Source organism: Ovis canadensis, chromosome 20, assembly GCF_042477335.2.
Source record: "Ovis canadensis isolate MfBH-ARS-UI-01 breed Bighorn chromosome 20, ARS-UI_OviCan_v2, whole genome shotgun sequence".
Lineage (NCBI taxonomy): Eukaryota > Metazoa > Chordata > Mammalia > Artiodactyla > Bovidae > Ovis > Ovis canadensis.
In genome coordinates, this window is record NC_091264.1 from 26,266,109 (window position 1) to 26,381,766 (window position 115,658).

Genomic DNA, 115,658 nt, shown 5'->3' on the forward strand with positions numbered 1-115,658 from the left:
TACCACAGTTCAAAAGCATCAATTCTTTGGCACTCAGCTTTCTTCACAGTCCAACTCTCACATCCATGCATGACCACTGGAAAAAGCATAGCCTTGACTAGACAGACGTTTGTTGGCAAAGTGATGTCTCTGCTTTTCAATATGCTATCTAGGTTGGTCATAACTTTCCTTCCAAGGAGGAAACATCGTTTAATTTCATGGCTGCAGTCACCATCTGCAGTGATTTTGGAGCCCCCCAAAATAAAGTCGCTTCAGTCGTGTCCTATTCTTTGTGACCCCATGGGACTGTAGCCCACCAAGCTTCTCTGTCCATGGGATTCTCCAGGCTAGAATACTAGAGTGGGCTGCTGTGCCCTCCTCCAGGGGATCTTCCCAACCCAGGGATTGAACCCACATCTCTTGCATCTCCCACATTGGCAGGTGAGTTCTTTACCATTAGTGCCACCTGGGAAACCCTTCTGGGGCCTGGCCTGGATCTAAATCTGTGCACAGGGTGGTGAGAAGAGCTAAGCAAATTGTTTGAATACTACCAGGCACAAATTGTGTTCAGTAAAAGTAGGCTGCCGTCGGTTTGGAGGAGTGTGGTCAAAACAGTGTCCTCAACTTCACTTCCACCATTTTTGGAAGGAAAGGAATTATTCTAAAAGGAGGGCCCCTTCTTAGCTTGGTAAGAAAGAAGAAACAGTTAGAACTGGACATGGAACAACAGACTGGTTCCAAACAACGAAAGGAGTACGTCAAGGCTGTATATTGTCACCCTGCTTATTTAACTTACATGCAGAGTACATCCTGAGAAATGCCGGGCTGGATGAAGCACAAGCTGGAATCAAGATTGCCGGGAGAAATATCAATAACCTCAGATATGCAGATGACACCACCCTTATGGCAGAAAGTGAAGAGGAACTAAAAAGCCTCCTGATGAAAGAGAAAGAGGAGAGTGAAAAAAGCTGGCTTAAAACTCAACATTCAGAAAACTAAGATCATGGCATCTGGTCCCATCACTTCATGGCAAATAGATGGGGAAACAGTGACAGACTTTATTTTTCTGGGCTCCAAAATCACTGCAGATGGTGACTGCAGCCATGAAATTAAAAGACACTTGCTCCTTGGAAGAAAAGTTATGACCAACTTAGATAGCATATTCAAAAGCAGAGACATTACTTTGCCGACAAAGGTCCATCTAGTCAAGGCTATGGTTTTTCCAGTGGTCATGTATGGATGTGAGAGTTGGACTATAAAGAAAGCTGAGCGCCGAAGAATCGATGCTTTTGAACTGTGGTGTTGGAGAAGACTCTTGAGAGTCCCTTGGACTACAAGGAGATCCAATCAGTCCATCCTAAAGGAAATCATTCCTGAATATTCCTTCAAAGGACTGATGCTGAAGCTGAAACTCCAATACTTCAGCCACCTGATGTGAAGAACTGACTCATTTGAAAAGACCCTGATGCGGGGAAAGATTGAAGGCAGGAAGGGTAGGGGATGATAGAGGATGAGATGGTTGAATGGCATCACCAACTGAATGGACATGAGTTTGAGCAAACTCCAGGAGTTGGTGACGGACAGGGAGGCCTGGCGTGCTGCAGTCCATGGGGTCACAGAGAGTCGGACACGACTGAGCAACTGAACTGAAACTGAAACTGAAGAGTACATCGGGGAACCAAGTAGGACATTCACGAGACAAATTATAAGATCTAGATTTTTGTTGCCTGGAAAATCCCATGGATGGAGGAGCCTGGGGGGCTGCAGTCCAGGGGGTTGCGGAGAGTCAGACACAACTGAGCAACTTCCCTTTCACTTTTTACTTTCATGCATTGGAGAAGGCAATGGCAACCCACTCCAGTACTCTTGCCTGGAGAATCCCATGGACAGACGAGCCTGGTGGGCTGCAGTCCATGGGGTCGCTAAGAATTGGACATGACTGAGCGACTTCACTTTCACTTTTCACTTTCACTTTTCACTTTCATGCATTGGAGAAGGAAATGGCAACCCACTCCAGTGTTCGTGCCTGGAGAATCCCAGGGACAGGGGAGCCTCATGGGCTGCCGTCTATGGGGTCGCACAGAGTTGGACACGACTGAAGCGACTTAGCAGCAGCAGCAGCAGAATGATCTTGATCGTATCAGTTAAGTGCTGAGTCTCAAATCTCATCAAGTCGTAAAATGGGAACACAAGGGTTAAAATTATACATGGTGGTGAACGTAAAGAGCTCTCAGTAAAAGATGCTCTCCATTAGGGTAGTGGCATAAGCTCTCAGCGGGCTTGGGGTACATTTCTTGAAAACAGTTGTTGTCAGCTGGGGGGCAGTTTTGCCCCCCACCAGAGAATGCTTGGGATTGCCTGGTGATATTTCTGTTTGTCGCAAGGCTGGGGGATGCTTCTGGCATCTAGTGGATGGAGGCTAGGGAGGCTGCTAGACATCCTACAGTGCACAGGACAGCCCTCTATGAGACAGGATTATCCAGTCCAAGATGTCAATAGTGCTTAAGTTAAGAAATCATGGAACTTTCTTAAATGGGGATTCTTCTTGCCATGTTATGAACCAACATGAGGAACTGCTCTTTGAACATCACGAAGAAAGCAGAGTGATGCATGAAGCTGGAAAGGGGGTCTACAGTTATACTCAGGAGTAAAATAAGGTTGGAGATTAGTGCAAATCTCTGATATGGTGGCCACAAGCCAGACACGTATGGCTCTTGCAATGGAAACTAACTGAAGTGGAATAAAATTTTAAATTTGATTCCTGGATCTTAATAGCCACATCCCAAGTGCTCAATAGCCACATGTGACCAGTGGACAGCACTGATATCCAACAGTCCCATCAGCACAGATTTTTCTATCGAGCACCACTGCTCATAAAAGACTCAGCAGAACTGGGCATCGGTGGGGCAATCCATAAGAGAAAAGTTAGAAACTAAGGATATGCAGAGAGCAGGGTACCAAGAGAGACCACAGCATACACCAAAGAGACGATCAAACAAGCACAAAGGTGGTCTTTAGTTAAAGGATAAAACAAGTCACAAACACACACATGTACGGTCATTGATCCACACAACCCTCCCTCCCCCTACCCCCACCCCCAGGAGCCATTCTTAAGCACTTAAAACTCAAGAACCCTGAAAAGGCAAGCAGAATCAACCCCAGGCAGGCAGGGAAGTGGGGGCCATCGCTAGGGAGTGCTCTTGCCCTCGCTTCCTTCTTCCTGGCACGGTTCAGTTCAGCTTGTAGTACAAGCTTCCCATCCCGACAGGTGGCCACGACTCGACTGTACTGATGCTAGAGCGTCTGCGTTGGCCAGCCTTGCTTGCAGCCCTGGGGTCCCTGAAGATGGAGTATCCGTACTTGGTGACGAAGGGCAGGCAAAACAAGTGCAGGAGCATCCGGGAGATCTGGAAGATCAAGTGCAGGTACCCCAGCTCCTTGAACTGCTCTTTGATGGCCGTGTTGGTGAGCAGGATGACGGAGAGGCTGAGCAGCTCATAGAGGATAATCCACACGCCGTAGCAGAGCATGCCCACGTAGTTGCTGGTGTGGATGCAGTAGAGGAGCAGCGAGCAGACCAGAAGGGTGGCGGTGGACAGGCTGATGCTGATGTTCTTCTTGTAGGTCACGACCCAAGAGACCAGCTCGGACCTGGTGTTCTGGTAGACGCTGAACCTCTCTTCATAGCCAAAGAAGGCAAACTCATTCATGTCAAAGATGAGGAACTGGACAGTGTTGAGGAAACAGAAGGTGCCTATCACAATGGAGTACTTCCTGTCATTCATCTTATACTTGTTTTACCAGAGACATTGGCTGCAGGGGGAAAAAAAAAATGCGGAGATACCCGATGAGATGGCAGAGCTGGCCCGGGGCAAATCCTCAAGCCACTGGATGTAAATGGAAGAGCTAACAGTAATAGTGATGGAGGAACAAGCAACAGGCTGGAAGTCGAGGCACGTGGGCTCTGGCCTCATTAGCTAAAGGGGAGCACATCCTTGGGAAGTGGGGGCGTCATTGACCTGGGATACTTCTCAGGTAGCTCTGCTGTTCCAGTGGCAGCTGTGCTTTAAGATGGCACAAAGGGTACTCCTTTTGGTGTCAGGCTTGTGGGAATTAGGAAGCTCCTCTGTAGCTCAGATCATGAACTCCTTATGGCCAAATCCAGACTTAAATTGAAGGAAGTAGGGAAAACCACTAGACCATTCAGGTATGACCTAAATCAAATCCCTTCCGATTATACAGTGGAGGTGAGAAATAGATTCAAGGGATTAGATCTGATAGAGTGCCTGAAGAACTATGGATGGAGGTTCATGACATTATACAGGAGGCAATAATCAAGACCATCCCCAAGAAAAAGAAATGTAAAGAGGCAAAATGGTATCGGTGGAGGCCTTACAAATAGCTATGAAAAGAAGAGAAGCGAAAGCCAAAGGAGAAAAGGAAAGATATACCCATTTGAATCCAGAGTTCCAAAGAATAGCAAGGAGAGATAAGAAAGACTTCCTCAGTGATTAATGCAAAGAAATAGAGGAAAACAACAGAATGGGATGGACTAGAGATCTCATCAAGATAATTAGAGATACCAAGGAAACTTTTCATTCAAAAATGGGCACAATAAAGGACAGAAATGGTATGGACCTAATAGAAGCAGAAGACATTAAGAAGAGGTGGCAAGAATACACAGAACTGTACAAAAAAGATTTTCATGACCCAGATTATCATGATGGTGTGATCACTCACCTAGAGCCAGACATCCTGGAATGCGAAGTTAAGTGGGCCTTAGGAAGCATCACTATGAACAAAGCTAGTGGAGGTGATGGAGTTCCAGTTGAGCTATTTCACATCCTGAAAGATAATACTGTGAAAGTACTGCACTCAATATGCCAGCAAATTTGGAAAACTCAGTAGTGGCCACAGGACAGGAAAAGGTCAGTTTTCATTCCAATCCCAAAGAAAGGCAATGCCAAAGGATGCTCAAACTACCGCACAATTGCACTCATCTCACCCGCTAGCAAAGTAATGCTCAAAATTCTCCAAGCCAGCCTTCAACAGTATGTGAACCATGAACTTCCAGATGTTCAAGCTGGACTTAGAAAAGGCAGAGGAACCAGAGATCATATTACCAACATCCGCTGGATCATCAAAAAAGCAAGCAAGTTCCAGAAAAACATCGACTCTGCGTTATTGACTATGCCAAAGCCTTTGACTGTGTGGATCACAACTTTGACTGTGGAAAATTCTGAAAAAGATGGGACTATCAGACCACCTGACCTGCCTCCTGAGAAATCTGTATGCAGGTCAAGAACCAACAGCTAGAACTGGACATGGAATAACAGACTGGTTCCAAATCAGGAAAGGAGTACATCAAGGCTGTATATTGTTACCCTGCTTATTTAACTTATATGCAGAGTACATCATGAGAAATGCTGGACTGGATGAAGCACAGCTGGAATCAAGATTTCTGGGAGAAATATCAATAACCTCAGATATGCAGATGACACCACCCTTATGGCAGAAAGTGAAGAGGGACTAAAGAGTCTCTTGATGAAAGTGAAAGAGGAGAGTGAAAAAGTTGGTTTAAAGCTCAACATTCAGAAAACTAAGATCATAGCAGCTGGTCCGATCACTTCATGACAAATAAATGGGGAAACAGTGGAAACAGTGACAGACTTTATTTTTATGAGCTCCAAAATCACTGCAGATGGTGACTGCAGCCATGAAATTAATAGACACTTGCTCCTTGGAAGAAAAGTTATGACCAACCTAGACAGCATATTAAAAAGCAGAGACATTACTTTGCCAACAAAGATCTGTCTAGTCAAGGCTATGGTTTTTTCCAGTGGTCATGTATGGGTGTGAAAGTTGGCCTGTAAAGAAAGCTGAGCACCGAAGAATTGATGCTGTTGAACTGTGGTGTTGGAGAAGACTCTTGAGAGTCCCTTGGTCTGCAAGAAGATCCAACCAGTCCATCCTAAAGTAGATCAGTCATGAGTGTTCATTGGAAGGACTGATGTTGAAGCTGAAACTCTAATACTTTGGCCACCTGATGTAAAGAACTGACTCATTTGAAAAGACCCTGATGCTGAGAAAGATTGAAGGCAGGAGAAGGGGACGACAGAGGATGAGATGGTTGGATGGCATCAGCAACTCAATGGACATGAGTCTGAGTATGATCCAGGAGTTGGTGATGGACAGGGAGGCCTGGCGTGCTGCAGTCCATGGAGTCACAAAGAGTCGGACTCAACTGAGCGACTGAACTGAAGTTGCTTCAGTCATATCTGACTCTTTGCTACCCTATGGACTGTAACCTGCCAGGCTCCTCTGTCCATGGGATTCTCCAGGCAAGAATACTGGAGTGGGTTGCCATGCCCTCCTCCAGGGGATCTTTTGGACCCAGGGATTGAACCCTTGTCTCTAATACCTCCTGCACTGCCAGAGGGTTCTTTACCACTAGCACCACCTTCACTCAAGAAGAATGAAATTTTTAAGTCCACACAACGTTTTATACACAAGTGTTTATACTGTTCTTATTCTTAATTGCCCCAAACTACAAACCATTCTATGTCCTCCAGTGAGCAAATGGATTAACTGTGGTACATTCTTGCCATGGCATACTACTCAGCAATAAAGAAAGAGCTATAGGGATTTCTCCAGTGGTTCAGGGGCTAAGACTCCAAGCTCCCAATGCAGGGGGCCTGGGTTCCATCCCTGGTCAGGGAATTAGATCCCATATGCAGCATCTAAGAGTTCACATGTCATTAAAGACCCCATAAGCCACAACCAAGACTCAGGGCAGCCAAATAAATCAGTATTAAAAAAAATAATGAACTAGCAATACACATAATGACATGAACGAATCTTTAAGGGCTTAGCCTGAGTAAAAGAAGTCAGGCAAAAAAGATTATATACTCTATGATTCCATTTATGTTAAGTTCTAGAAAATACAAACTAACATATAGAGAAAATCAGCAAATCAGTGCTTTGTGGTGGCAGGGTCAGGGGCGGTAGTGCAGGAAGGGGCAGGAGACAGGGATAAAGAGGAAACTCTTGGGGGTGACACACGTGTTCATGCATTCAATTATGGTGATGGCTTCACTGGAATATACTCATGCCAAAACTTACTAAATTGTATTATTTAAACATGTATTTGTTGTGGTTGTGGTTTAGTCGCTCAGTCGCGTCCGACTCTTTGTGACCCCATGGATTGCAGCCCTCCAGGCTCCTCTGTCCATGGGGATTCTCCAGGCAAGAATACTGGAGTGGGTTGCTACTTCCTTCCCCAGGGGGTCTTCCCCAAACAGGGATTGAACCCAGGTCTCCTGCCCTGCAGGCAGATTCTTTACCATCTAAGCCACCAGGGAAGCCTGTGCTATATATTGTATATCAATTATACCTCAAGAAAGCTATTCAGTTCAGTTCAGTTGCTCAGTCATGTCCAACTCTTTGGGACTCCATGAACTGCAGCTTGCCAGGCCTCCCTGTCCATCACCAACTCTTGGAATCCACCCAAACCCATGTCCATTGAGTCGGTGATGCCATCCAACCATCTCATCCTCTGTCGTCCCCTTCTCCTCTTGCTCTCAATCTTTCCCAGGGTCAGGGTCTTTTCCAATGAGTCAGCTCTTCGCATCAGGTGGCCAAAGTGTTGGAGTTTCAGCTTCAACATCAGTCCTTCCAAGAAAGCTATTAGTAAACCTCTAACATAAGGTGTATGCTGTCTGAAGTAGAGGTTTCCTCAGTGTGTCTTCCATTCTGGCTTAAACTGCTTCTGACATTTCCTGACCCCTGAACTCAAAGTGAAGTTTGTTGATATGTGATAATGTATAATCTTGTACCATCTTATGTGGTTGGCGAATCAATTCATAAACATAAACATGATTTAATCTCTCTCACGAAACTGCAAAATCCTCAAGGTCAGGAATTACATCTTATACTTTTTTGTATCCTCCTGCAGCGGAGATATACACAGTGTGTCCTGCACCGTGACTGACAGAAGAGTTTAACAAATAGCTTTTGATTAATCACAAGTGCATTTATGCTCCTTGACAGTTTTTGTTGGGGGAGAGGAAGGAAGGGTCAAGACAGAAAATGAAGTATGATTTGTCTCTATTTTTATTCTTTTACTTATCTGGAATACAGTATAGACGACACAGGGAGAAAAAGCAGCAGAAAACCACCTCAAGACCCCAGTGATATATTTTTTGCTACAACAATCTGGGATATAAATACAGGTTTACCTATTCTAGAGACCTGTGAGTTGAAGGCTGATGAAGACACACTAAGGTGAAAGGATTGCCAGACTGCAATTCAGCTTCATTTCATCCCTGCTGCTCTTCATTTTGACCAATAAGGCGGTACTGACAAGAAAAGGAAAGAGGAAGTCAAGGAGAGCTTGATAAATAACAATGTCCTCTAATCAAACATCCTCTACAAGCAAGGCGTTCCAGCTGTGATGGTAATCCCTTTTCTCACTGTATCTCCCCGAAAAGGGTGGCAGTAGAGTCTCTGCTTGCTGAAAAGTGAATGAGATGGAAAATGAACTACCATGAGAACCTATTGTGGAACAGGGCCATGTTACTCACTGTAGCGGCGGGAAAAGTTGATTATCTTGGATTTCCGCGGCAGGAAGTCTCCACTGCTGGTAGAAACACGTCTGTTGTAGGAGATGATATTGCCCTGGCTTTTATTTTTGTAGATCATGTAGGCGTAAGTGATGACAAAGAACATCCAGAAACAGTGCATGCATATACGGGACACCAGACCAAACCAGCGCATGATTCTGACCTCCGCCATGGAAGAACCGTCATTGGTAAGGCATTGTACCACGATGTTTACAGTTTCGTAGAAAAGGATCCAAACGACGTAGATTACCAGGCCCCTGTGCATGTGGGTGTACACTGAGTATAGCAGCAAGCAGCTGATGAGGATGGTGATGAAAGATAGGAAGGCAACAATAGTCAGGCTCCAGCAGATGATGAACAGTTTTATCAGGATACTTGTGCTCTTGATCTGTGACATCTGCTCAGTGCAATTGTTTCTCCTTAGGTACTTCTGTTCGAAGATGAGGTACAAGTCCACGGAGGTGATGGTAAAGACCCCTGACAACAGGGAGCCCATTCTGGCAGTCATGCCACACCAGTGCTGCTGTTTCATGCTGAGACTTCCTGTGAAGACAAACAATAGCGGGGCCGGGGATAATTCTCATTCCTGCCAATGTGGTAAATTACCCAGGGCTTCTGCCTCCTTCCCCCAATTCACCTGGAGAAACAATGGAGAGAAATATGGGCACCAGGCAGTAACAGCTTGGAGAAGACAGAAGGCTGCTTAAAATTGTTTGGGAGTTTGAGTGGGGAGGAAGGAAGAGGCAGTCCCAGGCTGGTGGCAGTGAGCAGATAAATTGGAGGAGTGGTCCTCAACCCCGGCTTCCCATTATAATCACTGACAGTCCCTACTCCACACCAGCTAGAACATTCTCTGGGTATGACCCAGATATCAGTATTTTTAAAAACTTCCTAGTGATTTTCATCTGTAGCCAGGATTGGAAAATACTGAATAAGAAAGAAAGAAAGAGTCAGTCATGTCCAACTCTTTCCAACCCCATGGACTGTAGCTGACCAGGCTTCTCCATCCATGGGATTTTCCAGATAAGAATACTGGAGTGGGTTGCCGTTTCCTTCTCCAGGGAATCTTCCTGATCCCGGGATCAAACCCGGGTCTCCCGCACTGCAGGCAGACTCTTTGCCATCTGAGCCGCCAGGGAAGCCTAAAATACTGAATAAAGCAAGTTAAGTTGTGCTCTTTATCTCTTCCAGTTTTGCCCTGGGTTGTCATTGCTGCCTCCTGAAGGGGAAAATTGGCCGCATTATCCAGACCTTCAGTGCAGGTATCTCAGGAGAAGAGGCACGGTAGTGGCACGATAGCCTTGCTGGGTGAGTGGATGAAAACATTGGGTTCTGAGGAATCACTCCTCCACTATGCATCAAAACTTGAGGAATACGATGAAAGGTGTACTTTAAGGGAAATTTAAAACCTTAAAATAGAATAGCCTTATCATGGAAAAAGAAAAGACAATAATGAGCTAACATTCAACTCAGGGAGTTGGGGGAAAAATCCAACCAATGATATGAATAAAAAAAGACAGGAGGAAGGAAAGAAATAAAAGAACAGAAATCAATAAAAAGAAAGAGAAGATAGAGCAGAAGGACCTTCGATTGCTAATTAGTGGAGCCAACTTGCTGATTAAAAAAAAAAACCTAAAAATTGCTGGATAAAATAGTTTTTAAATAGTCTTGAAAGTACAGAAGTACTGACAAGATAGGAAGGAGGAGAAAAAAAAGACTATAGGACTTCAGGAGCTGGGACAGGTAAGCAAGCATGATCTGCTCTGAGGGTATTTGCCAATCTGTGTGTGCGTGCTTAGTCGCTTCAGTCCTGTCCGACTCTTTGTGATCCCAGGCTTCTCTGTCCATGGAATTCTCCAGACAAGAACCCTGGAGTGGGTTGTCATGCCCTCCTCCAGGGATCTTCCCTACCCAGGCATCAAACCCACATCTCTTAAGTCTCATGCATTGGCAGGCAGGTTCTTTACCGCCAGCGCCACTTGGGAAGCCCCTTTGACAATCTGGGCAAACTTGAATTTCATTATGAGAACTCTGCAACGTAACGTGGGACGAAATTAAAGCTCAGGGTCCACCAAGGTGGGGAGTCTATTAGAAGGCCTTCCCTATATTAGTCATGACCCCAAAGGGTTATGATTACAGTAAAGGGGAATCAGAAGTAAACTTGCCCCCATCCTCTCCCAGGAGACTCCAAGGAAACTTAACTGAACATTTCAGGAGAAAATGCTCCTTGAGACATTGTTACTGTAACTAACTTTTCACAGATTTGTAGCCCAAATTAAGTGAAGTATTTAAAAAAACTTCTAAGTAATAAATCTAGTTTAAAGTAGTCCTAGGACTTCACTGGTGGTCCAGTGGTTAAGGATTTGCCTGCCAATGCAGGGCACACAGTTTCAATCCCTGGTCTGGTAAGATTCCACATGCAGCAGGGCAACTAAGCCCTGCACCACAACTACTGAGCCAGGGCTCTATGAACAAGTACTGAAGCCTGTGTGTCCCAGAGACCGTGCTGTGCAACAAGAGAAGCCACTGCAATGAGAAGGCCCCTCTCGCCACAACTGGAGAAAGCCTGTTCACAGCAATGAAGACCCAGCGTGGCCAAAAATAAAACAAAAAATAAAGCAGTCCTAAACTGGGAGTGTCTCCAAATGCCTGGGAGAAACGAGCTCACATCCTCTCTGGAGGGATACATCTTTGAGCGGGTCCTTAAAGAATTACCTTAGTAATTCTCCAGGGACAATGACTAGTACAAAGTGGAAAATACCTGAGCATATAGGGAACGAGGCACTGGGAGAACCAGCAGGACCAACAGAACGACAAAAATACCACATTATGAAACAAGCATGGTTATGACAGTTTCTGCAATCATTTAATTATTCAAATGTTTAAATTCTATTTTTATCTGCAGTAAAATACACATAACTTAAAACTCACCACCTTAACCATTTTAAAGTATAAACTGTTGTTTAGTCGCCAAGTCCTGTCTGACTCTTTTGACTCCATGGACTGTAGCCTGCCAGGCTTCTCTGTCTATGGGATTTCCCAGGCAAGAATATTGTTATTTCTGCTTAGCTTCTCCATTTACTGTGTACTTATCCTTCCCAGGCCTTGGCTTCCACATCTTTTTTTTCTTTTGGACTTGCTGCGCAACTTGTGGGATCTTAGTTCCCCAACTTCAGGGATGGAACCTGTACCCCCTGCAATAGAAGCATGGAGGCCTAACCACTGGACCACCAGGGAACTCCCTCCGCACTTCATTTTTCTTCGGCTGTGGCACACAGCCTGTAGGAGCCTAGTTCCCTAACCAGGGATTGAACCCATGCCCCCTGCAGTGGGGCCTCAGAGTCTCACCTACTGGATCACCAAGGGAAGTCCCCACATCTTTAAAATTGGGTGTACTGGTTACTTTTTTCTCTTTCTGTAACTTTACTAGTTATTATAATAAAGTATGGGCTGCCCTGGTGGCCCAGCAGTAGAGAACCTGCCTGCCAATGCAGGAGACGAGGGTTGGACCCCTAGATTGGAAAGGTCCCCTGGAGAAGGAAATGGCAACCCACTCTAGTATCATTGCCTGGGAAATACCATGGACAGAGGAGCCTGGTGGGCTGCAGTCCATGGGATCGTCAAACTGTCAGACACGACTCAGCAACCAACAACAACAACATAACAAATTACCTCAAAACTCAGTAGCATAAGACAAATAAGTCACCTATTTATTATGCATGTGGATTCTGTGAGCGGAGGACTCTGGAGGTTAGCTTAACCCTGTACATGATGAGGAATTTGGACGGGACACATCCAGGAGATCGTCACCACTCACGAATTTGGGGGACCTCTCCTTGAAGACTCATTCACGTACAGGTCTGGCGATTGCTGCCAGCTGTCTGTTGGGGGTCTCGGTCCCTCTCCATATAGGACTTTTCATGTGGTCTCTCTGTGTGGACTCATCTGGGTTTCTCCACCTCTTGCTGGCTGGCTTCTCCAGAGCACATGTCCCCAGAAGAGTGAACTAGGGGCAGCTGTATCACCTTGTTTCAACTTGGCCTTGGAAGCTGCACAGGCTTGCTTCTACTGTACTCCATTCTCTTCTCTTTTTTTGAAGTGTAGTTAATTGACAATGTTAGTTTCTGGTGTACAGCAAAGTGATTCAGTTATGTGTGTATGTGTGTGTGTGTGTATATTCTCTTTCATATTCTTTTCCATTGTGGTTTATTACAGGATATTGAATAGAGTTCCCTGTGCTATACAGTAGGACCTTGTTTGTCCATCCTATACAGAATAGTTTATATCTGCTCATCCCAGACTCTCAATGCAGCTCTCCTCCTTGGCAACCACAGTCTGTTCTCTGTGTTCGTGAGTCTGTCCCTGTTTTGCAGCTAGGGTCATCTGTGTCATATTTTAGATTCCACACGTAAGTGATATCATATGGTATTGTCTTTCTCTGTCTGACTTACTTTGCTTCGTATGATAATCTCTAGGTCTATTCATGTAGCTGCAGATGGCATCATTTCATTCTTTTTTATGGCTGAATACCATTCCATTATATATATGATATACGTGCATATATCATATATATATATATATATCACATTTTCCTTAGTCAACTGTTGATGGGCATTTAGGTTGTTTCCATGTCTTGGCTATTGTAAATAATGCTGCACTTTATTCTTGTGAGTCACCAAGGCTGGGCCATTTTCAAAGGGAGGAGAAATGGATTCTACCTTTTGCGTCAGGAGTTTTAGGGAATTTTCTGAGGTGCAGGGGATTCTTGTTATCTCAGTGGTCAAAATCCAAACTTCCACATTTGCCAGGCTGACCAGGGAAGGAAAAGTGACCATAACAAGGAAATATTCACCAATGAACTGATGTTCCCCATTTTCCCCTATCACCACAACATTCCTCTAGGCTGAAACTAAGGGTTCTATGTGTGCACCAAGCCCATCAAATCAAGTCTTTATTGTTCAGCCTCTCTCTGAGAGCCCAATGTAAATAACTGATGACACAAAGCAAATAATTTGCAAAGCATCATTGCGAGTCTTGCAAGATCTCATGCAGCGATTAAAAATGATGAAGAAAACTGCTCAAATTACATGAAGCCTTTAGCAATCCCGGATATGATAGAGTTAGTCCAGTGGATAACTAGAAAAGGAAAAAGTCACTAAGAACATAGTAGGTACTTCAGTAAAGAATTGTTTGAAGATGAATAAACTGCTACATATTCACACAATGGGAGGTTAAGCAGTCATCAAAATGAATTACTGTAGCAACACAGAACAGTTGGAATGAATCTTACTAATGCAATAGCAAATGAAAAAGTACCAAAAGAAGATATACAGTTAAAAGCGACTATAGGTATGTTACACACACACATACACAATTTTTGGACTCTATATCTAGATGCGATAAAACTACAAAACTATATAAGGAAAATGAAGGAATGATGAACTTAGGATTCTAAATGACCATCACCTCGGGCCAGGGGAGGAAGTGAAATGGGTTGGGGAGATTATATAGTCATATCTGATTTACTGACAAGATCCTAATTTTACTTTGGGTAGAGGATTTGAGGGTAAATGTTACTTTATTAAAAATAACTAATAATTGTAAAGTAAATAAAGGAGTTATGCATGGATCAGTTAGGGCTATGTCATGCACCAAAGATTATGATAAGTCTAACCATGAGCATAAGAAGTATGATAAAAAAAAAACACTAAAACAAAACAAGGATAGTAACAGTATTTACCTCATAAGGTTGCTGCGAGGCTTAAACAAGTTAATATATTTAAAACATTCAGAACAGTGCTTGGAACATGGTAAGCATTGTACTATATAAGAGTTTTTGCTATTGTCATTTTTGCTTTATGCCAAGGGGTAACTACTATTTATTATGTATGTAAAACTACTATTTATTAAGTTGTGTTGCAGAAGATATCAGCTTCCCTCCCAATATCCATTTCCTCTTCTTTGCTAACAGAAGTCTACTTTAGGTCAACTAAAGCTTGGACTCTGTCAACCTTGGCCCCAGTTCTATGCTGAATTCTCCTCTGCTCAAGCCCTCTCATAAATATGCATGTACCCTGAGCTTGAAACTTCCCCAATTCGCTGTTCAGGGAGACATTGCTTTGGAAAAGATCCCCAGTGTTCTTATTTGCTGCCAGTAATAATAAATCCTTCCTTCTCCCTATCTTTGGCTTGGTTGTGTCTATTGGCACCTACCAAGAAGCAAACTCAGTTTTTAGGTAACACTATCTCCATTTTCTTTCTTCTTAGCTTGAATGTGGTATGATGCCTAGAACCTCAGCAGTTATTTTGTTACCATGAGGCAACAGGCATAGGGACAAAAGCAAATATGCTACGGATGTCAACACTGAGAGAGCATCTTTTTGTATTTTATTGATTACTTCTAAAGTTGAATATTTTTATAAATATCAATATGTGATTTTAAAATCTCTGTCTAGGGACTTCCCTGGCGGCCCAGTGGATGAGAATCTACCTGCCAGCCTAGGGGACATGGGTTCAATCCCTGGCCCAGGAAGATTCCATATGCCATGGAGCAATTAAGGCTGTGCTCCACAATTACTGAGCCCAAATTCTAGAGCCTATGAGCCACAGATACTGAAGCCCACGCACCTGGAGCCTGGGCTCTGCATCAGGAGAAACGTTTGCATTGAGAAGCCTGTGCATGACAATGAAGAGTACCCCCACTTGCCAAAAATGGAGAAAGCCCTTGCAAAGCAACAAAACCCCAGTGCAGCCAAAAATGAATAAATAAACAAAAAATACAAAAAACCTACATCTAAATAAGTCTGAAACTATCTTCCCTGGCAGTCCATTAGTTAAGACTCTGTGTTCCCCATATAGGGCGCATGGGTTTGATCCCTGGTCAGGGAACTAAGACCTTTCATGCAGGCTTTTGGTGCAGCCAAAATAAATAAAAGATAAATAAGCCTAGAATCATTTTGATAAGTAGAGAATAAAAAAAATACAAAGTGGCAAGAAAGCATGAAGGCATAATTAATAGTATTTTTCTCTCAGTGATATCTGAAATCTTAATGCATCTTGCATTTGATAATATCTTAGACTCACACAATTATGGTAAGAACTTTAGTTCTTAGTTGGGGAATCTTAGTTCTTAGTTCCCCAGTTAGGGATTGAACGTTTACCCTTAGCAGTGAAATCGCAGAGCCCTAACCACTGGGAAGCCAAGGAATGCCCTCAATATTTTTAGTTCTTTTCACAATTCAACTTGTGATTCCAACAGAGGATGTTGCTCCCAGCTCCCTTCAGCTGGATCTCTGGCATTATTGGGTTGAGGCAGGGAAATAACTAATAGCAATGAACACATTATAAAGTAGACTTCTCTGGCAGTCCAGTGGCTAAGACTCTGTGCTCCCAACGCAGGGGGCCCAGATTTCATCCTTGGTCGGGGAACTAGATCCCACATGCTGCAACTAAGACCCAGTGTAGCCAAATAAATAAAAAAGAAAAAGAAGAGCCTAAGTCACCTATGTCAGTTAAAAGGTTTTGTTTTTTGATGTGAACCATTAAAAATATATTTGTTCATTTATTTAGCTGCATCAGATCTTAGCTGTGGCATCTGGAATCTTCGTTGCATCTTTCAGGGTCCTTCACTGAGACACACGGGCCCAGGAGTTGTGGGGTTCAGGCTCAGCTGCTCCAAAGCATGTGGGATCCTAGCTCCCTGACCAGGGACTGAACCTGAGTCCCCAGCACTGCGAGGATCACCAGGAAGTCCCTGTGGACCTTTTTTTTTTAAGTCTTTATTGAACTTGTTACAATAATGCTTCTGTTTTAGGTTTTGGTTTTCTGGCATGAGTCACTGGGATCTTAGCTCTGTGATCAGGGCCCAAACCTGCACACTCTGTATAGGAAGGGAAGTCCCAGAGCTATATATATAAAAACAATTGTAAAAATACTAGATGTAAGCAAAACACCAAATGCTTGCTACAAATTCACTCTCCCACCAAAAGTAAATGTACATCCCTGGTTTAGAACATATTTGTCCTATTTGTTTTTTTTGGCTGTGCCATGCGGCTTGTGGGATCTTAGTTCCCCAATCAGGGATTGGGGAACCTTTACCCTTAGCAGTGAAAGTGCAGAGTCCTAACCACTGAGCAGCCAAGGAATTCCCTCAAGAATTTATTTTTTTTAACACCTTATGTGGGGTTTAAAACAGGGGCTGGTGGGCTTCAAGTCTCTGTTCTGTGGGTTGTACAAGGCAGCTGCCCACAGCCCCATGATGGCTGTGGGTAAGAGCTTGGCCCCTGTTTCTGGCACCAGGTTCTGCCTCTGGATTCCGAGGCATCCCTGAGGGCCAGGGGAGCTCTGGTCATAATGGAGGTTGGATTTCCTCCTAGCCTGGCAGTATCAGGCCAATTTAATTGGATTTTTTAAAATGAAAATGGATAATTCGCATATATAGGAGCTTGAGTTCTTTGAGATACATCTTCTACACTCTCTTTAAAATAAATCTATCAACTTAAAAAAAAAACAAACTGCTGAGATAATTTATGAACCCTTCTCACTCCCTCTCCTTCGGCTTTGTATATATACCACAGAAGGAATTTGTACCATAATCGGACACTCTAGTGCAAGAAAGCAGTTTTATTACTATTATTTTTAAATTATTTACTAGTTTACTTTTGGCTATGCTGCATCTTCATTGCTGTGTGGGTTCTTCTCTAGTTGCACCAAGCAGGGGCTACTCTCCAGCGGCAGAGCACAGACTTCTCATCGTGGTGGCTTCTTTGGCTGTGGACGGGCTCTAGGGCTCACAGGCTCAGCAGCTGTGGTTCCCAGGCCCTACAGCACAGGCTCAATATTTGCGGCACGCAGGCTTAGCTGCTCTGCAGCACGTGGGATCCTCCTGGACCAGGGATTGAACTCGTGTCTCTTGCATTGGCAGGCAGATTCTTTACCACTGAACTACCAGGGAAGTCCCCTCTTCTATCTTTTATTTTTAAAAAAGTAATATAAAGTCGGACTCAGTCATCTTCCTCAAGGAGTTAGGGGAAAATTCTATCTCAAAGTGTTTTTCTCTCTCCCCTTGAGGGAGTCACATTGAATTCCCAGGTTCACCCAATTCTAGAATCTCATGGAAGGGCTCTGGACTTCAGGCTGTGTGGTCAGTCATGTGAGAGTGTGAGAGGCTTGATGTCCTAGCCTCAGTGGTCCCACTGCTCATAGCCCCAAAGGCTGTGGCTCACAGCTCAGTCCCCAGCCTGGGGTCCACGCAGCCAACCCATCAATCATCCTGTCGCTCCGGGGTCAAACACGGGTCCCAAGGTGGGCAGAACTAGGCACTTCTCCATTCCCCGAGGGTAGGGAAACCCCATTCACTGTAGGAGTCGGAAGTGATTCCCTGCTCGCTCATCTTTTCAGATCTATACCCCGACCCACCCACATAATCAAGATCTCTGCCTTTGAGAGCCTAGATTTTCCAAAACAAAAGTATTTTAACTCTCTAATAGGGGAAGAGATAGGCAGTCCTCTTAAACCTACAAAAGGAAGATGCCCGTCATGCTTTGTGGTAAATCAGTCAACAAACAGGAAACCAGTCCCAGCTATGAATGAGGCAATTTGGACAATAAATCACACTGCTGCTTACAAAGTCCTCACCATCTGACTCTGATCCAACTTTCCAGGAACATCTCTGTGCATTCCTCCTTGTGTATATAATACTCTCATTTCCTCCAATGTCTTTCCTCCCCTTCTCCACCTGGCTCGCTCATACTCATCCCTCAAGGTCATGTGAATCCTCAAGAGGGTGCCAGGGCTCTAGTTTGGTATTTGCGATTCTCTTGACCTTTCTTTTGTGGTCAGAAGTCTCACATCAGTACCACAAGCAGGAGAGCGCCAAACTCTCCTCTGCATTTGTCTTTCATAGGAAGGAAACCACTTCCCAGAACCCTCAGCAGCCTTCTTTTCCTGGCTCACTGGCCAGAGCTGGGTCACATGGTCACCCAACACTGCAGGGGAGGCTGTGGAAGTCAGTTTCTGATAAGCTCAGTAGGATTGCCATAACTGGTTAAGACATATCATGATTCATGCCAACTGGGAACACAGTTGTCCCACCTCTCCAAAAACAATGAATCCCCTTCCCAAGGAAGGAGGGAGGAAATGGCTAATAAAGTCAATCACAGAGATCCTGTTCCATTAATTATCCCCTTTTCCTCACTGACACGGGAAGAACTATTAGTATTTGTTTTCCCCTTCTTCCACAGAAGCAGGGATATATACACGGTTGGCCAGAATAAGGTTTGCCTTTCCTGGCCTCCCTGCCAGCTGAGTGTGGCCATATGTCCAGTTCCTGAGAATAGGTTGAAAGGGGGAGAAATGAATGGGACCAGCTTCCCTGATGGCTCAGGGGTAAAGAATCCGCCTGCAATGCAGAAGACACGGGTTTGATCCCTGGGTCGGCAAGATCCCCTGGAGGAGGGCATGGCAACCCAGTATTCTTGCCTGGAGAATCCCACAGACAGAGGAACCTGGAGGGCTACGGTCCATCGAGTGGCAAAGAGTCAAACATAACTAAGCATGCACACACCACGTATTAAGGAGAAAGTCATCTTTCCTTTCCCAACAGCTGAACTGTGGATGGAGTAGGGGGAGTAGAGGGTGACCTCGGGCCAACTGGACAAGGACATGATAAACACAGAGGATCTAGGCCTCTGAAGATTCACAGGGCAGGGCTGCCACTCTTACCCAGGCTCTTAGGTGACCGAGGGAAACTAAACTTCTATCACGGTGATGTGTGCGTGTGCACATGTGCACGCTCAGTTGTGTCCATCTCTTTGCAACCCCACGGACTGTAGCCTGTCAGGCTCCTCTGTCCATGGAATTCTGCAGGCAAGAACATTGGAGTGGGTAACCACGCCCTCCTCTAGGGGATCTTCCCAATTAAAGGGGACGAACCCTTGTCTCTTGCATCTCCTTCATTGGCAGGTGGGTTCTTTACCAGCTGAGCCACCTGGGAAGCCCTCTGTCAGGGTTAAAGCACTGTTAATTTGCACCCAAACTCATGTCCTAACAAACACTACTGCCTCCAATCCTTTGCCTGTAAGCATGCCAAAGTCTCTTCCAGCTCAAACAATCTCTCCTTTGACCCTGTGTTTCTCTCTTATTTACATTCAGTCTTGGCGTCAGGGCAAGCAACAAATACTGGCTCTTGGCTGATTTAAGCAGAAAAGTCATAGCTCATAGATGTGTGCAAAGGGTCAGTTATTTATTGCCACAACAATGCTACATAAATAACCACAAAACCACAGCAGCATGTAACAATGAACAGTACTTAGTTCACCAGTCTGCGGGGTTCAGCTTCTCTGGGGCTGGGCTGAGCTGGGCTGATTTCAGCTGGACTTACTTGATGTCTGGGGTCAACTGTTGGTTGACTAAACAGTTTTGTTGATTTTGGCTGAGTTCATTCATATGCCTGAGGGTCAACTGGCTGTTGGCTGACTTAGGATGGCCTCAGCTGGGATAACTCAGAGAGACCTGGCCTAGGTCCAAGTGATTCTCATCATCCAACAGGCTAGCCTAGACATGTTGCAATGGCAGAGGCCCGCAGTGAGGGTGCTATCTACTGAATGCTTTTGTCCTCCCCAAATTCATATGTTGAAAACCTAATGCCCAGTGAGATGGTATTAGACGGTAGGGCCTTTGGGAATTGATTAGGTCAGGAGGGTGGAGCCTTTCTGAATGAACAAGTACCAGAGAGATCCCTTGCTCCTTCCTCTGTGTGAGGACATGGCAAGAAGTCGGCAGTTTGCAACCCAGAAGACAGCCTTTGCCAAAACCAGGCCATGTTGGCACTCTGATCTTAGACTTCCAGCCTCCAGAAATGTGAGAAATAAATATCTCTTGTTTACAAGCCACTCAGTCTGGAGAATTTTGTTATATAATCGCACACAAACTAAGCCAGAGAGCAAGTGCAGCCACGTGAATGGTTTCCAAGCTTCTGCTTGTATGCCTGCCTGCATGCTAAGTCACTTCAGTCGAGTTCAACTCTTTGCAACCCTATGGACTGTAGCCCGCCAGGCTCCACTGTCCATGGGAATCTCCAAGCAACAACACTGGAGTGGATTGCCATTTCCTCCTGCAGGGGATCTTACCGATCCCGGAACTGAACCCAAGTCTCTTACGTCTCCTGCACTGGCCTGCAGGTTCCTTACCACTAGCGCCACATGGGAAGCCCTCTGCTTGTATAATGCTTGCTAAAATCCCTTGATCACAGCAAGTCACAAGACTGAGTCAAGAGTTAGAATGAGAAGGTCCCACAAGATAACACAGATGCAAGGAAAGGTGAAGAACTGGGGCATTGATACCATCATCTATCACACCACATTCGGAGGTTTTGCTTACAGGATGGCAGCCAATATCATGCCACAGAGCTGGGCCGCTGAAGACTCTGCTGCTGCCAGTGATGAGCGTCTGATGCCAAAGTTACACTGAGAGGCCTTCTGGCAAAAGACTCTAGGTATTGCTGCTGCCAGAGCTTTTCCCTTAAGTTGGGTGTTGCTGTCACAACTGGTACTGCTCACCAGGAATGAGTTCTCTTGTTCTCTTTTTTCTTTGCATCATAAGCTCCTCCTGATTCAAAGTATACTTTGGGAAAGTTTCATCCGCAGAGCCTATGACATGTGCACTTGACTTAGTTCACAAGAAAGGATGGGAAAGCAAGTAGCTGCCATTTTTAGCTGCAATACTGGTAGGTGGGCTCTGCTTCCCACAAGGTTTCATAGAGTGAAAAATTCTCCATACATGGGAAAGGCGTTTATATTATAGGCATCTAAAGAACTACAATAGAACAGCAATGATGGCAGGGAGGAAGAGGAGGAAACTAGATTCTCAATCTCCTCCCAGCTAAGCTGTTTTTCATTTGTTTGTTTTTGCCATACTGCATTGCTTATGGGATCTTAGTTTCTCAACTAGGGGCTGAACAAAGTCCCTAGCACTGATAATGCTGAGCCCTAACCATGGGACTGCCAGGGAATTCCCCACAGCTAAGCTTCTTGAAAGGGTACTCCTAGCTCTCTTTCCCCTCTTACTTTTTTTCCATTTCACTCTGTACTAATCAGTTATGGCCACCTTAACGAAGGAAAATCCAGTGGTTTACAACCACAAGCATCTATTTTTCTCACTATGCTTCGGGCTGCAGGTCGACCTGGAACAGTTAAATACTCATTGGTAGTAACATAGGTAAGTGGTGCTATTTATAAAATGGAATATTATACAGCAGTGAAAACGAGTGAATTACAGCTATAATCTATCAACATGGATAAATCTCAAAACCATCCTGTTGCCTAAAAGAAGCAAGCAACAGGAGAATGAATACCACACACTATCATCAAATCATTAATATAAACAATACATTATTTAAGGTTACAAAAACAGGTCAAAAATATACATCCACAGAGGATGTTTAATACAAAATTCTGCACAGTGGTTACACTTGAAGGCAGGGGAATGCCCAGAGGGGAAGCGACTCCCAGGAGGCACCTAAGGTACTGGTGATGTCCTGCTGCATAGCGTGGGGAGTGGGGGACGTTCAGGGAAATGTTACTGTTATTCATCAAACTATACATATTAGTGTTATACAATCTTTTGTGCATGTGGTGTATTTAATATCTCATGAGAAAAACCTACTACTGGTGAGGATGTGAAGCAATGGTAACTCTTACCCATTGCCGTGAGGACCAGTGTAAATTGGAAAAACCATTTTGGAGAGTGTTTTTCAGTGTCTAGTTAAGTAGAAATTGTGCACATTCTATGATCCAGCATGTTTTTCCTGGGTATCTCTCAGCACCTTAAAGCAGTGGTTTTTCAAACTTTGTGACAACAATCTCTTACTGAGATATATGTTTTACGTTACAACCAAGTACACACATACACATATATGTATAAGTGTGTAAAAAGTGGAAATAAAATTTTTGCACAATAATGCCTTTTCCTATTACATGCAACACTCTGATCTTTTCTAATCCTGTCTATTCTTTTCCTTTTTTCATTGAGATATAATTGACACAACATTGTCAATTTTGTGTATCAGGTATAAATGTCCCCATTTATTCTATTTCATGAAAAGTGCCAACTTTTAAATGTATTTCAACTCACTATAACAGTTGACAAGCTGTCCTTTGAAAAACACCACACGAGAGAAAATTGTGCGCCTGGTAATGTGTAGAAGAATGTTGACTGAGCACAGCTCAAAATAGAAATAACTGGCGATGGCAATTGAAGAATATTTACATTATGGAACACAATAGGGCAGTTAAGATGAGCAAACTAGAGCTCTTTGTATCAACAGAATGCAGAGTGAAAAAAGCCAGTTGCTGAAGCATATGTACAGTGTGTTGCTATTTATAAAGTTTCAAAACATGAAAAGCATGTTGTTTATAGAGAGGCGCATATATAGTAAGGAGAAGGCGATGGCACCCCACTCCAGTACTCTTGCCTGGAAAATCCCATGGACGGAGGAGCCTGGTGGGCTGCAGTCCATGGGGTCGCAAAGAGTCGGACACGACTGAGCGTATATAGTAGAAGTGTGTAACATGGAAGAGAGCGAATTGCGGTTTCCCCTGGAGAGAGGGAGGGAGCCGTGGGACCAAGGAGGGGCAAAATGGGGACTTGGAAGGTCTTTTTGTTTCTTGGTCTTATTCTCAAATGCTATTTATTCTTTATTCTTTACTGAAGGGCTGGCAAACTGCATCCATAGCCAAATCTGGTACAGTATTTTTGCATGGTCTGTGAACTAAGAATGGTTTTTTACATATTTTAATAGTTGGAAAAAATTGAAAGAAGAATATTTTTTAACTTGGGAAAATCACATAGAATTCCAATTTTTGTAGTTACAAATGAAGCTTTATTGGAACACAGCCTTGATAATTTTGCAAAGCTGAAAACTGTTTACAGCCTGGCCCTTTATAGAAAAAGTCTGCCACCCTCTAACTTATTTATTTACTTGCTTACTTATATTTTTTGGCCCACTATGGGGGATGTGGGATCTTAGTTCCTTGACCAGGGATCAAACCCGTACCCACGGCAGTGGAAGCACAGAGCCTTAACCACTGGACTTAACCACTGCCAAGGAAGTCTCGATACCCCCTAATTTATTCTATGACATATATTTCATAAGGATAAAAATATGGTAGCATTAGAGAAGAATTCTAGAAAGAAAAAGATGTATAATTATACTAACAAAAGTTGCTAAAATTTTCCATGTTTTCTTCTACTCTTTGATAAGACTCAAGTGTATTTTTATTGAAATCAGGCAAAGACTTTTTGCATTCTGCCTTTTCCCTGCTGGACATCACTTCATAAACCTTTTTGACGTGCTATGTAGCATGCAAATTTGCACGATTTAATGACATAGCCTGGTTCAAGTTTACAAACCACATGCCATAATTTGTATAACCATCTTCTCATGTTTAAACCTTTGTAATCTTTTGATTTACCCCGTTTGTTATTGGTTACAAGGCAAATAATACCTTTGTATACAGAGCTTTCCCCCTCCCTCTTTTTAACTGACTTTCTTAGAATAAATTCCTAGGAAAGAAATGCTTTATCTTCCTTCCACCCCTTCAGACTCTACTCTCTCTTTCTTTATTCCTATAACCTCTTGCTTCTTCAGTCTTTTTGCTTAGATCAGTTATGATCTCTCTCAGTTGACTGATCAGTTGACTCTCTCAGTGGTTGTTTAGGTGCTGAAAAAGCCCTTTTGCTGTTGGATCCCAGTTTGACCTCACCATTCCTTTGGCAGTCCAACTTTCTGCGGTGCCTTGTGAAGTCTGCTTCTTGCTCTCATTTCTTAATTCTTCTCTTAGCAGAGTCCACTCCACTCCTACGCTGAGATTAAAGTCTGCTAGTGATCTCTGGGATTCCCTGGTGGCTCAGATGGTAAAGAGTCTGCCTGCAATGCGTGAGACCTGAGTTCAATCCCTGGGTTGGGAAGATCCCCTGGAGAAGGAAATGGCAACCCACTCCAGCATTCTTGCCTGGAAAATCCCATGGACGGAGGAGCGTGGCGGGCTGTTTCATGGGGGGCACAAGAGTCAGGCCCTTCACTTTCACTTTCAGTGATCTCTTTGGAACTTAGTCCAAAGGCTTTTTTTTTTCTTGATTTTTATCTCCCTCTGTAGCTGTTACTCTGAAATGTCCTTTAGGTTTTTTTCTTTCCCTGTATGTCTCCATTCTTGGTTTAACTCTTCCATGGAACTTTCACTAAGGATTGAGATAGAATCACCTCTTTTGAGTCCACACGCAACCCAGACATAGCTCATTCCCTTTGCTCCAAACTCTTCTTTGCTCTAATCTAAGTTTTTTTACTCTCTTCTGAATGAAGATGAAGTTAAAGAGGGAACAGTTAAAAACTTGCAGCCAAACAACATTGAAATTTTCTACTTACAGTTTCAAAATAATAAATAAATTTTGAAATAAATTTAAGGATCATAGGTCACTCTGTTCCACGAGCAAAAGGTCTCCAAAGTGCAGTCTACAAGCATCAGGGTCACCTGGGAGGCAGCTGTTGCTGTTGTTCAGCCGCTCAGTCATATTCGACTCTTTGCAACCCCATGTACTGCAGCACGCCAGCCTTCCCTGTCCGTCACCATTTCCCAGAGTTTGCTCAAACTCATGTCCATTGAGTCAATGATGCCATTCAACCATCTCATCCTCTATCACGTAAGTTCTACCCCAGACCTACTAAATCAGAATCTAGACTTATAACATGATCTCCAGGTGACTCACATGTACATTAAAGTATGAGAGGGACTTCCCTGGTGGCCCGGTGGTTAAGAACCCACCCGCTCATGCAGGGGACACAGGTCTGGGAGGATCTTACATGCCATGGGACAGCCAAGCCCTTGGGCCACATCTACTGAGACCGGGCACTCTGGAGCCTGTGCTCCGTAGCAAGAGAAACTACTGCAATGAGAAGCATGCACACCGCAACAAAGAGTAGCCCCTGCTGGGCAGTAACGAAGACTCAGCACAACCAAAAATGAATAAATTTTAAAAAAGTATAAGAAGCACCAGTATAATGGACCAGTCAGTACCTATCACTAAGGGTCTCTACCAAAAGTGCTCCATGCACCCCTTAGAACCAATGATTTTCACCTTAAGTTTGGTGTGAGGGTGGTCTTGCTGCCACAGCTATCACCTTTTGATAGACAGGTGGCTAGGTGGATGACCTCCGTCCCTCATCATTTTAGGTACAAGTTAATCCCTCTGAAGCTGCAAAAGGGTTTGAAGAGGACATTCCTTCCCAGGAAAGGAAGGCTATTTTTCAACAAAGAGCATAAATAAGCTTATAGGCTCTTTGGTAAGGTGGACACACCCGCCAGGGATTGGAAAAATGGTTTCTATCATCTTTTCCAACAAAAAACACGCGTGAACAACTTAGAACCAAAAGACAAGAATAGTTTATATTCTTCATTCTCTCATTCAGCATATATTAAGAACCTACTGTGTGCCAAGCACTGTTCTAGGTGAGAAGAGCAGAGACAGAACTGACAAAATCCTTGCCTTACATTTACATTCTGGAAATGTGGAATTTACATTCTAGGGGATGGAGATGGACAAGAAACAGGCATAAAATATGGCAGGTAGGGGTAACACTTTAAAGAAAAATAGATATTTGAGGGGAAAGAATCCCAAGCAGAGGCAGTGGCTAATGCGAAAGCCTTGAGGTAGGAACATGCGTGGAGTGTTCAAGGAACAGCAAAAAGCCAGTAAGTGTGGTTGGAGCAGATTAAGCAAGGAAGAGAGTGGAACCAAACCACAGAGAGTCGTTAAGGAGCTGGAATGTTATGCCAAGTGAGACAGAGCCATTGCAGGGTACTGAGCAGAGGAGTGACGTAACCTGACTGACCTTCTAACAGGCTCTCTCTCTCCCCCTCTGTGTGGGGAACAGACTCTAATGGGACAAGACTGGAAGAGGCCTACTAGCAGGCTGCTGTAAGGATGTGGTTGGTTTAGATTTGGTTGGTCACAGTGGTGGTGGTGGTGGTGAAAAAAGGCTCAAGGATTTCAACTTCTCTAACAAAGACAATTTTAAAAGTTATCACTAGACAATTTTTTTTTTTTAATTGTGGATGGGAAACTGACTTAGAAAACAAAAAGTAGGAATATTAATGGCTTCTCAGGGTTGAACAATGTTAGTAGCATCCTCTGGGAATCAGTGTTATTTAACATTTCATAAATTATTAAGAAAAAGGAATATTTTGAGACTTTTCTAGGTACACAAATTATTCTCTGCTTTCCACATAGTGAAATGTCAAGTCAATTGGGAGTGCCTCTTGGAACATTTCTAAAGCTATATGAGTAGGCTGGAAAGTGGTAGATGACTTGCCATGTGGACAAGTCTAAGGCAGTTCACACAGGAGGAGACAATTCAGGTGACATCTTTAACACAATGAACTCTGAACTGTCAGCTGCCCTCAAGGAAAGGGATCAGAAGCTGCTGTAGGTTATTCCTTCAAGACATCAGTTCTTGTAAAATCCAAAATGCCAGTAAAAGTTCTGGTGGTTTCAGAATAATGACAAAAACATCAGCTTCAACAAAGACCTCAGGAACTCCCTTATGGATCTCAGTATGCAGTGTTAGTCACTGCATCCTGTGAAAAATAACAGCCAAGGAAAAGCCACTAAAATGATTAAAAGGGTAGAGGGACTTTTGTTTGATGGAGGATACATCTATAAATATGAATATCTGAGACAAAATAAGACGAAAGTCTACAAAAACATGAGACATTCAGAGAAAATTAAAATAGTCCTTTTCATGCAATCTCATGATTGTGAAATTAGGGGACAAAAACAACTTAAAAATGGGGGTAATGTCTATGTAGGAAGACGCCATTAGCAGGCCTATTTAAAAAGGTCCTTTAGAGGGAAGTGGGAGAGGGGTTCAGGATGGGGAACACACGTACAACCATTGCGGATCCATGTCAATGTATGGCAAAACCACTACAATATTGTAATTAGCCTCCAATTAAAATACATAAATTTATATTAAAAAAAAAAGATCCTTTAGACCTTCCAATATGTGGAAGGACTGTGATAGCAATAACCAGGAGTGACGGGTAAGGAACAATCAGCCCACTTCAAGAGTCCTTTGATGGGATAGAAATTATGTGGACTAGGGTCTGCTTCCTGCCCTCTCCCGGCCCCATCACTGTGGTACACAAGCACAGAAACTCAAAAAGGGCAAAAAACACCGACAAGACTTTCAAAGGATTCAAAATGCTAATATTAGATCTCATTCTGAGTCAAAACTAGATCGAAAATAAAATCAAGGGTGAAGATTTATAGTAGATTAATAAGGGATTAAAGATGTCCATTGGCGGTCTGAATTGGACAGATAAAAGAAGGTTATTTCCTGAACAGTTTGTCCGCATCTAGGTTCTCTTGGTCAGAAAGTGACGGTTATTGGTTGAAACAGAGATTTGATCATCTGAATTTCAAGCATGGCACAAGTCCTTTCACGGGGATCAATTATCTGAGGAGAGAGAGGCTCTTATGAACCAACCGTTAGTCACGTGTTGTGTTGAACAGTTAGCAACTCTGGACCGTCCGGTCAGTTATTGATTTTCCTCCACCGATTGAAAAAATCAGATTCCGAACGGAAAGAGGGGAGTGGGAAGGATAATAACTAGAGTGTCATTGAATTGGGAGATGTTAAAAATGGGCAGCAACCAATACATGGGCCCTTATATTTAGGTCAAAGATTTATATACCTAAGTATATATGCTCTTTTCAAAAAATATTTGACTCAATAACCTCATTACCCCCAAAGAAAACAGCACCTTCTCCTTCTTCCCAGAGGTCCCTTTCTTTACCTGCTTCTTCCCCGGCCCAGGAGAAAGAACTTTCAGCCCCGCCTCCCACCTCGTCCAAGCTCCGCCTTCTCGGTTCACCTGTGTGCCCAGCCCCTGACGTCACTGTTCGGCTTCAGCGGCCTGCAGGATTCTGGCTCCCGATTGGTCCGTCTCCCACAGCCTGCGCAGCCCACCAATGGCAGCGGCGCTGGGTTGGGGGGTGCCCACATCCAAGATGGCGCCCCCGGGAGCTGGGAGCGGGTGACCGGCAGCGGGGAAGCGGCCTGAGCTGGCCCTGCGATTGCGGGGTCCTGGGGGCATTTCGCTGGGTAGCCCCTGGCCCGCCTACAAAGCCTTCCCCGGGCCGGAGCAATGGCCGCCGAGAATAGCAAGCAGTTTTGGAAGAGGAGCGCCAAGCTGCCGGGGAGGTGAGCCCAGGACGCTGAGAGGAAGAGGAGATTGGATCAAACCCTTCTAAATCCTAAGCCCTAATTCCCGCGGGCCTGGGGCGCCAGCGATCCGAGAATGCTGGTTTGGAGAACCTGGGCGTGGGGCGGGGGGGAGCTGGGACTGCTTGGTGGCGGCAGGACGGCTGTCAGGCAAAGGAGTGGGCGGCGAGCTTTGGAGATGGTTGGGTGTGGGACCAGATCCGGGTCCGGGGGCGTCGGGCTCTTGAGGGGCTTCCCTCAGCCGGGAGGTGGCCGGAGTCCGCGCATAGGGGACAGTGGAGTTGAGTGAGTAATCAGTGTCGGTTCTGGGTTTGGAAGGCTGTCCTCAGAGCTGCTTCTCACTTTAAGAAGAACTCCTTCTTGAGAGGGCAGGGGTCTTCACCACGCACAGGTGGTTGTTTGCACGAGGATGGCCCCTTCACTTGCCCCTCGCCCCTGCACGTACGAATATTTCTCCTGGACTCCTAGAGAGGTTCTGGTGGGAGCTTGAGACCGTCTGCCGGGGGGCGGGGTGGAGGGGGCGGGGGGATAAGAAAAGTGAGGGAAATTCTTCAACTCGACCTCACTTTAAGATATCTTGAGTTGGTCCTTTCCCATTAGGAACTATTACAGGATAACTTAGGATCGAGATGATTTCTTTAGCATTTTCTAAGGATTTGTCATACCCCAGTGGCCTCTTCTCCTCTGCCTGGTAATGCTTCTTGTGCAAATGCATTAAATTCTTTCATTCTAGAGTTGTTTAGGTGGAGAACAGATTATTTCTAAGATAATCTCCACTCCCGTCCCACCCCTTTTTGGTATACGTTGAGACTCTTTAACAATTGTCCATTCGTCAGTCTACTATTGGTTTATAGTTTCAATTTGTTTGGGGGTAGTGCTGAGACGTAAAAGGAGGAGTGTATGTTTCAATCTTAAATTTAAGATTTCAGCCAGCCACAGTCTGTTTGACGATGAAATTCATGATTGATTGTACCCCATGTGCTACCCTTCCTGGCTGACTGATAAAGGGATAACCCTTTAAACCTGTAGCTTTTTTGGTTTGTTTTATCAATAGCAAGAGAGAAATCAGGGTCAGTGGTGGCTATATGGTGGACTTATTTATTGATAGGATCCTGTTAGACAGTCAGGGATCAGTTTTTCTTAATATAGTAAAAAAAAATAGGGTAAGGGAATTCAGAAATAACTTCAGATTGAAATGTTGTGGAATAACAGTGTTAATGCTAAAGACTTTTATGTTTTTAGATAGGCACTACTTCCTGCCTACTGATTCCTTTTCCTTCCTGGTCTAGGGAGCTCTCCAGTCTTGCTAACTGCTGTTCTCCGGGGTTTTCCATGGTGAGATCATTAAATTTTGACATCAAAAGTTAGATCTATAGGAAAACTGTTAAATCAGGAAGCAGTATTTGATATGTGGGATATGGCATAATCTTTTTTGTGCCTACCAACTGCTGATTGTTACTAACAGTTTTTATTTTCTGTGTTTCCTCTTTTGGATTGTAGAAGCAGTCATCTTTTTTGCAGAGCACTATTTTTTGTGAGATAGGAAGAGGGATCTTTTCAGTTTCTTTAAGTTTGTGGCTTCCTTTTTCATTTTGAAGAGGAATATGAAAGGATAGAGGAGAGAACATTTGAGTTCTGAAAGCTTTGGATTATTATTGGAGTGTTATCTGTGTGATCAAGGAGAATTAATCTCTTTAAGCCTCAGTTTCCTTATCTGTGAAAAGAGGATAAAAATACTTTCTTCAAGATTCCATTGTGGATTGAATTAAACATCCTATTTGTAAAGCACCTCTTGGGGCTGGTGCATGGGGATGACCCAGAGAGATGTTATGGGGAGGGAGGTGGGAGGGGGGTTCATGTTTGGGAACGCATGTAAGAATTAAAGATTTTAAAATTAAAAAAAAATAAAATAAAACAATGTTTATTTATAGTTGCTCAATAAATACTAAGTATTTCTGTTATTATTAGAGAAAGTATACATTTAAAAGAATACTTCTCTGATCCTTATTCCAATAAGAGGTATTTATGTTCATTATTTATCTTAAGACATTAAAGTGTTGCCATGATTCATAATGGTGTTTAGTACCTTGCTTGTTGAAGAGAAATATTGTTCAACTATGCACTTTTAGCAAGAAGCCCTAGGAGCCCTTGGTTATGGGAGAAAATCAAAATTCTTTTAGAGAGAAAGTGCTTTGATGTAAGGAGAATATTAGTACATTTTCTCAAGAATAGAACTTTTGCATTTGTATTCTTTCGGGTATAGTGAAGAAAAACTGTCTGGGTGGAGAAATGACACAGATAACTGTCTAGGTCCATGGCAACTTAGAAGTGAGACTAGCTTCCCCTTTGCAAATTGAAAGGTAAAAATTCAAAACGATAGCAGATGACTTTCAGTTTCTTTGATCATGATCCAGCAACCTTAATTACAGCAAATAGGAATTTTATGTAGTAAAATAGCCTCAAGTTCAAAACGAATTAAACATCCTTCTGTAAAATAACAGCTTTATTGAGATAATTCACATATCATAAAAATTCACCCTTTTGAAGTGTATAATTTGGTGGTATTTAGTACATTCATTTAGAGTATAAATGGTTTTGTGCAACCATCAACACTAATTTCAGAGTATTTTCATCACCCCAAAAGAAACCTCATAGCCATTAGTAGTCACTCCTCCTCCCCACCTCTGTCTGGCCCTTGGCAACCACTGATCTTTTTGTTTATATGGATTTACCCATTCTGAACATTTTGTATAAATGGAGTAATGTAGTAAGAGGCCTTTAGTGACTGGTTTCTTTTACGTATAGTGTTTTCAAGGCTTATTCTTGTTGTGGCATGTCAGTATTTCATTCCTTTTACAGCTGAATAATATTTCTTGTATGCAGGTACCTCACTTTGTTTATCCATTCATTAGGTGATGGACGTTAGAGTTGTTTCCACTTTTGGGCTCTTATGAATAAAACTGAAATCCGTGTGCAGGTTTTTTGTGTGAAAGTATGTGTTTTCCATTCCTTTGATTATATGTAGAATGGCTTCATATAGTAATTTGATGGAATTAAACATCTTTATAAGTGCTCTCTGTTATTCATAAGAGCCCCATGTGCTTAATATATCAAATGGTCCTTGTGTGGATGCCTAGGAAGACAGGAGGCAGTATGTACCATGTGGTTAAAAATACAGGCTCTGGAAACTTGAAACTAGTAGATAAATAAGTTCTGGAGAGATAATGGACAGCATAGTGATTATAGTCAACAACACTGTATTATAATCTTCAAAGTTGCTAGGAGACTAGAACTTAATTGTTCTTACCACAAAGAAGAAATGTTAATTATGTGACATGATAGAAGTGTTAGCCAGTGTGACAGTAGTAATCATACTGCAGTAGAGCTGTCCCTCAGCGTCTGGGGAGAATTGGTTCCAGGACCCCCTTGGGTACCAAGATCTGCAGATGTTCAAGTCCTTTATATGAGGTGGTGGTACAGTTGACCCTCGATATCTATGGAGTTTGTATCCATCCACAAATTCAACCAACTGTGGACCAAACTTCAGAGAGAGACTATAAGTGTACTGAACCAACAGAATGTACATCTTAAACTTACACAAGCTTATGTGTCAATGATATCTCCACAAAGGGAGAAAAAATGGAAAAGAATGCAAGCTCTGGAACCTGGTTTCAAATCTCAGCTCTGCCACTTTCTGTGTGACCTTGGGCAAGTTACTTAACCTCTTGGTGCCTTAGTTTCCTCCTATAAAATGAGGACAGTGTGTCTACCTTATAAGGCTGTTAATGAGAATTAAATGAGGTAATTCATGGAAAGTACATAGAAGGTACTCAATAACATTAGCCATTATGAAAATGCTAGTTGTGATTACAGTAGCTTCTATTTTTATTTGTTTCTCCTCCTTGCTCTAGTTTCAGAAACTCGAATTGAAGAACTTTGATTAGTGGTGTGTCTGGAGCCCCGCAGTGAGTCCTGGGTGGAAAAAATGCTGCCTGTTGTTGATTAGGTGGAGGGTTTATGGGAGCACGTAAGAGCCTAATGCAGGGTCACTGCGACTGTCAGGGGTTCATTAGCAATGAGGAGTATGGTTTTGAGCAGTGCGTCTCAAACTTTAATGAATCACCTGGAGGGGCTTGTTAAAACATAGATTGCCAAGCCCCACTTCCGAGTTTCTAATTCCGTCCATCTGAGGTGGAGCACCAGACATGGAATTTCTGAGAAGTTCCTAAAGGATACCACTCCTGCTAATCTGGGAGCTGCACTTTGAGAACCACTGAGTAGAGAGCCTTGAATTAGATTGAAAGAAACCCGATTTCTGATGCTGGATGCTTTTCCCCAGTGGATACTGAGCAGTTTTTTTTGGCCATATCATGTGGCCTGTAGGATCTTAGTTCCCGGATCAGGGATCAAACTTGAGCATGGAGTCTTAACCACTGCACTGCCAGGGAAATCCCTGGATACTGAACAATTAATGCATCTCTGTTTTGCTGTCTAATAGCATCTCTTACATAACACATCCACGCAGAACTCTTGATTTCCACATTTGCCCACTCCTGCAAATCTACTCTGTCCAGTCTCACGTAAATAGTCCAGCCATTCACCAAGTCCCTCAGACCAAAAATCCTAATGTCTTTCATTCTCTTTCTCTTCCTGCTACATCTGGTTCATTGGCAGGTTCTGTGTTGGCTTGTCAGATTATATCCTGAATATGAGCAGTTCTCATCACTTCTACTCCCTACTTTCAGATTCAAACTGAGTCCTCTCTTGCCCAGGCCACTGCTGTACCTCCGTCCTCACTGGTCTCCCTGCTGTGAGTGGGGGCTTCCCTTGTGGCTCAGCTGGTAAAGAATCCACCTGCAATGCGGGAGACCTGGGTTCGATCCCTGGGTTGGGCTGTGAGTGGAGTCGGTGCCCCTTACCCCCATTGTTCAAATCAGCTATAGTTAAAGAGTCTGCTGCAGTTAGTACAGGGACAGGCCATGAGGTCTTCGACTAGGGTAATGACAATAAAGGACAAGTTTGGGAATACCTAGAGGACTTGGTAAATCACTGGACTTGGGGAGTAAGGGAGAAAGGGGGGCTAAAGGGATATCACCCTCAGGTTTCTGGCTTTGGTGGTCAGGTAAGATTGTGGTGTCTCATCCTCAGAAAGAGCCACAGTTTAGCACAACTTGCTAACTACTCCATGCTCAATTTCCTTATCTATGAAGTGAAATCTAGATTAAGTGAGCTCTGAGGTTCTTACTGGTTCTGAAGTTGAGTGTTAAACTTGGCAACTCCAACTCATGTCACTGGATGTTTCTTTTCTGCCCTGTCAGTCACAGAGGTATGATTGATAGGTAAGAATAGCTTGGGGGTGGGCGGGGAGCTCTGAAGGTAAGTTTTTCTATCTTGTGCTTTGGAAAGTGGTGAATTTCTGGCCCCACCACACGTCTGAGTGTCACGAAATTATAGAATGTTATAATTCGACCCTGAGAGCGCTGCTGATTGAGGAAACTGAGGCCAGAGAGGGAAAGTAGCCCCAGAGCACTCGCTGCAAATTTCTTGACTCCTGGTCCGCACTCTGCTGCTGCCTCCCCCTTCCCTCAGTCTCTGCTAAGATTAAAATAACCCTGTCCAAGCACCTCATCTGGTTCAAGGATGTAGATGCTTCCAGTGAAAGTATGGATGAGACTTGGAATAGGAGAGACAAATGTGAGCCAAACCTGGGCTAATTCCCCACAATCTCATCCCCAGTCTGTCTGGGAAGGGCTTCTCCCTCTTTTTAAGGAAAAGTGGGCTTCCCAGGCGGTGCTAGTGGTAAAGAACCTGCCTGCCAGTGCAGGAGACATAACAGATGGGTGCTCAATCCCTGAGTCAGAAGATCCCCTGGAGGAGGGCATGGCAACCAACTCCAGTATTCTTACTGGAGAATCCCATGGACAGAGGAGCCTGGTGGGCCATGGTCCATAAGGTCGCAAAGAGTCAGACACAACTGAAGTGACTTAGCACACACGCACGTGTGTTATTAAAGTCAAGGAGCTCTTTTAATATTCAGTGACTCTGAGAAGTGTCTGATTCATTGAATTACTTAGGAGCCTGTAGATTTTTAACTGAAACCTTCTCTGTCATTTGGTCGTTTTTCGTAACTTTAAAGAACCTGATAGTAGACTCAGTGTAATGGTCCCAGCCTGTCTGGGCAGGTACATTACAACCTATTCTTAGCTTGGAAATGCTTTACTGATTAAGTCAGTGACTAGGAGATACTGAGTTATCACCGCAGCAGCGTGGATCCCCAGTTCTGGAAGACTTCCATCGAGTGAGCGTATGACCCTGCGTTGAGTGCCAGCGTGTTTGGCTCCAAAGTGGATAGCTCTGTTCCCGTGTTTGCTTTAGCTCCTCTGCCAGTGCTGAACAAACACCTGTTGATCTTTTTTCCTATCAAGCTTTTTGCACTGTTCCAGCTACGTACACCAGCTATGCCAACACGTTCTGCGGTGTTGGTTTATTGAAGAGAACAGTGGAGGTTGACCCAGACTTCTGCTTCATTTTTTCCTTTGTTGTGGCACAGTCCGTGGCCTTCTTTTCTCCGTATATGCAGTTTGGTTTCTCTGAGATACAGTGTGAATCCCTCTTCATTTTTAGGTATAGCTAGACAGGAGTCAACTTAAACAGAGGCCTGGATTCTTCATCGTTCCAGGCTTGACTCACGGAGTATTGTTGAGTGCCTGCTGGTATGTGTCATGCTCTGCCAGGTGGTGAGGGGACTACTGAAAAGGACATGGCCCCACCACTGCGCTGTAGAATCTGAAAGGACTCGGCAGCTCAGCTTCCCCATGGAGAGGATGCTCAGTGTTACTGTCTTTCTGGTTTTTCCACTGAAGCATATGTTACTTTTGTAATCAGAAAAACTGGAAAGCGGAGCTGGGTGGAAACACACTGTTGAGTGAGAAAAGCAAGATGTAGACTGGTATGTATCATGTGCAGTCTTTCATGTAAAAGTTTTAAAACATAAAAAAAGATACTGCAAAAAAATTTTTTTTTAAGATATTGCATGTTTATGGATACATGAATATATGTAAAAGTATGAAAACAGATGGGAAGGATTTTGTATCCACTTCAGAATAGTGGTTATCTCTTGGGGAGGCGGGGGAATGGGCCTGGGGACTGCAACTGGAACTTCAGAAGTCTCTTTAACACTTTATTTTCTTAAAAAAAGAAAAAGAAATGTGACCGGCGTTAATTATTTGTTAAGTCAGAGTGATGGGTTCGTGGGTGTTTGTGATATCTTTCTCTATACTTTTCTTTGTTTTTGAAAATGTGAGTTAAATGCCTTTTACTCTTGTGGTAAAGCAAATGTTTTTTTCAATGTGTGTTGGAGAAATCAGCCAGCCAGCCATGAACTTCAGTAAGATTTAAAGTAGCATTTATGATTTAGCATCAAAGTAAGTTGTAAATACGGTGTGATGCCATTTATATGAAGTTTTTCAAACATGCAGAACAATACTCTGTATTGTTTCAGGATACATGCATCGGACATATAAAAACAAAAATGAGGATGAAAAATGCCAGACTCAGTGGTTTCCTGAGAAGGATTGTGCTGGGGTTTCGACTCCATAATGTCTTATTTCTTACGTAGGTGTTGAGCACCTACCTGGGTATACTTTATGTTATGCTCTAAATCTAGTTTACTTAAAAAAATAGTTTATTCTTTAAAAGCAGTGTAAGCCTCAGTTTCTGTGTTTTAGGGAGTCAGCAAAGGCATGGGTTAGTGGATGCTGGGGATAGATAGGCGCAGAGAAAGTCTCATGGGGCAGAGGGTGTAGAGTTTGAAGGAATGTTTCAGGATGGTAAGATTTTTAAAATGAAATGGGGAGAAGAGCCCGGCTTAGCATTTGAGGTTAAGGTGTGTGGAGGCCGGCCTGCTCTAGAGTGGAGTTTGGGTCTAGTAGAAGCGTATCGCACAGGTTGGTAGGTGAATTGCACATGCCCGGAAGTTGAGCACCTTAATCACCAGGCTCTTTCCGTTTGTCTTCGTTCAGTCATCTGGCCTTCTCTCCCTTTTCTGACTTCTTGCCTCTCCTTTTTGAAATTCAGTAAACGGATAAATTATCCAGAGTGTTCCAGGTACAGACACATTATGGTTTAGTTCAGGAATATGTTAATTAAAAATGTTAACAGATACATTATGATTTTAGTTCAGAAACAAGTTCAGTTTAGGCTCTGATACCTTTGTTGATAAAGTCCATTGTTTATCTTGGCCTTTCTGGCTATGCCAGCACTCTGGGCTGACGTCTTTAAAAAATAGTCTACAGTGATGTTAAGGTTGTTTTCCTGGGTGATTATTGATGGCCTTTAGCTCCTAAACCTGCGCCATTAGGACTGCCTTTTTTCCTGCTGTATTCCTGGCAGGTGGTAATACGCTCTTATGGAAAGAATCTAAGGATTCTTTCTTATTCTGCTACTGTCACCCAACCCAGCCTTCCCATTAATATCTTCCTGCAGAGTTTATTCTCTGATCTTTATATTTTGCTAACATAGAAGCTTATGGACTTAGTTCAAGTGTACTCATCTTAAGAGTATTTGCAAATGCTGAAATACGAATCAGAGGCCCTTTGGGTTTTCTAGTTTGTGCTTTTTGTTTTGTCTAAGCTTTCTCTCTCTAAGCCAAACTTTCCTGTATTCTTTAATCCTTCTTTTCTCTCTTCTTTTCCTCTGCCTGGGAAACTGTAAACACATTCACGTAGCATTGTTTGTATTTCTGTGGTAGTACATGTGATGGTTTGTTTACAAATTACTTAACAACCTTCCATAGATGTTCGGAAATCTTACTACTAAACAGGTCAGGGCCCTACTCATAGCTAAAGATTTATACACAAATATTCCCTTTGGAATCTTAGAAATCAATGTGAAAATGATCAGATTGACTACATTTTTATTTGAAAGCAACTTTAGGATCCCATCTTTATGTCAAAGTACTTTATGTCAAAGTACTTTATGTCAGAGGTACCTGGTAAACCTACTTGTTCTGTTTTCTAAATGTTAGTAAGAAATAAATTACAAAGATCAAGGGGAGGAAGAAAACCATTTCTTAAGCACTGAGTGTGTGCCAGGCAGCATTTACCTCATCACCTGCTATTATTGCTTAACTACCTGTAGGAATTGTGCTGAAGGACTTTTTACACTTTATCCCATTTAAACTTCCCAGTGCTTTTGCTGCTGCTGCTGCTGCTGCTAAGTCGCTTCAGTCATGTCCGACTCTGTGCGACCACATAGACAGCAGCCCATGAGGCTCCCCCGTCCCTGGGATTCTCCAGGCAAGAACACAGGAGTGGGTTGCCATGTCCTTCTTCAGTGCATGAAAGTGAAAAGTGAAAGGGAAGTCGCTCAGTCGTGTCTGACTCTTAGCGACCCCCTGGACTGTGGCCCACCAGGCTCCTCCGTCCATGGGATTTTCCAGGCAAGAGTGCTGGAGTGGGGTGCCATTGCCTTCTCCTCCCAGTGCTCTTAAGATTGCTTAATTTATTTCTTAGACAGGTGATCATGTATACAATACTAACGAAAGGTATAAAGAGGTTTGCACTGAAAACTTAGTCTCTGCCCCAGGGCCCTCCAATCATCGGTTCCACTTCCATACCACTGCTTCTGAGTCTTACGTGTTCTTTCAGAAACGCACTGTAAATACATAAACATAATCATATGTAAGTATGTGGATATATTTTATTTTAAAGATTTTTACACAAAATGGAGTTATTACTTTGCATATAATTCTGCATCTTTTTTTCAATGAGTGTTTCATGTCAGTGGATATAGAATTACCTCATTCTTTTTAACAGATGTGCTGTAGTTGATTTTACCAGTCCCATTGATAATAATCCCTTTTCTTTTAATAGATAAGTTCAACCCATATATATTTATTGGAGTGACAGATATATTTGGTTTTAGTTCTATTTTTAATATTTTCTTTTAAAAAACTTTCACTATCAGGACTGTACTTGCTTTGGGAGGTGGGTATATTCTGGTGTAGGTTCTGATGATTTGAAAGAGTTATCTTTTTATTCTAGTGATTGTGTGTAATTTTATACCACGTGTCCTCAGACAGTGTCTGTTGACACCCTACCATGAGTAATGATGAAATTAGTATTATTTCCTGCCTCCTTCCCACCTGCTTTTAGTTGATTATAGTTGTTTTTCTTAGTTTCATTTTAAAATAAATATCTTTAAATATTTATTTAAATATATTTTATATTTATCTTTAAATGTTTATAAATATCTTTGAACATATCTGTATATTAGGGCATCAAAGAACAAGATGGCTGAATGGCATCACCAGTGCAAGTGGACATGAACTTGAGCAAACTTCAGGAGCTGATGAGGGACAGGGAGGCCTGGTATGCTCCAGTCCATGGGGTCACAAAGAGTCAAACATGACTGGGAGACTCAACAACAACAACGACATACCTATATGTTACTTGAACTGCCAGTTATAAGTGTCTTTTGAGCCTTGTCAGTAAAAGATGAGGAAATTAGTCTACTTATTTCAGTCCACTTCTCCTCCGTCCCACTTTAACATTTGCCAGTTACGTTATTTTTGCATTCTCTTCTGCAACCAGAAAGCCTCAAATTTAAGGCTCAGTCTTTACAAAGTTTTGAAAATTTACGTACTTATTTACTTTTGTCTGCACCGGGTCTTGGTTCTATGCGGGGGGACTGCTCTTTAGCTGTGGTGCAGGGCCTTTGGTTGCAGAGTCCAGGTTCTAGGTGGGCGGGCGGGCTCCAGTAGTTGCAGTGTGTCTGCTCAGTAGTTGGGATTCGCCGGCTCTAGAGCTTGGGCTCAGTGGTTGTGGCGCACTGGCTTCGTTGCGCCAGGACATGGGGAAGCATGTGGAGTCTTTGCAGAACAGGGATCGAACCCATGTCGCCTACACTGGCAGGTGGGTTCTTGTCCACCACTAGCCTTTTGCCATAGTGTCTCCAATGATCATGTTATCAACTGAAGTTTTGCCTCTAGTAGTTTCTTCAGGAAGGAGTCAAGGAAACCCGATTCCCTGAGTTCTTACATGCTGAAGCATGCTTTTCTCTTGCCTTTGTACTTAAGCCACAGTTTGGCTTAGTATGCAATTATTTCAGGTCACTCTTTTTTTTCATTTTTTAAAACTGCACTACTGTAGAAAAGTACATGAAACAATCGTGAGGTATGGTAACTTGATAAACTTGATAAATAATCAGAAAGTGAACGCCCCGGAAGCCCCCGTGTCTGTTCTCAGTCACACCTCCTTCCTTCTCCCCCAGGAGACAACCACATCCTTTTATGTTAATCACTCTGTGCTGCCTTTATTGTGTTACTAGTATGGATGAGCCCTAAGTGATAGAAATCATTTTTGCCAGTTTGTGAAGTATGTATAAATAGAATCATATAGTATTTACTCTTTTATTCTTTGCTTGTTTTTTTTTTTTGTTCAATGTGACATTTGTAAGATCCATTCACATTACTTGCAACCTTACTCCATTTATTTACATTGCTGTAAAGTGTTTTATTATATGGACACATGAAAGTTTTATTTCTCTGTTGATAGACAGTTGGGTTATTTCTAATTTGGAGCTAAAAGGATCCATAATGCTATCAGTTCAGTTCAGTCACTCAGTCGTGTCCAACTCTGCGACCCCATGAACTGCAGCACATCAGGACTGTCTATCACCAGCTCTCGGAGTTCACTCAAACTCATGCCCATTGAGTCCGTAATGCCATCCAACCATCTCATCCTCTGTCGTCCCCTTCTCTTTCCACCTTCAATCTTTCCCAGCATCAGGGTCTTTTCAAATGAGTGAGCTCTTCACATCAGGTGGCCAAAGTATTGGATTCAGCTTCAACATCAAAGTCTCAGCTTCAGCATCAGTCCTTCCAATGAATATTCAGGACTGATTTCCTTTAGGATGGACTGGTTGGATCTCCTTGTAGTCCAAGGGGCTCTCAAGAGTCTTCTCCAACACCACAGTTCAAAAGGATCAATTCTTTGGCCCTCAGCTTTCTTTATAGTCCAACTCTCATATACATGCATGACTACTAGAAAAATCATAGCCTTGACTAGACTGACCTTTGTTGGTGATGTCTCTGCTTTTTAATATGCTGTCTAGGTGGGTCATAGCTTTTCTTCCAAGGAGCAAGCATCTTTTAATTTCATGGCTGCAGCCACCATCTGCAGTGATTTTGGAGCCTCAAAAAATAAAGTCTGTCACTGTTACCATGGTTTCCCCATCTATTTGCCATGAAGTGATGGAATTGGATGCCATGATCTTACTTTTCTGAATGTTGGGGTTTAAGCTGGTTTTTTCGCTCTCCTCTTTCACTTTCATCAAGAGGCTCTTTAGTTCTTTGTTTTCTGCCATAGGGTGGTGTCATTTGCAGATCTGAGATTATGAACACTTTTATATGTGTTTCCTGATAAACATATCTTTGTTTTTCTGAAGACATATATATATGTGTATCTTTAGTCTTAGGGTATGCATGTTTTGTTCTTCCTCAATATAGCCAGACTTTTTCATAGTGGTTATATCAGTTTATACCCCTGCCAACAGTTGTGAGAACCCCTTGGGTCACTCCTCTCTTGATCTGTGGTACTGCTCCCCTGTCGTGTAGTCCAAGTGGTCCTTTGGGGTAGGCGATATTCCAGTTTTGCAGATAAGAAAGCATGTTCAAAGTGGTCAGGTAATTTAGTGAAAGTTTATAGTGGATGCCACAACCTGCATTTGAACTGTATTCTGTCCAACTGTAAGCCTTCCCATGCTGCCTTTACGGATAGAACTTGCTGCTAATTGCATAGGGTGCTGAAACCTCACCAGGGAAGAAGATGAATTTTTTTTTTTAAAGAGTAGGTTGCTGTCTTTTGGCTTGGGCATAGTTGTTCTTGGAGATCACCTGTTTCGTAGAGTCCCTTCCAACACTATGATGCAGGCGGTACTCACCCAACATATCTACCTTCCTGACAACTTGTGTCTTCCTTTTTTTTCTTGCTTTTAGCATCCAGCCCGTGTATGGAGCACAGCACCCTCCTCTGGACCCTCGGCTCACCAAAAAGTAAGTCAAGATATTTTTCCTCTCATGCATGTACTTCTAAAGCTGTGGAACCCTTCCCTACGTTGTAGAAGTGACAGTTTCTGCTTTGACCTTTTCTAGCTTCTCCTCTGTTCTGTTTTGGATCAGAAGATGAACAGTCTTCTTACTTCTAAGCAGTCTGTTACTAAGGGTAAAATTAAGTTACATCAGAGATCTTTTTCTTACGTTGGAAGGTGGTTTATATAGGGTTTCTCTCTGTTCTGTGAGAAGGTCTTTATTTGGTAAATATTGTCCTAAAATTGGCTGATTGATGATCTTCTGGCTTCTGAAGACCATGCTTCTGAAGATCTATAGATAGATAGATGGATAGATACACCTCCCCTCTTCCTTACTTCCTCTCTGAGAACCAGGGCAAATAGAACTTAACTATGAAGCTGTCATTCTTCAGGTCCTTTTTCTCTTTGACACACTCAAGGAAACCCAGCCAGATGGTGGAGTTAAAAGATCCCTGGAGGCTATTTCTTCCAGTAAAATTCTAATAAATTATTTTCAAACACAAAAGAGCCCTAGTTAAATCCCAGATGTGTGGGTGTGTTTTCATACCCCCAGTTATCACTTTATCACACCTTTCTCTCATAGGCCATCGTTCAGTCACAGTAAGTTTAAATGATGGGTCATCTTCTCACATGTTTTAAGAACTTTGGCCTCTCTCTTTTTGCAGGTTTAAACTTAGAGTCTTACCTCTAGGAAAGCTGTCATTTGTAGCGAAAGCTGAATGATTTAAGAGGTACAGAGACCTAGATTTCATCCTTCTGGGGCCCGTGTCATAGTAGCCACCCTTTCTTCCTTCATAGTCAGTGGGGAAGTAAAGAGAATATACATTAAAGTATTTTGAATACCTGGAAAAATACCTTACAAATATGCATTATCAGTATTTTAATATTCTTTTAATAACTTAACTGAATGTGTGGTGAACTTTTCTCTAATTCCACCAACCCATTCTTTTTTCAATCTGGCCAATATGTAGAAGGGACAGTCTTCTGAAATACTGTGAAGCAGGACTGCTGTCGATTTCTGTAAAATGCAGTTTTGTTTTATCTTTTGAATCAGAAATTGCCAGCGAAGCTCTCTGAGGGCTGGGACTTTGTTTTGTTCACCAGCGTGCCTTAACACCCAGACAAGCAGAAAAGAAAATTCAGTCAATGTTACTATGAAACGTTTATTGCCCTTGTTTTAGGCCCTAAGGTACTATTAAATATTTATGGAAAGAAGGAATGAAATCCCTCCATTTACTTAGACAGTAGATTTTTCTCTAACGTTTCTTAGTAGGTATCTTGTATTAGATCTTCTCAAGCGGATACATGTTTTCTGTGCTGTTTGCGTAATATTTCCATTAAGTATGGTGGGTTCTATTTCCCAGTTTTGCTCACAGTGGACTGTCTGGTTTGTTGGCCAGTGGGGCAGGCACTGTTAATTACCTACCCGGCCGCCTTCCTGACCCCTGCTTTGTCCTTGCTCAAGACCATCGATGCATTCAGCTCTTGAACAGGCAACAGAGTCCTTAGAGTAGGCATCTGGGTTAGTTTAAGCCTTTTGTAATAATTCCTTGGTAATACCAGTGACTAATCTGTGATGGGCTCATCTCATTGGTTCTGGCCAGTGAGCTGTAAAAGGAAAGTCTGAAGGAGGGTTTTTGGCAGGATTTTCTTTTCCAATCAGAAAGAGATGATTTTGTGAAGAAAGCCACTCTCTGCCTCCACTCACATTTCCTGCTTTTGCATGTGTTAATGTGAAAATAAGGTGCCAGAAACTCTTAACAGTTAACTTGTAACCTGAGGGAAAGACAAGAGAATTGCAGACACACCAGCTCAGTACCCTGACATCATGGTCTTTACGATTTAAGTGTCAGAGTTGAGTATTCTGTTCTTTTAGCCAGTTCTGTTCACAGCCAGGATTTGTCCATGTTTGTAAGGCAGTGGGGTTCACTGTCCTGTTTTATGTTTGGTTCAGAGTCACCATACCTTGCCTGCACCTGTCAACAGCTGAGTTTTCCTTGAATCTGTATTTAGAAAGGGTCTTAAAATATCACCATTTCCCAAACTGCAAAGGCAAACTTTATATACTCTTGTTTTACACCTGTTAACAATATAAAACCATGAATGTTTCCACTGGTCATTCAACAGAATTGCATTCATGTGACCAGTAGAAGTAGTTATTTAGCTCTGTGATTTGGGAGGAATATAATTGTCACCGAGTAAATTGCGTCCCCTTTTTTGTGTGTGCGCACACGGTGGTTTGGTATTAGCACTCGACAGTAAGGGACAACATGTAGGTCTGCACTGGACCATTTTACAATTCCAGATTGTTACTATAAAACATTTATTGCCCTGATTTTAGTACCTTTGTTGGGACATTTTTATTGCTTTCTATGATACATGATTATCGTTCCACTTTAGGCCATTAATTACTGAGTGGTTAATCCTCATCACAGCAGAAGCCTTAACGTTGGATCTTCAATCATCTAAACTGCACAAGCACAACCAGTTATTCCCTGTCTGTGTATATTGACTTCCATTTGCCAAATTATTGCCATTAGTGATAATACTGCCTGCAATAATTTTTATTGCTCAGATAAAACTAGTCTTACCGCAGAGTGGCCCCATTGGCCACCTGGTGGTATGACAGGCTTCTAAATTTATTGTTTTCTGAATTGATATCCTAGTTCTAATTCTAGTTTACACGAAGCCCCTCTAGTTATTGACATGACTGGGTTTACCAAATTCCCCTCTTGCTTACATCCCTTACCAGTGTCAAATAAATTTTTGTCATATTTCTACTAAGTGAACAGCCATATCAGTAAAAAAAAAATCAGTATAGTGTTAATGCAATCACAGAGTGAGTGATCTTTTATTTCTTAACCCCTATAACCTGTAGCCACTCTTCTCCAAAATATCCTGTGGTTTGTGTTACCATTTAACAAGCTAGCAATCATCAAACAACTGAGTTTCTCTTAGTGGGTCAGTCATTATGTATTTGTGAGTTTTGAGTGTCACCTGGACTTCTTAAATCTCTTTTTATGCATCACTTACTAACGCCATGATCTTGGGCAAATTACTCAACCTTTCTGACCCTTAGATTCCTCATTGATGAAGTAGAAATAATAAGGCTCACCTCACAAAGTTGTTGTGAGGATGGTATCTGTGAAAGTGCTTTTTAAACTACAACGTGGCATACAGCTGTAAGGAGGTGTTTGTATGAGGCCAGTTTGGTTGTAACTTTGGTGTAGTTCTGTTTAAATAATTTTGGTTAAACTTGAAGCCACACTGTGGCATTATTGTTCCTTGGGTTAGTTATAGGTTAAGTTGGGACCATGTTAAAATGAGGCAGCCTGTATGCCAGAGGCATCCGCAGCTAGAATCACCTGGATTCACTTTTTACTGTGACTGCTGGGGTCAAAGGGGAAGAGAGACATTTCTCCTCCAAGAGCCACATCCCGAGATGTGGCCTCTTCCCATTCTGGCTGCCAACACACACAGCCTGTTTGATGCAGAGAGGAGAGTCTCCCTGCAGAGTTAGGGCTGCCAGCCGTGGGCATGTGGAGATTATAGCTGTGGTGCAGTGTGCTCAGTTTGCTTCGTAACTCCTCTTCCCAGGCTGCAGATCCTAGTCGTCCTCATCTCAATTTATCTTTTTAACCAGTTCTTCCAGGCATGGTGGTTAGAGAGTACAGGTAGACCTGGATTTGGGCCCAGACTTCACTGCCTGCTCATGATCGCAGGAAGCCTCAGTTTCCTCATCTGTCTGTAGGTGTAATAATAATAGTACCTCCATAGGCTTAGGAATGAGCATTAGTAAGAAAAGTGAGTATATGTAAACAGTGGTGTAGAGCCTGGCACCTGGTGAACAGCCAACAAATGTTACCTACCATGTACATAAGGACTTCCCTGCTGGCTCAGTGGTAAAGAATCTGCCTGCCGCTCGGGTTTGATCCCTGGGTCAGGAAGATCCCCTGGAGAAGGAAATGGCAGCCCACTCCAGTATGCTTGCCTGGGAAATCCCACAGACGGAGAAGCCTGGCAGGCTACAGTCCATGGTGTCGCAAAAGGAGTTGGATACGACTTAGAGACTAAACAGCAACAGCGGAACCACGTGTGTGTGAATTCATCGTATTCCCTGTGGAGAACAGTATTAATAAACATAGGAAAGCGTCAAAGCTTTTAAACCTTCCCATCAATGCTGCAGGCCTGTAGCTCTTTCTGCTTCCTCTGAGAGGTATCTCTTCACTGTCACGCTCTTCTTTTTTTTGTTTGTTTTTGGCTGTGCTGCCTGACTTGCAGGATCTTACTTCCCCAACTGGGAGTGAACCCGAGCCCCTGTAGTGGAAAGCACAGTGTCCTAACCCCCGGCCCACCAAGGAATTCCCTCCTCTTTCATTCTTGAGAGCGGTTCTTACAACCTTATTCTGTCCTCAGACTCCTTCCCCTATAGGTGATGCCAACCGCTTCCTCCATGAAGGTCTCTTTCCTAAGGACAGGTCTGACTTCTTTAACTGGCTGATGACTGAGTTTGGGCTTTTGTGAGGTAGGTATCTCTAATTTCTAGCAGACTGTAAATGGGCAGCTTGGACTCTTTCATGTCTTCTCACCACAGGGAGAGGCAACCTTTCCTCCCTTCTCTCCTCTCCATTGTGTTGGAATAGTTCCTTCCAGTGTCTATTTGCAAAGTGTTCATCTGAGTAATTCCAATTCTTATTTTAGTTTACTTATTTTGAACCTTCATCTGCTTCAAAAATATAGTGAAATACTTTAAATGCATAGAAGGGTTAAAGGAAAAAGATAACAAACACTCATGTACCCACCACTCAGCTAATTTACCTTCTTCACGTGTATAGAAAGCTCAGCATCTGTCAGAACCCAATGCTCAGCATAACCCATCTCTTGGTGCCCTGTTTTAATCCATTCCAGGGTGTCCCTATTGCTTCACTCAGTGTTAGGCTAACCGTATCCAGTCAGTTCTTTGACTTGAATCAAAATTCAGCTTGATTTTGAGCCTCTTGATTCATGGTTTATTTAAAGGATTCTTTTTGGCCCATGCAGAGCCACTTTTAGGATCTTAGTTCCCTAACAGAGATTAGATCTGGGCCCACAGTGGTGAACAGGCCAAGTCCTAACCACTGGACTGCCAGGGAATTCCCTAAACAATTCTTTTTCTTTTTAAAGATTTTATTCATTTATTTATTTTTAAAATAACACCAAAAGCATTTTATATTGGGATATAGCCAGTTAACAATGTTGTGATAGTTTCAGGTGAACAATGAAGGGACTCAGCCATACATCCCTAAAGAATCCTTAAGACTTCAAGAGGGTATTTAGGAAACATCAACCAGGAGAAAAACAAATAATAACCTTGCCTTCCCAAGCACTTCATATCACTGTTGAATTTGTCATGCGTAGTCTTAAGGTTCACATGGTCTCCAAGGAGGAAAACCACAGCCTCCTGTGTTTTTGTCCATTCTTTTTTGATGCCAGCTCTTTCTGACACATCTGCCTGTTTGTTCTTGACAGCGGACCCTCTGAGTTGAGTACTGCAGGCTATGGAACTGGGTTCCCTTTCACAGAGGAGAAGCCGTCATAGTGACCAGAATGTACAGCCTCAGCAGGTCTCCAGAGGAGTAATTTGCCTCTGGGTGGATTTCTGACGAGCAGGTTTTTGTGCTGCGTTGCCTCAGTTTTATTTTATTTTTTCCAGTAGGTTTAGAAGTACTCTTTCTTTGGGGATTGACGAGAGCCAACAAAACAACCGTTTCCAGTGATTAATAAAAATAATATGCTCATTGTAGAAAACATGAATAATTCAGAGAAGTATAAAAATTAAGTGTCAACTATCATTCCAGAGCCCAGAGATAAGCAGTGTTAACATTTTTGATGCGTTTTCTTCCTGGTCTTTTCTGTGCACATACTTTTTAAGAAATATAGAGATCATAAAAAATACATAATTTTGGTCCAATTTTCACTTTATTGAGATCACTTTCTAGTGTTATTAAATAGCCTTCACGATGTGATTTTCAGTGGCATCTGGTGGCTGAACCGTAGTATATTTCATCATTTGTAATTTCTAGATGTTTATGTTTGCAGTTTTTAACCAAAATGCATAATACCATTATAAACCGTTTCAGATCACCTTTGTTTGACCCTCTGATTCTCTTTTTTTTTTTTTTCAAACTTTTAACTTTTTATTTTGTATTGGAGTATAGCCGATTAACAATGTTGCGATAGTTTCAAGTGAACAGCAGAGAGACTCAGCCATACTTACACACCTATCCATTCTCCTGCAAACCCCACTCCCATCCAGGCTGACACATAACACTGAGCAGGGTTCCATGTGCTACACAATAGGTCCTTGTCTGATTATTTTCTTATGGTCAGAGATTATGAGTCACTTTAAGGCTCATGGTATGTGTTTTGCTAGATTTGTTTTCCAAAAGGTGGTACGACATACACCCAACCTGTACTATTAGAGAGCTGGTCTCACTACATCTGGGTCAGCACCGAGAGGATACGTCTTTGAATCTTTGCTAATTTAGTGGATGGAAAATGGTTTCTCGTTTCTGTCACGTTTGAACTGTTACATTGTGTAATCTCATGTTATCTCTTGCATCTCGTGTGATACGTTTTCCTTTACTCTGTGTGAGGCCAGTGTTTGAAAATATGCCTGTCATATCTTACTCCTTTTTTGGTGTTAGTAATAGGGTCATTCCGATGAGCTGTGGGAGTTAGCAGTCTGTCTTTATCAATGCTAACAACAGTTATCTTTCAGAATGACTGTTGGACATATCTTGGGAGGTGTCATAGGTATTAGACCAGACTCCTCTACCTAAAGGGAAGAATATCTCTTGGAAATGGGGGACTTCAGCTCTTCTCCCGGAGCCTGGTTTTTAAACTAGAGTTTCCCTGCCTTGCCGAGGGAAATGGTGAGGCATTTTAATGATGTTGCATTCCAGTCCTCAGGTGTAAATTTACATGAGGCTGTATTCTTTGATTCCCTACTTGGGGTATGAAGGATGTTAGATAAGACTCAGTTATAGAAACATCCCAACCACATAGTCCCCTGGAACCAGATAAGGGCCACCAGACCTTAAGGGATTCACAGAAAGAGGAAAACTTCAGGGGGACTTCCCTGGCAGTTCAGTGGTTAAGACTCCATGCTTCCACTGCAGGGGGTGTGGGTTCAGTCCCTGGTTGCGAAACTAAGATCCTGCATGCCACATGGCACAGCCAAAAAAAAAAAAGAGGAAACGTTCAGGAAAATTGGACTCGGCTACCTGACTCTTGGGACTAGGCTCTTTTTCCTCAACAAGTTAATTCAGTATTTCTCAAACTCAAGTCATGTACCGTCTTCATGACTTTTTTGCAATACTTTATACTATTATTTATGAAATGCACTTAAAAAAATAAACTTATGTACTCAATTAGATTTACTTTTAAAATAAATCTTACTAGTTCTGTAAGTGGAAAACCAGTATCATTTGCCCCAAATAGGAAATAACCTTAGAAATACAGTGAAACATTAAACAGTCTTATTAATTAAATTCTAAGCCGGATTGTGTTGCTTATAAAATGTTGAACCTGAGGCTGCCCTCACTTTGTTAAAAAATAATCCTAAAGATAGAGTGGGGCCAAACTCGGATCCCTCAAGGGCCACAGGACTTCAACAAAACAAAAAGAGAACAACTTCTGCATTTTGAACCTCAATGTTTAATAACAATACACGTGGGCTACCTAAAATTATTTCCTGTTCTACCAGTAGTCGATGTCCTGCTCTAGAAAATATTTTAGGGTATGTTGCCGTAACAGATTAACTCTGAAATCTCAGTGGATTGACACAACAGATGCTTATTTCTCACTCATGCTTCCAGACCAAGGGAGGGTAAAGTGGCTGTGGAAGGCGGGCTCTGCTCCACCTAGTCACTCTGTCATCCAGGCTGAAGGAGGTGCCACCACCTGGAGCCTCGCCAGTTATCACAGCAGAACAAGGCTTGCGGAGAACTCACCCATAGGACTTCCCTGATGGCCCACTGCACTTCCAGTGCAGGAGGCTCAGGTTCGATCCTTGGCGGGGGAGTTCTGCATGCCACATTGTTTGGCAAAAAAAAAAAAAAGGGAGAACGCACCCCTGTTCTTTACACTTTGGCTCAGAAGGGACGGCCTCACTTCTCTCCTCAGCCCGTTGGCCAGAACCAGTAGCCTCACCTAAGTGCAGGGCCTGGGACGTACAGAAGAGCACGTGGAATATTTGGAGAGCGACGCTCTGTTTGTTTCATCTGGTTCTGCAGCATAGTGCTGCTCTAGACGCTTCTAGATAAGGAGTGGATGTGGATATTTTCTATTTGAAGAGGGTAATGATTGTGTATGAGATAATTTGTAATACTATTGATAATCTGTTAAGAGAAAGTGGCTGGATATGTCAGACTGTTCCTTGGTAACAGCGTCTCCTTTCTTAAAGCTTCATTAAAGAACGGTCAAAAGTCAGCACAGTTCCTCTGAAAAATAAGAAGGCCTCCAGTTTTCACGAGTTTGCCCGGAACACCAGTGATGCTTGGGACATTGGTGATGATGAGGAAGAGGACTTTTCGTCCCCTGCTTTCCAAACTCTGAACTCAAAAGTTGCCTTGGCGACTGCTGCCCAAGTGCTGGAAAACCACAGCAAGCTGAGGGTGAAACCAGAACGGTCCCAGTCAACAACATCCGATGTACCTGCCAGCTACAAGGTCATAAAGTCCAGCAGTGACGCCCAGCTGTCCAGAAATTCCAGTAAGTCCGTCCAGCTCCCCGCCATAGGCTCTGCCTTTTCAGCAGAGCGCATTTTAAATAAAAACAGGTTCTGGTCGGGGGCATCCCTTAGATTGTCCACTGGATGATAAATAAGTGAGCTGGAGCCTGAGGGCCCTCAGGGGGCCTCACTGGTCAGGAGCTGTGCTTGCTCCTCCTGCCTGGATGGCTGCCTGGCCCTGGGATCCTGGGCTTCACTTGGGACACCCCTGTGTTGCCTGCCCTTCTCTCCTTCCTTTCCCTGTGCTGGGGTCCAGAATGCTTATGGTGTGGCTGCTTCACATTTCTTTGGGCCTGGTCAGGTTGAAGTGTGCTGACAAAATGTAGTTGAAGTTGTTAGTGGCAGAATTTCAAACATGTCTGGTACCGTTCCTCTGTTCTGGGGAAGAGCCCCTAGCAGCAAGTCGTTTCTCTGCTGTTCCTCAGGAGCGGAGTCCCTGTGTCACAGCTCCCTGCCTGCCAGGTCTGGGTGGGGCGGGAGGAGAGCCCACCTTCTCTTCAGGAAACTGGCAGCACTAACCGGTTGAGATGATGGTGGTTTTATGAGATGCTTGGGGACACCTCAGTTCCATTGCTATGTCTGCTGCTGCTGCTAAGTCACTACAGTCGTGTCCAACTCTTTGCCACCCCATAGACGGCAGCCCACCAGGCTCCCCCGTCCATGGGATTTTCCAGGCAAGAGTACTGGAGTGGGCTGCCACTGCCTTCTCACTGCTATGTCGAATGTTGCCCTAACGCGTTTTATGGGAGTCAGTCGTTCTCAGCTGGAGGGGGAAGTGCCCTCATGCTAGTGAGAGTTAAAACAGCTGACTGTGGTAAAGGGTGAAAAGGAAGTGGGATGTCAGGCCGTGGCGCGTGTCCTGGCTCCTGTTCTCGGAGAACTTCTTTTACAGTTTCAGACAAGGATGTGCTCCGGAAATGAGGCTGTAAAGCCTGGAAAATCATTCCACAGTCACTTCACATCTCTGATTTGGGCCCCAGTGACGTGCCCAGACAGGCATTCAGTGCCCACTGGCCAGGTGACCACAGCTCCTGGCTGTGGAAAGTATCTTCACATGAGACCGAGGGTCTTCAGAGGGTCCCGCTGTGAGGGAAGGCCCCACCATGGTCCCTGACGAGCTGCCCTTGTGCAGCCAGGACCACCCAGAGCACTCCCGTTACAGGGTTCCCTCCTGTGAGCATCGGTCAGCCAGTCACTGATAACCGGAAGCGGCCTTCAGTCTCAGCTCTGTAGCGTGTGGTCTGCATTTTCTCAGCCCCATGTCGCACTAGGCATCCAGACCAAGTGCCCTGTGGCCGTTGAGTCTGTAAACCTCCTAGTGCCGGTTGATAAGGATTCCCTGTTTAGTTCTTGTGCTGACTACTTGTTAAGGCCCAAATATGTAAAGAATGTAAAACAGTCATGAAAGGATGGTCAGAATTTAAAACTGAGTTTTGTTTGGGGGAGTGAAATAAATAAGGGTTTTGGCGTCAGACAGACCCAAGATAACTCAGCTCTCCCTTGCAAATTTCTTAACCTCTCTGAGCTATAGTTCCCTCAAAATCGTGATAAACTCCTGCTGTAGTATGTTGTAAGGGTCAAGTGAGAGGACATAGGTAACTGTGACCAGCTCAGTGCCTTAGTAAGCAGTCAGTAAATGTTAGCGCTCTCCTGCTCATTTCTGCTAGCTACCATCTTGTTCAGAAGTGTCTAGAACCAGATATAGAGTTCAGCTTGAGTCTGTATGCCTGTTATTTCAGTCATATCCCAACAGAACTAAAAGCCGGTTCATTTTGGTGAGAAATGTCAAAGCACAGAGGACCCACCTTAGGTCAGAGAGCCTCTCATGTGTGAGCCAAAAACAGGTGAGAGTTGTGCGAGGGATACTGACCCTCTTAGCCCTCGGGGCAGCCAGCTGGGGCCTTGGTCTGCGGGAGAGCAGCCATCACCTTTCTTTTCGCGATGTGCTTTTGCAGTCATTTTCTATATGCTCTGAGACGAGGAAAGGAAAGGCAAATACTGCCTTTGACTACATTGCCCCCACCCCCAAACTCGCTATTAGACACCCAAGAAAAGTTCCAGGTTGGGATAAAAAGAAAGCAATAGATTTTCCCTCTGAAGTCACAAAAATTTGTCAGATTTGCTGCAGTAGCTGGAGTCTCTGCGCAGAAGGTGCCTTGGTATGTATGATAAACACGCAGCCCTTCCCCTGAGCGAACAGAGGGCGGCTGGGTTTCCACCCACTGGCTGGCGGCCTCGCCCTGGGCAACCTGGCAGCCGCGGCTGTGGAGGAGCCCCATGCCCAGCAGTCAGGTCTAAGTGTCTCTGGATCTGTGCTCGTCACACAGCCTGTCCTCTTTCTCTTTCAAACGACCCCTCAGGTGACTCATGCCTGAGGAACCCGCTCCACAAACAGCAGTCACTCCCTCTCCGACCCGTCATCCCGCTCGTTGCCCGCATCTCAGACCAGAACGCTTCTGGGGCGCCCCCGATGACCGTCCGGGAGAAAACCCGCCTGGAAAAGTTCCGTCAGCTTCTCTCCAGCCACAACACTGACCTGGGTGAGTACCGCAACCCCCCCGCCCCGCCCCGCCCCCGTGAGCCCTGGGCAAGCAGACCTCTCGGTGACTGGAATTCTCAGAGACCCGGAAGCTACTGCTCTTTATTCTTCCTTCTTTTACTTTTCCAGCATCTCCTGATCTGGTGCCCACTGAAGTGACACGCAGGTATCACAGTCAGACATACGTTAACTAGAAATCAGGGGCCAACTTAGGCGGGACTGGACTCCGTGGCCTGTAGAGCCTAGTGCACCATTGGCTTCGGTCTCCTCTACCTCCATGCGATTCCTCCTGAAATCCACACCTCCTGGTCTTCCTCCTCCCTCTAACTCTAACCTCTGAGCTGACTGGATCACTGCTGCAGAGCTATGACCTTGGCTGCTCAGGGCTGTTGTTTTGGGCTTTTCACCCATGCTTGTCGGTAGCTGGCGGTGGTGGTGGCAGTGGCGATGGCGGTCATCCTCCTGAAACGCTGGGGGGCACCAGGCAGCACTGGCTGAGGCTCGTTTCAGGGCACCCACGGGAAGGACTAAGTCCAACCACACCTTCATCTTTTTGCAGATGAACTGAGGAAGTGTAGCTGGCCGGGGGTTCCCAGGGAGGTTCGGCCTGTAACCTGGAGACTCCTGTCGGTGAGTTCTGCCCCCTGGGTAGAGAAGTGCAAGCCTCACACGGCCCTGCCTGCCTGCGGTGGCTGGTCTGGGGACGTCAGTCTTGCCCTGTAGACTTCTCTGGTCGGACCCGATATGGGACTGAAATCCTGTCTCTGCATAAAGAATCACACCCTCGAGAGTTTGTCCCTACTCTTGTAGAAGAGCGTAGGTTTGTGTGGATAGTCCCGATCTTGCCTTCTCAGCACCCAGAAGGAGTACAGTGAGGCTGGGTGAGCCAGCTCTCCTGTGGGCAGGTCCCACTTTCCTTGTGCTTCCCTCCTTTCTCAGTAGGAATGACTAAGGGGGTTGAAACCCACTTCCCAACTGTGAAGAGTTGATAAACGGGCCTCCCTCAGAAGCCTGCTCTCGTCCCACGCTCACTAAGTCACAGAGCCCTGTGCCAGCCACTGTGGTAGGAACACTTTGATCTCCTGAGCCCGTAAAATCCATTCATTCATAAGGATTTATTGAGGGCAAGCTGTTTACCAGGCACGATGCCAGGTGCTGTAAGGATGCACAGAGGTGGGCCCAGCACAACTTCGGCTCGCCAGGCGCTTGCTCGCTCTGTGGACGTGTCCCTTCCCTTCCTGCGAGAGGATGACAATTGCTTCTAATCGGCCCCCACCCCCGACTCTCATAGCCGTGGAGTCACTGCCCCTGCTCCTTCTAAGAAGTCCAGATGCTATTAGAAGTAGCTGCAGTGAGAATGGAAGGGGAACAAGAGATGTCAGAATTGAGAGTGGGCTCTAGACCAGGGGTGGCCCGGAGCTGGGGCCAGGAGCGAGGTGCTGCTGCCAGAAGGTCTATGTCTGGACGTTGCAGCTGCTGGGTCACAGATTCCATTCAGCCTCCTAAGCTGGTAATTCTCAACATTACTGCGGGAAAGAATTATGTAACTAGCGCAGGCTCACACGGCATGCCACTAAGATGCGCAGTGGAGGCGGCCACCTCTCCGTGACCCTGGGAAGGATTGCCTTGCACACACGCAGCCCCAGGAGTCCTGACTTGGGTCCAGTTCCCTCCCGCTGACCTACATTTGCTGCTCTACTGTGCCAAGCCTGGAGCTCTGCACTGCTCCCCAGCAGGATCTGCGCCCAGGGCTGCAGGAGTACATAACCCCGAGAAACCCGGCTGGGCTTCATCTGCCCACACGTGCGTCTCATTGAATGAGGACAGGGCAAACCCTGGGTGGCCAAAACCAAAAAGGGATTTACCCTTGTCTTCTTGGCAGCTTTCTTTCCCTTCCTTTGAAAGTTTCAAAGCCACTGTTGAGGCTAAAATAAAAGTTAAGAATTCATCCAGCCAGTGCCTGTCCCCATCTGACAAGCGGTCCTGTCTACAGGGTTATCTCCCGGCAAACACTGAGAGGAGGAAGCTGACCTTGCAGCGGAAGCGGGAGGAGTACTTTGGCTTCATTGAACAGTATTACGACTCTCGAAATGAGGAACATCACCAGGATACCTACAGGCAGGTACGCCATCACCTGCTGCCCTTTTGCCCACTAGTCGTAATCTTCAGCTGCGGCTCCTGGAAGTGCTCTTGGGGTACAGGTTTGCCAAGTCTTCAGGCTGTTGTGGTTAGGAATTAAATTTATTCCCAGAACTACCTCCTTTCTTTCTAATTCAGTAGCTCTGATTTTAGCCTTCTTTTCTTTTTGACTGTGCTACACGGCGTGTGAGATCTTAGTCCCCCAACCAGGGATCAAACCCACGCAGCGGAAGCATGGGGTCTTGACCGTTGGATTGCCACGGAAGTCCCTAGACATTTTCAATAGATAGATTTTGGGGGGTCCCTGGTCAGGAGCAGTGCATTTGGACTTTAACATGTATAGAAATCTCCCAGGATTTTGATAAAATTCCAACTCGGGATTATGGTAAAATGCAGATTCTTATTCAGGAGATCTGGGGTGAGCCCTTGGCTTCCAGTGAGCTCCCAGGCGATGCCAGCGCTGCTGGTCTACCAACGACCCTTGTGAATAGGGTGGTGGGACACAAGATGAAGAGTGGGTCCGCTCAGTGAGCCCACCCCTCTGGCCTGTGACAGCAGTGTGTCCTTCTGACAGCTGCAGTGCCTCTTTGGCTTGTGTGTCTGTCTGTTGGGGCGATAGCCATCAGCAGCCTTAGCCGGGAGAGCCCTGCCATCGCCCACAGTGGTCCACACCACGGTGGAAAGGTGGAGGGTGTGAAAAGGAGCCTGATGGTTGCAGAGGGGAAGATACTGGGAGCGCGCAGCTGTCTGCAACAGGCCCCAGGAGCAGAAGTAGCTTCAGGTGCTGCTGAGACAGTCCTTAGGGTTGTTGCTGTCGTTGAGTCCCTCAGTCGTGTCCCCGACTCTTTGCGACCTCATGGACTGTAGCCCAGCAGGCTCCTCTGTCCATGGGATTTTCCAGGCGAAGATACTGGAGTGAGTTGCCGTCTCCTTCTCCAGGAGATCTTCCCAACCCAGGAATTGAACTCGTGTCTCCTGCATTGGCAGGCAAGTTGTTTACCCGCTGAGCCACCAGGGAAGCCTGGTGGGTTATTAGACATCAGTAAATCCCAAGGCCAAAACCAGTCATCGTGACATCTTTGGTAACAGAAACCAGAACTCTCAGTGCCAGGCATTCAACGCCACCTCCTTCTGGTTCCCTCTCCTGGTACAGTTTTGCAGCTTTCCGAGCTCTTTTAGTTCTTACAGACTGTTGAGGATTAAGAATCTGAAAGAGGCGTACACATTTTGATCCTACCTGTTAAATTTCAGTACAGGCCCAGAGTAAAACAGATGGTAGACAATAGGGAAAAGCAGCTGGTTCTCCGAAGTTGTGAAGCCTGTTGCTGTTTGGTGTTAAGTGGTTTGTTTGGGGAGGTTTCATTACCGTTCAGTTAGCTGTTGCTGTCAAGGGAATGTATTCCACATGGACAGGTAGGTTTCTAAAGCCTTCTAAAGTTCTTTCCAAAGATAAAATTTGACTCTCATTCTTACTCCCTTTGATTCCCAGATCCTAAGAAAATGACTTCTCGAAAGAACAAACTGGCATTTGTGTTTTTGGATAATGGCTTCTCTTTTTCAGATTCACATTGACATTCCAAGGACGAATCCTCTCATTCCATTGTTCCAGCAGCCACTTGTACAGGAGGTGAGAGAAGTGCTTAACGCTGTCGGCCCTCCCCCTCACCCCCACACACCTCTGCAGCACTGTCCTTGTGGGTGAGTGCTTGGCCCCGCCTCCAACCTCAGGCAGGTTTATGGCTAATCATGATGGTACCTTGCGTTCGCAGATGGAGCTTTGGTTTTTCAGAGCACTTTCTTGTGGGTTCTCATTCTATCCTCATAACAAACCTGTGGGCTGAGTAGCGCTTTTAGGGGTTAAGGGACTTGCCCAGAGTCAGAGTCCACCTGGAGACTGAGTGAAGACTGGAAGCTGCTAGAATTCCTGGTCCTGTGTTTGCTGTACTTGATAAAGCTGGGAGTAGTGATTTGTGTGTGTGTGTGTGTGTGTGTGTGTGTGTGTGTGTGCGGGTGGTAACGATACATAACATAAAATTTACTGTTGTAACCATTTTTAAGCGTATAGTTCGGTGGCATTAAGTACATTCATATTGTTCAGTCATCACCATCATTCATCTCTACAACATTTTTTCATCTTCCCAAACTGAAGCTATGTACCCATGACGCAATAATTTTCCATTCCCCAGCAGCTGCCATTCTACTTCCTGTGTCTATGAGTTTGACTGTTCTAGGTACCTCAAATAAATGGGATCATACAGTAATTGTCCCTTTGTGACTGGCTTATTTCACTTAGCGTAATACCTTCGGGGCTCGTTCATGTTGTCAGAATTTCCTTGCTTTTAAAAACGAACTTGTATTCCGTTCTATGTGTGTAAGACACTGTTGATCTGCTGTTTGTCAGCGGAAACTTGCGTTGCTTTCACCTTTTGGGTGTTGTGAGTAGTGCTGCTGTGAATGTGGGTGTGTAAGTATCCGAGTCCTTATTTTAAGTTCTTTTCAGACGCATACCCAGAAGTCAAATTAGTAGTGATATGTTGAGACCTAACAGTTTAGTAGTTAGCAAAGCACATAAAAGGTTTCAGTGGGACTGTTATCTTTTGACCAAGCAAGAAGTATAAACTCCTCGAGATTAGGGATTTCCTTTACAACTTAATAGTAGCTAGGACTCTGGGTGGAAGTGCTCCTTGAATTATGTTTTCACTCATCCTCATAGTAAAGAATGTGATTTAAAATGCTCAAAATAATTTCTTTTTGACTTTAGATTATATTCACAATTCTGTTTAAATATAGATGTGTCTAATGACGGGATCCCTCGTAACTTACCAGTAGCGTAAAGAAGGTTTTGAGGGTCATGCCGTTGTTTTGCCTGTAAGAATCAGCTCAAAGGAAGGTAAAAACCCACTCAGGATATCTTTGTGTCTCCCTTTCAGTTTCCCTTGGCTCAGCCCTTCTTATTCCTCATTTTAACTTGAAGATGTTCAGATCTTTCACCTGTGCATGCTTCCTTTAAATTTGGAGATAGGGCAAAGTACTTCGTTTAAAAGGATTCTCCAGGCAGTGAAACCAGCAGACAGAGAAAGAAACTCAAACTGCGATCTTCCCAGTTTTCCTTGAATCAGCTTTCCACCTAGCAGAGTCATCATAAACAGAATAAATTGCCAACCAGGGAGCAGAGAATTAAGTAACACTGAATATTGAGAGACTTGGTTTACAAACCTGAAAGATACTTGAGAATTGAGAAGAGAGAGAATTACCCACACTAGTAGCAGAGGTGTCTCGGAGGTAGAGAGCCCTGTCCCAGCCTTTTTCTGTAGTGAAGATTCCGTGGTCTCCCCAGGTCACCAGGCGTGGTGCTCTCCCATTTCCATCTCTGGCATTTCCACTTGCATGGCGTGAGTATGTCTGCTTGTCCCATCCTTACTAGAGAGGAATTACTGCAGGTCTCCTGCTTCTGAATGGCTAGCTTCCCTGCCCTTACTCACCAGGGATGTGTGTATTTACGAGGAACTGATAGTTTGAAATAGAAGCGCTGATAAGTCCTTCAGAAGGGCTGGCCTGGAGGAGGCGTCCAGTCAGACACAGGCCACTGGAGGTGTGAGGAGACAGAGTGGGCAGGGAACTCCTGAGAGCTTCCTGAACATGGTGGGTCTAGCTTGAGCCCTAGTTTCAAGGGAGGGAGGAGGACGTTTAGCAGCAGGGGAAAGAATGTCAGAGGGGCCCCATGGAATGCCGGGCCTGACTCAAATGAGGATGCCACGCCCTTCCCCTCGGCCCCAGGGAGCAGGCAGGCCCTCTAGGGGAGGCAGAGAGGCCAGCTCCTCCCAGACAGGGCGCTGCTCACACTACCTGCTAGGACAGGGGTGTTGACGATGGGAGTGATTGTCGGCTGGCTCGGCCAGCTAGAAGGCAGACCCAGCACGGGATTTAGGCTGGGAAACATCCTTTGTTGTGTCTCTAGATTCTCCACGTTTCTCCTACACTAGCTAACCAACTCCAAAACTATACAACCATCTCTTTTTCACTTTTCTTGTTGGGAAGTTTCTGCTCCCTCACGCCTGACCTCCGGAGGCCTCTTCAGTCCGCCCGTAGAGCTGACTGATGGGGCTCCGCAGAGTACAGGTGCGGTGAAGGCCCCCACATCTCCTGTCCCCCTGCACCTGGTCACTGTCACCTGTCATCCCTCTGGTGTGGTCCAGAGACAGGAGACAGTCCAGTCAGAGCCAGTCTGAGGGATATGTTGGGCCCAGGAGCTGTGGTCAGCAGGCTGAAGCCAGGACGAGTACCAGCAGGCGGAGAGGAGACAGGAAGCCCTGAGGGTCTAGTGCAAGCGGAGAGGAGAGTCAGAGAAAGGAACTGTCGGTGGGGACTCTGTAAAGGGACCCTAAGGGTCTTTTCCTTCTCTCCAGACTAAGCCTCTGGCCTCTTGTGGCTAATCTACTTAACCCCAGAGGCTTTCCCAGCTGTAGGATTTGGTTCATTTGACTTCCTATCCCCAGCAAACGTCCGAGTTGCATCCTGATGTGTGAAACGACTTCCTGAATGTATTGTCTGTCACTGGTTCCTCGTCAGGCTGAGTAAATCCAGATCTAGATCTCGTTCCATCTCAGCAGGGAGACAGAAGAGGGTGGTAGAGAAGAGATTTCCTCTCTGTGTACTGTAATGAGCAAAAGAGATTTGGAAAATGTTTCAGAACTTAGATATTCCAATATCTTGCTCCTGGAAATAGAGAAATAGCATTTATAAATGAGCACAGTGGCCTGAATTAATGACATCCATAGCAACCCTTTCCCTAAGCCACCCATGTCACTCTCCTTTCTGTTTCCCAGATTTATATCACGATGACTAGATACTAGAAAGAGAAGTAAAGGGCAAGAAGTACCTGTTGTTGTTGTGTTGTTGTTTTTCATTTGCTAAGTCATGTCCGACTCTTTAGCAACCCCATGGACTGTAGCCTTGCAGGCTCCTCTGTCCATGGGATTTCCCAGGCAAGAATACTGCAGTGGGTTGCTATTCCCTTCTCCAGGGATCGAACCTGCATATCCTGCATTGGCGTTTGGATTCTTTACCAATCCTTGTTTAAAAGCAATTTGTATCTTAGAAACTTTCTGTATTTACAGACTTCCTTTGTCCCACAGTAATTTTTAAATTTTTCCTACAAATTCTGCGGCAGTGCTGAGTTAAACTGTGAGGGAGGTAAGCGGAGGGAGGGAGAGAGAGAGTATCCCTATGATTTAACGTCATGACATCTTTCTTTCTCATTTTCCTAGATCTTCGAAAGAATTCTATTTATTTGGGCCATCCGACACCCTGCCAGTGGGTATGTCCAGGGAATTAATGACCTGGTCACTCCGTTCTTTGTCGTCTTCCTCTCAGAATATGTGGGTAAGAAGCATGAGTACCAAGTTGAACAAGCTATTGCTCTTTTTTTATCTGTGGTCTATTTGTTTTTCCCAAGAGTGCAGCCAGTGGGCACATCTTGCTAAAAAAAGAGGTAGTGGCTTTAGAATACACAGTTGAACCTGTTTTAACAGCAACAGCAGCCTGGAATTTATCTCTTGAGATGGTTACAGATCTCATCTAAAAGACCTGCTTTGCCACAAGAATGGCCAAGTTGACATATTTCTGTTCCACCATAAACAGATGGTTTGATGCTTTATCTGAGGTTCTTTTAGGATTATTTTGAACTTGGCTGTAACACAGGCCTTCATCTGTGAATGCTGGAATTTCAGATTATACATCAGGCCTCCAGGCTTTAGTTCTCATGCCATATGTTAGAGCAGGGTATGGGCCTGCAGAGGAGGCAGGGTGGTGCCAGGTTCCAGGTTCATGTGGGCGGTGATGAAATGGGCCAAGGAGAGCTCCAGGACCTCGGTTTCTCCCACTTCCTTCTTCGCCCCTTACCTCACTGTGTCCTTGTCACTTTTTTTTTTTTTAAGGAAAATAGTTCTTTTTAAAAGCTCATTCATTTATGGCTGCACTGGGTCTGCGTTGCTGCTTGTGAGCTTTCTCTAGTTGCAGCAAGTGGGGGCTATTGTCCAGTTGCAATGCATAGGCTTCTCATTTCAGAAGCTTGTATTGTTGCAGAGCACGGGCTCTTGAGCACGAGGGGCTTCGGTAGTTGTGGCGTCAGCATGCGGCTCATGGGCTCTAGAGCGCAGGCTCAGTAGTTGTGGTACATGGGCTGAGTTGCCCCATGGCAGGTGGAATCTTCCTGGACCGGGAATCAAATGTATGTCCCCTGCAGTGGCAGGTAGATTCTTAACTGCTGGACCATCAAGGAAGTCCCCAGCAGTTAGGTTTTCTTACAGTGCCAGCCACACTACTCCAGCCAGGCCTGAATCAGGCAGTCTCAAAAGGCATTGAGGATTCTCCACTTCTATCGGTTCCCTTAATCTCTTGTTGTTTTGCAGAGAGTTTTCACTTTTGTCTCAGGTTTAAAGGATTTGTTAACAAAAGAAGCCACGTGTTATATTCAAATAAACAATATCAGTATTTATTAGGTTTCCCTGGTAGCTCAGCTGGTAAAGCATCCCCCTGCAATGCAAGAGACCCCAATTTGATTCCTGGGTCGGGAAGATCCCCTGGAGAAGGGTTAGGCTACCTACACCAGTATTCTTGGACTTCCCTGGTGGTTCAGCTGGTAAAGAATCCACCTGCAATGAGGGAGGCCTGGGTTCAATCCCTGGGTTGGGAAGATACCCTGGAGAAGGGAACGGTTACCCACTCTAGTATTCTGGCCTGGAGAATTCCATGAACTGTATAGTCCATGGGGTCGCAAAGAGTCAGACACGACTGAGTGCTTTTCACTTTCAATATTTATTAGAGAATTATGTCACTTACTTTTAATATTCTAACATTAAAAGAGAAATAGAAACAGCAGAGGATACATCATCAAATTGGGTTTTGACCAACATCCATAAACTCAAACAGCCCTGGAAGTCCTGTGTCACAGCACATCTGGAGTCCCAGTTGGGCAAAGGTCCAGGCAGCGTATCCCCTCCACGGTGAGACTTCAAGAATTGCAATTCGGGGTTCCGCTTATAATCCCAGGATGGAAACTGATGTCATCATCTATCTGTGAGCAAATTGCAGCTCTTATTTTATTTTAATGCTGTTTGTTTTGTTATGTAAAACTTGGAATGTCATTAAGCCTGGGGCTTGGTTGGCCAGGCCCCTTCCAGGGGCTCAACAGTCTCAAAATTCAGCCCCTATCTTATCTGTGGTGCTGCCAGGCTTGCACTCACAGCAAGCAGTCAGGGCAAGATATATGCAAGGTCAGAGGCCTGCTCTGCTTTGTCTCTGAAGCCAAACAAGACCGTTTAATTTCCCTAACACTTGTGCTTTGAGATTCACAGGAAAACCCCTCTGTCATATGGCCTGGTGTTTTTGTTCTCTTAGTCGGTCAAAGAGAAGTTCATGTGGGAATCAGAACGTGGGAAAGGATTTTAGGAAACTATCCGTCTCCTCTGCCCCTTTTCTTGCCTCATTAGTGGCAGGGCTGGGACTAGAACCCTTCTCTTCAGGCCCTGGGGGTGGTAGGTAATAAGATGATGCCATCGCAGGGGGTAGGTCAGTCATGAGAAGGGGGCTGGCGTGGAGCCCCTTGGAGTTGGGGGCACGAGAGATGTCTCTCTTGATCCTTCCCTTGCAGGTTTTCCGGTGGGACCAAAGGGATGGTGTTTTGGTCTTTCATGAGGCAGCTTTTTTTTTTTTTAATGACTCGAAAAGGAAGGCAACCAAATAATGTCATTCCTCGTTCCCCTTAAGTGACAGCAACCAGGGCAGAACTGGGAGTAAGGGTGGAAAGTCACACTCTTGTCCGCGCTGTCAAGTGACCCTAAGCAAAAGCATATAAATAAAGCTCTCGCTGGAGAACGTTTATTTCCCCCTCTTATCAATTGACCAGTTTTTGCAAGTGCCTTCATTCTGTGTGTTTAACTTAGTGATAAAGAGCAGTGCAGCTGATGCTTTGGGATTTGATTCTTGCAGGAGTTCTTCTCTGAAATGGTATTAAAGGATGCGCCTTGTTGTTGTTTAGTTGCTAAGTCGTGTCCGGACTCCTTTGTGACCCCATGGATTGTAGCTCACCAGGCTCTTCTGTCCATGGGATTTTCTACTGGAGTGGGTTGCCATTTCTTTCTCCAGGGGATCTCCCCGACCCAGAGATTGAACCCAGGTCTCCTGCATTGGCGGATGGAGTTTTCACCACTGAACCACCAGGGGAGCCCAAGGATGAGCCCAGGAAGATATTGTTAATCCATTCATTAATCTACATTTGAGGTCTAGATGCTGGCGTGCAGCACTGCCAGCTGTGCCAGGTTAGGAAATCCTCAGCAGCTGCGGTTCTAGTTGGCTGTTAACGATCTTGTGAGCTGTCATTTGCCTTTTGTCCCCGATTTTCCTCCACCTTCTATAGGCACCCATCCCATTACTACCCTAACGCCGTCAGCCCCACCGTGCGCTGTGCCTTTCTCTGATCGATAGGACTGCATTCTGATCTGGGTGTTTGGTTTGTCAGCCCCACCTGCTGACCGTTGCTCGCCCGCAGCATTTACACAGCAAAGTGTGGGCTTCTCTGCCCCTCCTCAGCAAGGAGGCCTTCCTGAGTAAGGCTGCAGTCAGCCTCACCTCTGCAGCAGCCTTCAGATGGGTCTTTGGTACCTCCTCCCAGAGCTAGGAAAGCATTTCCTAGCTAGGCCCATTCATGTTTTATGAAAGTTTTAATTATGTTACATTTCTAAACATATGTAAAAGTAGAAAAAAATAATACCATAAATCCTCATACACTTGCCACCCAACTTCACACCTCTGTCAATTCTTCACTCGCTCATCTTTGTGAGTAAGCAGACCTCAGCGTCTAGCAATGTATAATTTCATCCATAAATATTTCCATATGTGTCACTTGAAGATCATGATTAAAGAAACTCACAGCCATAATGTAATTATTATATCTAAGAAGTTATAATAGTTCCTTAATATAGTCTGATATACAGCAGTATTCAAATTTTCTTGATTCCCATAAATATATTTAACATTTTGTTTGAATCAAGGTTCAGATCAGGTCCATACACTCTATTGGTTTGTTGATATGTCTCGTAAGTCTCAATCTGTCAATTCCCATCCATCTTTCTTATTTTGCCAGTTTTCAAACTGGGACTTTGCCATGCCAACCAGTAATATTACCATAATTTTTAAAACACTTGACCATTTGCCAAGTACTTTGACCTGATTTCCTTTCATAGCCCCCAGTATCTCTTTAAAGTAGATATATGAACCCATTTTACAAGTGAGAAACCGAAGACTCAGAGATTAAATGAGCTTCCCGAACTCAAACCTCCATCTTTTGACCTGCATGCTTGTGCTCTCTGGGCTTCCCTTGAGGCTCAGCGGTAAAGAATCTGCCTGCAATGCTGGAGACGTGGGTTCCATGCCTGGGTTGGGAAGATCCCCTGGAGAAGGGAAAGGCTAGCCACTCTAGTACTCTGGCCTGGAGAATTCCATGGACTCTATAGTCCGTGGGGTTGCAGAGTCAGACACGACCGAGCGACTTTCACTTTTCGCTTGTGTTCTTTATATGACTTGGCGGTATCGCAGTTTAGATGCATCTTCTCCATTCTCTGCTGCACAGCATGTGGCACATTTCTTGTTACTCCTTGCCTCAAACAAAAAAAACAAAATAAGCAAAAAATTACAGTAGAAGTACTTGCTTGTTTATAAAACAAGATCAAAACAAAAAAGAAGTGTTATTACCTCACCCCTACCCTCCACCACAAGAGATAACACCCTTTGTATATTTTTCCAACCCTTTTCCTGTGTGAGAACAGACCTGCCTATGTTATTTTTGTTTTGCCCAGAAAAATAGAATCAGACTATCCATACTTTTCTCAATCTTTCTTGCTTTCCCTCACAAGCATCTGGCCAGCTTTCCAGGTTCAGACATACAGGTCCATGTCGTCATTTTCAGCAATTCCATCTGTTTTCATTTAGCTTTACTATAATGTAGTGAACAGTTCTTTTATAGTAGGGCATTTAAATGGTCTATAATTTTTAGCCATTATAGATAACATTTTAATGACTATCCTTATGCATATTTTCTTATACCTTTGTCTTGAAATACATGATTTTCTGAAAGAGCGTCCATAGAAGTGAAACTGCTAGTCCTAAAAGCATGCCAAATAGACACCACTTACACTGCAGAGAGCTTTATGGCAGTTTGTGCTCCAGCCACTAATGCTTAGGTGCACTTTTCTTCACATCCTTGTTAGCAAGTCTAATTGTGTTTCGCCAGTCTGGCAGACAAACCGCGGTTTGTGTTTCAGTTTTATTGCCGCTTACTCGTCAGCGAGGTGGTTTATCTTTTCTTTTGTGTATTAGCATTTGTTTCTTTTGTCATCTGCTTGTTCAGGTATTTACACTTTTTTTTTTCCTTCTGTTGTACTGTTGGTCTTGTTTTTTAAGAGCTTTATGTGGATTTGATAATACTCATTTTTCATCTGTTATGTGTTGCTAGCATTCAACCTTTTTTGACACACCCACTCCGTGGAAATTCTTTATGGTTCAACCTAGTATTTTTTCTCTCCCAGATCATCAGTTATCTTTTCAACTTTTATTATCTCTCCTTATATAGCTCTTCCTAATTTTTATGTAGTCAAATCTGACCATTCAACAGGTGTTTATTGAGCTCCTACTCTATGCCAGAGGATAGAGTAAATAAGGTAACAGGTGTGGGCCCTGCCCCCTTGTGGAGCATCCCGTCTAGTGGGGAGTTGAGGGGTTCACAAAGGAGTAAGTCATTGCCAAGCATGACAGAAAGGAAACACCTCCTCCTCCTCCTCTGTGGTTTCTAGATTTGGTATGTTGCTTAGGAAGTTTTACCTCTCCAGAGACTCAAGAGATTCAGGTTCAATCCAAGTCGGGAAGATCCCCTGGAGTAGGAAATTGCAACCCACTCCAATATTCTTGCCTGAAAAATTCCATGGACAGTTGACGCGCTGCAGTCTATGGGGTCACAAAGAGAGACACGACTGAGCGTGTGTGCGTGCGTGCACACACACACACACACACACATACTATGCATGTACCACACAACTTGGATCTTTGAGCTTTAGAGGGTGTTTTATTATTATTTCAGGGCTGGTCTCTTTCATCATCGTTTTTAAAAAATTGTCTTGACTCTTCTTCCTGATGAACTTGCCAAGTTCAGGAAATAGGGAACCTACCTACTTCAGGAAGTAAGAATTTTTATTGGAGGTGCAGTAATTTTACAAATTAGTTTACAAATTAGTTTTGTGGGTTTTTTTTTGATAGCAGCTTACTGAGATGTCATTCATATATCATATAATTCACGCATTTAACATGTACAACTCAATAATTTTTAGTATATTTATAGTATAATTTTTAGTATATTTATAGAGTTGTATAACCATCACCACAGTCAATTTTAGAATATTTTCCTCAACCCCCAAAGAAACTCTGTACCCTATATCCATCAGTACCAAGGCCCCTGACCCCTTCTTCTCCTGCTGCTGCTGCTAAGTCACTTCAGTCGTGTCTGACTCTGTGTGACCCCATAGACGGCAGCCCATCAGGCTCCCCCGTCCCTGGGATTCTCCAGGCAAGAACACTGGAGTGGGTTGCCATTTCCTTCTCCAACGGATGAAAGTGAAAAGTGAAAGGGAAGTCGCTCGGTCGTGTCCGCCTCCTAGCAACCCCACGGACTGCAGCCCACCAGGCTCCTCCATCCATGGGATTTTCCAGGCAAGAGCACTGGAGTGGGTTGCCATTGCCTTCTCCGCCCTCTTCTCCTACCTGCTCTTAACTTTCTGTCTCTATGGATTTGCCTTTTCTGGACATTTCATAAAAACGGAATCCTATGATATGTGATCTTTTATGTCTAGTTTCTCTCATTTAGCTTGCTCTTGAGATTCATCCAGGTTGTAGCCATGTCAGTGCTTCACTCCTTTTTTATGGTCAAATAAGTATCCCATTGTATGAACATACCACGTTTTATTTATCGGTTCATCAGTTGCTGGATATAAATTAAGCTTCAAAGAAACAAGGCATACAGACTTCTCTCCAGCCTCAAGGCCTTTCCTGAACACAGACTCAACATTGTTTGTGGCCTCCAAGAACAGTCCTCTTGTCTGAGTAATAATGCTGCTTTTCTCCCTTTCTCTAATAGTGCCGTATCCTAGGAAGGCAGCTGCTGTGAGAGGAGTTTTGTTAGGACTGTCCCTACTACGGGAGGCCTCCGGGATCCTTCACCCAGGGAACAGGCCAGGCAGGTGTCCCCAGGCAGCCTCGCCCACCGCCTCATCTCCCTGAGCCATAGCGTGGAGGATGCGCCCTAGTACAGCTGTGGGACCCACAGGACCTTGTTTGGCCTCTCTCCCATCTCCTCCACTATCTGTTTTCTATTACTTAAAAAAAAACATTTTTTAAAAATATGTATTTATTTATTTTTTGCTGCATCGGGCTCTAGAGCACACAGGCTCCATAATTGAGGCACGGGCTTAGTTGCCTGTGACACGTGAAATCTTAGTTCCCTGACCAGGGATCACCCTCATCCCCTGTGCTGAAAGGCAGATTTTTAACCACTGGGCCACAGGGGAAGGCCCTATTCTCTATCACTTTTATAAAGTAGCACCTGAGCTTGCTTCATGCCTCGTGTCCTGTTTGTTGTAAAATCGCGGAAAATGGGGAGATCCTGTGACTCCCCACTGTTGAGAGAATTTTTCTGTATCTAACATGGTAATCTGTACCTAACTCTGTTCCTGCCTTTTTTTTTTTTTTTTTTGCTGAAACCCGCAGCTCACATTGAAGTGGGTCCTCTGTGGATAAGCCAGCTGTGTCTGGGTCCAGCAGTGACAGTGCTGGAGGGTCACACTTGGGGAAATACAGTCTCCTGACTGTGACCCCTGAGACAGTGAAATACCTCCAGACTCTCCAAAACCCTTTCGGACTTAGATGGCACTGTTGATCTAATTCAGAACATAATGTAATTGATAATATAGTCATCACCAAAATAAGCTGCATAACAGCAACTGTGCAAGTGATGTGAATGAGGAGTTGTCTGGAAGAGAGGGACCCATGACATGTCCTGTTTTCAAAAGATGAGCGATGCCTGGTGATTTCTTTCATTGCAAAATGGAACACTAACAAATAACTCTCCCCCTTCTCCTCTGCATGAAGTAGTACAGCAGGATTTTCATTTTAGGTTTTACTAAGAAGCGCAGTAGCAATTGAAGTCCCAGAAGGGAAGTCTTAAAATCTCTGACTCATGTTCCCTGCATGACATTTATGCTCAGATATGTCACAAGTAACGCTCGAAACCCTTCAAGCCAGTCTTCAACAGTACGTGAACTGAGGACTTCCAGGTGTACAAGCTGGATTTAGAAAACGCAGAGGAACCAGAGATCACATTGCCAGCATCTATTGGAACATAGAAAAAACAAGGGGATTCCAAATAAACATCTGCTTAATTGCCTATACTAAACCCTTTGACTATGTGGATCACAAAAAAATGTGGAAATCTTAAAGAGATGGAAATACCAGACCACCTTACCTGTCTCCTGAGAAACTTGTATTCAGGTCAAGAAGCAGCAGTTAGAACCAGACATGGATCGGCAGACTGGTTCAAAATTGGGAAAGGAGTACAACTAGGCTACATATTATCACCCTGCTTATTTAACTTCTATGCAGAATATATCATGCAAAATGCTGGGCTGGAAGACTCACAACCTAGAATCAAGATTACTGGGAGAGATATCAGTAACCTCAGATGTGCAGATGATACCACCCTAATGGCAGAAAGCAAAGAGGCACTAAAGAGCCTCTTGATGAGGGCGGAATAGGAGAGTGAAAATAACTGGCTTGAAATTCAACATTAAAAAACTAAGATCATGGCATCCAGTCCCATAACTTCATGAGAAATAGATGGAGATAAAGTGGAAAAAGTAACAGATTTTATTTTCTTGGGCTCCAAAATCACTGTGGATGGTGACTGCAGCCACAAAATTGAAAGATCCTTGCTCCTTGGAAGAAAAGCTATGACAAACCTGAACAGTGTATTAAAAAGTAGAGACATCGCTTTGCCCACAGAGCTCAAAGCTATGATTAATCAAAGCTATGATTTTTCTAGGAGTTATGTACAGATGTTAAGTACTGGACCATAAAGAAGGCTGAACTGTGGTGTTGGAGGAGACTCTTGAGAGTCCCTTGGACTGCAAGGAGATCAAACTAGTCCACCCTAAAGGAAATCAGTCCTGAATATTTATTGGAAGGACTGATGCTGAAGCTAAAGCTCCAGTACTTTGGCCACCTGATGCGAAGAACCATCTCATTGGAAAAGACCCTGATGCTGGGAAAGGTTGAGGGCCAGAGAAAGGGGACGGCAGAAGATGAGAAAGTTGGATGGCATCACTCACTCAATGGACATGAGTTTGAGCAAACTCTGGGAAATACGGAAGCCTAGTGTGCCATATAGTTCATGGGATCACAAAGAGTCAGACACGACTTAGTGACTGAACAACAATGACATGTCATAAATGACGGATTAGGATTAGCTTGGCTACTTTGACAGGGAGCCCCAAGTACCAGTACTGTAAGCAAGAGAGAAAAGTTTATTTCTCGCACATTACAAGTCAGGAGGTGAGCAGTCCAAGGCTCCATGATGTCAGGGATTCAGCCTCTCTCTGCTGTCCTGCCATTCTCAACGTTTGTTTTCCCACTCACAATCCAAGATAGCTGCTTGTTCTCTAGCCATCACATCTATATCCCAGCCAGTATGGAGGGGGAAAGGAAGAAACATACTCTTTCCATCGAAAGACACTTCCCAAGTACGTAACACTTGGTTTTGAAAATCTCTCATCTGAATTTGGACTTATGGCGATTCCCATCTGCAAGTGAGCCTGGAAAACACAGTCTGTATCCCAGGTGACCAGTACCCTTAAGGGTCCTTTCATTGAGGAGGAAGTGGTAGTAGCTATTTATGGACAACAACGGTCTTTGCTATCCTTTGGCTCCTCAAACTCAGCGTTTGACTAATTTGTCTTCTCCCTATGCCCAGCCACTCTTTTCTCTCAGTCACCAACATTTCCTGTCTCTTAAGTCAGAAATGCTAAGTGTGTGCGTGCAAAGTCAGTCGTGTCCAACCCTTTGCAACCCCGTGGACTGTAGCCTGCCAGACTCAATCCTTGGAATTTTCCAGGCAAGAATACTGGAGTGGGTTGCCATTTCCCACTCCAGGGGATCTTCCCCACCCAGGGACCAAACGTGCATTTCTCGTCTCTCCTGCATTGGCAGGCAGGTTCTTCACCACTAGCGCTGCCTGGGAAGCCCAGAAATCCTAAGACTTGTTTGTATTAGTCATTCTTTTTTCTCATTCTTTCATATCCGATCAGTTACAAAGCTCTGATGGTTTCATGTTCTATTTCTTGAATCGCTTTCTCTCTCCATTCCTCCTATGACTCCTCTAGCTCAGGCCTCCTGGATTGCTGAAATGGCCAAGTATGTTTTCCCATCTCTGGTTTTTATCCCCTTCAAAACCATCTTTCAGACCATTTAAACACAGATCTGCCTGTTCAGCCCCTCTGCTTCAATCCCTTTACTAGCATCTCATCACCTTCAGTTTAAAATGTCCAGATTCTCGGGAGTCCTGGTGGCCTAGTGGCTAGGATTCTAGGCTTTCACTGCCATGGCCTGGGTTCAGTCCCTGGTCAGGGAACCAAGATCCCCACAAGCCACTCAGCACAGACGAAGAAAGCCCACATTCTGTAGCTTGCTGTGCAAGACCCTGTGTTCTCTTACTTCTTCCTCACCTCTTAAAGGCGGAAATCCAAAATTGACGTCTTGAACCTAAAGCTTTGTCCCGTACCACTTCTTTGTCCCTGGGCTAATCCATGTGCATTCCTTAAGGCTCCCCTTCCTCCTGGAAGCCTGCCCTGAGGCCTCCCCCCTCCCTCCTCCCACCACCGCCCACTGGCACTCTCTCCATAACTCTCTGCATTTCCCCTTTGAAGGACTCGACGACACCAATGTTTCTGTATGTTTCCGTCCTACCATCTGCCACTGGTCTTTATGATTCTTTGAGGCCAGAGACTGTTTGAAACATCTTAACATTCCCAGTGCTTTCATTTTGGTGTCCATAAATTCCATATGTGTCTAGATGAAGAGTGAGTGCTGACTGACTGCAGCCCGATGGACTATAAGCCCACCAGGCTTCCATGTCCATGGAATTTCCAGGAAGGTATACTGGAGCGAGTTGCCATTCCCTACTCCAGGGGATCTTCCCGACCCAGGGATCAAACCCGCGTCTCTAGTGTCTCCTGCATTGGCAGGCAGATTCTTTAGCACTGAATGAATGAGAGAATGAAAATTTCATAGTGGTTTACGATAGTCAGGAAATAGTACAGCTTTGCTGGCCTTGGCCACTGGAGGGCAGTGAATCACAGCATTTTGATACTGTGCTGATTTAGCCAAAAGTTCTTGTCTCTTTTTCGTAAGGGATAGAGATGGAGCACCATCACTTATTCAGCAGTTACTTATTGATTCTTACACCGTACCAGGCACTGCTGTAGTCACGGGGGATACGATCATAAACAAAGTGGACAGAAATCCCTGCCTATCACTTCTAGATGTTTATTCACAGAAAATAAAAGCATATAGTCCATCTCACCCACACAAGGGTAACTATGGATGTTTTACTGACTTCTGACACCTCAGTTAGTTTTGCCTGTCTCTAAACTTTACATAAATTGAGTCATTAGAATAAGAAGATTCCACCTTTCATTCTCCTGCTCTGGGTTTGGAGGGAATTGGGGAGTGGGGCTGATGCTGAATTTTTAGCCCTCACCCTGTCTGGCACTTTACCCCTTTCCTCAAGGTGCCTCCTGGCCCCATCTTCATAGATGAAGCAGCCTCGTACATGCTAAGAAATTTGAGGAATATTTGAGGCTCTTTCCAGGAACAGACATATGTGGAAACGCCCAGTCAGAGTGCTGAGCAGGGTTACTTTCAGCGGGCAGTTGAGAGCAGTGTGTGCATTTGGTGGGATGTCCAGGGCTGGATTTCCTCCCCTGTAGAGGTAAGCTCTCCAGGGGCAAGCTGTGGCTTGCCGTCTCCCTGGCGGTGAGCCAACTGACCTGTGCATGCTCACTTGCTGTCTCTTTTATCTCACCGAAGCATAAGTGAGACACTGTGACAGAGGAGAAATTGAGGCGGCCAACATAGTCAAGATGTTTGAGCCTAGATGAGGAACCTGTGGGCAGCTGACCTCCAGCTCTGGGGACCCTGGACTTCCCAGGGCCTGTTGGGGGATGCACTGCCTGGCTCTGTGGGTGGTCTTTGGGCAGGTCCTAGAAGGTGAAGGCAGAGTGTGTGCTGGACCTGCCCCCTCGCTTGCCCCTCTAACACGAATACTCATACAGTTTGGGTTCCTGTAATCCGGGCACCAAGAGGCTGATTTAACCAGCACCCATTAGTGTTCATTAAATAAAAGTAGAAGTAATACAGGAACCTCAGGAAAGTAGAGTCGGTTTGGTGGTGTGTTGGTTTTTAAAATTCGTTTTAGCTGGGTGCCCCATGCTGAGCAGTGGATGGCCAGAGATGGTTCTGCGTTCGTGTTTACCTTTTAGCCGCTGCCCTGATTGACCGGCACTGTTTCGGGGAGGGCTCTGTGGTCAGCTGCTGCTCTCTGTCTTTGAAACAGCGTGTCTCCTCACAGTCTGGAACAGGGTTCTCATGAAACAGACCCCCCTGCTCCTGTGAGTTTCTGCTCTGTAGAAACCTCTTCCCTCTCCTCACTGTCCTTTGTCAAGTGGTTTGACTTTGCTGGGTTAACCGAGGGGTCCCTCCACCTTGTCCATCCTCGGCTCTGGTGGCCTTGTCACAGATACTTGCCTGAAAAATGCCAAATGAGTAATACCCAACAAGTTTCTATAGCACTTGAACCCCTTTAAAATTATTGCATTCAGGTGATCGGATGAATTCCTTGGAACTCTTCTTAAAACTGTGTTTTTCTGGATGAAAGATTTAATTCCTATTTTATGAGGTTCTTTAGATGTATGGCTGAAAAGATTTATTTTTTTCCTTTTCTCAAGCAGCTTACTTTTGTGGTCAGAAAATATTATGTAAGCTCTTCTCATGAGTCCAGTTAGACAGGAATCAGGTAAGCCAGAGGCTTTGGAAAATAGAAGGGCTGTCTGTAGTCTGGTGCCTTGAATCTTCTTGTGTCTGCGGGTCAGGCTGGTTGATTCTGACCCAACAGATCACAAAACCTAGCAATTGCCCTGCGATCACAGATGCTTTCTGGGAAATGCCTCGAGCACTGAGTGGACAAGTTACTCTTTCCAGTTTTAGCAAAACCAGTTCTTCCTGAAGCTGTTGGGGAGTGTTTGAGGCACAGGTGAGGCTAGTTTTAGGCCCGAGATCTGGAGTTCTAAGAAAAATGAACACTTGACTGGGGCCACCACTCAGGTACGTTTATCATGTAATAATGCTGGGCTTGACAGCATGTTCTTGTCGAGCCTAGAGTGGGCAATTCGATTTTTATAAAGAGCTGTTGGGTTTCCTCTTTTTGGATGCTTTGCCTCTTAAAACAGCCATAAAATATCCCTTAAAAATCTCATTCCCTCCAGTCCAAGTCCTGGCTGCTGAATGCTCCATAATGACAACCAGAGACGCTGCCCTCATCTGAGACGGCATTGCTGGCATGGCTTCCCATTCCAGCTTCAATTATACGTTGAATTTTCTCAAGTGGGGTGTTTAATGATCCTTCTGAACAGACTGTTGATGCTGAGTGAAGCCCTTCCCGAGAGCATGTGGGCCTCCCTTTCTCTGCTGCTTTTTGCTGGTGCACTTAGCTCACAGTTTTTGACTGGATGTGTGAATTTTATCGTCCCAGCAGGCAGAACACTAGAACTAAACCCTCCTCCCACTCTCTGAAGTGCTGGTGAGCTCCCCTACTGTGTGAAAGCCAAGAGCTAGCAGGCAGGCGGGGCGTGAGGGCAGAACATGAGGAAAGGACAGCTCCCAGTTCGCGAGGCCCCAAGAGAGGGTTCAGCGTCCTCTGCTGACCCCCTTCTCCCCAGGACAGCTAAGGTTGGGAACTGGCACAGTTACTGAGAGCAGATTCTTATCCACTTGAACCTCATGTTGTTCGATTTTCTTCCTTAAGGGTCAAAGGTGGAAATGGAAAGCTTTGAAATTTGTCTTTTATTTTTAAGGTACGTTTGGAATTAGGTTAGGTTTGGTTGCAAATAGCAGAGATCTAAAAGACAGAGGCTTTAATAACAGTAATACTTAACATTTGCGTAATGCTTATTTTATCCCAGGCACTGTTCGTACTTTTCACGTATTGACGTGTTTAATCCTTACAGTGTGCCCCACTGGTGGTAGGATGTTACCACCTTCAGAGAGGAAGCACTGAGGCTCAGGAAGCAAAGTCGTTTGCCCAGAGTCACAGAGCTTGTGAGTGACAGGGCCAGGATTTTAGCTGCACAATCTGGCTTCAGAGTCTGTGCTCCTGACCGCTGACTGTTCTGTCTGACAAAAAAGCCACCGGTCACCAGGGCTCACGTGGCAGCCTGCTCCCCATCGTACTCAGGGAGCCTGGCTGTCTCTGCCAGTTACTCCGCCGTGTGTGGTTTCCGTTCCCAGTGACATTTCTGCTGCAGTGTTCTGGAATGCCCAGGTAGGACAAGATCCTTCAGATTATTGTGGAGCTTGGGATCTTCATTTGTGAAACACGTACAAATAGTGGGAGAGCTTTTATCTTGAGCCTTCGTTATGGGCTTCATTTTTTTTTTTTTCTTACAGAGGAAGGGAAGGTACTGCCCAGGCTGGTTAATGTGATCCGCCACACTCACTAAAGGGGAGAGCCCACGTGGTTCCCTAGCGCGCTGCTGGGAGTCTGCTCCCGGAGAGTGGTCTGCTGGTACCCGTGATTAGGTCCTTTGGCCCACAGCAGTTCCTGTATGGTTCCTCCAGCCATTATTTGTGCTAGTGGGTATTGGAGGCCCCTGGGTATCCATCCTTGGCAGGGAACAGATAGGTAAAGAGGTGGTGGCCTGTGTGGGACAGTGAACTAGCGGTCTGAACAGCAACACAGAGGGATCTTAGAAACGTAAGCTGAAGCAACAAGAAAAAGGCAGATTCTGAGCTGGGTCTTGGAGCCCAGTATCACTTGATTAAATTAATAGTATACATATGGCAACCCCCCACTCTGGCAAAACACCCACTACACATAAATGGTTAAGTTAGAAAACAAAGAAAGATGGTATTCCGTGGAAGGATTTTTTGGTGTGGTTTCTCAAATAGACCTTTATATATTATCTGAAGTCTTCATTTCTGCGGGCTTGGTGTTGTTTTAAAAAATCTTGCTCCCTTTTTGGTAGTAAAAGGCAGATGCAATCCATGGTAGCTCCTTTTTGCTAGAATCGTGCATTTTTTCTTGACTAAAAGTTATACTTACTGTAGAAATTTTGAATAGTTAGGCTTAAGGAAAATAAAAATTCTTTATCCCTACTACCTTGGGAATAAGCACTGTAAACCCTTGTGATATATTTTGTTTTTCCTCTGTGCTTATACAAACACATAAATATTGTATGTACAGTAGTTGAGAGTAGACCATAAATAACTTTGTACTTTACTCCTTTTCCTCAATGCTGTGACATGCTTCCCCACGTCATTACAAATTCCTAATAAACCTCACCTAAAATTAACTATGTCGTGCCTACCGTGTGCCAGGGTCTGTTGTCGACGCTTTGCTTGTATTAACCGTGGACTTTTTACACTGTTGTAAAAAGGCTCATAGTTTTTCTGACAAAGCACCCCGCCCTCCCCAAAAGGGTTTTTACAGCCCTTGAGGTCCATTAGGAAAACACTGTTACATAGGATGAGAATCGGAGAGTCGTTCCACAGCATCCTGCGAAGGTCCAGTTGTAAGTCTTGATAGAGTGATGATTCTCGTAAAGGAAAGGTCTGGATTCTGAATACATTCTGTCATATACCTGTGTCTCTGCGGCATCAGGGACTGCAGTGAACATGCCGTTTTCAAACAGGGCTCCAAGGAGAGAAGCTGCCTTTGACACAGAGCGCAAGGGCCCGAACGTCTCCATGTGTGGCCTCTGACGGGCACGCAGGGGCCTGTGGGTTGAGGTGGCCTGTCTTGTCCACCTTGTCTCCCGCAGGAAGGAAACATCACACCTTCCTTCTTTTAGAAGACTCCTGTGTCCTCTCTTCTTGCGTCTCAGACCAGTTGGACAGCCTCTCATTCTTGTCACTTAGTATGGGGTTTCCAAGACACGCTCACAGGCAGGACTCTTTAAAAGAGGTGCCAAGGCTAAAGAAACTGGGGAAATGCTGAGTAAGCCAGATGAAGGAGATTTTCTTAACGCAGAATTCCTAATTACTTCTCGAATCCTTTTATGAATCTCCAAGATGAGGATATATAATGCAGCGTTTCTCTGCTGTGTTTGTCCGAGGAACCTTTTTTACTTGAGTGTCCTATAGGATGGAGGTTTTTGCAGAACCCAGCTTGATAACTGCCAGCTTGGTTGACATGCAATCCTGGAAGCTTTCATGGGTTTGGGCCATCTTCCATCACACAACTCATCCTGACTTCTGAGGCATGAGGCTCTGGGTCTGCCTGGTCAGAACAGGGGGATTCTGTCTTTAAAAGGACCTGTAGGGGCTCCCTGATCCCAGCTGTTCTCACTGCCCGTAAGAGTGAGTGTGTTAGTTTACTGAATTTCTGAAATCAAAGAATTTTTCCAGACTGTCTCCATGGGACTGGATATAGCTCACTGAACATGAAGCCTGAAGTTGTTTTTTTTTTTTTTCCCCTCAAACTAAATGAAAAATGCAGTGGAAGAGAAAGATATGTTGGACCCAGGCAACCCGGTGTGAGAAATGGCCTGTGCAGTGTTGCCACGAGATTCTCGAGTGCCTTCCTTGGACATGCCTGCCCACCTGGCAAGGGGACAGGGGTGGGCAGGCCCCTGTTCCTTGGCCTCACGTGAGCTTGGCTCCCTCTGGGCCTTAAGGACCCCACTGAAGATACTACACTCTGTCTTTCTCTATCCATTTTTTTAGAGAAAACCTCTGGACTTTCTTCACCTTTTGTTTTGCAGAAGAGGACGTGGAGAACTTTGATGTGACCAATTTGTCTCAGGACATGCTGCGAAGCATAGAAGCCGATAGCTTTTGGTGCATGAGCAAACTGCTGGACGGGATCCAGGTGAGCGACTCTCCCCTTTCGGGATGCCCTGCCTGGGGCTCCCTTTCGGTTCCTTGTTGCTCTTCCGCATCAGACAGCCCCCTGAGTCCGGCCCCAGCATTTCTCCTCCCCTTTTGGCCATCCATCTTTACTTCGTTCATTAGCTTTACAGCTTTCAAAAGGCAGTGATCTTAGACGACTTCCCTGGCAGCCCAGTGGTTAGGACTCTGTGTTTTCACTCCTGAGGACATGGGTTTGATCCCTAGTTGGGGAACTAAATCCTGCAAGTTGTGCTGTGCAGCAAAAAAAAAAAAAAGGCAATGGTCTAGTGTCTCCTGGGGTCTAGGGGAGTCTCCAGGTTGCTCTGCCCTTCTCATGAGGCCCTGTCCCCCCGTTCTGCTGTGCTCCCAGCCACGCAGTTGGCCTCCAAAGCACATGCCTTTCCCCTACTCTGCTGTTCTGTGAGACTCCTTTGTTCCCCACAACACTGGCAGCAGCTTTGGAGAAACAGCTTACGCTTTGAACACGGTCATGTTTCACTGACCGTGGGGCAGGGGTGGCCCGATGGTGTGGCATTCGCTGCTCGGCCTGAGTTCTGTGTCGTTTGCAGGATAATTACACCTTTGCACAACCAGGGATCCAGAAGAAGGTCAAGGCACTGGAAGAGCTTGTCAGTCGGATCGATGGTAGGTTCAGAGGAAGAGCTCTCTAGCAGTGTGATTCTGACACACGTGTGAATCACATAGTGTGATTATGCTGGTGCGGGGCGGGTGGGGGGCGTCTCCTTGGCCCCTGTCCTGGCCGTGACCCCTTCCAGTTCACTCGGTGCTGCTGGCAATGCTGACATCCGTCCGCATCTCACCAGGAAGGTGAGGCCAGAACTCTGCTGTTAGGTCACGTTCTCTTCTCGCCTTTGTTTCCGGCCAGGTTCTGCCAGTCCTCCGTCAGCATCTCCTCAAATTCACCCTTTTGTTCTTCATGGCCCTAGCCACAGCTCTGGTCCAGCCATGCTTGAGCTTCTGCAGCTTCCTCCTAGAAGCACTCGCCTCCTCCGTCCTCGTCCCTCTTGCACACGTCTTCCACACACCTCCGTCTTTCCAGAGCTCTGCTCTGGTCTCATCCCGCTTCTGCCCCGAACCCGCCCGTGTTCTCTGTTGCTTTTAGCATCAAGGCTGTAGTCTGACCTCGTCCTTCCCGCTGTGATGTGACTCAGGATTTCTGGGCTGCATGCAGGGTCCTCAGGTGTGCCTGATACCCCAGCAGGACATCCCGTAGTTCCCTGTGACCCGTCTGGGTGGGGGACAGGAGTCGTGGCCTCCCGAAGCAGAGTGTCTTTGAGGAACAGGGGCTCTGCAGTAAGTCTTTGGCCCCACCGTGGGGTCCTGGAGTGTTAGAACAGGAGGCAAGTCAGGAAGCCCTGCTGTTGACTAGTGAGGAAACTGAGGCCCGGGGAGAGAAGTTGAAATTAAGTTTCATGAAGATCGTGTACAAGTCTAACAGCAAGGTCTTCTGTTAAGTGGAATGTCCAGCACCAGTTAATTCTGTCAGTTGCTACACAACTAACAAGTCCCATTAACTGGTTTTCCATCATGGATTTTTCTGCTTCACCAGCGCATTCTTCATCCCTCCCTCCCCCTGCCCCCCATATGGAGATTGCATATCTTTCTCCTTTCCCAGACTTTCTTCCCTTGAAAACCTTCCCTGATTTGTTCCACTCACTCCAGCTCCCTTTTACAACTTAGGGTTTCAGTCCCTAGAGTTTATTTGATTATGCTCTTAGCTCTCTTCCTCATTGCCTGGCCCAGCGGTCAGCGCCATGCCGAGCCCACACCCAGTGCTCCTGCCTCCCTCGCTTGGCTCCTGGGACAGGGCGAGTGCTGAGCTGTCTGACAGGGGCCGGCTTCCAGAGGGCCTGTGCTGTAGTTGTTTCCACTGTCTGGTCTGGCCTTTTTTTTTCCTCTTCTAACATCAAAAATATCTGATAAAAAAGGCATAGCGTGTTAGAATATATTTTTAAATGTATATGTCTTAGTGTTTGAATTATAGAAGTAATACTCACTACAAAAATTTAGACAATTCCAAAAAACTCCAAAAGTAAAAATCCTCCCCCTTCTTTAAATTCTGCTCCCTAGATATAACCATTATTGATAGTTACTCTTTCAAAAGCTGTAGTATTTTCCACATGAGAGTGCTATTGTAGACACTTTTATTTTCTCATTTTATTCGCCCCCAGACTAACTGAGGTTTGAATAAGTATCCCCATTTATAGATTAGGAAACTGAGGAGGATAGTGATTAAAAAAAAAAAAATCCTACCAAGCAGTATCTGAAGGGCTGCCATATAGAACAGGGGTCAGGTGTGTTTGGGTTGCTCCAGAACACCACGCCCACACCACGGGGTGGGAGTTGGCGGGGGAGCTGGTGTCTGTTGAATGTGGTGAAGCACTTTCCGGCAAATCACTTAATCAGTGGGAGAGGCTGCCCTTGAGTGGAGTCGGTGAGCCTCTTTCCCCGGCTGTTTAAGTCCCTGCTGGCTGCCATCTGTCAGAGAGGCTGAAGAGGAATCCTCACTGGTGATAGGATGGCCAAGGTGACCTGCACAGTTCTTTTCCATCGCGTCTCCTTCTGTGACACGTAACAAGGTCAAGCAGCCAAGTGAGCCTTATGTCTCCCCTGCTTGATGGCTCTAGCAGCCCTGCAAAGGAAGAAAGGCCCCCAGAATGTCACTGTGGGATGTTCAAATAGTTCTCGTACATGCGGGGCTGAGCTAACCAAGCAGCGCTTCTGTGAGGTGGTGGGATCCAGCCCCGGACGGTCGGGTGCAGGTTTGGCCCCTCCATGCTGGGCTTCCCCAGGGGGAGGAGCTGAAAAGAAATGGAAACTGGAACTTCCCTGGTGGTCCGGCGGTTAAGAATCCGCCTTGGAATGCAAGGGACATGGGTTCAGTCCCTGGTCGGGGAAGTAAGATCCCTCATGCTACAGAGCAACCAAGCCTAAGCGCCACGACGAAAGATCCCACGTGACGCAGTGAAAATCCAACACAGCTTTATAAACACATTTAAAAAAAGAGGGAAACAGGAACTACCTTTTGGTTTATGTGAGTCAGGGTCCGATCCCCTAGGTGGCACTCAGGGGGCCAATGACCCTTTCTGTTTTAGAGCAGGTACATAATCACTTCAGGAGGTACGAGGTGGAATACCTGCAGTTTGCCTTCCGTTGGATGAACAACCTGCTGATGCGGGAGCTTCCCCTTCGCTGCACCATCCGCCTGTGGGACACGTACCAGGTATGGGGAGACCTCCCCCCCAACAAACACACACGTCAGGCTGTCCCTGAGGCACCCGGCTCCCTGCCTCATGCAGCCGCTCGGAAGTCCTCCCCACCTCCTTTCTGCCTCTTTGTCTGCCTTGTCCTCGAGGGCGGGGCCTCTGTGCACCCAGCCACGGAGGGGTTGCTGCTCTGCTTGCCTCCCCTACAGAAGGATGGGTCTGAGAGGGCTAGAGCCAGCTTCTCATCAGGGCTTGGAAACCTAACTCTTTCTGGTTTTTTTCCCCCTTCCCAGTCTGAACCAGAAGGGTTCTCCCACTTTCATCTCTACGTGTGTGCAGCTTTCTTGATCAAGTGGAGAAAAGAGATCCTGGATGAGGAGGACTTTCAGGTGAGGGGCCTGAGCTCAGCCTACACTGGGGATGAGCATCAGAGTGGGCGTTATCCCGCTCGTGGGACTGTGCAGGGAGAAGGTGCCCCAGCAGGTACCTGGCTGGGAAGAGGAAAGGTGAGGGGATATTCAGAAGAGGGTGCCCCTCCCAGGTAGCAGGAAGCTCTGGGGGCTCAGAGTTCTTCAGTGTGAAAGGGTCTTAGCACTGGAAAGGCTGCAGAGCACCTGGGCAGGTCTAAGAGGCCTTCCTGTCATTGGCTGACGGGCGTTTATTGAATGCCTGCAGTGTGCTCAGCGCCACTGAGGGAGTAAGACATATAGAATATAGAACAGAGAGCTCTGTTCTTGTAGAGCTTACGTTCTAGCTGGCGAGAGACATAGTAAACAAAAGCAGTGTAAATTAAAAATAATATTAGAGCGTGATGAATTTTTTTTTAAATAGATAGGTTTTGGTTTTTTTTTTAAAGGATAAAGGGATTACTAGGCGGTAGGGAAGGAACAGGTTGCAGTTTCAAATAAAGTAGTCAGGGATAGGCTCACTGAGAAGGCGATATGAGCAAAGGCTGGGAGAAGGTGAGGGAGCCACGTGGACATCTGGGGATCCGTGGGGGGAGCGTCCAGGCATCAGGAGCACCATGCAGAGGCAGTTAGGTTGCAGTGTGCCTGAGCTGTCTGTGGAACCGTGATGGTGGTCAGTGTGGCCTGGAGCAGAGTGGCCCATGGAAAGGGTTAGAAAGAGGCCCGAGAAGTCACAGGGGACTCAGATCACAGCGGCTTGTAGCCAGAGTCAGGAGTTTGGCGTTTACTCCGAGTGGAAGAGGATCCAGGAGAGGGTCTTGTGCAGAAGAGGGGCATCATCTGACTTACAGTTTCAGGGGACCCTGCTAGTGTGGACTTGAGGTGGAGCCAGCGGACGCTGGGGCCCACCCCGGAGGCTACACGAGGGTGGCCTGGCCCTGGATGGGGGAGTGGAGATGTGACAAGTGGCCAGGTCTTGGATGCACTTTGTAAGCAGAGCCAACAGGAATTCTTGAGAAATCAGGTCTAGAGTATACCGAAGGGATGAGTCAGTGACTCCACAGTTTGCGAGAAGGCTATAGGAGGAGCGGGTTTGTGGAGGAAGAGCTTATTTGGGGCCATGATGAATTTTCAACACCGTTACATATCCAACTGGAGAGGTGGAGTAGGGAGATAAACCCTGTGAGTCTGGGCGTGAAGAGAGGAGTCCGGACTGGACCTGTGTGTTCAGGAGCCTCTGGCTAGATGAACCTTGAAGCCAGGCTCCTGGATGAAATCCAGAGGAGGTGGGAGTGAACAGAAGAGACACGAGAGCCAGGCCTGAGCCCCGGTGCCCCCCTCACGGGAGGTCAAGGAGGAGAGGTGGTCGGGCAAGGAGAGAGAGTGGGTGGCCAGTGGGAGTCCAGTGTCCTGGAACCCAGGGTGGGGATGCGAGGAAGACCGAAGAGGCGGTGGAAGCCCGCCAGCTGCTGTAGGGGCCCAGGAGCGGGGGACGGGGCGTGGGGACTGAGGGGAGAGGCTGCCAGGCTCTGCTGTGTGCAGAGAGGAGGGCCGGCGGGCACTCGATGGTCATAATCTCTCAGGGCAGCGGCAGTGGGCTTTTGTTTTTCTGCTTTGTATGTTGCTGAACTGAGAGGTTTGGGGGTGTTTTTGTTTTAATGAGCATATATTCCTCTTAAAAACACGAGGAGGGGGAAAGAGAAGGCTGGTTTTTTTTTCTGAGTTCTAACTAATACCATGGGCGTTCTCAGGAACAGCAGCCTCTCCACGTGACCCCCAGGCAGGCCCACTCTGTAACTGGTGTTAGGTGGTTAAAGCACAAGAAACCTGCCCCACAAATAGGTGGGAAGACAGGACCCAACTTGCCCAAGGAAGGGCTTTGGGAGAGAAAGGGAGGAGTGGGCCTCTGCAGGTAGGTGCCAGGGCGGCGGGCAAAGCACTGAGGCTTCTGCCAGCCAGAAGCGTGTGCGGTGCCCGGGATGAACAGGGGCTGGGCTGGGCACGCGCTGGGTGAGCCGTCAGTTTCGATACGGTGGTTGAGGTGGCGCAGCTATCGGGAGCCCGCAGTCTGATTTGGTTTATTGTGAGCCAGGCTCGGAGGGCCTTGTCACACGCAATAGAAGCGCTTTCCAGATTAGCTCAGGGGGAGCAGAGATGACTCCTGGAATGGTGCGTAGCAATTCACAACATCGACAGTACAGGACCATAGTCTGCGACTTTAAAACTGTGTTAGACGTGGAGATGTTCTGTGCTGGGCCTCACATGCGATTATCTGATGGATCTGAGGCCTTTCTGCAGTAACCCACAGAATGACAATGGGCTTTTTGTTGACTCATTAACACGTCAGCTGGTCCTCCTCAATAGAGGAATCTCCCCTTTTTCCTTGAGACAAAATGGAATGGGTGATTAAACGATAATCTGCAGAGCTCCCCGCAACTCCACAGATCTATAATTCTATGAATAATGAAAGAAGAAGGGCGCCTGGCTGTGATTGGGTAGGCCAGCGGTGTCCCTTAGGAGACTCAGCAAGGGCGGGAGAACATCGTGTGCTGTTGGGAGACACGGGCCCGTGACCTCTGCAGAGAAAGACAGCGCACCCTGCCCAACTACTAACAGACCGCCTGCAGCTCAAACGCTGCAGAAGAGGCTCTGTCCATGAACACAGGTGTCCCAGAGAGCCTCACATGCCCAGCCCATGGGAGAGAAGGTTTTAGGGCTAAAAGCTGAGTGACTCAAAGAAGAACCAGGTGAAGTAGCTGCAGAAATAAATGAGTTTGTGGCATTTTCAGCAGACCAGGCATTTATCACCCTTAAAGAGCAGGGAAGGGGAGCCAGCTGTAAAGGGAGCCAGTGGAGCATGTATCAGGGGAACCAGCGAGCCCCGCCCCCTTCTAAAGTTGGGGAGCACGCAGAAGAGTCCAGGGGTTAAGCCGCAGTCTCTGGAACCTGTCTGCCTGCGGTCAAATCCTAGCTGCCATTTCTCTAGGTCTGCAACCTTCATCTGACTAACTCGGCCCTGTAAGCTTTCTAATCTGTAAAATGGGATGAGAGTACTTACCTTCTAGAGCTGTTATTGAGGATTATACAAATTGCTGCCCTTGAAGCTGTCAGAATGGTATACTTAGCCTGTGGCCTTCAAAGCAGTGAGCTGATTAACCCTAATATTACGAGTTCCTGTAGTGTACTCTTAGTCTGGGAAGCAGTGAAATGAAGATAGCTTCAGGAACCCAAGTCTTTCAGTGACTTTTAACTTACCTGAGTAACCCCTAATAAGGTAATCCTAGGTAAGACCAAGCTGGATGACCAAATGGGGCTGGAGAGGAGGTGTTCAGAGGGTGCAGGGGCAAAGCACCCGGCCATGGTGAGCCCCCAGAGGGAAGGACACCCGCTTCTCCCTGGCCGAGCAGTTGTCTGGGGTCACGCTGCCTGGGGTGGAGGACTGAAAACGGACACAGGAGGATCACTCCAAGAGGTTTCCTTGCTGAGACCTCTGAGCAAGGGGACCTCAGGCATGTCCCTGCACAGGGGCTGTAGGGGCAGAATGGCCCAGTCCTCTGGGCTGCTTGAAACCAGGCCTCCCGGCAGAGCTGGGCCAAGGCCCTTTCCTGGTAGAAGGATTCAGCGATTCTGGCCCTCAGCCTGGGCTGGCTGAATAGAATAATGATGATAATGTCCAGTTGCATTTTATGAAATTGTCTATAGGTCACACAGTCAAGTATTGGTTTAATAAGGTTCAATCTAATAATAGTGACTTCCTAGCACTTCTAATGTAGCAGACACTATCCTGAGTGCTCCTCTGTGTTAGCTCATTGCAACCATCCCACAAGAAAAGTTGTAATAACTACCCCTATTTCACAAATGGGGAAACTGAGTCATGGTGAGTATGACTTCGGTGTGTGCCTAGTCACACCTGAGATGAAGTGACTAAGCCAAGGTCACCCGGGGGAGTCAAGTACTGGTTTGACTCAAATGGTGGAGACCCGGAGGCTGGGCTCTGGGCATGGACTGTGCGTCCTGCAGCTCCCTTGGGGCCTGGCCGGGGACCTCCTGGGCCACTGGAGCTGTTTACCTCCTCCTCCCCCTCCTCCGTTATTATGGAGGTAATGATTTCCTAGATACATTATTTAATGTAAGTCAGAGAGTACAGGCATTTGAGCAAATGCCTGGTCACACGTAACCTAAAAATTCCCCTCGGGGAAAAGCAGCATCTCTGGGAGTCAAGGAGTGCACGGGACCCCACAGGTGCTGACAAGCCCTCAGATCACTCAGAAGTGATCTTCAGAAGCCCCGTGCAGGGAGCTCCAAGACTAATAACCAGAGTTCCTTTAAATACATACAAAGGGAACTGGCAGAGGAGTTGGTGGGACCTGCTGATGATTCTCAAACCAGAGGAACAGCTGGTCTCAATCCTTCGCTTTCATAGAAGAAAACCTTGGAGAGATTCCCACCCTGAAAGTGACTTTTGCAGGAGACAGGTCAGAGTTATTAAATGAAATAGTGCTAAGCCCGTGGGCTGTTTCAGGCCTGGATACCCAACTAAGAGTAAATAAAGCCCTTGAACCAGATGGCATCCACCTACCACTTCTGTGGGGACTCAAGGGTGGGATTGTGGAACATTGCCCAAACACAGGCCCCACTTTCAGAGACATCCAGTTTGAATCATCCCCAGAAAGTGCCCAGATTTTAGTACCCTGGGAACTAAAGATCTTCCACCCAGAGCAGGCGGGTATGAGAAAGGACACAATCCCTCGACATAGAAACAAAACAAACATCGGAGGGGGACTCAGCTTTCTCTGGGGGGAGTCCTAGGTACTTTTGATGCCGGGAAACCTATGAATGAGTGTGATGCTGAAAAAGTTTACACAACAAGGACATGTCTTTGGAAGTTTTTATTGAGACCAAGGGAATTGTTGGTCTGATTCTCAAAACGAGGGATTCATTTCAGAACACTTACTTAGGGAGCCGGATGAGTGTGGGTGGCTCCTAGGGACCTCGATACAGCAGTGTGGCCCCGGCGGCCTCACCTGACAAGGCCACCCTCAGCTGCTGCTGTGACCTGGATCCCCGCAGGGAGGATTTCCTGCAAATTGGGGATCCTAAGAAGTCATTGCTACAATTCTTGGAATGAGACTACCCCCAGAATTAGGTTTTCCCACTAGGAAATTTTCACTGTTCCTTGGCTTAGGAAGGTAAAAACAACACCCAGAAGATGAGATGAAAGGGCTTCCCTGGTGGCCCAGTGGCAAAGGTTCCACGCTTCCACTGCTGGAGGCATGGGCTTGATCCCTGGTCGGGGAAGTTCCACACGCTACGTGGTGTGGCCAAAAATTAAAGCTGCGTCATAGGCCATCTCCAGAAAAGCTGCCCTTGAACTGACATGCAGTTGGAGCGCTGAAGACACTGGGACCAGTTACCACAGTGGCGATTCAGGCCCTTGGGGATTTGGTCACATTGAAATTGCTGTTCCTGACGTTCACGGGGCTTGTAAAAGGTTTGAAAAGCTGGGAGTCCAGTGTGTAAAGAAACCTGGCGGTAAAATGAAAGGCCTGGCATTTATTCACAGTCCTGATGGCTTCTGGAATGAAAGTTTGCATCCTAACAAAATTTACTTCTGTAAGAATGCTGATTTGAGATTTCAGCAAAGGCATTGCGGAAGGTAAAACAGGAAACCCTGTGATTCAAGAGATTCAGGTAACAGACGCATCCAGGACTGATGGATCCTTGTCCCAACTCAGATTTTTCTTAAGTCCGTTTCCCTTTCCTATTTCAGCTGTTTTTCACCTAACTGTTCAGTCATCCTGGTTTTAAAGTAGTGCTTTGTCTTATGTCCTTGAATGTAGTTGTATAACTTTACTTTTTAAGGCAATAATTGTAACAGTTCCCTTCAGAGGCTGCATGTTCCTTCTGTCTCCTTACGAGCTACAGGTCTACAAGTCTGCCTTTGAGTCACCATTTTCAGAAAAAGGAAAAAAAGCACGGAACGCGTTTATGTCATGGTTACCTTCTGGGGTTTCAGTTCCTCAGATGTCATTTTTCACAGTGAGAAGTAAAGAACCCTGAGCGCGCGTGCACACACACACACAGAAAACTTATGTGACTAGGAAAGTATTTGTACATGCCTGAATACACTTAACGTTGCAAGGAATGTTCCAGTGTTCCTGGGAGGTTCTGCCCAGTGTCGTATTCAACAGTGTGTATTTTCTGTGACCTTTAAGTTCTCTGTTATTATTTCACGTCTTACTTGGTTGTCCTTGGTCCTTATTACCAAGAAAAATTAATCAGCTCTTGCAGATTTCCTCCCAACAGCTGCTTCTGCAGCTTCTTCTCTTTTCATTCCTTCTGCATCGTGCCCCGCGTCTCTTCTTGTTTCAGGCACACAGTATTCGGCATAGTGGTTATAAGCGCAAACTCTAGAACCAGAGGAGTCTAGTGTCAGTCACTCAGCCGTGTCGACTCTGCGACCCCATGGACTGTAGCCCACCAGGCTCCTCTGTCCATGGGATTCTCCAGGCAAGAATACTGGGGTGTGTTGCTATTCCCTTCTCCAGGGGATCTTCCCGACACAGGGATCGAAGCCTGGTCTTCCACATCGCAGGCAGATGCTTTACTGTCTGAGCCACCAGGGAGGCCCAGAACCGGATTACCCAGGTTCGAATCCTAGCCCAGCACTGCTCTGTGATCCTATGCAAGTTCCTTAACCCCTCACCCTCGCTTTTTTCATGTGAAGTGGGCATAATAAGATGGGCCTCATAGAGTTGATACGGGGCTTAAATGGGCTGGAGTACATGCGAAGACCCCCGTCTGCTGAGTAGCAAGGGCTCAATACGCAGTAATTACCACTTTGATGGTGATTATGCTTGATGGTCCCCCTCTCGTTCTTTAATTCTTCCATCTGTTGAACATTCTCTAATGAGTTTCCCCTGCATGTTTTCTTACCGAGGACCCTGCTTATTACCCGATACCCCTTCTCCTTCGACCCCCCCCCCCCACACTTGTTGTCTTCCCCTGACCCCCTCACACATGACTCATTCTTTCTCTGGAATCTGGATTTTCAGCAGATGCATTTCCCAGCCATTTAGAGCTTTTCTTCTCTGAGAGCCATTGCCTCTTCTCGTTCGCTTGGAATCACTCTCAGCTGCTTGCCCCATAAGCTGTCTTCTCACACCTGTAGTGTTTCACCTGACTGTGTATTAATGCTTGGTACTCCCATGAGCTGGCTTTGTAACACATATTCAGTTGTTCCCCACTCCACCAATGTATCTTCTCTACCCCCTTGATTAACGTACCTGATTTGTAATTGACAGCGTCTTTTCTCACCCGTGATAATTCAGTTTCTCCTTTATTCCTGGATTTGGGTTCCCATTTTTACGGCGCTGTGTGTGGGAGGTGCAGTTCCTGGCTACGGCCACCAGGTGGCAGAATGGTTCCTCCCACCTAATCCTCAACTGTTGGTGGGAGAGGTAGTAGGAAGCTGACATGTTCAAGGGTAGAATTATTTCAGGGCTTCTGGGAGGTTTCTAGCAAGACTAGAAAAACTGGAAATTACAGGTAGATTCCCGCCTAGAAAAAAATATTCTCCGCTAGGCACATCAACTGTTGGTTGTTTTTGCTTATGAGTTATTCAAGTATATGAAACCATTATAGAATCTGCCTGCAGTGTGGGAGACCCAGGTTTAATTCCTGGGTCAGGAAGATCCCCTGGAGAAGGGCATGGATACCCACTCCAGTATTCTCGCTTGGAGAATTCCACGGACTAAGGAGCCTGGTGGGGTCCTCCTGGTGGAGAGGAGACACACTGAGCAACTAACAGAAACCATTATAGAAAAATTAGAAAATACCAATAAGGAAAAAGAAGGTACTTGAAATCTTACCATGCAAAGGTGATATATCTCCTTCCAGACATTTTGCCATGCAGATCTATGTGAATAAATACATACTGTCTCTACATAACCCTTAATGGAAATATTCTGTATATTGGGTTGGCCAGAAAGTTTGTTTGGATTTTCCTTTTTTTTTTTTTTTAAGGTTTTTGTTTATTTACTTATTTGACATGTACACACCGCTGTATTTCATTGATTTATTTTTGGCTGTGCTGGGTCTTGCCGCACTTGCGGCTCTAGTTCTGGAGGGCGGGGGCAGCTCTGGTCGCTGTGCATAGGCTTCTGACTGGGGTGCCTTCTCTTGCTGCAGAGCACAGGCCCTAGGCGCAGGGCTTCAGCAGGTGCAGCTCAGGGCCCATCACTGGTGGCTCGCGGGTCCTGGAGCACAGGCTTCAGCAGTTGTGGCGTTCAGGTTTAGCTGGCTCCGCAGCATGTGGAATCTCTTTCTGGAACAGGGATCAAACCCATGTCCCCTGCACTGGCAGGCGGATTCTCATCATCCACTGCACCACCGGGGAAGTCCTGTTTAGGTTTTTCTATATGATGTTGTGAAATATGTTGTTTTTGTAACCTCTTTTTATCATTGGTACAAAATATAGTAGATGTTCCATAATGTCAGAATGCATAAATTTGTATATTTTTTCCCGTTTTTCTATTTTTCACACATTACATGAGTACATGCTCATACAAAAACTGTGAAAGCATTAGTAACTTGAGTGCAGGGTATTCCATTTTACAGATTTATCTTTGTTGTTTGCTTTTGTTTTTTTGGTCACACTGTGCAGCTTGCTCTGTCTGATCAGTTCTCTGATCAGGGATCAAACCTGTGCACTCAACAGCTGATGCTTAAAGTCCTCACCGCTGGATCGCCATGGAATTCCCTTGACTTGTGGGTTTCAGTTCGATTCTCAGGCTTGGAAATCCAGGGACAGCGTTTACAATTAGCCAAGTTTGTTGAATGAGAGTCTTAAGCCCTGGTAGAGATCCAGGGACATGAGCATTTTTTTCTGGATGAGTCTTCAGTTCAGTTCAGTTCAGTTCAGTCGCGTCCGACTCTTTGCGACCCCATGAATTGCAGCACGCCAGGCCTTCCTGTCCATCGCCAACTCCCGGAGTTCCCGCAAACTCAGGTCCATCGAGTCCGTGATGCCATCCAGCCATCTCATCCTCGGTTGTCCCCTTCTCCTCCTGCCCCCAATCCCTCCCAGCATCAGAGTCTTTTCCAGTGAGTCAACTCTTCGCATGAGGTGGCCAAAGTACTGGAATTTCAGCTTTAGCATCATTCTTTCCAAAGAAATCCCAGGACTGATCTCCTTTAGGATGGACTGGTTGGATCTCCTTGCAGTCCAAGGGACTCTCAAGAGTCTTCTCCAACACCACAGTTCTAAAGCATCAATTCTTCGCCACTCAGCTTTCTTCACACTCCAACTCTCGCATCTATACATGACCACAGGAAAAACCATAGCCTTGACTAGACGGACCTTAGTCTGCAAAGTAATGTCTCTGCTTTTGAATATGCTATCTAGGTTGGTCATAACTTTTCTTCCAAGGGGTAAGCGTCTTTTAATTTCATAGCTGCAGTCACCATCTACAGTGATTTTGGAACCCCCCAAAATAAAGTCTGACACTGTTTCCACTGTTTCCCCATCTATTTCCCATGAAGTGATGGGACCAGATGCCATGATCTTCGTTTTCTGAATGTTGAGCTTTAAGCCAACTTTGCACTCCCCTCTTTCACTTTCATCAAGAGGCTTTTTAGTTCCTCTTCACTTTCTGCCATAAGGGTGGTGTCATCTGCATATCTGAGGTTATTGATATTTCTCCCGGCAATCTTGATTCCAGCTTGTGCTTCTTCCAGTCCAGCGTTTCTCATGATGTACTCTGCATAGAAGTTAAATAAGCAGGGTGACAATATACAGCCTTGACGTATTCCTTTTCCCATTTGGAACCAGTCTGTTTTTCCATGTCCAGTTCTAACTGTTGATTCCTGACCTTAGGTACCTTTAAAGTGTTCATGCCCTTTGACACAGTAATTTTCATTCCTAGAAATTTAGCCCAAGGAAATAATCTAAAATATGGCTTTATGCACAAGCCTGTTCATTATAATTTCATTATAGTGAAAAACCAGAAATTATTAAAAGCTCACAACAGGAAGATACTGAGTAAATTAGGGTACTTCTGCATCATGGAAAATTCTTTGACCATTGAAAATGTCTAAAAGGAGTTTTTAATATTAGAGGAAATGCTTATGTTAAGTGCTAAATAGATTCAAAAGTATTTAGAGAAAATGTTTCATCTGTGTAAGAATGTACAGAAAAAGGACTGAAAGGAAATACGCCAAAATGTTTAAAAGTAGCTTCCTCTTGATTATGAAGTTAAGGGTGGTTTATTTTGTGCTCTATTACTTTCAACAAAGTAAACAAACTTCCAGGAAAATGTGTATTACTAGGGGGAAAATGTTCTGTAACGTAAGTAATATACAAAGACTTGATTGTAATAATTGAAAATGAGGAGAAATAGAATGAGAGAAAGCAAAGGTTCTCGCATCCCCAAAGGTAACTAGTGTTAACAGTTTCACCACCTAGCCTTTTAAACATTTTACATACATACATGCACATACAAACTTATAGTTGTATTTTCTCTTTTACCTAAGTGGGATCATAACTGTTTTTCTGTAACTTGCTTGTTTTTGCCCCTAAAAATGTCTTTGATATCTTTTTACCTTGACACATGTAGTCCTGCTTCTTTTTATAGGTGCTGCTTGTATTTCATAATTTGGACAGTTGTCTCTAAGTTCCGGGTACTGACAGACACCTCCTTCATGTCCTTTTCCCCAGTATTTGAAGCAATGGTGCGGTGCTGCCCCTTGTACAGGAGTGCAGATGTTTTCCAAGAAGTACTAAGAAGTTAAGTTGCTGGATCAGTGACCATGTGTGTTTCTGGGCTTATCTTTTTCCCCTTTGTTTTTTGTTCTGTTTTGTGGGAGAGGTGTATTGTTTGGTTGGGGGTTTTGGGGTTTTTTTGTTTTTGTTTTTTTTGCCACACTGTGCTCTTGCAGGATCTTAGTTCCCCAACCAGGGCTGGAACCCAGGCCCTGGCAGTGTAAGCACTGAGTCTAACCACGGGGCTGCCAGGGAAGTCCCTGCATCTCTAGTTTTGACAGATGTGGCCCGAGTTTGTTAAGATGATATACTTGTCTCCTGAAACCAAGACCAGAGAATAACAGTGGCTTAAGACGCAATAGTTGTTTGCTTCTCTTCCGTTAAGAGGCTGAGTGTAAGAGTCCAGGGCTTACGTGGCTCCAGGGTGGCAAGGACTCGGATTTCTTCTCTCTTGTTGCTCTGCCATCTTCAACACATAGCTTTATTCTTAGGGTCTAAGATGACTGCTTCAAACTCCTCCGTTCATCACCGTTTTCTAGGAAGGGGCGGAGTAGTTTAGGGCAGAACCCAGGAGTTACACTGCACGCCCCCCGCCCAAGATTGGCCAGAACTTATCATACTGGCCATACACAGCAGTGATGTTCCCATGTATCTCTGTGCCCAGCTAAACTTCTGTTACTAAAGGAAGAAATGTTGTAAAAGATGCATAAGACCTCTTCACTAAGAACTACGAAACATTGCTAGAGGGCACACATCGGCCAGTGGCAGGATTACAGCATGTTGATGGGCCATTGGCATTTTGCATCCATTTTTTTTTCCATTTAGTGGTTTTCCTTTTCGTCTTACTGATTTGTAGGTACTTCCTTTTTATTGCAGATATTAACCTTTTGTCTTTTATAAGTGTTATCAATATTTTCCTGTAGTCAATTTTCTTGTATTTCAACCTTGTCTTTGTGCCTTGACATAATGAGGTTTCAAAACTGTATCAAATCTGTCAGTCTCTTTCTGGGCTTTGTCTTGCTACTGTTTCTCTTATAATCAGAAAAGTAAGATCCAGTTCAGAAAGAGAGGCGGAGAAAGAACGCAAAGTGGCAGCAAAGGCGAGGGCAACTAAATTATAGAGATAACCTAAAATTTCACATTCATTCTTTATCCTAATATCCTCTTTAATAGGCCACCTCCGGGGAGCTGACTGAGGGACCTGGGCTTTGAAAACTGAATAGGATTTAGATAGGTAGAGGAGAAAGAGAGGAGGTGTTCCAAGCAAGAGGAACAACCTAAATTAAACCCTGGAGGCGCAGGTAAATGTGGCCGACGTGGACCCGGCTGGATGAGGCTCATACCTTGGGAACAGTGGGAAATAAGCTGACAGGTAGGTTGAGGACAGTCTTTGGGGAACAGAGCAGAGGATAAATACAGTGATTAACAAGCAAACATTAGGATCAGGAGAAAGATTGTCCAGTGCAGAAAGGTTCCTAGCAGTCTTCCCCATGAAGGTGTTTTGTTTCTTTTTCCTTAAAGGAAATAAATGAAGTATCTAATAAAAGGGAAATGTTTTAGTAAATTAGAGTATAGCCACATGATGGAGTACTAACATTGAGAATAATCATTTTTTGAAGGCTGTGCGGAAAAACACAAAAATTACAGTAAAAAAGGATGATTAAAAAGCATGTAAAATCATAATTGTGATTACAGCTATTTCAGAAATGTGCATGTGAAAAAAAGACAGGAATACTTTGAAATTAAGAGAGGTATATTTGGATGAGTGATTATTTTTCTCCTTTAAAGATGCTTATTTATTGTTGTCATCCTCTATTTATAATATTTCTACAGAGGCAGGTGTTAGTGGATCAGAGACTCAACAGAGGCTTTTCAAGGCCTCCTGAAGGAGAACTAGGGCCAACGGCTGTGTGCCGCAGGGGACGAGGGAGGCCAGAGCCTGGGATGGATGACCCGGGAAGAAGGGGCTCCATGCCACGGCCTGCAGGTCCCTTGGTCAGTAGTCCCGCAGTGATCAGACGATAAAAGTTCCTTCTTGCATTCCAGGGTCTCCTTATGCTGCTGCAGAACCTACCTACGATCCACTGGGGCAACGAAGAGATTGGGCTGCTCCTCGCCGAGGCCTATAGACTCAAGTACATGTTCGCCGACGCCCCCAATCACTACCGCCGATAGGTGCTGTCTCCCCAGGGGGACCCAGACTGCCCCCCATCTCTGATGGCAATCTGATCACTGTGGCCACTGTGCGAGCCGTGGACTCCGGCCAGGAACCACTCCTGCTGTAAAAAGCTCACATCCGCCGCCCAGGTCTTAACTTTTCTGGCGTGCCTGTCCACCACTCCATGTCTCTGGACGCCTCCTGGACCACTATCAGTATTCCATGACACGTGGATGGGCTCAGCTCTGGGAGAGGACAGAAAGGGAGGTACAGGGTTGTCTGCCCCTTTAAGAGAAACCGGAGGGAAGAAGGGGAAGGCTCAGGGTCTCAACTCACGTTGCCCTACGTGGACTGGCTGTCTCTTGCCTCCTAGCCCCAACTGACACCGTTGCTTTTTTGTGACATAGTTTGATTTGATCATAGGTCAAAAATGCCTTATGTTTTCAAAAGACTCCTGTCCCCTCCCCTCTACCCCCAACTCCTAGCCCTTCCCCTTCTGCCCAAGTCTGAGCCAGTGAGGGGCAGCTTCCTAGGAGCTTTATTCTTAGTCGGAGGAGGCACTGACGCTTATAACTCTGGGGAGAGACCTACACCCAAGGGCTAGGAATTTTATTTTTCCTTTTCTCACACAGGTGTCTGTATGTGTGCCTGCATCTGTGTGTGTATGTGAGTGTACACACCCATCAGCATTTAGTTACATGTCCGAATGTCCAAATGTGTCCGGACCAGCCCCGTCAAACAGCCAGCTGGGAAGGGCCCCAGTGACCAAGTATACGCGCATCCCTTGAGAAGGATCAGGTCAGGGGAGGGAGAAGGGGCTTATTACCTCTCCAAACGCCCCGCTTTTTCCGTGATGACCCACTCCAAGATATTATTATGTGTAAATTGTGTTATTATGTATATGGGTAAAGATGTATAAATATGTCTTCTTTGTAGCAGATATGATTTTTATATTTATAACGTGCATCAACACGTGAAAGCAATCTAGGTCACTAGCACAGATGAAGTTGCCAGGCAGGTGGCTTCAGCGCCTCCAGGTGGATTCCTAGGCGCCCCTCCTGTGAGGGAAGTGAACAGGCGTCGGCCAGAGTGAGCACAGCCGACAGATGGAGCTACTCTGATGAGCATCAGTGTCTCTGAGTTTTTCCTCTCCCCCTCCCGCCCCCCAGGCCCAGGCCTCGTGGTGCATTTGCCCTGTTCCTTCCCCGTCTTCAGCAGTCAGAGCTCCCCTCCCTTCACCGCAGCTGCTCCCCCCGCCCCCAGGGACAGGGCTGCAGAGGCAGAAGCCCCTCTGCAGGTTTCTGGCCCCCTGCCTTTCCCCTGGAACAGGGGGAGGGCTTTGGTTTTCCCGTTTTTTACAAGGCAGCATGGTATTCAAGATAAGCTGTGACTGACTGTCAGTGCCAAGGGAGAGGGGTTTCCCGTGTGTTGCTGGGGCCTGGGGCTCTTCCCAGAGAGAGGCATTTGGCGTCCCCCCCCACTGTCACCATCACACCCCACGCAGCTCACCAGACGGCTGGCCTGTGTTGGATGCCGGGTGCTCAGCAGTGAAGAGGTGGAGGGGGAGGCGGCAGGCAGCTGGCACCCTCTGGGGAAGCCAGTCGCTGTCCCCTGTGGGGGAGGCCCTGAGTCTCCCAGTGGCGCCCACGGTGCCGGCATCTTACATTTCTCACCGGGAGCCGTTTCTCAGGCATTCTTTCCGGCCCTCTCCTGCTCCCCGTCCGTGTGCCTCAATAGCCTCCTTCACAGAGTGAAAGGGCTGTGGTCCTCCCTCGACCGGACTAATTAAAGAAAGACACTTGTGTTCCCAAGTGGTGGTTTTATTTTTTTAGTTTTTATGTTTGTATGGGAAATTGTGGATAAAGTGAAAGAACTGTAAATAAATAGTGTATTTCCTCCTCCACTGCTGATTTTTCTGCCATGGATTTGCGTAACCCCGAACCTAAAGTCTCCTTTTCTCAGGCTCTTCATGCTGATGCCTGTAAGCATGGGGGACGAGCTTTCTGTAGGGCAGGCATGGGATCGACAGGAGGGCAGGAGGCAACCTCAGAGGATATCGATAAACACGAGCACCTCCTCTGTGCGGATACTGTGGACACAAGTAACGTGATTTATGAGTCTTCATCGCTCATGTGTATAGGGCACCTTGTCATGTGCAAAGCACTGTGAAAAGTACTTGAGGTTTATTTCATTTATGCAAAAGGTGTATATAATCTAATGGAGGTTAGAAAATGGACTGGAAGTTCAGCACTAGATGAAAGCCTGGAGACATCTAGTTCAACACCCTCCTTGTTCACAGAGGAAAACCCAAGCCAGGCCAAGGCCAAGGAGGGGTCATCAAGAGCAAGAACTAGAGGACAGGCCTTCCACAGACTGGCCCTTCACTTAGGTTTTGGTTTGGGATTATTTTGTTTGGGTTTGGGTTTTTTTGAGGTTTCGGTGGTGGTAGTTAGTTTTTCTCTTAGTAACCTTACTGTGAAATGTCTTAAGAAAGGCAGTTAACTGCATTTTTCTTCTACAAAGAATGGACTGGAATGATAGTTTCTCCACCGAGAACATCTCCCTAGGATCTGTTGGAGAGTGTTTCTTGGTTTCAGTCATTAGGAGCTATATTAGGATCAAATTCAGCTACATATAACAGAAACCAAAAATAACAGCTGGGTTCACACAGCATGGGGATTTCCTTCTCACTACCATGAGTGTCCAAAAGTAGGCAACTCAGGGCTGGTATGATGAGTCTGTTTCACAAAGTCTTTAGGAACCTGGACTCCTCCAGGTCTTCTTGGCCAAGGTGGTAGCTAGCACTCCAGCTACTACATCCATTTTCCAAGCAACAAGATGGATTAAAGAAAGGAGACAAGAAAAAGTGCAGGGAATGTGTAAGCAGTATTTTATATAAGGTTCCTGAAGGCCGCTCCATAATATCTCCTCTTACAGCTCACAGGCTAGGACTTAGTCCTGAGGTTGGGGGATTAGTCTATTCCAGGACACCATATGCCTGGCTCAGAATCAGGATTTGAAACCATGGAGGAAGGGAAGAACAGATAATAGGATTTGAGTGGCATTATTTACAATAAGAACTTTTGAAAATGGAGACCAGACTTTCTGATAAGCATATGGGAGTAGGGGATGGATCTGACTGAAATTCAAGTGATTGTTCATGCTCAGACTTAGAATTTAACTTTTTTCATAAAACATGGACAGTATTTCTATATGATATTATTTGGACTGAGGTCATTCATTGTTCCTGAGGCTGGTAGAGAAAAAACTAACCTAGACTTGGCTTCACTCAAAAATTCTGTTTTTCATTTATGTAGAAAGTTAAGCATTTTCTGAAATATGTTTAATCATGACTAGGGAGAAGGCAATGGCACCCCACTCCAGTACTCTTGCCTGGAAAATCCCATGGATGGAGGAGCCTGGTAGGCTGCAGTCCATGGGGTCGCTAAGAGTCGGACACGACTGAGCGACTTCCCTTTCACTTTTCACTTTCATCCGTTGGAGAAGGAAATGGCAACCCACTCCAGTGTTCTTGCCTGGAGGATCCCAGGGACAGGGAGCCTCATGGGCTGCCGTCTATGGGGTCGCACAGAGTCGGACACGACTGAAGTGACTTAGCAGCAGCAGCAGCAGGAAATTGGTGAAAACTTTTCAGACGAATCTTGGCATACTCTGACCTGCAGTTCATCTGTTCTCTCTGCATGCAGAACCTCTACTGTTCTACTTAACTAGGCCCTATTTTTGTTTTTATTCATCCATGAGGGGAGAGGGGCACAGATTCCTCAGCTAGTGACCTTGTTGCTCCTAGAGGCATGAATCTCGTGTTGAGAGTTTGGCTTGTCTTGGATTGGACTTTGAACGTCAGATACAGCTTTGTAAAGCTTCAAGGATTAGCGTCAGAACCTAAGGCCCAGTAACTGAGCCCTTCATACCTCTTCTCAGCACTTCCAGTTCTCCCTTCCTGGTTGGAGACCATTTTGAAAGCTGCTGCAGACACCAAGAAGTCAATTTATTAGTCTCACGATGAAAAAGGTGAGATTCACCCAGGATCAGAGAACATCCAGCACGTTGTACGTGACCACACTCTTCCGAGCCTGTGCCAACTTGCCAGGATAGCCGCAGCTGGAGCCGATCAGAGCATCTCCTCATTTTGGCAAAGGCTGAATTAGAATTCTTAGAAGCAAGGAGAATCCATGTTGATTTTGATTCAGCAGGTGCTCTGTGAGCTATGGCTTCTGAGTGATGAATGTGAAAGTCCCTTCTTGAACTGAATAGCTGGAGGTGGGGAATCTGGAAGCCAGACCCCAAGGCCCCGCTACTTGCTCTGAGGATACCAAGCCTGTCTCTGTAGTGACCCTAACTCACCTGTCCTACCCCACCCAGCTGTCCGAGAGAGAACCCAGACCTTCTCTTCAAGCCGCTGGTCTCCATCCTTCTCCATCCCTTTAAACCTGTACTTAATGTGGGATTCTTAGAGGCAGGATATAGTTGGGCCTGGATCTGCAGTGCACTCTGACAGTCTTAATTTGATGCATTTGGGCCATTTACAAACCATACTGATGTGCTTGGCTTTGGGTCTACCATTGTATTGTTTTCTGTTTGTTCTCTTTGTTTTTTGTTTCTCTCCCCTTTCCTGCCACTTTTGGGTTATTTGAATATTTTTTAGTATTTCATTGTAATATGTCTATTCACTGTTGGTTATATCTCTGTATTTTAAGCCATTGCTCTCAGGATTATAATACACAAATCTAACTCCCTACAGTTAATATTTTATCACTTCGAGTAAAATGTAACTGCCTCTCAACCATATATTCTCCCCCTTTTATGTTAGAGTTGTTATGTAAATTATGTCAGGATACATTGAAGACCTTACCAGACACTATTACAATTTTTGCTTTTAATAGTCACACATATTTTAAAGAACTTAAGAGGAGACATTTACCATTTCTGTTCTTCCTTGATTCCTTCTGTTCCAAGTTTCCCTCTGCTATTATTTCCCTTCAGCCTGAAAAACTCCCTTGAGCACTTCTCTTAGAAGAAGTATGTAGTCCTCTTAGTTTTCCTTCATCTGAAAGTTGACTTTATTTTGCTTTCATGCCTGAATTTGTTCTCTCTAGATACAGTTATTTTCTTTCAGCACTTTAGCGATGTCCCACTGTCTTCTCACTTGCACAGTTTCTGATGAGAAATCCATAGCAATTGAAATCACTGTTCTATATCTAAATAACCGTTTTTATCGACTTTTTTTTTAAAATTATAGCAAAAGGTACATACACATATTATAGAATTTGCCATCTTAATCATTTCTGGGGAATGAGCTGGCAGTCTAGCAGTTAAAACTGCCAGGACCCGGGTTCAGTCCCTGGTCAGGGAACTAAGATCCTACAAACCACACAGCATGGCTATATATATATAGTATTGTTGTTTAGTCACTAAGTCTTGTCTAAGTCTTTGCAACTCCATGGACTGTAACCCACCAGGCTCCTCTGTCCTGGGATTTCCCAGGCAGGCAAGAGTACTGGAGTGGGTTGCCATGTCCTTCTCCAGGGGTGTGTGTGTATGTATGTGTGTGTATTGTAGTGTTAAACACATTCACACTGTTGCACGATCATCACCACCATCCGCCTCCAGAACTCTTCATCTTGTAGAACTGAGACTGACTAATAGCTCCATATTTCCCCCTCCACCCAGCCCCTAGCAACCACCATTCTACTTTCTGTCTCTGTGAATCTGACCACTTTAAGTGCATCATGTAAGTGGAATCATACGGCACTTGTCTCTTTGTGACTGGCTTATTTCCCTTAACATAAGGTCCTCAAGGTTCATTCATGTTGTAGCATATGATGTTGCTGCTGCTGCTGCTGCTGCTAAGTCGCTTCAGTCGTGTCCGACTCTTCGAGACCCCATAGACTGCAGCCCGCCAGGCTCCTCCGTCCATGGGGTTTTCCAGGCAAGAGCACTGGAGTGGGGTGCCACTGCCTTCTCCGACCGCATGTTAGGCTTCCGTTTTGAGGGCTGAGTAGTCCATTGTATGCATATATTTTGTTTTTCCACTCATCACCAGTTGGCTTGCTTCCTTTTTTGTGTGTGGCTATTGTGAATATTCTGCTATGAATATGAGTATATAAATATCTCTTTGAGACCCTGCTTTCAATTATTTGGGGTATATACCCAGAAGTAGAATTGACAGATCATATGGTAATTCCATTTTTAATTATCTGAAGAACCAGCATATTGTTTTGTTTCTGAGAGTGCTTTTAAGATATTTTTTCTTTTCTTTGGGTTTAAGTATGTGTCTGACTGGGTCATTTTGTTTCTTTGGTTTTTGGAGGGTTGGTTTGTTTGGTTGGCATTTGTCCTGTTTGGGATTCCCTGAATTTCTTGAATCTGTACTTTTTTTTTTTCCCTAATTTTTGCCACACCATGTTGCATGCAAGATCTTCGTTCCCTGACCAGGGATTGAACCTGTGCCCCTTGTAGTGGAAGCACAGAGTCTTAACCACTGGACCTCCAAGGAAGTCCCAAGAATCTGTAATCTTGTCTTTCACCAAAATTGAGAATCTTTCAGCTACATCTTCAATTTTTTTTTTTTTTCTGCACCAGTCTCTTACCCATCCCCTGGGATTCTAAAGAATGTTGGACCCAGTCCCTAACACTCTTATTCATTAGGTTCTTTTAATCTTTTTTTCCTCCTTTCTGTTCTTTAGACTGGATAGTTTCTCTTCATCTATCTTCAAGTTCATGACTCCTCTTCTCTCACCTCCATTCTGCTATTAAACCCATACAGTGACTATTAATTTCAGATATTGTGGTTTGGGGTTCTAACACTTCTTAATTTTTTTTTTTTTATGTTGAGCAATTTTGGATTGTATCCTGGATGTTTTGAGTACTGTGTATGAGACTCTGTTATTGTCGTTAGTCACTAAGTCGTGTCCAGTTCCTTGCCCGCCAGACTCTTTGTCCATGGGATTTCCCAGGCAAGAATACTGGAGTGGTTGCCATTTCCTTCTCCAGGGGATCTTCCCAACTCAGGGACTGAACCCACGTCTCCTGCACTGCAGGCAGATTCTTTACTGCTGAGCTACTGAATGAGACTCTGGGACTTATTAAAAACCCAGCTCTCCTCCTGTTTTGTTCTTTATTGTTTTTGGCTGCACTGGGAGGCTTTTGAAATCTTAGTTCCCAGACCAGGGATTAAACCTGGTGAAAAATGCAGGGTCCTAATCACTGGACCACAGGGGAGTTCCCTCCTCCTGTTTTTATAAGTAAAGTTTTGTTGGAACACAACGCTGCCTATTTATTTACATATTACCTATGGCTGCTTTGGCATAGCAACAGCAGAGTTGAGTAGTTGTGATAGACTGTGTGATTCACAAAGCCTAAACTATGTAATATCTGTCCCTTTATGGAAAAAGCGTGCTGACCCCTGCCCTAGAAAACGTTGATTTTGTTCTGTTTTAGCAGGCACTCAATCCAGGTAGGTTCACACTGCAAGTTCTGTCTCTTTTCCTGTGGGCTGTTGTTCCAGTGTCATTTCAGTTTTTCAGAAGCTTTGCTCGGCTGTTTGCAAAAGTTGTGCCGGTTCACACACAGAATTAGGGGAGCCCCCTTCTCTAGCTGGCCCCTCTCTGGGACTCTCCCTCTTCGGTTCACCAAGGCTTCATTTCCCAGTCAGTTAACCAGAAGGACAGTGTTGCTGTTGAAATTTCAGCTGCCCATACTGCTGCCACCACTGCTCCAGAATCGAGGGCTACCCTTGGGGCCGGTCCAGGAAAGAGTGAGAAAAGTTTTAATGAGAACTCTGACTTGGAACAACCCTTTTCCCAAGTCTGGTCAGAGAGATGGGGTTTGTGAAAGAAATACGTATTTAGTCTCTGCCTCCGGTTCCTGCCACAGAGCTCCTAAAGTCATTTAATTTTTTGAGAGATAGGGGTGCTTATAGTCAAGGCTATGGTTTTTCTACTAGTCGTTTATGCATGTGAGAGTTGGACCATAAAGAAGACTGAACCCAAAGAATTGATGCTTTCGAACTGTGTTGCTGGAGAAGACTCTTGAGAGTCCCTTAGACAGCAAGAAGATCAAACCAGTCAATCCTAAAGGAAATCAACCCTGAATATTCATTGGAAGGACTGATGCTGAAGCTGAAGCTCCAATACTTTGGCCACCTGATGAGCTGACTCATTGGAAAATACCCTAATGCTGGGAAAGATTGAAGGCAAAAGGAGAAGGGGATGACAGAGGATGAGATGGTTATTGGATAGCGTCACTGACTCAATGGACATGAATTTGAGCAAACTCTGTGAGATAGTAGAGGACTGAGGAGTCTGTAAGGCTATAGTCCATTGGGTCTCAATGAATCAGACATGACTTAGCAACCCCAAAATAAGGGGTGCTAGGATTATCTTTTTTCCTGACATTTGATCTTGACCTCCTAGTTTCTGATACAGATCTCCTAAAAATCCCTTGGGATTTCCTGAGTGGTAAGAGCATCTTTTGTTCTAATGAGGTGACTCTTGGTGGGCTTCTGAATAGATTCAGGATGGGGACCTGGTCATAAGAAAGGTTATATCATGATTAGAAGCTTGGAAACTTTCAGCCTCACCATCCATCCTCTGGGGAAGAGAGGAAGATTGGGGATTTAATTAATGATCAATTATGATGACTCATGAAATTAAAAGACGCTTACTCCTTGGAAGCAAAGTTATGACCAACCTAGATAGCATATTCAAAAGCAGAGACATTACTTTGCCGACTAAGGTCCATCTAATCAAGGCTATGGTTTTTCCAGTAGTCATGTATGGATGTGAGAGTTGGACTGTGAAGAAGGCTGAGCGCCGAAGAATTGATGCTTTTAAACTGTGGTGTTGGAGAAGACTCTTGATAGTCCCTTGGACTGCAAGGAGGTCAACCCTGGGATTTCTTTGGAAGGAATGATGCTAAAGCTGAAACTCCAGTACTTTGGCCACCTCATGAGAAGAGTTGACTCATTGGAGAACACTTTGATGCTGGGAGGGATTGGGGGCAGGAGGAGAAGGGGACAACCGAGAATGAGATGGCTGGATGGCATCACTGACTTGATGGACGCGACTGAGTGAACTCCGGGAGTTGGTGATGGACAGGGAGGCCTGGCGTGCTGCGATTCATGAGGTCGCAAAGAGTTGGACACGATTGAGTGACTGAACTGAACTGAACTGATGATGGCTCAGAGGTTAAAGCATCTGCCTGCAATGTGGGAGACCTGGGTTCGATACCTGGGTTGGGAAGATCCCCTGGAGAAGGAAATGGCGACCCACTCCAGTATTCTTGCCGGGACAATCCCATGGACAGAGGAGCCTGGTAGGCTGCAGTCCATGGGGTCGCAAAAAGTGGGACACAACTGAGCGACTTCACTTTGACTTTCACTATGCCTATGTGATAAAGCCTTCATAAAAAATCCTTACCAAAGAGGATCAGAGAAATTCTAGTTGAACACATCCATGTGCTGGTAGAGTGGTGCTCCCCAACTTCGCAGGAACAGAAATTGCTCCATTCAGCTCCCTTCCTTCCAGACTTCCATTTATCTACCTCTTCATCTGGCTGTTACTTTATAATAAACCAGTAAAGGTAAGTAAGTATTTCCTTGAGTTCTGTTTTCTTGAGTTTCTGATATAGCAAATTTTCAAACCTGAGGAAGAGGTGGGTTATGGGAACCCCCGATTGGTAGCTAGTTATTCAGAAGTAAAGATGGTATCCTGAGACGTGTGACTGGCATCTGAAATGGACATGTGGAAATGAGCCCTGAATCCTTGAGGTCTGCACTAATTCCAGGTAGTGTCAGAACTGAACTGCAGGACACCCAGTTGGTGTTTGGAGAGTTAAGAGAAATGGTTGGTGTGGGAAAAAACCCACACACCTCTGGTGTCAGAAGTAAAGCTGTGAGAAGAGCAGAAGAAGCAAGAGTTGTTTTCTGGTAGGTTTCTCTTGAAGTTTTTGCTGACATCTGCTACTGTGAACTCCCCTACAGGGGGCCTAGTCTCTGGTCAAAGCTGTGAAAGAAAAAAGGAAAAAAATTTTGAGACATCCAATACAGATAGCTTCTCCAAGCTCCCTAATTTGCCTGCTTGTTTACTTTGCAGAGTTCTCAGGTAGTTGTATTTTGTCCAGAATATTTAGTTGTAACTGTTGGCAGAGAGACTACAGTGGGCTTATTCCATCTTGTCCAGAACCAAAAAACCTTCCAACCTGTAGTGAAAAAAAAAAAAAACCTGACAACACATTTTACGTTAAGACCCATATAGATAATACACAAATATGAGCAACATTTCACAAACAGCACCTGCCCTCACTGTTTGTGACAGCCTCTGACCTGTTCTATTGTATTCCATTTTTCCAAAATAGTGGTCAAGAGTCTTTGTTGTTCTGTCACCTGGTCCGGTCCAACTCTTTGAAACCCCATGGACTGCAGCACACCAGGCCTCCCTGTCTCTCACCATCTTCCGAAGTTTGCCCAAGTTCATGTCCGTTCATGTGATGCCATCCAGCCATCTCATCCTCTGATGCCCTTTTCTCCTTCTGCCCTCAATCCTTCCCAGCCTCAGGGACTTTTCCAGTGAGTCAGCTGTTCGCATCAGATGACCAAAATACTGGAGCTTCAGCATCAGTCCTTCCAGTGAGTATCCAGGGTTGATTTCCCTGAAGATTGACTGGTTTGATCTTGCTGTCCAAGGGACAGGAGTCTTCTCCAGCACCACAGTTCAAAGGCATGAATTCTTTGGCGCTCTGCCTTCTTTGAGGTCCAGCTCTCACAACCACACATGACCACTGGGAAGACCATAGCCTTGACTGTGTGGATCTTTGTTGGCAGAGTAATGTCTTTACTTTTCAACACTCTGCCTAGGTTTGTCATAGCTTTCCTGCCAAGAAGCAATCGTCTTCTGATTTCATGGCTGCAGTCACCATCCACAGTGATTTTAGAACCCAAGAAGAGGAAATCTGTCACTACATCCATCTTTTCCCCCTCTACTTGCCATGAAGTAATGGGGCTGGATGCCATGATCTTTAGTTAATACTTAGTTTTAAAAGATTCATCACTGAGTGTTAACCTGTTTGAAAAACACAACTCCAAATATTATGGAAATAGAGAAGTCTGCTACTAGCTGTAATAAATGTAACCACATTTCAATAAGTCCTGAATAATAAATACTAGAGCTAGTAGTGCAATAAATTTATGAGTCCAAAAACATGTGATGAAAATTGCATTATTACCTTGGTTTGTAGAACTCAAGCTTCTGCAAATGATGAACAGCCCCACTCTTGCCCGTTTTCCCCAACCCTGGACAAAGGTGCACTAAGTTACGAGTCTTTGTGATTTTTGTAGTCCCAGCGTAGCCAACTTACAGTGATCTGATTCAACTGTAAGTCACCCCAGGCCTGATTTTATATTAGATGCTTGATACCATGTATTACTTCCAAAAATAAACAGTCTGAAGCCAACTCTGCAATGAGAGGAAAACAAGGCAGTAATTATTGATACCTGATTCTCACTGCCTTCTTTCCTTCTCTCTTGCCTACCTCCTCACTCCCCTTTAATAGAATCAGATGGGTAATAAATATTTGAACCAGGTTGTAGATGTTTAAGAAACAGCCAGGGCCCCAACAAAAAAGGAAGAAGTTCATTTCCTACAGTACTAATTTCAAGTACCTCCAAATCATCCACCCTAATTACTGATTACAGATAACTGCAGAATATAATAAATTCAGTGACTCCTGAGTACTTCCAAAATATAATAAACTTGATTAAAGGTTTCAGAAATATAACTCTATACTTGAAACCCCATGTTTACATAAAATAGCACTTAATAAACAAGCCATCCAAAGCAGATGGTCCCTTTCCCCTCGCCTACTTCAGGTTTTCTAAAAAGTTTCCTTTCAAAAATAAAAGACATCTTTCCTTGATTCTTTCAGCACTGAATCTTCCATTTTGGAGATGGGCAGAGAAGAGATAATGGGAGGATAAATGAATAAGAAAAAAGTAGAATGAAAGAGAATGTAGAGCTGTCAGCCCCACCTCTCCACCCCTGCCCCCCTACCCCCAGAGACAAAGGCTGGATCACCCCATCTGGGGCCTTATCTCTCCAACAGTCACTCACCCTGAACTCCTCCAAGTCTAGGAGACCCAGCTGTGCATTCACTGTTCACCCCATCCCCAAGGTGACTAAATGTAGCAGTCTATTGAAAAACTGACCTGTGATCTCAAGGTTCCGTTCAGTTCAGTCGCTCAGTCATGTCCGACTCTTTGTGACCCCATGAATCGCAGCACGCCAGGCCTCCCTGTCCATCACCAACTCCTGGAGTTCACTCAGATTCACGTCCATTGAGTCTGTGATGCCACCCAGCCATCTCATCCTCTGTCATCCCCTTCTCCTGCCTCCAATCCCTCCAAGCATCAGAGTCTTTTCCAATGAGCCAACACTTCGCATGAGGTGGCCAAAGTACTGGAGTTTCAGCTTTAGCATCATTCCTTCCAAAGAAATCCCAGGGTTGATCTCCTTCAGAATGGACTGGTTGGATCTCCTTGCAGTCCAAGGGACTCTCAAGAGTCTTCTCCAACACCACACTTCAAAAGCATCAATTCTTCGGTGCTCAGCCTTCTTCACAGTCCAACTCTCACATCCATACATGACCACTGGAAAAACCATAGCCTTGACTAGACGGACCTTAGTCTGCAAAGTAATGTCTCTGCTTTTGAATATGCTGTCAAGGTTGGTCATAACTTTTCTTCCAAAGAGTAAGCGTCTTTTAATTTCATGGCTGCAGTCACCATCTGCAGTGATTTTGGAGCCCAGAAAAATAAAATCTGACACTGTTTCCACTGTTTCTCCATCTATTTCCCATGGAGTGATGGGACCGGATGCCATGATTTTCATTTTCTGAATGTTGAGCTTTAAGCCAACTTTCTCACTCTCCTCTTTTATTTCATCAAGAGGCTTAATAGTTCTTCTTCACTTTCCGCCATACGGGTGGTGTCATCTGCATATCTGAGGTTATTGATATTTCTCCCGGCAATCTTGATTCCAGCTTGTGCTTCTTCCAGTCCAGCGTTTCTCATGATGTACTCTGCATAGAAGTTAAATAAGCAGGGTGACAATATACAGCCTTGATGTACTCCTTTTCCGAAAATTGGGAACCAGTCTGTTGTTCCATGTCCAGTTCTAACTGTTGCTTCCTGACCTGCATACATTTTTCTTAAGAGGCAGGTGAGGTGGTCTGGTATTCCCATCTCTTTCAGAATTTTCCACAGTTTATTGTGATCCACACAGTCAAAGGCTTTGGCATAGACAATAAAGCAGAAATAGATGTTTTTTCTGGAACTCTCTTGCTTTTTCCATGATCCAGCGGATGTTGTCAATTTGATCTCTGGTTCCTCTGCCTTTCTAAAGCCAGCTTAAACATCAGGAAGTTCACAGTTCATGTATTGCTGAAGCCTGGCTTGGAGAATTTTGAGCATTACTTTACTAGCATGTGAGATGAGTGCAATTGTGTGGTAGTTTGAGCATTCTTTGGCATTGCCTTTCTTTGGAATTGGAATGAAAACACCTTTTCCAGTCCTGTGGCCACTGCTGAGTTTTCCAAATTTGCTGGCATATTGAGTGCAGCACTTTCACAGCATTATCTTTCAGGATTTGAAATAGCTCTACTGGAATTCCATCACCTCCACTGCTTTGTTCGTAGTGATGCTTTCTAAGGCCCACTTGACTTCACATTCCAGGATGTCTGGCTCTAGATGAGTGATCACACCATCGTGATTATCTGGGTCGTGAAGATCCTTTTTGTACAGTTCTTCTGTGTATTCTTGCTATCTCTTCTTAATACCTTCTGCTTCTGTTAGGTCCACACCATTTCTGTCCTTTATCGAGCCCATCTTTGCATGAAATGTTCCCTTGGTATCTCGAATTTTCTTGAAGAGATCTCTAGTCTTTCCCATTCTGTTGTTTTCCTCGATTTCTTTGCATTGATCGCTGAAGAAGGCTTTCTTATCTCTTCTTGCTATTCTTTGGAACTCTGCATTCAGATGCTTATATCTTTCATTTTCTCCTTTGCTTTTCACCTATCTTCTTTTCACAGTTCTTTGTAAGGCCTCCCCAGACAGCCATTTTGCTTTTTTGCATTTCTTTTCCATGGGGATCGTCTTGATCCCTGTCTCCTGTACAATGTCATGAACCTCATTCCGTAGTTCATCAGGCACTCTATCTATCAGATCTAGGCCCTTAAATCTATTTCTCACTTCTACTGTATAATCATAAGGGATTTGATTTAGGTCATACCTGACTGATCTAGCCGTTTTCCCTGTTTTCTTCAATTTGAGTCTGAATTTGGTAATAAGGAGTTCATGATCTGAGCCACAGTCAGCTCCCGGTCTTGTTTTTTGCTGACTGTATAGAGCTTCTCCAACTTTTGCTGCAGAGAATATAATCAATCTGATTTCGGTGTTGACCATCTGGTGATGTCCATGTGTAGAGTCGTCTCTTGTGTTGTTGGAAGAGGGTGTTTGCTATGACCAGTGCATTTTCTTGGCAAAACTCTATTAGTCTTTGCCCTGCCTCATTCTGCATTCCAAGGCCAAATTTGCCTGTTACTCCAGGTGTTTCTTGACTTCCTACTTTTGCATTCCAGTCCCCTATAATGAAAAGGACATCTTTTTGGGGTGTTAGTTATAAAAGGTCTTGTAGGTCTTCATAGAACTGTTCAACTTCAGCTTCTTCAGCATTACTGGTTGGAGCGTAGACTTGGATAACTGTGATATTGAATGGTTTGCCTTGGAGATGAACAGAGATCATTCTGTCATTTTTGAGATTGCATCCAAGTAATGCATTTCGGACTCTTCTGTTGACCATGATGGCTACTCCATTTATTCTAAGGGATTCCTGCCCGCAGTAGTAGATATAATGGTCATCTGAGTTAAATTCACCCATTCCAGTCCATTTTAGTTCACTGATTCCTAGAATGTCGACGTTCACTCTTGCCATCTCCTGTTTGACCACTTCCAATTTGCCTTGATTCATGGACCTGACATTCCAGGTTCCTATGCAATATTGCTCTTTACAGCATCGGACCTTGCTTCTATTACCAGTCACACCCACAGTTGGGTATTATTTTTGCTTTCCCTCCATCCCTTCATTCTTTCTGGAGTTATTTCTCCACTGACCTCCAGCAGTATACTGGGCACCTACTGACCTGGGGAGTTCCTCTTTCAGTATCTTATCATTTTGCCTTTTCATTCTGTCCATTCTTTTATACCACCTCTATTCCAGGGAGGTGTCCAGACTCTTTGTGACCCTATGGACTGTATTCTTGTCCATGGGATTTTCCAGGCAAGAGTACTGGAGTGTTCATTGGAAGGACTGATGTTGAAGCTGAAACTCCAATACTTTGGCCAAATACCTTGATGCTGGACAAGATTGAAGGCAGGAGAAGAAGGGGTTGACAGAGGATGAGATGGTCGGATGGCATCACTGACTCAATGAAAATGAGTTTGAGCAAGCTCCGGGGGTTGGTGAGGGACAGGGAAGCCTGTTGTGCTGCAGTCCAGTGAACTAACTGAACTGATTGACTGACCATGACGTCTGGGGCCTCAGCAGAATGACTCAAAGACTGGCATCCTCTAGGCGGTACCTTCAATCCTGTGGCTGGCATATTAGTTGGGACCTTAGCCTATTGGCCAGAACACGTACATGTGGCCTTATCAGGTGACCTCTCCACTTCCTCACGGTTGACTGGATTCTAAGAGCATCCCAAAAAGCCAGGTGGAAGCTGTATCACCTTTGATGGCGTAGCATTACTTCTGCTGGAGTCACATACCAACCAGATTCAAGGGAAGGAAATAGAGATGCCATCTTGCAATGTGAGGAATGTCAAGGTCACATTGTGAAAGTGCAGGGCATGGGTGAGCTTGTCCCAATCATCTTGGAAAACAATCTGCTGCATTTTTCTCCATATTTCTCCCCTCCTTTTCCTGTTCTTCTTCTTGCTCTGTGCTTCCTCTTGTCATTTTCCTTTCCCACTCCCCAAACCTCTCCTTTGCCGACTCTAACACTCAATTAGCATTAACTGGGTGTATGTAATGAGACAGGTGTTAGGTCCACAGATATAGATAAGACCCTACTTCCTTATCTGCATCCTGCTCCCTTTCTCTCTCCATTTCTCCCTCTTGGGATGAGTATAAGGCAAAATTGCTTACCCTTACCACTATTGACATTTTGGACTAGATAATTCTTATTGTGGGGACTATCTTGTGATTTGTAGGGTGTTTTGATTCCTGGGTCAGGAAGATCTGCTGGAGAAGAGATAGGCTACCCACTCCAGTATTCTGGAGCTTCCCCCAGGGCTCAGCTGGTAAAGAACCACCTGCAATATGAAAGACCTTGGGTCAATCCCTGGGTTGGGAAGATCCCCTGGAGAAGGGAATGGCTACCCACTCCAGTATTCTGGCCTGGAGAATTCCATGGACTGTAGTCCACGGGGTCACAAAGAGTCAGACACAAAGAGTCACTTTCACTTCACAGGAGAAGTGGACTTAATAAATTCCTCAAATCTTAGAAGACAGTAACTCCAAAGTGTTTTTATCATGCACTCTTAGCATCAGAACAAAGTCTGAGCATACAGACTTTGAGAAGTCTGACATATGAATATTTACTTATTCATGTAAAGTCTACACATATTCCCTATGTTCTTTTATGTAAGTAAAAAGTATTCACAAAAGTGGACATTTAAAATATTTATTTATTTTTGGCTGTGCTGAGTCTTTGTTGCCGTATGTGCAAGCTTTCTCTAGTTGGGGCAAGAGGGAGCTACTCTTGGTTATGGTGCGTAAGCTTCTTATTGCTGTGGCTTCTCTTTTTGCGGAGCACAGGCCCTAGGTGCACCAGCTTCAGTAGTTGAGGCTCACTGGCTAGAATGTGGGCTCAGAGGTTGTGACACAGGGGTTTACTTGCCCCATGACTATGGGATCTTCCCAGCCCAGGGATACAACCTATGTCCCCTGCATTGGTAGGCGGATTCTTAACCACTGGACCACCAGGAAATCCCCAAACTGGACAATTTTAAAAGAACATGATAAAATCCTAATTAGATATCCTGATATATTCTTTTCACAAGCAAATGGGCCCGTCTTGTGCGCCCGCTGAGATATGGACATCCCACCTTAGAGATTGCTGCTGGACTGTAATGAATACAGCTTTGGGGCTAGATAGATCCAATCTCACAGTCCTGGCTTCAGTCCCCTGTGCTACCATTTATTAGTAGAGTTTCACTCATTGATTCAATAAAAATGCCAGGAATGCAATGGAAAACAAGACATAACCCCTCAAGAAGCCCATGGTAATGAGATCGTGGGCAACCCAGGAGCCCCAGGTTCCTCACAGGTAAATGGATGCAGGATAAATGAGAATCAAGGAAGATAATATACAAAAATCATGTAATAGGTACTCAAAAGTGTACCTACTGATTCATTGCAAGGCTATCTGTGATGGCAAAAGAACTGAAAAGAACCCAACTATCTATCAGTAAGGGACTGGTTCAGTAAACAGTGGTATATCAGCACAGTGGAGGAACACACATTTGCAAAGGGGAAGGAGGACTATATGCATACACTGCTATGGAGTGATGGCCGTGATATATTGTTAAATAAGACAAGTAAGGTGCAGGAGTGGGAGAAGGTTGAATGTGTAAAGCAAGGGGGATCTTTTTAGGGCGATGAAACTATTCTCTGTGATGCTATGCATGACACTAGACATTGCCAAAACCTGTAGAACTTTGCATTGAAAAGAGTGAACCTTTGAATATATATAAATTAAAAAAATCATTTAGGCACTCAGAGATTTCAGATAGAATGCTGCTGCTGCTGCTAAATCACTTCAGTTGTGTCCGACTCTGTGCAACCCCATAGACGGCAGCCCACCAGGCTCCCCTGTCCCTGGGATTCTCCAGGCAAGAAGAGTGGAGTGGGTTGCCATTTCCTTCTCCAATGCATGAAAGTGAAAAGTGAAAGTGAAGTTGCTCAGTCGTGTCCGACTCTGTGCGACCCCATAGACGGCAGCCCACCGGGCTCCTCCGTCCATGGGATTTTTCAGGCAAGAGTCCTGGAGTGGGGTGCTATTGCCTTCTCCGTCAGATAGAATGCAGATGGTGGCAAAAGAATCTAACTGTATGAAACAGCCTCTCTGAAGTGGGTGGGGGAAAAGGGTGCTGACCTAAGTAACTTTGGAAATGAGTTAAGTCTTTAAGACTAAAGGCAAAAGACCTGCATGCGAGTTGTATAGTGTAACTGATAAAGTTGTTTTCCATGGGTGTATGGGTTAACAATTTTGAAACCACTGTACATGTATACTGGAACTGATGATTAAGGAAATGGATGGCACATGGTGGGAGCCAGGCTTCTCACTTTTGGAGTAGTGGAAGGTCACAGGTAAGCAAGAATGATCCAGCAGTAATGCATTAGCATTGTAAGACATCAATATGCACGTGTTTAACTCACAGATGGAGATATACATGTATGTTTATATGCATGTTATGTATATACATATGTTATTACATAGACACACAGCATACATGCTTGCATTCATACATATTCATTGATATATGGATATAAGTGAAAGTGGCTCAATCGTGTCTGACTCTTTGCAACCCCATGGACTATACAGTCCATGGACTTCTCCAGGCCAGAATACTGGAGTGGGTAGCTTTTCCCTTCTCCAGGGGATCTTCCCAACCCATGGATTGTACCCAGGTCTCTCACATTGCAGGCAGATTCTTTACCAGCTGAGCTACAAGGAAAGCCCAAGAATACTGGAGTAGGTAGCCCATCCCTTCTCCAGGGGATATTCCCGACCCAGGAATCAAACCAGGGTCTCCTGCATTGCAGGCAGATTCTTTACCAACTGAGCTATCAGGGAAGCCCATATGGATATAAAAGGGTTAGTATTCACAGGTATGGCTTCCCAGGACATATACTCATTGCTCTGCCAGTTGAGAGAACCTAGAAGCAAGAACATCCTAGTAGCAATGAGCATACCTGGAGCCTAGGTCCTGGTTTCTAACACCATTTTCCAATAAAAGGAACCAGCGCTCCTTGGGGAAATGGCTCATACTAGGTTGAGAGCATCTTACACTAGGAAGTCAAGTGCTCAGTAAAACACAATAATGGAAATATGCCAAAGGAACAATGTAGCCAATAGAAAGAGCTCTCAACAGCCAAAGTGGGAACAGTTTGAATAACAAAGTGGTATTGGATTATAGCACAAAGTATAAGATAAGTATTCATGAGTTCATACTGATGTCAAAAATTACTTGATAAATAAGTGGGGGAGAAGAGACAAATTTCTCTTGCAGAAGAATTCCAAGTAATGTATGTGGACACCATGCCCTTAAGGAAGTGGAGCGTAACTCTCAACGCATGTGTGGGTTTTGCAATGATTTCCTTCCAAAGAACATGGGTATAGAAAAGAAGGGCAAGAGTAACTTCACAGTAGAGAAACGTGACAAACACCACCTCAGCCAGATGATCAAGATTAACATCTATAGTAATAATTCACGTTGATAGCATGTACCCTTAATGTGCTATGAGAACGGCAATTTATCCCTGTGGTCGTCCCCCCCAAAACCTATTACCCCAGTCTAATCATGAGAAAAATATCAGCCAAGTCCCAGGTGAGAAATAGCCTACAAAATACCTAGCTAATATTCCTCGAAACTGTCAAATTCATCAAAAACAGGGAAAGTCCAAGAAACTGTCACAGCCAAGAAGAGCCTTTAACTAAATGTCAGGCTGGCCTTCAGGTGCACTTGCTGCTCCTGGGACAGAACACTAAGGTGAGGGGGGGGAACAGACACTCATCCAAAGCTTAGGGAGGCACCTCCATGAGTGCAGGTGCAGCTCCCACCAATTTTCCTGACTCACAGGCACACAGACAAAATGTTCCAGGCTGGGACTGCAACCTAGTTAGGAAACTAGTTTCTGGAAATAGACCTGAACTGGCAGCCTCCACCACTGTGTAATTTGTTACTCTGGAAAGATTATTAAGCCTCTCTGTGCCTCTTTTCTCATCATTCCTAAAGTAGAAATTATAACAGGATAAAGTGCATAGGGTGCTTGGCCTAGTACTTGACACTTAGCTCTCAATAAATATTATTGTTGTTCAGTCCCCCAGCCCTGTCTGACACTTTGTGACCCCATGGACTGCAGCACACCAGGCCTCCTTGTCCCTCACCATCTCCTGAAGTTTGCCCAAGTTCATGTCCATTGCATCAATGATACCATTTAGGCATCTCATCCTGTGATGCCGTCTTCAGTCTTCTTCTCAATCTTTCCCAGCATCCGGGGCTTTCCCAATGAGTCGGCTGTTTGCATCAGATGACCAAAATACTGGAGCTTCAGCTTCAGCATCAGTCAGTCCTTTCAACAAGTATTCAGGCCTGATTTCCCTCAGGATTGACTGGTTTGATCTCCTTGCTGTCCAAGAGACTCTCAAAAGCCTTCTCCAGCACCACAGTTTGAAAGCATCAAATCTTTGGCATTCTGCTTTCTTTATGGTCCAGTTCTCACAACTGTATGTGACCACTGGGAAGACCATAGCCTTGACTATACAGACTTCTGTCAGCAGAGTAATGTGTCTGCTTTTCAACACACTGTCTAGGTTTGTCATAGCCTTCCTGCCAAGAAGCAGTTGTCTTCTGATTTCATGGCTACATGCAGTGATTTTAGAATGCAAGAAGAGGAAATCTGTCATTACTTCCAACTTTTCCCCCTCTATTTGCCATGAAGTAATGGGGCCGGATGCCATGATCTTCATTTTTTTAATATTTAGTTGTAAGCCAGCTCTTTCACTCTCCTCCACCATCAAGAGGCTCCTTAGTTCCTCTTCACTTTCTCTCATTAGAGTGGTATCATCCACATATCTGAGGTTGTTGATGTTTCTCCTGCCTGTCTTGATTCCAGCTTCTAACTCATCCAGCCCAGCATTTCTCATGATGTGCTCAGTGTACAGATTAAACAAACAGGGTGACAGCAGACAGCCCTGTTGTACTCCTTTCTCAATCTTGAACCAGTCAGTTGTTCCATATAGGGTTCTAACTGTTGCTTCTTGACCCATATACAGGTTTCTCAGGAGACATGTAACATGGTCGGGTATCCCCATCTCTTTAAGAGCTTTCCACAGTTTATTATGATCCACACAGTCAAAGACTTTAACATAGTTGATGAGACAGAGGTAGATGTTTTTCTGGAATTCCCTAGCTTTCTCTATGATCCAGCATATGTTGGTAATTTGATCTCTAGTCCCTTCACTGCCTTGTCATGGTGAAGGGGCTTGCCATAACTCAATGAACCTATGAGCCATGCTGTGCAGGGCTACCCAAGATGGACGGGTCACAGCGGAGAGTTCTGACAAAAAATGA

At 45.0% G+C, this 115,658-nt stretch overlaps 3 protein-coding genes across 4 annotated transcripts; 1 reads left to right on the forward strand and 2 right to left on the reverse strand.

Moving 5' to 3' along the window:
- Positions 1-3,142: 3,142 nt before the first annotated feature.
- On the reverse strand, positions 3,143-3,764 carry TMEM217B (transmembrane protein 217B). Its single transcript, XM_069564244.1, has one exon. It carries the CDS (start codon positions 3,762-3,764, stop codon positions 3,210-3,212), a length of 555 nt encoding a protein of 184 aa, XP_069420345.1. The 3' UTR covers positions 3,143-3,209.
- A 4,732-nt stretch (positions 3,765-8,496) lies between these two features.
- TMEM217 (transmembrane protein 217) lies at positions 8,497-28,521 on the reverse strand. Its single transcript, XM_069564243.1, has 2 exons — positions 28,451-28,521; positions 8,497-9,237 (listed from the first exon to the last, which is right to left on the reverse strand). Exon 2 carries the CDS (start codon positions 9,130-9,132, stop codon positions 8,554-8,556), a length of 579 nt encoding a protein of 192 aa, XP_069420344.1. The 5' UTR covers positions 9,133-9,237; positions 28,451-28,521; the 3' UTR covers positions 8,497-8,553.
- On the forward strand, positions 28,435-96,132 carry TBC1D22B (TBC1 domain family member 22B). 2 transcript variants are annotated; one of them, XM_069564241.1, is made up of 13 exons: positions 28,435-28,857; positions 41,876-41,932; positions 50,414-50,721; positions 53,101-53,280; positions 53,839-53,909; positions 55,273-55,401; positions 56,980-57,045; positions 60,686-60,800; positions 77,549-77,655; positions 78,245-78,320; positions 80,792-80,919; positions 81,196-81,291; positions 94,118-96,132. In XM_069564241.1, exons 1-13 carry the CDS (start codon positions 28,802-28,804, stop codon positions 94,244-94,246), a joined length of 1,518 nt encoding a protein of 505 aa, XP_069420342.1. In that variant the 5' UTR covers positions 28,435-28,801; the 3' UTR covers positions 94,247-96,132. The 2 variants fall into 2 exon arrangements, with proteins under 2 accessions (XP_069420342.1, XP_069420343.1); XM_069564242.1 differs by lacking the exon at positions 94,118-96,132 and adding an exon at positions 92,027-93,712.
- The last annotated feature ends 19,526 nt before the right edge of the window (positions 96,133-115,658 follow it).

Coding starts and splice junctions, on each gene's coding strand:
- TMEM217 (XM_069564243.1), bottom strand. CDS start 9,132: ATGAAACAGCAGCACTGGTGTGGCATGACTGCCAGAATGGGCTCCCTG.
- TMEM217B (XM_069564244.1), bottom strand. CDS start 3,764: ATGAATGACAGGAAGTACTCCATTGTGATAGGCACCTTCTGTTTCCTC.
- TBC1D22B (XM_069564241.1), top strand. CDS start 28,802: ATGGCCGCCGAGAATAGCAAGCAGTTTTGGAAGAGGAGCGCCAAGCTG. Junction 28,858..41,875: donor AGCGCCAAGCTGCCGGGGAG/GTGAGCCCAGGA, acceptor TCTTGCTTTTAG/CATCCAGCCCGTGTATGGAG. Junction 50,722..53,100: donor CCAGCTGTCCAGAAATTCCA/GTAAGTCCGTCC, acceptor ACGACCCCTCAG/GTGACTCATGCCTGAGGAAC.